Source organism: Chionomys nivalis, chromosome 9, assembly GCF_950005125.1.
Source record: "Chionomys nivalis chromosome 9, mChiNiv1.1, whole genome shotgun sequence".
NCBI lineage: Eukaryota > Metazoa > Chordata > Mammalia > Rodentia > Cricetidae > Chionomys > Chionomys nivalis.
The window spans coordinates 55,458,224-55,596,539 of NC_080094.1; the positions used below are offsets into that span (position 1 = coordinate 55,458,224).

At 48.3% G+C, this 138,316-nt stretch overlaps 8 protein-coding genes across 11 annotated transcripts in view; 3 read left to right on the forward strand and 5 right to left on the reverse strand.

Annotated features, from left to right (window-relative positions):
- Positions 1-7,821: 7,821 nt before the first annotated feature.
- Positions 7,822-21,253, reverse strand: Spint1 (serine peptidase inhibitor, Kunitz type 1). 2 transcript variants are annotated; one of them, XM_057780752.1, is made up of 11 exons: positions 21,074-21,253; positions 20,295-20,843; positions 11,938-12,065; positions 11,598-11,736; positions 11,340-11,510; positions 11,183-11,209; positions 10,784-10,909; positions 10,619-10,669; positions 9,145-9,315; positions 8,931-8,978; positions 7,822-8,565 (listed from the first exon to the last, which is right to left on the reverse strand). In XM_057780752.1, exons 2-11 carry the CDS (start codon positions 20,755-20,757, stop codon positions 8,354-8,356), a joined length of 1,536 nt encoding a protein of 511 aa, XP_057636735.1. In that variant the 5' UTR covers positions 20,758-20,843; positions 21,074-21,253; the 3' UTR covers positions 7,822-8,353. The 2 variants fall into 2 exon arrangements, with proteins under 2 accessions (XP_057636735.1, XP_057636734.1); XM_057780751.1 differs by having other exon boundaries at positions 21,000-21,253.
- A 3-nt stretch (positions 21,254-21,256) lies between these two features.
- Ppp1r14d (protein phosphatase 1 regulatory inhibitor subunit 14D) lies at positions 21,257-46,682 on the forward strand. 2 transcript variants are annotated; one of them, XM_057780753.1, is made up of 5 exons: positions 21,257-21,672; positions 35,071-35,370; positions 45,997-46,080; positions 46,285-46,317; positions 46,518-46,682. In XM_057780753.1, exons 1-5 carry the CDS (start codon positions 21,592-21,594, stop codon positions 46,581-46,583), a joined length of 564 nt encoding a protein of 187 aa, XP_057636736.1. In that variant the 5' UTR covers positions 21,257-21,591; the 3' UTR covers positions 46,584-46,682. The 2 variants fall into 2 exon arrangements, with proteins under 2 accessions (XP_057636736.1, XP_057636737.1); XM_057780754.1 differs by having other exon boundaries at positions 21,371-21,518.
- Positions 46,683-47,303: 621 nt separating this feature from the next.
- On the reverse strand, positions 47,304-54,306 carry Zfyve19 (zinc finger FYVE-type containing 19). Its single transcript, XM_057780513.1, has 11 exons — positions 54,148-54,306; positions 52,663-52,784; positions 52,463-52,513; positions 51,993-52,111; positions 51,753-51,895; positions 51,280-51,388; positions 49,041-49,250; positions 48,554-48,633; positions 48,026-48,124; positions 47,808-47,920; positions 47,304-47,721 (listed from the first exon to the last, which is right to left on the reverse strand). The coding sequence occupies exons 1-11, from the start codon at positions 54,199-54,201 to the stop codon at positions 47,643-47,645; spliced, it is 1,179 nt and encodes a 392-aa protein (XP_057636496.1). The 5' UTR covers positions 54,202-54,306; the 3' UTR covers positions 47,304-47,642.
- Positions 54,307-54,503: 197 nt separating this feature from the next.
- Positions 54,504-89,668, forward strand: Dnajc17 (DnaJ heat shock protein family (Hsp40) member C17). Its single transcript, XM_057780515.1, has 11 exons — positions 54,504-54,631; positions 76,667-76,736; positions 76,985-77,043; positions 77,291-77,374; positions 78,770-78,859; positions 79,318-79,414; positions 79,983-80,026; positions 80,795-80,872; positions 81,329-81,409; positions 81,871-81,981; positions 89,508-89,668. Exons 1-11 carry the CDS (start codon positions 54,554-54,556, stop codon positions 89,625-89,627), a joined length of 912 nt encoding a protein of 303 aa, XP_057636498.1. The 5' UTR covers positions 54,504-54,553; the 3' UTR covers positions 89,628-89,668.
- C9H15orf62 (chromosome 9 C15orf62 homolog) lies at positions 82,692-87,397 on the reverse strand. Its single transcript, XM_057780516.1, has one exon. The coding sequence runs from the start codon at positions 87,230-87,232 to the stop codon at positions 86,705-86,707; it is 528 nt and encodes a 175-aa protein (XP_057636499.1). The 5' UTR covers positions 87,233-87,397; the 3' UTR covers positions 82,692-86,704.
- A 179-nt stretch (positions 89,669-89,847) lies between the features above and the next one.
- Positions 89,848-94,030, reverse strand: Gchfr (GTP cyclohydrolase I feedback regulator). The gene is made up of 3 exons (XM_057781622.1): positions 93,931-94,030; positions 91,919-92,013; positions 89,848-90,261 (listed from the first exon to the last, which is right to left on the reverse strand). Exons 1-3 carry the CDS (start codon positions 93,964-93,966, stop codon positions 90,138-90,140), a joined length of 255 nt encoding a protein of 84 aa, XP_057637605.1. The 5' UTR covers positions 93,967-94,030; the 3' UTR covers positions 89,848-90,137.
- Positions 94,031-106,500: 12,470 nt separating this feature from the next.
- On the forward strand, positions 106,501-128,355 carry Rmdn3 (regulator of microtubule dynamics 3). Of its 2 annotated transcripts, none has more exons than XM_057781888.1 (13): positions 106,501-106,557; positions 106,844-107,037; positions 109,272-109,464; positions 109,851-109,994; positions 119,358-119,643; positions 120,449-120,551; positions 122,463-122,523; positions 125,005-125,080; positions 125,224-125,301; positions 126,166-126,264; positions 126,512-126,565; positions 126,948-127,028; positions 127,689-128,355. In XM_057781888.1, exons 2-13 carry the CDS (start codon positions 106,851-106,853, stop codon positions 127,740-127,742), a joined length of 1,416 nt encoding a protein of 471 aa, XP_057637871.1. In that variant the 5' UTR covers positions 106,501-106,557; positions 106,844-106,850; the 3' UTR covers positions 127,743-128,355. The 2 variants fall into 2 exon arrangements, with proteins under 2 accessions (XP_057637871.1, XP_057637870.1); XM_057781887.1 differs by having other exon boundaries at positions 106,504-106,724.
- Positions 128,356-130,629: 2,274 nt separating this feature from the next.
- Rad51 (RAD51 recombinase) overlaps positions 130,630-138,316 on the reverse strand; it is a 25,222-nt gene continuing 17,535 nt past the window's right edge. Inside the window, exons 6-10 of the mRNA XM_057781319.1 lie at positions 138,111-138,205; positions 133,338-133,451; positions 132,053-132,182; positions 131,758-131,879; positions 130,630-131,057 (exon numbers count right to left, since the gene is read on the reverse strand). Of these exons, the coding sequence (XP_057637302.1) occupies positions 130,934-131,057; positions 131,758-131,879; positions 132,053-132,182; positions 133,338-133,451; positions 138,111-138,205 (585 nt within the window). The 3' untranslated portion in view covers positions 130,630-130,933. The remainder of the gene's footprint in view (positions 131,058-131,757; positions 131,880-132,052; positions 132,183-133,337; positions 133,452-138,110; positions 138,206-138,316) is intronic.

Genomic DNA, 138,316 nt, shown 5'->3' on the forward strand with positions numbered 1-138,316 from the left:
CTAACACTCTCTGCCCCTCCCTGGCTCCCAGGGGACCAGTGGGGATAAGCAAGATAATAGCCGAGAACTGATTTGGAGGAAGCTAGTCAGTGCCAGGTAAGAGGTATCAGAGCTGCTCTGTGTTTACATGGGTGTGGAGTTTTGGTTCCCAGCCTCCTGGGGCTTGGGACCAGCCCTGACAGCTTCTTGGCTCTTGATTTCTTTGTCCCACTTCCAGAGAAAGGACAGAAACCAAATCTGAACCCCGTTGTCTAAAGATGAAACCGCCACAGAGCAGACTTTGGGGCTTCGGTTGGAACACTGACTTTCCAGCCTGGAAATGATCCCAAACACTGGCTGTGTGATCCTCAGTCTGCCGTTGTCCTTCTCTGGACTTTAGCTCCTCAATGATGACAGCCTCATGGTTCTGGACTAAGATAGGAGAGGATCCTGGGACCTGTAATTGGATGCTAATGTCCCTAATGTGGGACAGGAGTATTTTTGTCATCTAAACCTACCTTCTTTTCTCCTGTATTTCTTTCACTGTTGGGGTCACACGCAAACCACATGGTTCATGTGACCAACCCCAAAATCATAAATTATTTGCAAAAGGGTCCGTGTGGAAGAAGTCACATGGGTCAGAGAGAGGTCTCGGGGAACACAACCCAAGTGAGTCTGGACTAACCAGGCCGCCTTCTCTGCCAGTGTTCGCCTCTTCCTTCTGCTTGCAGGCTCTGACTGCACCTCTACCTGCTGCCCTCAACCTGATGCTCATCCCGACATCCATCCCAGGCCTTTCCTTCCTCTCCTGCAGCCACGGTAAAGCCTTCTCTCATCCTCTTGGTCCCCAAAGACAGCCTCCAGCCATGACTCCTCCCCGTCCCTCTTCCAACCATCTGTGATAGACAGTGACCTCCTTGTTCCCAACTGGTAGGGTTTGAAGTCTGATTCCTTAGTCTTTGGCTATGGCTCCTGCCAATCATGCTTCCTGGTGCCCTCTGACCACCTTGTCCTTCTCCTCCATCCTCTCCCTCCTCCCAGCTTCTGCCCAGCTATCTGATTTTTCTCACAGTTACCTCTCCTTCACCCTGACCACCCCCTAAAGGCCTCCACTGCCTCTGCCAAGTCCAGACCCCTCACCTCCAGAGTGGGCCTCGGTGGTACCATAGCAGAGTTACTCAGCTTCTCTGTGTGGCCCACAGACACAAAAACTCTGGTGTTTTTGCCCCTCCCCTGACCCTGTTTTTTGTACCTTCTGGTTTTTTGTTTGTTCATTTTGTCTTGTTTTTATTCCATACCCAAGTTACCTCACAATTTACAAACCCTGTTTAGCTTCCTCGAATCATTCCCCTGTAAGGCTGGGTGGAAGGAAGTAGCTGATGGTAAAATCAAAGAAACACATCTCCATTTGCTGACGGTCCACATGAGAGTTCAATCTGGCTTTGCCGAAACCACAACCCCACTCATCCATTTCTGTTGGTGGCACAGCCCAGAATCAAGTCTTGGAGTGGCTCCCTTCCTGAGGCCTCCAGCAATTCAGCCTTTCCTTCTGTAGCTCAGGCTGACCTTGAGTGACTGGATAACAGGTCCCTGTAGTTAGACCCCCTCCAGCTTCTTTTCCATCTCCACACTCTCTCTACCCTGACTTGTTTCTTACTTATCTGAAAACTTTTGCTTATTACAAAAGTAATTGATTTTAGCCAGGTGTAGTGGCGTAGTCCTATAATCCAAACACTTGGAAGACGGGGGCGGGAGGATCTGGAGTTCAAGGCCAGACTCAGCTACACAGTAAGATTTAGGCCAGCCTGAGCTACGTGAGACCCTATCTCACTCCTCCCATGACACAAAAGTAATATCTATTTATTGTAGATGATTTTGAAAATGCCAGCTGAATCCAGGTATAGCGGTGTGTACCTATGTTACAGGACCAGTAACTCAGAAGGCTGCTGAGGCAGGAAGATTGCTGAGTGCAGAAATTCAACACCCGGCCGGGCGGTGGTGGCGCATGCCTTTAATCCCAGCACTCGGGAGGCAGAGGCAGGAGGATCTCTGTGAGTTCGAGGCCAGACTGGTCTACAAGAGCTAGTTCCAGGACAGGCTCCAAAACCACAGAGAAACCCTGTCTCGAAAAACCAAAAAAAAAAAAAAAAAAAAAAAAAAAAAGAAATTCAACACCCGGGGAATTTACAGCTGGGTGTGGTGGTAAATGCCTTTAATCCCAGAACTCACAGAAGTCAGAGGCAGGAAGGTGTCTCCGCTTGAGGATGGCCTGATCTGTGTAGCTAGCTCCAGGCCATCCTGGGCTGCATACCTACATACACTCAGGCTCAGACCCTGTCTCAGGCGACAGCGACTGAAGAGACGGCTCAATGGGTAAAAGCACTGGATTCTCTTCTAGAGGACCTGGATTTGATTCCTGCACCTACTTGGTAGCTCACAACTGCCTGTAACTTCAGTCCCAGGGAATTCAATGCACTCTTCTGGCTTTAGAGATCACCAGGCATGCACATAGCACACAGACATATATGCAGGCGCGGCACCCACACACATGAAAGAAAAGGAAGAAAACCAGTAAAATGAGAGTGTCAGAAAAGCAAGTGGAACAGACACTGTCTAGCATTGTATGGGGAGAGGTACTTTGTGGACATTCGAGTACCTGGTTTTCAGGTTTTCTGTTTGTCTTTTAAAACAAGGAGCTACTTTCTTTCCTGGTCTTTCTCTTGGTGGCCTCCACTGATACAACCCCCCAGGGCTGCTGCAGGTAGGGAGGCTGCAGCTCTCAGAACTTGTGGAGGATTAAACATCCCCTTCACTGCCTCCCATCCCCACCCAGTACCCCTTGGCTCAAGTCACTCCTTCTGGGTTCAAGACTTCCTGGTGTGGCTACTGACAGCCCCTTCTCAGGGAAGTCGGTGCTTGGTTGAGGACAGGAGTGGTCTTGTGCAACAGGGCAAAACCAGTCCTCGTTCAGGACTGTTTGCTCTAGTGGTATGACTGGCTTGGGGAGTGGGGGAAATAAGGTTTTTAAATTTTAATTGATTTATTTAGTTGCTTTATTTTGTTTTCAGATAGGATCTCACATAACCCAGGTTGACCTCAAACTTGAAGTGTAGCTGAAGCTGACCTTGAACTCCTGGTTCCTCTGCCTCCACCTCTCGGGTGCTGACTTGCTGCTGTTGCTGTAGCAGGAAGGCACTGCCACACCAGACAGCAATACCGGCTGTCATTATTTATTCAGACTTCTAGGGCCAGCGACTTGTGGAGCTCAGTCTTCTGTGTGGGGGAGGCAGGGTGAGTGAGAAGAGAGGAAATGATGGAGATTAAAGCTGAAAGCTTAGGCTCTGGTTACTAGATCCCCCCAAGAAGCTAGAATGAATGTGTTTATGTGTTTAACGGAATTTCCTGAGTCTGTAACATTGACAAGTATTTAACAAGCGTAACTGTTTGGGGACAGCACTAGCAGGCTGCCAACCTGCTACTTCAGCTAGCCTTCACAGCATTGCCCTTCACATAGGTTATCTTGACCAACTGACTTGGTTTTGCCTCTTCCCTTTCCTTGTGTGTCCTCCTGAAATGTGGCCTCTATCCACTCCTTAAAGTCTGGCCTGCTCCTTTCCCTGCTCAATCCTCAAGTGCTTAGCAGTGGGGTCCCCGTCCACAAACTCCTGTGATTTTGTTATGGTTGGAACTCCCCAGACCAACACACACACATACACACACACACATACATACATACACACATACACACACACATTCAAATGCACCTGCTCACCGTTCCAATTATTTTTATTATGATAAAATTCAAAGGGCATAAAACTTTGTTTTTTGAGGCAGGGTCTTTATGTGCAGCCCAGGATGCCCTCAAATTCACAGTCTTTCTGCTTTTACCTCCTGAGTGCTGGGATTTAAGGATGCACCTTCCTGCCTGGCTTTAATTTTCCTTAGGGGTCTAGTTCAGGAGTATTAAGTGTAATCATACCGTTATGCAATTACATTATTCGTTCCTAGAATTCTTTCCACCTCACAAAACTGAAATAGTCTACCCAATCAAATCTCTTCCCACCTTCCTTAGAACCACCACTGTGCTCTGCATCTCTGTGATTTCAAATACTCTAAGATGCCACATATGATTGGAGTCACACAATATGCCTTTTAAAAAATACTGTTTTTAACCCCACTTAACCTAATCTCAAAGTTCATCTGTGTTGTAACAAAATCACAATTGCCATTTGTCCTATTTTGCTCTCTGTTGCTGTGATCTAACACAGGACCAACTTTCACACCCGGTCACAGTCTGTCACTGAGGGCAGGAACGCAAGCAGGAACAGAGGCAGGAACCATGGAGGAAGTCACTGGCTGGCTCGCTCCTCTACTTTTCCTACATGCCCTAGGCACCTGCCCAGGGATGGCACCGCCCACAGTGGGTTGAGCCTTCTTCCCCCATCAATCATTAAAGAAGAAAATGCCCCCACAGACATATCTAGGGACCATGCTGATGGAGACAGGAGACAACCTCAAACGAGGTTCCCTGTTTCTGGGGGACTCTGATTTGTGATAGCTAACAAAAACAAAACAGCGCATTATTTAATATTTATTATTATTTATTTATGGGGGAGCTGGGGACTGACTCTAGGGTCTTTAACCCGCTAGGCAAGTGCTTCCCACTGGCCTACATCTGTTCTCAGTCCCTTTTTACCTTTTGCTTTGAGACGGGGGTCCCACCTAGCTATTCTGGCAGATTTGGACTCCCTCTGTAGCCCAAACTGTTTCTTCTTCCTTCCTTTTTTATTTTATTTTATTTATTCTTTTTTTTTTTATGGTCAGGCTTTCTCTGTTACATAGCCCAGGCTGTCCTGGAACTCATTCTGTAAAGCAGGCTGGTCTCAAACTCACAGAGATCAACCTGTCTCTGCCTCCTTAGCACTGAATTCAAAGGTGTGCGCCGCCACATCCTGCCGCAGACGGTGCTTCAGAATGAGAACGCTGCCTTAAGAAAAGCCAAAACATGGCCAGAGAAATAGCTCAGTCTATAAAGTGCTTGCCATACAGGCTGGAGGAACTGAACTTGACCCCCAGGACCCATGTAAGAACAACAGGCATAGAGGTGCATAGCTTATATGCCTACCGCTGGGGAGACAGGTGGAATCCTGGGGCTCACTGACCTGCCAGCATCGCCTCATTGGTGAGCTCCTGACCAGAGAGAGAGCCGGTTTCAAATGAGTGCACAGCGCCTGAAGAATGAAACCCAAGGCTGTTCTCTAGCCTCCACAGACACACATTTGTGCACATGCACAACGAGAATTAAAATCAAACCAAGCTAAACCCAAACATCTCTTTAGGATCTTTTCTCTTCTACTTAATGCCTATGCCATAAAACCTCCTTGACTGAATTTCCCTTTTTGGAGACAGACTTTTGTTATTTTGTCCAGGCTCATCTGTATTTATTTATTTAAAAATATTTTTATTTCTTTCTTTTCTTTTCTTTTTTCTTTTTTGAGGGGGATTTTCTGTGTAGTTCTGGCTGTCCTGAAATGCCTCCAACCTTTGGACATATACACTTACTCTTAATTAAAAAATAAATCTCAGCATTATCTTATTAATTATTGTATGTGTGATATGAGCGTGGGCATGAGAGCTGCCTTATTACCGTGTGTGTGGTGTGCGCGTGGGCATGAGAGTGTCAGGGAGTCTGTGGCGATCAGAGGATTGCCTGCAGGAGATGAATCTCTTCCTCCACTTTTTTTTTTTTTTAATTAAATGTATGTCACCCTGGTTAGACTGGAACACGCACGTAGACCACCTGTCTGGAAGGTATGCCACCATGCCTGGCTCTTCTCCCACGTTGGGGTCTCGGGATCAAACACAGTCACAGTCTCGTGGGAATGTCACTTTTGCCCGCCGAACCATCTCACCGTCTCACTTCTTTTTTCCCCAGGCTGGGAATCAAATCAAGAGCTCCGCGTGCTGGGCAAGCATGCCACAGGCCACACCGGAGCTGACTCGGTCAATCTCCGTCTTTTGAACCTTCACAGCTGGATACTTAGTGTACAGAACTGAACCTAGCATGGGGCACTGCCCTGAGGATTTCCAAACATATTAGGGCAAACATAGGACAAGGACAGGCATGGTTCACCTGCATATACAACAGAGCTACCTGTAGCTTGAGTGAGGGCTACAGTGAGCTTAGCTGGATAGTTTGTGGAAGATTTTTGAACTAAACACTGCATGGGTTAAAGGTGCTTTTTGGAGGCAGAGCAGCACTGAGGCACAGACAACTAACTGCTTAGGGGCAACTGCCCGTGCCAAGCGCAGAGTCAGGAAGACATGACAAAGCACTATTCAGGGGAGGATGAAACCCAGAGCAGAGTTCCCGAGATAAGGAGCAGGTGTGAGGAGTAAATGGTAAGCACGCCCCCTAGCGGCCTCTGTGAGATTCCACCTAGCTGCCGCAGCCTGTGTAATAGTGAAGGTGTTTTGCCTACCATCCTCACCACCCACACCGGGACAGACCAACACTTGCTAGGCACTCACTGTGTTGATCAGTCTCCTAACAATTGGGGTAGCCTTTGGGTCATTAATTATCAGCCCTGTAATTGCTTTACAAAGAATCAAAGAGGGAACATGTCTATCTTGAACCTCAAAGGCTGGCAGAATAGGGGGTTAGGTGGGGAAACTCTGTGCCAACGAAATGAAACAAGAGGAATGAACCCCACCCCTGCCATGTACTCAACCTTTCCTGAGTGACTACCATTAGCTGAGGTCACAGAGGGAACATGACATGCAGGAGACGGGGATGACTCAGAAGCCACCTGTGACCCTGGGAGCTCACCACCTAGCGAGCAGACAGATAAACAAAGAGATGCCGTGTGCTCGGGGTCCTGTTGGCAAACCCAGGGTGTGGAGCAGGGAGTGCCAGCCACCTGGGCCACTGCTCGAAGGTTCTGTGTTTAGCTGAGCGATGAAAACAGGGAGGTAGTCCAGTGAGAGGCGCCAAAGGGTGGACTCTCCTGGTGGGCAGGGAGGTGGCGCTATGCTTGTCTGTGTAGGCTGAGCTGGCTTACTAGGCCCCAATGGGAACTTTGGGCGTCCCACCAGGGTTCCGGTCCAGTCCTAACACCCCAGCCTCTGGGTAACTCAGGCGTGGCTGTCAACCCCCTGGCTTGTGAACGTGCTTAGCACTCACCAGAGGGCTGTGTACCGAGCTGGCGCGTAGCATTGCAGCAGGGCCGACCCTGACAATATCAGCTGTGTAGGACTGGCAGCACCTGGCATACAGCTCACTGCAATCTGTTGGACAAAGCCGGATACTTTTGGTACCTCCAAGCTGTTTGTGCCCTGGATGGGGGTGAGCTGGAGTGGTGTACCTCATCTAGTGGGTACTAGGCAGGAGCTTGGAGCCTGGGGGAGGGGCTGCATTCCTGTGAAGGAGCCAAGGGCTCTCAGGTGAGCAGAGAGGTAACTGATGGCCTGTGTCTGGTAACATGAAGTGATGGCCGGGGTTCAAGGCCCCAAACAGTTGAGCCTCACCCCACCTGAGTAGGGACACCTGAGTGAGGGGCACCACCCTCCTCCCACGGTCCTTCACGCTGGTGGTCAAAGGTGACACTGCTCCACCCTGAGGGGCCAGAGTAGTTTCTGGAGAGGTGGGAAAACCTGCAAAACAGGGTGGCCAAAGGCCGAACCGGTTAGACAGGACAGTTCAATCCCCCCCCCCCCCCCAGCAACCCCACAAAGCCAGGCTGAGGAGACAGCTCATGGGTTTTACATCTCGGCTCTGGAAGCAACTAAGGGGTGGAGATGGGGGCAAAGGGAGGGAGGAACTCAACAAAAACACAACCCTTTATTTTTTAATTTAATGTCATTTTGTGGTGCCGTGGAGAGAACTCAGGGTACATGTTCTACCACTGAACTATGACCCTGGTCCCCCCCAAAGCAATTATTTACAGCACGAACTAAAAAGGGACATCATCCTTCAGTGTTGGACTGTGACGAGTGCAAGGTCAGCCGTGGAAGCCACATTTGCAGCCTCCAGCTTCTGATGCCACTCCAGGTCCAAGCATCATTGGATGCGGACGGGCATCTCTGAACAGGACACAAAAACACCAACTTCCTCTGGCTCCAGGGCAAACAGGTCCTTCTATGTACAGTCTCCTGGCTCAAGGCTGCTCTGCTCCTCCCAGACTCTTGGGCCTTCTCCAGAACTGGCCCGAGTGAGTGTAGCTGAGCATCCTCTGAGACGCCCAGAGACCTGGCTTCTGAGACAGAGCTAGTGAGCCCAGGAAGCAGGCAGGAAATGTCTGGTCCCCAAGTTTTCCCAGGTTCTAGCCTCTGTCTTGGCAGGCAGGACCTGGTGAGACTGGCAAGACTCCCAGGCTCAGAGGGGCCGGGTTGTGTGATTATAGACCAGGTGCTCTGTGTCCTCAGTGGTGGAAACAGTGGAGCTGGCTGGTGTGGGAGGCGGGTGGTGGCGGCGGCGGTCACTGCGGAAGCCCTTTCTCTTACTCTTGAAGAAGAAATATCCCAGGATGGCTACGACCACTATGATGGAAATGACCAGAAGAACAGCAATGGCCACCTCCACAGAACCTGGGAGAGAATGGACAGAATGAGGCGCGCCAAAGGTCTGTCTGGTTCTGACCCCCCACCCTCACTCCATCGAACGGACAAAGACCCTGGATGTCACGGGCAGAAGCAGATGAACACCCAATGCAGACCTTTAGGATAGCTGTTTCCAGAAGCCCAGAGCGGCTCTGACGGAAGACAATTATCAGGCAATTCACTGTTTCTCCTTCGTTTACCTATGCCAGACCTCACTACTCAATGGCACACTCTGGCTGACCTCAGGATCCCTCTCAACACGGCTTAGACATTCAAGAGCAGGTGCGTGCGGCAGTTCCTGAACTGACACACCTATGTATCCAGGCTGCTGACAGACAGCAAGGCTTACTTACCTACGCTGGGAACGGAGCTCTCCCTCCGCAGACCAAACACATCCTTCTCTGCAAAGGGACATGGAGAAGCGGGTCAGCGCCAAGTCCTCAGACTCAGCTGTTAGAGTGCCACAGCCCTGTGTCATCCTCTCCCACTGCCTCTGAAGTCACTGAGTAGAGAAGTGATCCACACAGCCCAGCTAAATCGTCCCCTTCACCCTGCCACTCCGCTCACTGGAGATGCCACGACAGGACTCAAGACACTGCTGCTCCTCCTCAAAGCTGTTCTTGTTGCCATAGCAACCACCATAGGTGAAGCGGGCACAGTGTTCACTGAATGGGTTGTAATACCAGCGCGGGATGTTCTCTTGGCAGGGCCCAGTGTCTGGCAGTTCTGCACAGAACCCTGCAGGAAAGGAGCACGCAAAGGGACAAGTGAATTCAAGGAGCTACCCATGCCGCCACCCTGCAGGGCCCACGTGACTACAACTCACCCCCCCCCCCGAGGCTGAAGGCAGTGTGGCTTCACCAAAGGCCCATCTGTAGTACCATCACAAGCAAGGAAGATGACTCTGGACATCAATCCTAGGCACCAAGGGAGCTACTACTTGGGCCCACATTTTAAAGACATACTCAGTCACATTATTTATTTTTGTGCATGCACCGTGGCACACATGTGCATGAGGAGATCGAGGACAACTCCTGGGGTTGGCTTTCCCCTTCCAATACGCTGAGTCCTAAGGGTCAAACTCAGGTCATCAAGTTTGGTAGCAAGTGCCTCTATCCCAGTGAACCACCCTACTGGCCCGTGGCTTTATTTTGCTTTTTTATTCCATGCGTGTGGGTGTTTTGTGTGCACGTATGGCTGTGCACCTCACGCACGCAGTGCTCTGGATGCCCTGGAACTGGAGTTATGGACGGCTGTGAGCCGTCATCAGGGTGCCGGGAATGGAACAAGGTCTTCTGCATGAACCAGTATTCCTAATCACTGCACTGTCTCTCCATGCGAGCACCCCCCCCCCCAAGTTTTCCTTTTCAGTGTAACTATTCTGTGTCAAGGTCTCTGATTCCGACCACCAAAGGGGTGGGCATTAGGCAAGAAAGAGAGAATAGCTAGCTTAATCAGTGATTCTCAACCTGCGGGTCCCGACGCCTGTTGGAGGGCAGTGGTGAGCACCCTTCCACAGGGGTTGCCTAAGTCCATCAGAAATCACAGATATTTACATTTCGATTCAGTAATGTAACAAGTCACAGGATTACAGTTATGAAGCAACAAAAATAGTTTTGCGCGAATTTAGCAGACGTTGACCTTGAACTCCCCCCCCCCCCCAGCCAACACAGGATTTCTTCGTTTTCCCAGTGGTGGTGGGACACAAACAGTTCCTTGCGACGCTAGGTGGGGGCTCTGCTACCGACTCCAACCTCAGTCCCCAGGGCCCTCATTTTTAATATTGTTTTCACCTTGTCAAGCCATGGTGGCTTCCCACGTATGACAGCACTATGAAATTTCCCGAACACATACGACTTAGCGATGTGTTTGTTCAGCGAGGCTACGGCAATGGAAGTAATCAGAGAGGGAGTGCCTAGCGGTATCGGGAAAGCTAGCCACAGCCACGCGAGACTCAACGGGAGAGCTGGGGAGGTTCCGTGTGCCTCCAGCCTACACACACAGCAGACTCCTGGGACGCAGAGGAACGGGAGGCACTCACCTCTGTCACTGCGGAAGTCGATTCTCTGAAGCTCATCAAAGCCACGGGTGTCTGTGGGGGATGAAAGGTCAGAGGTTGGGGCCCAACATGGGCATCCCTCGGGCACAAGGGAGAGCTGTTAGGATCTCCCCTCTGGCGCCCCACCCCTGCTGTTCCCCTGCTCACATTTTTCACAGGTGGCCTCATCAGAGCCATCAGGGCAGTCAAGGGTGTCGTCACACTCCAGGAAGCCATCGATGCAGCAGCCATTGCTGCAGCGGAACTGGGAGGGGTGGCAGCTTCCCGAGCACACTGGATGGGGGTGAGGTGACGCTCAGGCACAGAGCGGGCGCCAAGGGGCCCTCATCTACCTGGTCCCTCTGTCACGAGCCCATTCTTCATCAAGCCCAGCTCCTCCTATACGTAAACTGGGCAGATCCTGACAGGGAGCAGCTGGGCTGGGAGGGTCAGGTGTTTGTATGTGACTGGGGTGGTGGGAGTTAGTAAGGGGTAGTATGGTCGTTGTATGGGCTGAGGACCAAGACACAGGGAGAAAACAGAGAAAGAAAAGGAAGTGAAACCCACCTGGATGGTGCCTTTTGGGGGAGATTCCTGGGGGAGAAAACAGAAATAACAGGAGGCGCGGTCAGACACTAACGATGATGGGGACACCCTCAGCCCACTTCCCCACCCTGGGCAGCATCACCTGAGCCCCAAAGCTGCCTCTCAGCGACACACCCACCTTGCACATCCTTGCAGGCTAGCATGCACTCTTCTTCCCGAAGGTAATTGTTCTTGTTGCCTAGGCAACCTCCATACGTGAAACTCTTGCAGATTTGCTCCGTGGGGTCATAGTACCAGCGCGGGAAGGAGCCCCGGCAGCGGCCCACCTTGTAGGAGGCGAGGCAGTAATCTAGATGGAGGAGACTTCATGAATCAGGGCTGAAGGGTTATCGGGGCCAAGGGGCGCTCCAGGCACCTCACGCCCCCTCCCAGTCACCTTCTGTCTCCTTGGCGGTTAGCACGGTGATGGTGAGATTGGCGGTGTCCTCTGGCTGGTCTGAGTCAGTTCGTGTCAGTTGGAAGAGGTAGGTTCCTTCCTTAAGCCCCCACAGCTCTACTTCATCCGGTCTGTTTCTCTATACACAAGACTGGTCATCAACCTTAGACAAGCCCAGGTCCTCCCAGCCATATACCTGCCCCCCAAGAGCGCAGACTTGGTGTCAAATGCACCCTGATCTTTTCTCTAGCCAACACCAGATGAGCCAGCAGCTGGCCCACTGCCCAGGAAGGCGTCCCAGGAGGCTGTGGGGGGCCAGGGGCGCAGCCCAGGGTCTCACCTGTACTCTGACATCACTGTCACCCTGTAACAGGTGCCAATTTGTTGTGTCTGGGTCTCTCAGCACCAGGGGTTTCTGCAGCTGTACCTTCAAGTCTATGCCCACCCAGGTTCGAGGGATCTGGGACCCTGAGAGAAAAGGAAGTAAATCAACTGTCAGCGGGCAGACTAAGGCTTTCTTGGTAAACAATCGCGGTGTTGGCTAACCTAGGACTCGGTAGCCTGCACAGGGCACAGGGAGGAGAGTGTGCAACAAAGCCAGTACCTCGCTCTCCATGGAGTCACAGTATGAGCAGTACATTGTCTGAAGAAAATAATTGAGTACATATACCGTCTGATCTCATTCAGGAAAAAAGCCCGTGTGTGTATGTACTGGGTGGGGGATCAGTCTGTTCTTAGTTTCTACAATAAGCAGGTAACTCTGTTGACTGCTTTAAAAAGTAACAGTTTCTTTAAAAGCCAAATAAGAAAAGATGTGATGACAAAGTCACCAACCATTCCTCTAGGGCTGCAAATACAGCTCCATTGGTAGACTGCTTGCCTAGCACTGACAAGCACCTGAGTTAGATTTCCTAGTGCTAATCCAACCAGGAGTGCTGGCGCATGCCTGTAATCCCAGCACTCGGGAGGTGGAGGCAGGAGGATGAGAAGGTTGTCTAGGATACACAGCAAGTCTGAACCCAGCCTAGGATGCATAAGATCACATTTTGAAAAACAACAAACAAACAGGTGCAGGGGAGGTCCTGGGGAGATGACTCAGTGGTTAAACCTTAACCAGCATCGTGGTTAAAACCACCAAGAACTCCAGTTGCAGGTTTTCTGATGCCCTCCATGGCCGCCAGGCCCAAGCGGCACACCGACATACACTGGTGACGAATACACTCACACATGACAAGCACAGCAAAAAAGCTCACTCCTCGCCACTCCTCAGTATGGGGAGCCAGTGTGGACAGAGACCATCAGCAGAGTGCTAGGGGAAACAGACTGTCTGGGTGCTCCAGGGTGAGGGATCATGGGATAGGGTGTTTCTGCCATTGGCTATAAGGGGCTTCCAGGGGCCACACCCTTCCTAGACCTGATAGCTTGGGCTTGTAGTTTCCTTCATCTGAGTGTCAGGGGTCATATCAGAGAGATAAGCACAGAGCTGGATTCCTGTCAAAAATGGGTCCTTGCACCCACAGAAACCTCCAGAAGCCACGAATATGGCCTTATTTGGAAAGGTCTTTGCATAAGTAGTGATGTAAAGGATTTCTGGGAGATTATCCAGGATGACTGTCACTGTCAGAAACAGAAGTGGAAAAGTGCTGAGCTCTTGACTAGCGTGAGAAAGGCCCTGGGTTTCACCCGACAAGATTAGAGTTAGGGCGCTGCCAAAAACAAACAAACAAAAACAACAGAGGCAGAGAGGTGGTGGTGCAGGCCTTTAATCTCAGCACTCAGGAAGCAGAAGAGGCGGATCTCTGTGAGTTCCAGGCCAGCCTGGTCTACAGAGTTCCAGGGCAGTCTCCAAGGCTACACGTAGAAACCCTGTCTTGAAAAACAAACAAACAAACAACCACAACAAAACAAAGCAAAACAAACAAAAAACCAACAATAAAAACAAGAACTGGGGCGAGCGCTCTTTTACTAAAATGTCGCTTTTCAGGCACGTGGACTTGAATTCAGTCCCCAGAAAGCCAGGTGAAATGGCATGGATTTACAATCTCAGTGCTAGGGAGACAGAGACAAGAGGCTCTCTGGAGCTCACTGTCCGGCCAGCCCAGCCTACTCAGTGAGTTCCAGACCAGCGAGAGATCCGTTCTCAAAGAATAAAAGATGGATGGTACCGGAGGAATGACACCTGAGGTTGCCCCCAGCATCCACACACACATTCACTACACACTTCATGCACAAGCTAGGCACACACCAAAACCCAAGAAACAGAACAGCTGACCTTGGAGACACACAGATTTTGATTTGCCTCACCGTGTATCCCTGACAAGCCTAGAACTCACTTCGTAGACTGACCTTGAGTTCACAGAAAAAGACTGACTCTATTTCCTGTGTGCTGGGATTAAGGGTGTGTGCCATCACCATACCTGGCTATGCAAATTTTTTTTTTAAAAAAGAGCCAATCCCACGTCGTATAAATAAGCAGTCATGAAGGATTGTGAAGGAGGAGCAGGCAGCGGAGGGCCGGCTACCGGAGGAAGGGAAGCTTGCAACACAAGGGAAGACAGGTTTTTTTAGTCGCTGTTTTGTTTTTCAAACTTGATCATGGGAAGCCGGGCGGTGGTGGTGCATACCTTTAATCCCAGCACTCGGGAGGCAGAGGCAGGTGGATCTCTGTGAGTTCTGGTCTACAAGAGCTAGTTCCAGGACAGGAGCCAAAAGCTATGGAGAAACCCTGTCTCGAAAATCCAAAAAAGAAAACTTTATCATGGGGAAGAACTGGGGATGTTTGTGAAAGAATCCACATGAGAAAGTCACAAATCCCCAATTTATGAAATTGTTCAGAGCACAGTGAGGCCTTTACTTGGGTTGTTTGGAGTTAGAGTAGAAAACACAGACTGTGCTGGACAGATGGTTCAGTTAGTAAAGTGTCTGCGATGCGAGCAGGAGGTTCTGAGTTCGAATCCTTAACATCCATGTGAAAAGCGAGGCCCAGTGGCTTTTCCACCGGTGTAATCCCAGCACTACAGGCAGAGACAACAGGATTGCTAGAGTCGACGGCCACGGCAGAATCAGTGTGCTGCAGTTCCTAAAAAGACCCTGTCCCAAAAGATGAGGTGGAGCTGGGCAGGCACTGGGATTGCCCTAAATCCCAGCACTTCAGAGGCAGAGACAGGTGGGTCTCTGTCAGTTTAGAGACCAGCCTGGGCTACAAAGTGAGACCCTGTCGTCTCAAAAAGCAAAACAAACAACAGAAGTAGAGACTAAATGAGGAAGGTACCTGATGCCCATCTCTGCCTCCACATGCATGTACACTTGTGCACACACGCGCACACACACACTATGAAGTAGCGACAAGGAATAAACTGAGAAGAAATCAGGAAATTCCAAGCCTACTTCTGTGGACAGTAAGGAAGTGGTCAGCCTGAGACAAACCTCAGAGTTTGCTGGATGCCAGGTGCTTGGCAACACCAGGACATTCAAACATAAACAAATAGTGGCATGGAAAGAAAGCAGACAGTGGCTGTAAGCAGTGGAGCGGAGCTATGGAAGCCCGGCTACCCTAGACCTGAACTTCTGTATGCACGAAGAGGTCCAGGACTCCTGTGGGAGGGGCTAGGGTACTCTTACTCTGGGCATCAGCTTTTATCTGTTTGGAAGAGTTTCTATGGAGCTGGTAAGAGACCAGGGCAAGAGATTCAGGAAAGCAGGGGTCTAAGCCACAGGGCAGCCAAGGAAAGTAACGAACAATTAGAGAAACACCTACGGGCAGACACTTCCACCTTCTCAGGAAAGGCTCTGGAAAAGGGGAAGGAAGACCCAGTCTAAGCAGAAAAGAAACTGGATTAAAGAAAGAACTTGTGGTTCATTCACGGGAAAACTGAATTTGAGGCAAGTTACACACACACATGCACACGCACTCGCACACGCGTGTGCCCAGAATGAACAGGCATTGGGAGATGAATGGTGTTCCAGAGTGCTAGGGCTAGAGACGGACTTGGAGATACACTACCTAACAAAGCTGCTAATCTGGGGGATGCGGTAAGTGTGTGCCGGACACCACAGCAGGCTCCGTCAGGGGTTAGCATGGGTGAGCAGAGAATTCAGGCCACCCCTCTGTCCTAGTTTTAAATGAATAAAAGGGGAGTAAGAAGAAAACCATCTTTTGCGAGATGTGAAAATTATACAGACTAGCGTGTGTGGGGCAGGAGCACAGCTGAGTGGAGTGTTCATCTAGCACGCAAAGGCTGGGCTTGCTCCCCCGGCAGAGGGGGCTGAGGTCTGTCCTGTACGGTGGAACACCGCCTTGCCCTTGCCCCTGTGTTCTATGTTGCCGATGGGTGCTTTCCCACCGCCACGTTAGAGCGGTCACTCACCCACTATGTGAGTATGGCACAGAAAGCCTAAAATATTTAACATTTAGGCCACCACCCTCGTAAGCACCCAGCTATACCTGTACTGTCGCTCTGATTGGATGAGAAAGTTGGCACCGAGGGACACGGCTCAGTTTTCATTCAACATGGGTGTCGGGAGCTGAACTCTAGCCCCATGACTCAGCTTTAAATGTTAGACGTGGGGTTTGAACCCAGGTCCGTCTTCCTCCATTGCTCACATTCTATCTAAAATGCCACTTCTGACCCATTAAGATGGCTCAAGCAGAGGAAGGTATCTGCCACCAAGCCTGACCTGAGTTTGATTCCAGGACCCACACAATGGCAAGAACAGAATCCTGGACATTACCCTCTGACCCCCACGAGTAGACATCGCCCCCAACAAACAGAAATAAATATCAAAAAACCACAAAAAGGGGCTGGAGAGATGGCTCAGAGGTTAAGAGCACTGGCTGCTCTTCCAGAGGTCCTGAGTTCAATTCCCAGCAACCACATGGTGGCTCACAACCATCTGTAATGAGATCTGGCGCCCTCCTCTGGCGTGTGGGCATACATCGAGGCAGAATGTTGTGTACATAATAAATAAATCTTTAAAAAAAAAAAAAAAGAAAAAAAAACCACAAAAAGCCCCAAAACAAAACCCAGGGTTCCTTAAAGTAAAGGCATATGTTTCCATTAGTGTGGGGAAGGGGTGGGGGAAAGAGAGTCTATCAAAAGATAGTATTTTTTTTTCTTTGATTTAGACAGAGTCTCGAAATGTAACCTGGCTGGCCTGAAACTTACTGTGTAGCCCAGGCTGGCTCTCATACGTGAAAGTCACAGCCTTGTCAGACTGAGGGAAAGTATTTAAATCCACTTCCTTCCTTCCTAAACCACACTGCCTCAGGGCTTATTATTAATATCATACACTTATTTGTCTGTTTGTTTAGAACACGTATGTGTGTGGGCATGGGCATGCCAAGGCACGCGTGTGGAGGTCAGAGGACAACCTATGGGGGTCAATTCCCTCCCTCTACTGAGTGGGCCCTGGCAATCAAACTCAAGTTGCCAGGCTTGGTGGCAAGCACCTTTACCCACTGGGCCATCTTGCCAGCCTGGTTTTATTATTACAGTTGGGCGGTGGTGGCACAAGCCTCCAGTTCAGTGCTTGGGAGGCAGAGGCAGGAGGATCTCTGTGAGTTCAAGACCCGGTTTTATGATTATTAAAACAGCATCACAGTATCCAATCAAAAGATGTGTTGACATACACCAAAGTTGTTTCCAGCTCTTCACGACTGTCAACGTGAGCTGGCAAGCTTTTGCACACATCTATAAGTTAAACAGAAGTGTGTCAAGGGTGGCACTTCAGAGGGTTACGTAGAGTATAAAAGTGTTCAAAGAGCAAAGTGATAAGGACAGCTGTAGAGGGCTGAGTCACAGAGATGAGAAAACTTCATGACAGGGTAATGAATGGGAGAGAAAGGTTTTACAGGGACCCATGCCAGACAGTACTGAGACCTACAATCTGAGAAAATGGGAACTGGGTTCCAGGGATGTCGGCTGGGCCTAGTGTCGCCGGTCTGTAGTTGCAGCTACTGGGAAGACAGGGGCAGAAGGATGTAAGTTCTGGAACTGCCTGGGCTGCAGGGCCAGTTCAATGCTGGCCTGATGAGACCCATCTCTAAGTTTTACAAAAAGGGCCAGGGTTGGAGCTTGGTGGTGGAAGCCTTGCTTAACATGCATGAGGCTCAAGGATGGATTTAGGGTAAAGGAAAATAGGGCACTTAGAAAGCGGGGGACATGAGGGACACAAAAAGGTAGGGGAGCAAGAAGGCCAAAGAGAAACAGAAAGTGGTTACCTGGAAACAACCCTGGCTAGGGGCTTGGTTGTCATCACCAGACCCTGAGGGATAAGCCCAGACCAGGAGGAACCGTTCTCACTGTGCAGAACTAGCAGCTGTAGTATTGGGGGAACAGACAGACAAGACACACGCATCCACTCCCCTAGCCCCACTTAGTGATGCATCAGACCCTGGGCTGAATGAGGAGCTGCCCCCTCCACCCCGGCCTATCTGCTCTCTTCAAGCCCCAAGACCAAGGGGCAAACGCCCTACCCTGCCTACCACTCCCTTTTTCCTCCAGAGAGCAAAGGGCTGGAGTGGCCATAAAACCAGGCCTCAGGATGGACTCAGGAAATGCAGACTCTGCCTCCTGAGTGGAGGGAGGTGCAGGGGATGGGGGTCAGCGCATGTACAAAGGGTAGACAAGTTACTGAACTGGATGGAATCTGGCCTGGCCATAGCCTGGGAAAAAAAATCAAAGCCATCCATCCTCGGAAGGATTCCTTCAACCGACACAGGAATCAGTGGCCCAGGTATCCTGACACATCCTCCCTCTCTCTCTCTCTGTCTCTCTCTCTCTGTCTCTCTCTCTCTCTCTCTGTCTCTCTCTCTCTGTCTCTCTCTGTCTCTCTCTCTCTCCTACCAGGCAGACTTGGCAGACAGTGGAGCCACCAACACACTTGCTTCTCCTGCTTCCCAGAGTACTGCAGCACTGAGATGACCTAGAATGGCCTAACCCAGTTCCTTACATGTCCCAGGGAAGCCCCATCCATCCTACCCTATTACTGGGGGTTTCCGAAAGAGGAAGGCTGGCCCTAGGATCCAGAGGCTCAGTTCCGGCCCTGAAGCAGGGCTCCTGCAAGCCTCTGTCAGGACAGAAAAGGCACCACAACCAATAGGAGCCATCACCACCCACACTAATGCGCTTCCTTGTAGAACAGGCTCCAGCCCTGGCCTAGTGAGACTCCACGGGCCAGCCTAGTCCACGGATAGCATCCCCTGCTTTCCAGAACCCCACCTCAGTTGTCCCCAGAGACCAACAAGAGCTGCTGGAAGGTTAGAGAGAAGAGCAGACCCTGAGTCTGCAATAGCGACTAGCTCAGAAAAAAGGCCAGAGGGGAAGGGTCCTGCTCTACCGGCCCTGTCCCCTGCACTCCTCACTTGGGCTCTTAGCTGCCACGTGGAAAGACCCGAGTGCTAGGTTCTACTACAAAGGTGGTCCCATGCAAAACACAACAGGACTCCTGGAGCAGACGCCTGAGCTGAGGCCTAGGCTTACTATTTAGGGATGTTAACTTGAGCAAATGACTTCTTTTTCTCTTTCCTTCCTTCCTTTCTTTGTTTCTCAAGACAGGGTTTTTCTGTGTAGCCCTGGTTGTCCTAGAACTCACTCTGCAGACCAGACTGGCCTCAGAGTAAGGGATCCACCTGCCTCTACCTCCAGAGTGCTGGGATTAAAGGCGTGCACCTCTACGCCAGCTATGGGCAAAGAACACAGGAGGCTCAGTTTCATACTCTAAAAAGCAGATACTAGCAGCATCTCTTCCAGAGACTGGACATAGAGACGGGAACTTGCACAAAGAGGAAAATGTGAGGAGGTAGCAGAAGTAATGCCTTGTGACCCCCTCCCGCCCAGAACCCCTAAGAACAGGAAGAGAGAAGGGTGAAGCAGGCTGCTACAGCCCTGTACACAGCAGACTGTTCAGTGCTTCCTAAGACAAAAGAAGAGGATCCTTGTTCCCCACTTAGCCTTCGTCCTTGGAAGTAAACAAGGTGAACAGACAGCCAGGCTACCATATCCTAAGCAAGGACAGCCCTGCTTGGCTCACGTGGACAGGCACACACACCTGCTGGGGCAGCTGACATCCCTCACCTATCAGATACACATACCGGCAGGTTGACTCATCCAGCAATTCTTCTCACCCCTCATGGGGAGCTTCAAGGGGACTGTACCCACAACACTGTCCCTCTCCCTCAGGACAACCTTGCCTGAGTTTGTTCTGTACTGTCTGGGGCCTGGCCGCGTCATTGGTCCACCTGCAACAGGTCAATCTAGTCCCAGGGCAGAGACACTAAGCTGTCCCTTGTCCAGCAACTGGAGGAAACTCCCAGGTCAGGCTCAGTTGTCAAGGCCGCAAAGCGCTTAGGGCAATGCTTGCCCAGGGTGCCTTCCTAGTCACTGGGCCTCATCAACATTCCCTGACTCAGCCTATCAGGGACAGAGAAGCAGGGAAACTTAGAGAGTCATCTCATTTCTCCCGTCGGCACAGCCCGGGCCAGGCCTTCAGCCCATCTATAATCAACATCCTGAGTTCAGGAGCCAGAACCTGGGCTCCGAGATGCGGCCCCTCTCCACTCACCCTCCTCTTTGTTTACAAAATACCGGCTATTCAAAGGCGGTCGATGAAGGACTCTCTTCCTTCACTCCTTTTTATTGCTCCCTTAGCCAAGACTCCATTACCTGCCCATCCCTTCAGGCCGGCAACCTTCCTCACCTCCAAAGCCCCGGGTCCGCAGCTCGCGGTAGGAGTGGTAAAGCTCCTGCGTAAGGTAGTTGATGAAGCCCTCCTTCGGGGCGAACTTGCACACGAAGTTCTGCTCGTACAGGCAGTTCATGAGGAAGCAGGCAGAGATGGCGTCCTCGCCGCCGTCTGGCTGCAGCTCCACCAGCGCCAGATTGCAGTTCTGGGTGGTGCAGCAGGCACGCACGCAGTCCCAGCCGCGGCGCACCGTCGGGGAGCCCAGGAAGGTGGCCCCGTTGCTGACCGAAGCTTCGGTGTCGAGCACGAAAGCCGGCACCCCGCTGGTAAAGCGGGTCAAGCAGTCGGATCCCCCGGGAAGTTCAGGGGGCGCGGACGGCAGCGCGGTTTCAGAGCCCTGGAGCCCAAACGAGCAAAGGAGCCACACGCCGACCGTAGAGATGCTGGCCTGCGCCAGGGTCAGGCGGCGGCCCGCCATCGTGCTCCTAGGGGCCGTCGCCCTCCTCCCCAGGGCGGGGGTCACCTTCACACTGCGGGCCTCCGGGATCCGAGGGTGCTTGTGACCTGAAGGGGAGGAGACAGAGGAGACACACCTGATCAGCTCGGGTAGGGGCGCGGAGCACTGGGAGCGAGGAGGCTCACGCTGGCCGATCCGCCCACGCACAATCCGTGGACCCGATCGCCGACGTCCAGATGGGTACTGCTCGGGAGCTCGCGTACCCGGACACAGCACGGACGGCCACCAAACATGCTCCGAACCTGCTGGGCCTCCGCCTACCGTCCGCCCGGGCTACCTGCGCAGGTGAACGGGGTGGGGCCGCCGAAGATCCCGCCCGGCTTCCGTCCCGCTCAGGGTGCGCGGAAGATCTGCAGCCTCCTCCCCCTCTAGTTTCTGGTGAAACTGAGTCAGAGTGGCCGGGGCGGGACGGACATTAACCCTTGTGCCGCCGGCCCCGCCTACACTGGTTGCACTCCCCCACCGCCCTGCCCAGCAGAACTTCCGGCTGGACCCGCCTGGCGACTCCACCACCCCAGACCCAGCCGCTGCACCGGTGGTGTCCGGACGCCCCATGGCGTGGGTGAGGCCCACATGCCCTGGAGGCGGCTCTACACTGGCTCCACGGAGTCCAGCCACTCGTAGGGTCCCAGAGGATCAGAGGTGCATCCCGAAAGCCCAAACTGGGCCGCGACGCCACTGCGAGGTGGCGAGGGTGCGGCAGCCTCCGGCCTCCCTTTCCGGTTAGAGCTCGCGTTCCCTGCCCTTGGCTGGAGGCGTTTGGAAGGGGTTGGAGGAGAAAAGTTGGGGACACCTATGCAAACGATTTCGCTGCCTGTGGCCTGCCCTCAGGACATCATTTCCAGTTTCCCACTAGGAAGAGAACCCCGAAGCTGGGTAGGTTGCGTTCGTGAAAACCAGCCTCAGGGATGCGTGTTGCGGAGGTGCAGCTCTAGACAGCCCTCCTTTCTGGCGTAGTTGAGGAACAGGTGGTTCCTGGTATCCTGGCTTCCCCGCTTTCACCCACAGGAGTTCATTCCCTTTTGTTTGGGCCTCTCCTTCATTTTGTGTTGGCATTTCCTTTTGAACTCTTCACCTTTTGTTGGTATGCGGCCCCATTCCCTGAATTTCAGGTTTATTCTCTTATCCCGAGAAGGGGAACTCCCAGTGAGTAGTTGACCACTCTCTTCCCCATAAATTCGCTGCTTGGACTCCAGCTCACTGAAGGACTGAGATAATGCCTCTCACACAGCAGTGGGCACCTCGGACGTTCTGTCGCAGAATTCGTTGGTTCTATCTATTTTCTTTCAGATTCATTTATTTCTGAGGCAGGGTCTTGATGGGCGTCCCTGGTTCTGACTTCAAAGTCACGTTCCTCTGCCTCACTTCCTAGTGTTGGGATTACAAAGAGTAATCACTACATCTGGCAGGAGTTGTCCTGTTTATGCCCCCTCTTCCCCCCAGAAAAGGTCCGGAGAGGTAGCTCAGCAGTTAAGAGTACTCTTGGAGAGAACTGGAGTTCAGTTCCCAGTATCCACATCTCAGCCCCTGCAACTCCAGCTCCAGGAGCTCTGAAGTCCCCTTCCGGCCTCCTCAAGCACCTGCATACTTGTGATATTTACACACACATACCCATCAAAACGTGTATGAGTGTATGTATGTGTGTGCATCACGTGTGTGCCTGGTGCCTGTTGAGACCAGAAGATAGTGGATCCGCCTGGAACTGGAGTAACCGACAGATGTGAGCTTCCATATGGGTGCTGGGAACTGAACCAAGTTTTTTTTTTTTTTTTTTTTTTTTTAGACTTCTCTGTGTAACCCTGGCTGCCCTGGAACTCACTCTGTAGACCAGGCTGGCCTCGAACTCACAGAGATCTGCCTGCGTCTGCCTTCCAAGTGCTGGGATTAAAGGTGTGCGCCACCACCGCCGAGATTCTCCTTCTCATGGTGGCTGAACCTCCCCCTACCATGGAAATTCCCATTTGCTCACCCAAAGGTTTCACATAGACCTTGGAGCCAAGAATCATTTTTCCTTTATCAACTGCAAATCCTCTGGCTGCTCATGTTACAGATACTGGGAGCAAAAACTAGTGGATGCCAAACCTTCTCTGGATATATTTGGGTTCCACAGCCCCATTAGTGATGCTCCTAATGGTATGCTGGGGGAGAAACACCATGGTACAGTTGCTCGGAAGGAAGGGTTTTGTCAGTTTGATTCCTATGTTCTGTAAAGCTTATACAGAAGAGAATATCTTACCACAGGAGAGCACATTATGATAATATACATTGCCAGAAGTTTATTACATTCATTATGTACATGATATCAGAAATACCTATATTTAAAGCTGGGTGTGGTGGTACATGCTTATAATCCTAGTGCCTGGTTGGAGGAGGCGGGAAAGATCAGGAGTTCAAGACCAATCTTGATGAAGAATCAAGTTTGAGGCCAACCTTGGCTCTATGAGACCTTGCTTCAGAAAAAAAAACAAGTTAAAATGAAGCCAGACCCTTGTGTTCGGGTTGGGAGATGTAACTCATGGTGGTAAATCACGTGCTTTACATACACAAAATCTAGAGTTTGGTTCTTCAGCATTGCAAAAACAGCAAACACATTTATCAGGCATTGAACATGTCCAAGCCTTGTTCCTGAGCACTTCCCACGAATTACCCAGTACAATCCGACCAAACCACGGAAGTAAGTTCTGTTTTATTTCCATTGTACTGTTGAACAAACAGACTCGGGCAGGTGAGCCAGCACGTTGGACCACGGCAGCTAAGTGGCAGAGCGGGGCCTGGCTCAAGGCAGGCTCACTTCACTGCTTCTGCACCCCCGCCCTGGGCTTTATTGTGCTTGCCATTCTGACTTCCTCTGGAAGTTCTGCTCTTAACTTCAGACTCACCTTGCCAGAAATAAAAAATCATTTTCAAGTGATGAGCAGCCAGTTTCCTTTGGGGTGCCTGCTGCCGTGGTTTCAATACGGTTTGGTCCCCTGGAAGCTCGTGATGAAATTTGCTGTGGCGGTGGTGTCCAGAGGTGCGGCCTTTCGGTGGCAATTAGATCATTAAGGAACTGGGTTAATGCTGGAAGGACTGGATGAGTTACCATGAGAACAGGTTGTGGAGTGGGGCTGCTCCTGGTCTTTGTCCTCTTCCGTACACGCCTGTCCCTCCTCTGCCTTACCATCCTTGCTGTGACCGTACGTCAGGCCCCTCCAAATGCGTCAGATCTTAGAGTCTCTGGAAGTGTGTGGTAAAGAAACTGATATTTGGTTGTGGCTTGAATTCGATGGTAGGAACCATCTGCCATTACTTCCCCTGGACTCACTGAGGCAAAGTTTCTTATCTTGCTCGCCAGTCCACTCTGGGGTTCCCCTCTGTCTCTTTATGAGTCGGGAAGTCTAGGCAAGCTGCCATGTCCATCAGGCGCTTATGTGGATTTCTGGGGATCCAAACCCTGTGTTTTAAAGCAAGTGGTTTTTTTTGTTTGCTTGTTTGTTTGTTTTTGGTTTTGGTTTTTCGAGACAGGGTTTCTCTGTAGCTTTGGGGCCTGTCCTGAAACTCGCTCTTGTAGACCAGGCTGGCCTCGAACTCACAGAGATCCGCCTGCCTCTGCTCCCCAGTGCTGGGATTATAGGTGTGCAACTGTCTATAGCCCCTGTTGCCCTCCTCTACACAGCTCCAGGGATTCATCCAACCAGAAAGGATGTCAGTAATAGCTGAAACAGAAGACTAGCCTAGTTACAAAGTAAAACTGACCTTTTTTGTTGTTTTGAAACAGGGTCTTATGTAGCTGAGGATAGCCTTGACCTAACCCGTTTGTTTGCCCTTTCAAGGTCTGGGATTACAATCTTGATACACTGTATCCAGCTCACTTTCAAAAACTTTCTTAATTGAGCTTGCCATGGCGGCAGTTACCTTTATCTAATTCCTCACCTGGGGAGGCAGAGGCAGGCGGATCTGTGAGTTCATAGTGAGTTCCCAGACACCCAGGGCTATGAAGAGAAACCATGTTTCAAAAACAAATGAACAACAAAAACCTTTTTTCTCTCTCTCTCTGTCTTTCTTTCTTTCTTTTTGGTTTTTCGAGACAGGATTTCCCTGCAGCTTGGGAACCTGTCCTGGAACTAGCTCTTGTAGACCAGGCTGGGCTCAAACTCACAGAGATCCACCTGCCTCTGCCTCGTGAGTGCTGGGGTTAAAAGTGTGCATCACTATCTCCTGGTTTCCGTGTGTTTGCCTGTATGTGGCTACAATGGCCAGCAGAGGGCATCAGGTCCTCCTGAACTGGACTTATGGACAGTTATGAGTTATCATATGGGTTCTGAGAACTAAATACAGATCATCTGCAAAAGCAGCAAGTACTTTTTTTTTTTTTAAAAAAAAAAGATTTATTTATTTATTGTGCATACCATGTTCGGTCTACATTTTGCCTGCACACCAGAAGAGGGCATTGGATCTCATCATAGATGGCTATGAGCCACCATGTGGGTTCTGGGAATTGAACTCAGGACGTCTGGAAGAACAGTCAGTGCTCTTAACCTCTGAGCCATCTGCTTAGCCCGCAGCAAGTGCTCTTAACCATTGAGACATCTCTCCATTCCCTTATCCAGCTCCCCTTTTAAAATCTTTTAAAAGTAGAGTCTTGCCTAAGGTTTTCTTAATGAGCTAGGTTATTATGTCTATCAGTAATCTCAGCTCTCTGCTTCATAGTGAGTTTGAAACCTATCTTTCAAACTTTTTTCTTTCAATGATTCAACTAGATTAATTCTCTTGGTTAGTGTAGAAACAAGTTGTGTGTGTGTTTGTGTGTGTGTGTGTTCATGCGTGTGGATGAACATGGGGGCAAGTGCACTTTCACACATGTAGGGGCCAGAGGACAACCTCAGTTGTTTCTCAGACTTGTCCACTTTTATTTTGAGATAGGTATCTCACTGTCCTGGACTGCACTAAGTAGGCTAGACTAGCTTGTAGGCGGGTTTTTCTTTGGGGGGTGGCACCAGCTCACAAATAACAGCATGGAGACTTATTATTAATTATGAAAGGTTGGCCGTAGCTTAGGCAGGCCTCACTAGCTGTATCACTTAAACTAACCCATTTATTTTAACCTACATTTTGTCGCATGGCTCATTACCTCATTTCTCCGTTCTGCTCATGCAGTTTCATCCACATCCGGCTGGTGACTCTGCCTTCTTCTTTCCAGAGTTCTCTCTTTACACAGAAGTCCCGCCTATCCCTGCCAATGCCTAGCTATTGGCCGTTCAGCTTCTATTCCACCAATCACTACAATCAATACATTTTCACAATGTACAAATATCCCACACACTAGCTAAGCCATAGGAGCCCAGAAATCTGTTAGTTTCTACCTTGGCTTGGTGTGTGTTTTCTTTGTTTTTAGCTCAGGCTAACCTAGAAGTTTTAAACTTGTTAAATCACTAAGACCTACCTCCCAAGTCCTGGGAATATAGGCATGTCACCAGGTCCAAATAGGGATTTTCTTATAATAAATTGTGGGGGAGGGCTGGAGAGATGGTTTAGTGGTTAAGAGCACTGACTGTGCTCTGAGAGGATCCGGGTTCAATTCCCAGAACCCACAATGGCAGCTCACAACTATAATTCCAGTTCCAGAGGATTCAACAGCCATGGCAAAACATCAATGCACATATAAAATAAAAATACATAGATTTAAAAATAAATAAGTTGTGGGAGAAATAAAGCGATGTTTTCAAGAGTAGGCCATTTGCTAAGTAGTTTTCGGTTGCTGCGGTAAATATCATAGCCAGAAACAACTGACAGACAGAAGGAAGGGTTTGCCTGACATGGAGATTCAGAGGAGTAGGAGTCCATCATAGCATGGAGGCCTAGCGACACACAACACACACGGAAGTAGGAGTAGAAAGCCGAGAGTTCACATGTTCAAGCACACATATGAGGCAGAGAAAGCCAATTGGAAGAAGGCTGAGGCAAGGCGCTCTCAAAGCCCCCAGGGACACACTTCCTCTAGCAAGGCCACACCCCCTAAACCTCCCCCATCACAGCACCTCCAGCTGATGGCTAAGTGTTCAGAAGCCTGAGCCTATGAGGGACATTTCTCACTTAAACCACCACAGGCCACTATCATAAACTTATGTAAAGGAGAGAGAAAGCTGAGTGTTGATGTCCCTCTGTGTGCTGTTATTATGTTTTATTACCATTGGCCTATGGCAGGGCAGAATATAACTGGGTGGGAAAGCCAAGCTGAATACAGGGAGAAAGAAGGCGAAGTTGAGGGAGACACCAACAGCCACTGGAGAAGCAAGATGTGAGATAACAAGCCATGAGTCTTGTGGTAAAATATAGAATAATTGAAATGGGTTAATTTAATTTGTAAGAGCTAGTTAATAATAAGCCTGAGCTAATAGGCCAAACAGTTTGTAATAAACCTCAGAGTGGTCATTCAGGAACTGGAGGGCGGGAAAGAAACCTCTAGTTATGGTGTGTGGAGGTTTATGCCAGAAGTCTGAACATTTTAGCAGCTAAGACAACAGGATTACCACAGTTCTAGGCTAGCCTGGGCTACATAGTGAGTTTTGGGTCAGCCTGAACTACAGGGTAAGACCTGCTTCCAAAAATAACACTATATACACACAGACACACATCACAATATCACATGAAAGTAGAAAATAGTTTATTGTTTGGGGGACTGGCAGGAAGTTCGAGAGAAAGGGAATTGTATGGAGGAGCGAATGTGGTCAGAGTACATGGTGTACTTCATAGGAATGTCATTACAAAACTCACCGTTATGTATGATGAATGCATTCCAATAAAAATAGAAGACCTTCTGGGCAGTGGTGGTGCACACCTTTATCCCAGCACTTGGGTGTTGGGAGCTATTAGGGGCTGTGGGCCCCTGTACCCTAAATTCCTTGTGAGCAGCTTGTTTTTCCTGTGCTTTCAGCTGCTCTGAGCACAAGACCTTGATGGCAGGCTGATGGGTCAGCCGCTGAAAGATTCCTAGAGCTGGGGCGTGGCCAGAGCCCTATATAAGCACAATAAACTTGGCCCTGAGCACAATAAACCTGGCATTCTTGTATCAAGGATGACTCATGTCCTCATCTCTTTGTCTTTGTCTGTCTCAGTCTCTGTGTCTCTGCGTGTTTCAATCTCCAGCCCCTTGCCCAGAGACTCGCAAACCGTAACAGTAGCGCTGACCATCCTGTAGAGCTACAGGTGTAGAACTTTACACTTGGGAGGCAGAGGCTGGTGGATTTCTGTGAGTTTAAGGTCAGCCTGATCTACAGAGCAGGTTCCAGGACAACCAGGGCTACACACAGAAACCCTTGCAAAAAAGAGAGAGAGAAAGTAACACTTAGCCTGTCATAGTGGTACAGGCAGTTAAGCCCAGTATTTGAGAGGCAGAGGCAGGTGGTTCTCTGAGTTCAAGGTCAGCCTAGCCTGCAGAGCAAGTTCCAGAATAATTAATTGGTGCTGTGCAGAGATCCTTGTCTTGAAAAATAAAGAAACTAATAATAATAATAATGAAAAAGCTTCCCTAGCATGCACAGAGCCCTGGGTTTGATTCAGTATGACGTAAACAAGGAGTGGATAAACACACCTGTAATCCCAGCAGTCGGGAGGAGGCGGGAAGATCAGGAATTCAAGGTCATCCTGGGTCTTACAGGGAGTTTGAAGCTGGTCTGGGATACATAAAACCCCGTCTTTAATAATATGTTTAAAATATTCCACCAGGCATGGTGGCATGTATCTTCAATCCCAGCAGGCAGATCTCTATGAATTCAAGGCCAGCCTATTGTGAGCACCAGGACAGTCAAGGGTACATAATGAGACCTTGTTCAACCTCCCCCCCCGAAAAAAAACCCAAAATATTCCAAATAACTGTGTATAGCACTTTCAAAGATGTACTTATTTTATTTTATGTATATGAGTGTTTGTCTACAAGTATGTACATGCACATTTGTGTCTGGGACCCACGGAAGTCCAAAGAGGGCCTCAGATCCCCTGGAACTGCAGCTGCAGACAATTGTGAGCTGTTATGTAGGTGCTGGGAATTGAACCTTGGTCCTCTGGAAGAGCAGCAGCCAACTTTCTAGCTCACCCCACCCCCAGTCACTTTTTTTTTTTTTTTTTTTTGAAAGAGCAGTTTGATTACAGGGCAAGGGGTCAGTGGGCTAGGTAGTAACTAGTACATTCTTTGCAGCACAGGGAAATGTGTTCTCTTGTTGTTTTTAAAAATGATCTCACTGATCCCTGGTCAGGTTGGTCCTGAACTCACAGGGATCCTTCTGCCTCAGCCTTCTCAGTGCTGGAGATTACAGCCGCAATGTCCGTGTGATGGTTTAAATGAGAATGGCCCCCTATGTTCATATTTGGACCCCAGTTGGCGGAACTGCTTGGAAGGGATAAGGGAGTGTGGCCTTCTTGGGCACGCGCCACTTAGGGTGCTATGCGCCATTCCCGGTGTGTCTCCCTCTACTTCCTGTTTTCACATCAAGCTTTTTTTGTCGTCTTGCACGTGCTCCACCATCATGGACTCCAACCCCGTGAAAGCGTCCACTGTCTCCTTTCACAAGTTTCCTCGGTCGCCGTGTGCCATCACAGCGACGAAAAGTCGCTAAGTCACGGTCTTGAAAGGTTTCTGTAGTAACATTCTCATTTTTAAATTGTTAATGTTTTGGTTTTTCAAGCAGGCTTTCTCTGTGTAGCCCTGGCTGTCCTGGAACGCCCTCTTTGGACAGCGCTGGCCTTGAACTTGGAGATGCGCCAGCCTCTGCCTCCCGAGTGCTGGAATTATAGGCGTGCGCCACCACCACCTGGGTAACATATTTATTTATAATAAAATTTTTGTAATGGAGAAGGAAAAGTCGCGTGAGAACTGGGGCTGAGAATGCCAGTCTTTTGTCCTCTTTGTCACCCTTTGCCACTGGGCTTCACAGTGCCCATACTGCATGCTTATATAGAACCTCACCATCCCCCACCTTAGAAACAAACAGACTCAGTACAGCCCCAGGCCTGAGTGCCCTGTGCAGCATCCGTGACGTTTGCACATTCGTGTCTTCCAGTCCATTACCAAATTCTGTTAAATATACCTAACTAGTTTTTCATTCTGTTCATTTTTTTAAAGATAGGCTTTTATACTTGTAGCCCGAGCTGGTCCAGCGCTCACTATGTGCTCAGGCTAGCCTTAAACATCCTTCCTGCCTCGGTTTCCCAAGTACTGGGATTATAGGTTTTAGCCGCCATACCTGGCTTTTTTTTTTTTTTTTTTTGACAAGATCTTGCTACCATGCCCAGCACTGGCTTTTTTTCTAAAGCTGTTTCTTAGGAGTCAACATATAATAGTGGAAGTCAGAACACTGAGCACAAAAACTTAACATTATCAAGGCAACCATTACAAGACCTAAAAGGAAGATCATAAACAAATGTTAGGGACTAGGGATGCAGCTCAGTTAGTAGAGTGTTTGCCTAATGGACCAGAAGATCTGGGCTGCTAAATCAGTGTGATCCTTGTATTTGTGAAGACAGGAGGACCAGTTCAAGACGGGACTGGAGAGATGGCTCAGCACTGAGAATACTTGCCCCTCTTGCAGAAGACCAGAGGGATGCTGGTTAGCTTTTTGTCAACACAAACAAGGATCATTTGGAAAGAGGACATCTTGACTAAGAAGAACGCCTCCATGAGATTGGCCTGAGGCAAGCCTATGGGCATATTTTCGATTAATGATTTGTGATAATGAGTCAGCCCAGCTCACTATGGGCGGTGCCACCCCTGGGCAGGTTGTCTTGGGTTCTATAAGAAAGCAGACAGAGCAAGCCATGAGGAGCAAGTCAGTAAGCAGGACCCTTCTGTGGTCTCTGTTGTAGTCTTGGCTGTCCTGGAACTCACTCTGCAGACCAGTCTGGCCTCACCTCACAGAGATCCATCTGCCTCTTCTGCCCAAGTGCTGGGATTAAAAGTGTGGCCACTACCTCCCAGCCCTTCTGCTGCAGTTCCTGCCTCAAGTGAAACAAACCCTTTCCTCTCCTTGCTGCTCTTGGTCCTGCTGTTTATCATAGCAAAAGAAAACAGATCAAATATTTTATTTATTTGTTTGATTTTTTTTTTGTTTTCGTTTTTGTGAGACAGGGCTTCTCTGTAGCTTTGGAGCCTGTCCTGGAACTTTTTTGTAGACCACACTGGCCTCGAACTCACAGAGATCAGCCTATCTCTGCCTTCCGAGTGCTGGGATTAAAAGCATATGACACCACTGCCCGGTTTGAAATAAATATTTTAAAAAGAGAAGTTCAAGGCTATTTTCAGCTATGTAGCAAGTTTGAAATCAACCTGGTTCACAAAAAAAAAAAAAAAAAAAAAAGGAAGAAAAAAAGAAAGACAGGAAAAAAAGAAAAAAATTAGGCTGGTGCAGTGCAAACTGAATGACCCAAGCTTAGCTCCTGGAAGCCACGGAAAATCTGTCCCCAGGGCTGCGCATCTGTAGTCCCAGAACTCTTATCAGTGATGTTAAGGCAGAGACAGGAGACTCACCCAGATCGCAGGCCAGTTTGCTGGGAGTGTACTCTTGTTTCAGTACTGAGGAAGGAGAACTCTGTCCTCTGACCTCCACACATATGCTGTGGCATGTGCTTGCCTGCACTCATACACAGGAATAATACATAGAAATATTTATTTTTTTAGCCGGGCAGTGATGGCACATGCCTTTAATCCCAGCACTCGGGAGGCAGAGACAGACGGATCTCTGTGAGTTCGAGGCCAGCCTGGTCTACAAGAGCTAGTTCCAGGACAGGCTCCAAAGCTATAGAGAAACCCTGTCTCGAAAAACAAAACAAAGGGAGCTGGAGAAATGGCTCAGAGGTTAAGAGCACTGATTGTTCTTCCAGAGTTCCTGAGTTCAATTCCCAGCAACCACATGGTGGCTCACAACCACCTGTAATGAAATCTGGTGCCCTCTTCTGGCCTGCAGGCACACGTGCAGACAGAACACTGTAAACAAAATAAATAAAACTTTAAAAACAAAATAATAAATAAATAAAATTAAAAAAAAAAACCAGATTCAACTCAATACCCATCAAAATCCCAGCAAAATTCTTAAAGACCTCGAAAGAACGGTACTCAACTTCATATGGAAAAGCAAAAAACCCAGGATAACCAAAATAATCCTGTACAATAAAAGAACTTCTGGAAGCACCACAATCCCTGACTTCAAACTACAGAGCTACAGTACTGAAAACAGCCTGGAAACAGCCTGGTACTGGCATAAGAACAGACAGGACCACCAATGGAACCGAATAGAAGACCCGGATATCAACCCACACATCTTTGAGCACAAAGAAGCAAAAAATAATAAATGGAAAAAAGAAAGCATATTTAACAAGTGGTGCTGGCATAACTGGATATCAACATGTAGAAGAAAGAAAATAGACACATATCTATCACCATGCACAAAACTCAAGTCCAAATGAATCATAGACCTCAACATAAAGCCAGCCACACTGAACCTTATAGAAGAGAAAGTGGGAAATACACTTGAACGCATGGCACAGGGAACCACTTCCTAAATATAACCCCAGCAGCACAGACACTGAGAGAAACAATTAATAAATGGGACCTCCTAAAACTGAAAAGCTTCTGTAAAGCAAAGGACCGGTCAACAAGACAAAATGACAGCCTACAGAATGGGAAAAGATCTTCACTAACCCCACATCAGACAGAGGTCCGATCTTCAAAATATACAAAGAACTCAAGATATGGCTAAGAAAAGAACAATAATCCAATAAAAAATGGAGTACAAACCTAAACAGAGAACTCTCAACAGAAGAATCTAAAATGGCTGAAAGACACTTAAGGAAATGTTCAACATCCTTAGTCATCAGAGAAATGCAAATCAAAACAACTCTGAGATTCAATCTTACACTTGGCCAAAATCAAAAACACTGATGACAATTTATACTGGAGAGGTTGTGGGGAAAAGGGAACACTTCTGCATTGCTGGTGGGAATGCAAGCTGGTACAACCCCTTTGGATGTCAGCATGGTGATTTCTCAGAAAATTAGGAAACAACCTTCGTCAAGACATAGTAATACCACTTTGGGGTATTTTTCCAAAGGATGCTCAGTCGTGCCACAAGGATATGTGCTCAACTATGTTCATAGCAGCATTGTTTGTCATAGCCAGAACCTGGAAACAACCTAAATGCCCCTCGGTCAAAGAATGGATAAGAAAAATGTGGTACATTTACACAATGGAGTAATACATAGCAGAAAAAATAACGACAGCTTGAGTTTTGCAGGAAAATTGATGGAGCTAGAAAACATTATTTTGAGTGAGGTAACCCAGACACAGAAAGACAATTATCACATGTACTCACTCCTAGGTGGTTTTTAAACATAAAGCAAAGAAAGCCTACAAACCACAATCCCAGAGAACTTAGACAACAATGAAGACACTAAGAGAGACTTACATAGATCTAATCTACATGGGAAGTAGAAAATGACAAGATCTCCTGAGTAAACTGGGAGCATGGGGACCTTGGGAGAGGATTGAAGGGAGGAAAGGAGAGCCAGGGAGGGGAGCAGAGAAAAATGTAGAGCTCAATAAATATCAATAAAATGTATAAAAAATAAAAATATACACTTTAATTAGTGTATAAATTGTTAAATTTAAAAAAGGAAATATTTATTTTTTTAATTAGCATGTATAAGACTCAAGATTTAATCAATCATTGATCAATGGTAGAGTGCTTGCCCTCTACATGTAAGGCCTTGGTTCTACCCTCAGCACACTCAGACACACACACACTCAGACACACTCACACACTCAGACACACACACACTCAGACACACACAGACACACACACTCAGACACACACACACTCTCACACACACACACACTCAGACACACACAGACTCAGACACACACACACTCTCACACACACACACACTCAGACACACACACATGAACTACATAAAAGGACAATCATTATTTCAAGAGACTAAAGCCAAAAATGATGGTAGGAGTTAGTAGTTACATACGGAGAAGGGAGAAAGCTTTTTTTTTTTTTTTCCATTTATTTGTCTTTGAGCTCTTTATTAAAAAGAAAAAACAGCCGGGCAGTGGTGGCGCACACCTTTAATCCCAGCACTCGGGAGGCAGAGGCAGGCGGATCTCTGGGAGTTCGAGGCCAGCCTGGTCTACAAGAGCTAGTTCCGGGATAGGCACCAAAAGCTACGGAGAAACCCTGTCTCAAAAATCAAAATAAATCCAGCCTGGTCTACAAGAGCTAGTTCCAGGACAGGCTCCAAAACCACAGAGAAACCCTGTCTCGAAAAAAAAAAAAAAAAAAAAAAAATCAAAATAAATAAATAAATAAAATAAAAAGAAAAAGAAAAAACAAACCACAAAACCTCCAGTTTTCTATAACTTTAAGTTATTTAAGTTTTTAAAAATAAAGAACTAAATAAATGAAAACATTATTTGTACACAAGATGGCAAGCTTGTTTACAAATCTGAGTCTCAACTTCTGTGTGAAGTTAGGTCTGCAAATTTCTTTTAACAGGAAGAAGCTGAATCAGGAAGGGACACATGACAATAATCATGGCTCATGAATGATAACGTTCAATGTAGGCCAGTTTGCATAAATTTGCCTTAACAATCACAATAGCAGGGCCGATAGCAGATAAAATTTGGACACACCCAAACACAGGGCACGGGGTCCATTGGGCCACGGGGCCCACAGGCTCAGAGGTAGCTCTCTGCCAACTCTGTCCACTGGCTGAGATTGCCCTGGGTGGTGCCTCACTCTAGTCAGGAATCCTTCTGCAGGAACCAGAACTGTCTGGCCACAGCTGCTCGGACCCGCAGTGGGCCATCTCCACAGCTGCTCCGGGCGCTGTGGGCCATTTAGTTCCAAGAAGATGGGTTGCTGAGAGAATTCAGGTGAATGACTTTTGTCACATTTCTAGAGCTATCCATGGGAGACAGGTGGGAGCCTCACACCCACTCAGGATTCCCAGGCTCCTTCCTTCCTCTTCTCAAGGCCTGGCAGCCTGTTGACCTTTGCTTGTCTGAGGTTTATGTTTCTGTGGGCCCCAGCAGCTGCTGAAGGGAGGGAGTATGGCCCTGAATGCCACTGGCTGGCAGGGAGAAGCCAGGAGACTCATTCCCAGCTCTAAACAAAGCCCTATTGATCTTTGACCCCTGCCCCTCCCAAGCGTCTTGGCCCTCTTCCCACCCCCTTTCTTCCTTGTGGGACTCTCCCTCCACTCTCCCTCTGTCCCCTCATTTTCCTCCATGCTCTTGCCTAGACGGGCAGCTTCCCCCAGCTCCTGGCCCAGTCCGATCTGTCCATGCTGTCGTCAAGTCCTGCTTCCTGTACATCTCCCAAGCCTGACACCGACAACCCCGATAAGAAGGTCCACTGGGCTTCTGAGAAGAGGAGGAGGACATCTTCCACAGACTCAGAATCAAAGACTCACTTGGACGTCTCTAAGTTGCCCAGGTCCCGGAGGCCCAGCCGGCTAACGGTGAAGTATGACCGGGGCCATCTGCAGCGCTGGCTGGAGATGGAGCAGTGGGTAGATGCTCAGCTGCAGGAGCTCTTCCAGGTGGGTAGCTTGAGGGAGGCTGCCGGAGACTGTGGACCCAGGCCAGGTCCCGATACTCAGACGGCTTGCTTGGAGACACCCAGGGGAGCTGGAGGGGCGATGTGTGATGTTGTCACGGAGCATGCTCCTTCTTCAGATGGAAGGAAAGTCTTGACTGTGTCTTTAACCCCTGTGTGCTATGGAAAAGGTCCTTTAACATTGCCTGGACTCCGTTTCTGAGCTATGCAAGGGGCTCTCCTTGCCTGATGTATCTCTTTGCTAAGACTTTCTGAGAGTCAAATGACAGTTGAAGAGTCCATGCTTGGCCAGACCTTGTTTTTATGTCTTTTTGGTGTACGTCCATGCAGAGAGCCACATTGTCCAGTACTGTCCCTAGCAGTACTGTGGCTATTAGCTGTAAATGAATGAAGATGAAATAAAATTTAAAATGTGGGTCCCAGGTCCCATAGATGTGGTTAAAGTGCTGACGGTCTCATGTACCATATTGACGGCACAGATGTGGGCCAGCTCCACTCTCTTAGAACTAGACGGAACAGGCAAGGAAGAGCACCCATACCGTGACCCCAGCTGGCTTTGTGTGTGCCTCTCTAACCGCCTTTCCTCAGCTTCAGCCTGGGAAAGGCTGGGTCTTGCCGCTGGTCACGGGAGGGGCACCTTCACCAACTCTGTTCCCAGTTGATCCCTCAAGGATAACATTTTGACCTCTTAACGGCACCCTAGCCTCAATGCAAGTCCGAGCACGCATTATTTGATTTAACCCTCCCCACAGCTCCATCAGGCAGGTGCTGTCTTTCAGCTGAGAGAGTGTTGACTTGGGGCTGGAGAGCTCAGCTGGTAGAGTGTGTACGTGAAGTCCTGGCTTTGACTCCCCCCCCCCCCCAGCACGGTGCTCATGGCTCATGGTGGCACATTTCTATGGGAGGTAGAAGCTAGAGGGTCAAAAGTTCACAGGTATCCTCAGCGACCTAGTGAATTTGAAGCCACCTGGGAAACATAAGTGACTTGTTCAAAGTCATACAGCTGGGAAGCCATGGGAGTAGGAGTATAGTGCGGCCCCTAGCTGGAGAGTTTGGGCACTTATTTGAACAGCCAGTGAGAACTGAAATCTGCTAAAGCAGGTGCATGCATGGGGCGGTTTATAGGCCCCATGGTTGGGCCCAGGAGGCTAACCCACAGGACCGGGAGTTCTCATTGATCACAAGAGTGTTTAGCTTGTCTGTCTTCTTCCTTCCTTCCTTCCTTCCTTCCTTCCTTCCTTCCTTCCTTCCTTCCTTCCTTCCTTCCTTCCTTCCTTCCTTCCTTCCTTCCTGCCTCCTTACCCCACTCCCTTCTTCTTTGGGTCCTGCATCAGGCCCTGTGATTCTTGCCAGTGAGGAGGCCGTCCTGCTACGGCAATAGGAAAGGCTGGCAGGAGGAGCCTGGTCAGTCCTGCAAGCTTACTGTGTCCTGTGTCCGTTTAGTACACGGGTTGCTCTTGTCTGCTGAAGCATTAGCCTAGCTGTAGAGGGTAGAGAGAGGCCCCCGAGTGGGGAGCTAGAGAGGTAGACTCTCTTGGTCCCCACCTGTTGTTTTGCAGCGCCTCCTCTACCCCACTTCACCACTTCCCGCTCCTCCCCTCTGGATTAGTTTCTGTTTCAAAGTGTTTCTTGGGCACTTGCTTGAAAAGTCTCCTATTCCAGACACCTCAGGGCGAGTCCTGCTGAAGAGCCTCATTTACGAGGTGAAGATGGAGGAGGGGAGGGTGTATAGTAATGTGCCCGCAATGCGGGCAAACGAGGCCCATGAGAGGACCACTCCCGGGCAGTGACTGACATAAAACCGCTGGCCTATAGTTGCCATGGCAATTGTCCAAAGGTGCCCACAGGAAGCAGCTAACCACCTGGGAAGTTCCAGGTGGCTGGGCATCTTAGAGGTCAAGGTAACTCAACTTACTCAGTTTCGGGTCTGCCTCCAGGGCTCTAACCTGCCCACCTTGCCCTGCGGCACTGTTGGGAATGGTTACAGGGATTTGTGACTTGTTTAGTTTAACGACACCAACCTTCCTTCCTCAGAGGACCAATGTCCCCCTAGGTGTATAGCTTGGCCTGGGGTCTGTGGGGAATGAAATCTGGGGATATACACAATCTGAGGGCCCTGAAGCGTCTGTTTTCCAGAAGTCACCTGAGGATTTGACTTCTAGGCAGGGACTTAATCAGCTGTACATTAAGGAGACCCTTGTTTAACAACCGGCTCCATCCGCTGTTTCTATCCCCTAGGTTTTTACTTCATGTCAGGCCCTTAAAGTCACGACTTGTCCTGACTTTTCCTACTTCCAACCACTCAGTCCCCTGACTCAGTTTGCTATCCACTGCATTAGGTGTAAATCTAACATGCACATCAGCAGGGGACACCACTGACCGAGAGCGAAATATTTCCTTCCTGCAGCTTCCATGATACTGGATTTTCCTGGTGACAGCTGGAACACATTCCTGTTGGGATGGTGACATTTTAAAGCAACAACCTATTATATTTTTACTCCTTTTTTTTTTTTTTTTTTTTTTTTTTTTTTTTTTTTTTGGCTTTTGTGTCTGGCTGCCCTGGAACTTGCTCTGTAGACCAGGCTGGCATTGATCTCACAGATATCCACCTGCCTCTGCCTCTCAAGAGACAGGATTACAGGCGTGCACCACCAGTGCCTGGCAGTCTATTACATTTTTAACTTTTTAAAAAGTGTGGTTGCCAAGCCTGGTAGCACAGGCCTATAATCTCAGCTACTGAGGAGACTGGGCAGAAGTATTGCAGGTTCGGGGCTAGCTGGGGCAACTCAGTGAGACCCTATGTTGAAGTAAAAACTACACAAAAGATCTGGGGCTATAGCTCAGTGTAGGTAGGGCACTTGCTCACCATGTGTGAGAACTTGGGTCTCACATCACTCCTGAGTGCCACCAAATACATAAGTACACAGAAAGTGTTGTCGGACTCACTGAGGTGGCTAAGGTGCCACCACACAAGCCTGGTGACCTCAGTTTGATCCCTTGAACCCAAGTAAAGGTGGAAAGAGAAAACCAACTCCACAAAGTTGTCCTCTGACCTTGGCACACGTACTCCCATCATACACATGATGATGATGAGGAGGAGGATTGATTGATGATAATTTTTAGAAAGTTGCCAGCTGGACATGGTAGTGCACACCTTTAACCCCAGCACCAAGAGGTAGAAGCAGGCAGATTTCTATGAGTTTGAGGCCAGCCTGGTCTACATAGTGAGAGCCTGTCTCAAAACAAAACAAAGCAACAGGTATTGTCAATGTGTCAGACATTGTTAGCTCTTTCAGGCTGTTCTCCGTTGCTAGTCTCCATGGTCTGGGTGTGGAATGAAGGTGAGAACGGGGATCAAATCAGGCAACGGCTGACAAGAAGCCACCACACACGACCGTGTCACAGGCTTACCACACTTGTTCATCTCAGTGGGGTTGTTCTTCTCTGGAAATTCAAAACGTATATGAGGGCTGAGGGTGGAAGCTTAGTGGTAGAGCACGTGTTTAGCATGTGCAAGGCCCTGACATTAGGAATGAGGGGACTTGAAGGAAAAAATGCTGGGGCTCTGATACAATCCTTTATTATCATCATTTTACTGTAGGGTCCGCCATGGTCAACATATATTGAGAACATAATGATATAGTAATGGTTTGGGGTCAGGAGTCTTTTTATAGAAGCAAATTTCTAAACTCTTTAAAAAAAATTATGGCTGGGCATGGTGACTCACGCCCTTAATTCCAGCACTTGGGAGGTAGAGGCAGGTGAAGCTCTGTGAATTTGAGGCCAGCCTAGTCTACAGAGTAAGTTCCAGGACAGCCAGGGTTACAGAGAAACTCTCTCTTGAAAAAAAATCAATATAATAATAATAAAAATTGCATGTGTGCACACATGATGGATATATGTGGGTATTCATGCCACAGTGTGTGTGGCGTTTGCTCTCTCCTGTTTTTATGTGCTTTCCAGGGATCAAGTTAGGGCTCTAGGCTTGTGCAGCAAGCGCCTTCACCCACTCAGCCATCTCAACAGCCCCAAACGTCTATATAGTTATTTACTTAGTTTTGAGAAAGGGTCTTGCTGTGTAGCCTAAACTAGCCCTGAACTCCAGACTTCAGAGTAGCTGGAGTTAGAGGCAAACCTTGCCCTGGCTCTTCTCCTGCCCTCTGAGGTTCTGATATACAAACTTAGGGTGATTGATGGTCAGCAGGCCAGGGCTGTGTTCTGCATCCTACTTAGCATCCACCTCCTGGGCTGTCTTCTCTCTCTCTCTCTCTCTCTCTCTCTCTCTCTCTCTCTTAGAATTAAATGTAGGGTTAATTCCATCTAGTAAAGTCTTTATTTAAAATATTATTTCTTCTTGATGCTCCACTTGACTCTTATCTATTTTTGGTATTTTGAGACAAGGTCTTACTATATAACCTTGTTTGGCCTAGAATTCACAGTTTCTGCTGAGTACTAGGGACCAACTGTGAGGAACTGAGGCACAGAGGTTGATGATTCTCAGACCTTACTAGGACTGGACATAAATCAAGTCTGAGCAACGAGTTGAACAGTCACATACAGGGATTCAATAGAGACCTCAAAAAGGTCATTCTGCACTGGGAGGGCCAATGATTCTCCGGATTAAAGGCAACTTTGGACTGATCCCAACAAAGTTTAGAAACATGTATTAGATCGATCAAACTGAACCACGAATGAAAAAAAAATTTTTTTAAGTGCAGCTACTTTAGCAGGGGCAATGGCTCACGGGTTAAGAGCACATTAGTGCTCTTGTAGAAAAGGCAAGCTCAATCTCCAGAATCCACATTGGGCAGCTCAGAACTGCCTGAAACTCTAGCTCTGGAGGATTTGATGCTCCTGGCATTATCACCCTGTCTGCCTGCATGCCGCCATGTTCCCTGCCATGATGATAATGGACTGAATCTTTTTGAACTGTAAGCCAGCACCTCAATTAAATGTTTTTCTTGTTAAGAGTTGCCATGGTCATGGTGTCTTTTCATGGCAATAGAAACCCTATTATTGTGTGTGTGTGTATGTGCGCGCGCGCACGCACGTGCTATAAGTCAGCTTCAGGTGTAACTCCTTTTTGGTTTCTCTGTAGCTTTGGAGCTTGTCCTGGAACTAGCTCTTTTTTTTTGTTTGTTTGTTCTTTTGTTTTTGTTTTTGTTTTTCGAGACAGGGTTTCTCTGTGGCTTTGGAGCCTGTCCTGGAACTAGCTCTTGTAGACCAGGCTGGTCTCGAACTCACAGAGATTCACCTGCCTCTGCCTCCCAAGTGCTGGGATTAAAGGCGTGCACCACCACCGCCCGACTCACGAGTGCTTCTTTTTTAAAGTTTATTTATTGAGCATACAATGTACTGCTGGCAAGGAAGGCATCAGGTCTCATTACAGATGGTTGCGAGCCACCATGTGGTTGCTGGGAATTGAACTCGGGACCTCTGGAAGAGCAGCTAGTGCCCTTACCCTCTGAGCCATCTCTCCAGCCCCCCTTTTTTAATTTTTTTGAGAGGAGAGAAAAGTCTCAGAATTTAGGAGCACTTGTTGTTCTTGCAGAGGACCCAGGTTCGGTGCCCAGCACTCACATGGTGGCTTACAGCCATCCATAACTCCAGCTCTAGGGGATGTGGCACACTCTTCTGACCTCCCTAGACACACACATGCAGGCAAAACACTTATACACATAAAATAAAATGAATACGTCTAAAAAATTCATTTTTATTTTATGTGTAGGATTGTTTTACCTTCATTTATATATATGAACCACATGCCTCTCCAAAGATGCTGAGAGAATGTCAGATCCCCTGAACCTGGGGCTACAGGAGTTTGTGAGCTGCCTGATGTGGGAGTCCTCTGCAAGAACAGTTGATGCTCCTAACCACTGAGCCATCTTCCCAGCCCTGGCCACACCTTGTGTGTCTGAGACAGAGTCTCTTACTGGGACCTGGGCCTTGCTGATTAGAAAGGCTGGCAGACCAGCAAGGTCCAGGGGTCCTCCAAACTCTGCCTTTCTTCTGGGATTACAGACACTTGACACAGGCTGGCTTTTTATGGAGGCGCTGGGGACCAGCCTCAGGTCTCATGCTTGTGTGACAAGCACTGTAGATGTTATCTCTCCAGCCTCCCTCCCACCTTTTGTGTTGTTTGAAACAGTCTCATGTAGATTTTTATTTATTATGTATATAGGTTTCTTCCTTTATATATCCTGCAGTACAGAAGAGGACACCAGATCTTATTACAGATGGTTGTGAGCCACCATGTGGTTGCTGGGAATTGAACTCAGGACCTTTGGAAGAGCAGCCAGTGCTCTATTCCTCTGAGCCATCTCTCCAGCCACCTTTTTTTTTTAAAAAAAATATTTATTATTTATACAATATTCTGTCTGTCCGTGTGTCTGCAGCCACAAGAGGGCACCAGACCTCATTACAGATGGTTGTGAGCCACCATGTGGTTGCCGGGAATTGAACTCAGGACTTTTGGAAGAGCAGGCAATGCTCTTAACCACTGAGCCATCTCTCCAGCCCCCGCCAAGAATGATCTTGAACCTCTGATCTTCCTGCCTTGATTCTTGACTGTTCCACCACACCTGTTGCTTTTGTTTTTCCAAAATTATTTTATTAGTGTGTGTGTTCTGTGTGTGTGTATGATCTGTGTCTGAATGTGAGCTCACACGTGTCGTCATGCACATGTAGAGATCAGAGGACAGCTTTCCAGGAATTGGTTTTCTCCTTCCACTGTGGGATCTGGAGATCAAACTGAAGTCATCAGCCTTGTGTGGCTAGCACCTCTATCTGCTGAACCATCCCTTTGCACCCCCCCCCCGCCAGATAGGGTCCCACTATGTAGCAGTGGCTAGCCTGAAATTCATTATATAGACCAGACTGGCCTTGAACCCAGAGAGATCAGACTGCCTCTGCCTTCTGAGTGCTGGGATCAAAGGTGTGTGCTACCAGGACTGACCAGGGTCTTTTGCTTTGTTTCGTTTTTTGTTTGTTTGTTTTCAAGACAGGGTTTCTCTTTGTAGCTTTGGAGCCTATCCTGGTACTCACTCTGTAGACCAGACTGGCCTCGAACTCAAAGAGATCTGCCTGCCCCTGCCTCTCAAGTGCTAGGAATAAAGGTATCTGCCACCACTGCCCGGCTTGTTTTTATTTTTTAAGGAAAATTTTGCTGTGTAGCCCTTGCTGGCCTTTACCTGCTATGTAGTCCTTAAAGCTTCTAGCAATTCTTCTGCCTTAGCTTCCCATTTTCTGAGACTACAGGTGTGTCATGACCTCTGACTTTTGTTTGTACATTTGTGCAATGTCCTACCTAGTCACCTACATGGTGAGAATCACCTAGTCCTGTTCCCCCCTCACCCCCAAGACGATGAGCATAAGGATTTGGTTAAGTTTATTTGTCGTTTGTTTTGGAGACAGAGTCTCGTTTCAGGCTTAGTAGCCCAGGCTGACCTTCCGTCTACCTCCCTGCTGGGATTATAAGTGTCCTGGGTTTCTGCTGGTCCTGGGGACTGAGTCAGGACTGTGCATGCTAGGCAAGCACTCCAGGCTGAACTTTCCGATATCTCACTAATTTTTACTCTCCAGATTGCAGAGGCTGCTTCTTCCAGGACTCTCCCTGGCCCCTGGCTTGGTGAGCTTTCCGTTTCACGTCCTCCTATGGTCTCTCATCTCGGCATCTTTCTGTTACCACCTGTAACTGCTCTTTCACTTGTCTTTGGCTTTTCAAGGACGGGATAGTGCTGTCTGTCTGTCTTGCTGTTACAGCCCTAAGACTCACTGTCACCTTTGATACACAGTGTGCCTTTAATAAGCAGCTATAAAGTGTGTGAGGGCTGAAAGAGATGAGTTATAGGAGGCAGAAGTGAAGGGTGTCGAGAGCTTAGGGGGAAGTGAGAACTCAAGAAATATTGATTTTAAAAAGTGCAGAAGTCTTCAAGTGTTAACAGTGTTACCTGTTAGTGAGAGGAGCAAGAAGGTAGATAAGCCTTATTTTCCTTTTTGCTACTTCATTTGATATGTTTTATTTGTAATTTACAAAGTCAGTTTTATTGAATATAAACTGACATACAGTAAAATGTGCCCTTTTGCAGTGTACATAAAAATACAGAGGATGAGCCAGGGGGTGGTGGCGCACGCCTTTAATCCCAGCACTTGGGAGGCAGAGGCAGGCAGATCTCTGTGAGTTCGAGGTCAGCCTGCTCTACAGAAAGAGTTCCAGGACAGGTTCCAAACCATACCAAACCAAACTAAAGCAAAACAAACAAAACAAAAAAACAATAGAGGGTGTATTTTTTCCTTTATAAAATGTTACATCATCAAGGTAAGAAATATTTCCATCTCCGAAGAAGTTCCTCAAATAACAGTTGCCTTTAAACGAAATATGTAATTTAATTACTATCATTTTAATATATTTTATTTAATATAATTTAAACAAATTATATAATTGCTATTGTATCTGACTTTGTTGCTGCTGTTGTTACCAGTTTTCCTTGTGTTTTGAGACATGATGGTGGGTCTTCTACTAAATATAAAATCCAAGGTGACCTCGTACTCATAGCAGCCCCCTGTCTCAGCTTTACTAGGATTACACTGGTGTGCCATCTGGTCTGGCTCCTTATCTATGCTATGACTCATTAACTGCCGTAATATGGAGGCTGTGTGAAGTCAAGGTCTTTGTTCACTGAGGTTCCCCAGTTCATAGTGCCAAGTTCACAGCAACGGCTAGACACATGCTTCTAGAAAGGCAGATTCCAAATGATTAAGCAGCCAAATGGGGAAACAGAAACTTGGAAACCACTAGAGAAAAGTACAGATGGGAGCTGGCGAGGTGGTTGGCGGTAAAGGTGCTTGCTGTGCAAGACGGGCTACCTGAGCTTGGTCCTGGGAACCCAAGTCCTCAAGCTGTTCTCTGACCCCACATCTATGTCTATGTTTCTCTCTCTCTCTCTCTCTCTCTCTCTCTCTCTCTCTCTCTCTCTCACACACACACACACACACACACACACTTTAAACAATGATTATAAAATATTCAGCTAGGTATGGTGGCACACACCTATATTCCCAGTACTCAGGAGGCTGAGGCAGAAGGATAGCAAATTAGGGACCATCTTGAGCTATCTAGAAGGACTCCATTTGATGTTTTATGAGTCAGGTTCTCACTATACAGCTTTAGTTGGTCTGGAGCTAGCTGTGTAGACCAGGCTGACCTTCAACTCTTAGGGATCTGCTTGTCTCTATCTTCTGAGTGCTGGGATTAAAGGCATGAACCACCACACCGGGCATTTTCCCCGGAAGTACAGGTCTTTCATTGGCCTGAAACTCACTAGTGGGCTAGGCTGGCTAGCAGCAAGCCCCACAGATTACCTGTCTCTACCTTCCCAGGGCTAGGATTACAAGCACTCACTGCTGTGCCCCATGCTTATTTTAATTGTTAATAACATTTATTTATTTGTATGTATCCACACATCTGCGGTACACATATAGAAGAGGGAGTTGGCGCTCTACTTCTACTACACAAGTCCTGAGGCTCAAACCTGGATCCTGTGGAAGAGCAGCCAGTGCTTTTAGCCCTCTCTCTAGCCCTCCCCCTGCCCTTTAGATGGGGTCTTATTCAATGCCTAAACGGACATTGAAGTTGCCATGTAGCCAAGGGTTGTCTTGAACTCTTGATCCTCTTGTCTCTACCTCCCAGATGCTGGGATTACAGGCATGCACCACCATGCCCAGTTCCTAAGCTTCCATGTTCCTATTTTAGGGTTTTAAGAGGTTTTATTTGTTTGGTTTTTGAAACAGGATTTCTCTATGTAGCTCTGGCTGTTCTGAAACTCGCTCTGTAGATCAGGCTGGCATCAAACTCACAGAGAGCTGCCTGCCTCTGCCTCCCAAGTGCAGGGATTAAAGGTGTGTGCCACATTGCTTGGCACTTTTTTTTTTTTTGAGACTGGTCTTTCTACATAACACTGGCTGTCCCAGAACTCTTGTGAAGACCAGGCTGGCTGGCCTCAAACTCACAGAGATCCACTTGCCTCTGCCTCCCGAGTGCTGCCATTAAAAGTGTGCACCACCACACTCAGAAAAGTATCTTATTATTTTATGTGTATAGGTATTTAGCCTGCATATGTATTTGTTCTCCAAGTGCTTGGTACCCAAGGTACTACAGGAAGAGGTGCAGGAAACCCTAGAACTGGAGTTGCAGACAGTTGCAGCCTCCATGTGGGTGCTGAAAATCTAATTCAGATTCTCTGGGAGAGCAGCTAGTGCTCTTATCTGCTGAGATGTCTCCCCAGAGCCATCCCCTCCTTAGACAAGGACTCACTCTCAAGTCTAAGTTGAGCCATCTCCTGGGAGCCATCTCTTCCCTGAGACGAGGTCTCACTCTGAGGTTGCTCTGGAACTCATGATCTGCTTTCCTCTGGGAGAAGACCCTCTTCCTGAGTAACTCTTAACACTTTCATATAGAACATAGTAGGTGTTTAGTAAATGCTTATTGGATAGAATAACTAATGAGCATTCTGAGTAAGCTGAGGAGGGGATCAATATGGAAGATGAGCAGTTGAAGGCAGAGCTGGGTTCTTGCACCAGGGGGTCAAATCTCTCTGTTACTCTCAACTAGAGTCAAGAAGCTCCTTCAGAGCCTGAAATTGATCTGGAAGCGCTCATGGAACTATCCACAGAGGAACAGAGGACTCAGTTGGAGGTAGGATGGAAGCTGGGGACTGAAGTTGGGCTGGAAGCTTAGGTCCTGTTTCCCTGGGTGTCCTGAGTACCAATTCACAGGGCCACACTAACCAACCGAGCTAACTGCCAGCTGCAAAGAACCAAGTTACAGGGGAGGGATCTTGGAGACTGATAGGCACTTGTGGGGAAGTCATATGTCTTAGCTCACCTTGCTCTCTTTCAGGCCATTCTCCGAGACTGCCCCTGTGACACAGAGGTAAGGCATATTCTGTTTCCACAGTGGGAGGATGCTGAACGGGGGAGGCTAGGATGAATAAAGAGGAACATCTGAAAGGGAAGCTTGACCCTTGACAATTCTTTCCTTTTCTTGCTCTGGGGGACATTCGAAGACAGATTAGGGAGGGCAGCATGGTGACTGTGACTTCTTGTTTGATCTCATTGCTTTTTCTCCCACAGTCTTTTATCTCTGAGCTGCTCAGTCAACTCAAGAAACTTCGGAGACTCAGCAGGCCTTCGAAATAATGCTGGAGAGAGCATATTCTGCAGCCCAGCCCTGATCTGGATACTGGCTGACAAGGGATGCAGAAGACAAAGAGAGACACTTGGGTAGCCCAAATGTATGTGCAGACACAGCTGGGCTCTCTCTGCTGGGCACTCTGGGAGTCAGCTGTGGCTGTTGCCTAATGCTTCCCTTGGCAGCCAGGATAAAAACTTTAGGAAACCAGCTAAGTGTGTGGAGTGTGGTGTGTATCTATGCTGGGGGATGGGAGAGGGGCAGTGCTATCTTGGAAGACCAACATCCTAAGTCCCTTGGCTGTGCCCACAGCATTCATCCATCATCCTCATCCTCAGCTAACAGGTGTTGGGAATTCAAAGACCACCAGGACTCATGGTGGGACTGTCCTTGCTGGGAGCTTACAGCACAGTGAAACCTTTTGTGAATTCCACAGGAGTCTGCTTCTACCCTGCTGTGTTCTTAGCACCTCTCACAGGCCTCAGGCTCAGGGGCCGCAGGGTTCTGGATGTAGATGGTGCTGGGCACCTGGAGGTACAGGTCAGTGGTAGAGCACACATGTAGCATGTATAAGGTGTAGGTTCAATCCCCCTACTGCCAGAAACAAACTCACAAATAAAAAGTCTAGAGCTAAGGATGTAGCTCAGTGGTAGAGTCTTTGTCCAGCATGTACAAGGCCCTATATACAATTCCCAGTACAGAAAAAAAATTCTGGGGCCACTGAATCAATAACATAATTTATTAGATTCACTACAGGCCAGGGCTGAGCCCTGGAACCAGGTTTCAGGGCTCATTCTTAGGTTCAGTGTGGTCTTCCCCATCTGCCTCTCGGTTTCAGGTCAGGCTCTTGAGGACCCTTCTCCTTTCCTCTGGCTCCTCTAAGACTCGTTCTCTTCAATGGACTCTTTCTTCCTTACAGGGACTGCGAAGCTCAAAACACAGTGTGTTTGCCATCAGTAGAGTTGGATCTGCTATCCCACTGGCTGGCCCGAGACCAGGCCCAGGTGGCCGTCCCAGCCTGCTGGCTGCCCGTGGCACTGCCACCTCAGGAGGTCATCGGGGTTTTCTTAGTGTTCTCGGCCAGGAGTTCGGGGGTGGTATGCAGAAGTCTGATGCTCTTTAAGATCAAAGTTATCGTGACCCTCCCTGGGGAGCAAAGGATGAATGGCAGAGATCTTGGCAGCCCTTAAGCCAAGATCAGTCTACCCCCAGAACACTCTACCTGCACCTACCGGAAGCACCGGGCACAGTAGAGGTCTCCATCGCAGCCAGCACAGCGCAGGGTGGCATCCTCATTGCAGATGCAGCACCAGGGGAGCTCCTCCTCTTCCTCCTCAGCCTGGGGCTTCACGAAGAGAGGAATGGGGGAGTTAGGAACAGCTGGAGCAGTGAGCCAGGTGCAAGGCTGTGTGTGACAAGCATGGGGATGCCTGTGTGGGGCTTTTCTCACCTCAGTCTTGGCCCTGCAGGGTTGGGCCTGGGGTCGGGGAGCTGGTTCCACAGGGATGTTAAAGCCACTTGCCTCATCCAGGGCAGCTTCTTCAGTGAGCTGTGAACAGGGAGGAAGAGAACTACTTCCTGCTCTGGGCCCAGGTTCCCCTCCCAGCGTTCTGCAGCCTAACTTCTCAGCTTCACCCCTTACCTCCTGCTATACCTTCCTGGTTTTTTTTTTTTTTTTTTTTTTGGTTTTTCGAGACAGGGTTTCTCTGTGGTTTTGGAGCCTGTCCTGGAACTAGCTCTTGTAGACCAGGCTGGTCTCGAACTCACAGAGATTCACCTGCCTCTGCCTCCCAAGTGCTGGGATTCAAGGCGTGCGCCCGGCTACCTTCCTGGTTTCTTGAGGTAGGAAATGGATCCCAACTAAAATTGGAGCTGTGGAACAACCACTCGTGGCGCTAGAGGCCAGGGAGTGAGAGCAGAGCTGGGGCGACAATGAGGCAGCGGCGGAGCAAGGGTGATGGGTGGGTAACAAGGCTACCTGCTGCAGGAGTCTCTGGATGGCTGTCTCTTCATCCTCCTCCTCATCACTGTCTGGTAGGCGATAGTCCTGGAGGCTCACTTGAGTGAGGGGGCAGGAACAGAGGACAGAGGGAGGTGAGATATTTCACCAGATGGCTGCCCTCTTGTCTTCTAGAATTGTTGGCTCCCTGGGGGCACCTGTTTTGGAGCTGAGAATCAAGCTCCTGCTCCCGCGCCTCTTACTCTAGCCCTGCAAGACTGGGCCGTCAGCCGTGAGAGCGGAGGGCAGTAAAGGAGGCATTGAAGGTCCCACGGCCTCGTTATGGCTGCCTCAGAGCCCTCATTCCTTGCTCTGCCCCATTCTATCTCATGGTTCTGGACAGGACACAGATCCTCTGGCACAGGGACCCTGAGTACCCTTTAGTACTGGTGGGGAAAGTGTAATCTGAGGTAGCAGTAGGTCTTGGCTGGGGGGCCTGAATAAGGAGGCTGGCTCAAGCCTTTACCTTTGCTGGGGTCCTGTCCCTGAAGTACAGTCAATCTTTTGGCCAGAGCCAGGATCCGTTCCTGCCTGGTGTTCTCCTCCCGTAGCTCAACTGCTGCCTCGGTCAGCAGCCTGCTCTTCTCCTCCTCCAGGGATGAGTTGGCCTGACCTGGGGAATTTGTGTGCTCCTTCCTTGTACCTCCCTTGTTGAGGTCATTCTGGAGGGGGATCACTGGAAGAGGTAATACAGTTAGGAAGGCAGAAAAATTCCAAGATCTCACTCCAGAAGCCACTGGACCCATTTCTCAACTAATTTTTAACCATATGTTATCATTTTTTTTTTTTGCTCAGTACTAGGCTTATAGTATAGACAAAATTGCTATTTCTTCCAAATAAAATTTTTTTTTCCGAGACAGAGTTTCTCTGTGGCTTTGGATCCTGTCCTGGAACTATCTCTTATAGACCAGGCTGGCCTCGAACTCACAGAGATCCATCCACCTGCCTCTGCCTCCCGAGTGCTGGGATTAAAGGCGTGCACCACCATCACCCGGTTTGGCCTAGAATTTTTATATATATATATATTTATTTATTTATTATGTGTACAATATTCTGTCTCTGTGTGTGTATGTCTGCAGGCCAGACCTCATTACAGATGGTTGTGAGCCACCATGTGGTTGCCGGGAATTGAACTGAGGACCTTTGGAAGAGCAGGCAATGCTCTTAACCACTGAGCCATCTCTCCGAGCCCCTGGCCTAGAATTTTTTTTTTTTTTTTTTTTTTTTTTTTGATTTTTCGAGACAGGGTTTCTCTGTAGCTTTTTTGGTTCCTGTCCTGGAACTAGCTCTTGTAGACCAGGCCTGCCTCTGCCTCCTGAGTGCTGTGGCCTAGAATTCTTGATCTTCTTGCCTCTGCCTCACAATTCCTAGGATTACAGGTGTGTGCCTGTAAAACTAGTAATTTTAATCACGCCTGGCAAAACTAGTAATTTTAATCATGTCTTTTTCAAATGCATCAGCCTCCACCTCCCTAGTTAATAGAAGGTGGCTATCCTATGGCTTGAGACTCACTGCCCTAAAGGATCAGGATACGGGAGGCTACGGTTTAGCTAGTCTATGTCTTTCAGGGCTGGAATTAGCATTCTCTGGGAGCAACAGCAAGAGGTCCTGACAGAAGCAGCAGTCTTAGACAATGGGCAAGAAGAAATTTTATCAGAGGGGATGTGGCCCTGATGTGGTCACCTTTAGTCAAGAGCAAGAGCTCTAAAGCCAAGCTGGCCGCGACAGTGCACTCCTGTAATGACAGCGGTTGGGAAGTGGGAGCAGGAAGGTCACGGCAAGTTTAAGGCCAGCCACACAAGGGCTACATGAGGCCCTATCTCATAAAATGAAACAAACAAAAACAAAAATAGCTTTATGTAGAAGGCTCGTCCCTGCCAGTTAAGGGCTGTGTGCCAAGTCCCTAAGCTTACCAAGTCTGCTTCTTCAATTACACATAAGGATAACAGTTCTCCGTCAGATCAGTGAGGGCACCCACTGAGACTATGTCTATAAAACAGTTTACCAATCTTAGTTCTTTTGATACGTTTAAGGGGACAATTTCCTCTTGGGGGCGGGAAGTTAACAACTGCACAATCGGGTGCCCAGGGGCATCCCTGTCTCCCACCTACCAGATGGCAGGAGTACCTGTGACTGTGACAACGGAAATGTCTTAGACATTCCAAAAATGCCCTAAGGTAAAACTCATCCCTAGTGGGAACGCTGCTCTAGAGTCTCCAGGTGCCACTGCCCATGGCTCCTGCGGTGCGGGAGCACCCCACAGCATGACCTACACTCACGCTGTCCATGGTGTCTATGCAAGCTCACGTGGGTACCAACGGTTGGAATGTGGCTTCCTCCCATCCCCAGTGCCTTCACTGCAGACAACAGTCACTAAGTGCCCACCATGAGCCAGGCGTGCCAAGCACTTAGTGTATTACTCCATTTATTTCTCATGGCTTCTAGTACGAGACAGGTCTTTATCACATATAGCTTGAGTTTACAGAGTAGAGAGATTTAGATAGGTGAAGGAACTCATTTAGGGTGGTGGGATTGGAATTCCCTATCTCTAGATTGGACTCTAGAGGCCTACACTGGCTCCTAGAGCAAGCACTCAGTACACAGAAGTTCTTTAGTGTTGACCATTTTCTAACTCATATTCGTCTCCCAAGAGGGTAGGCAGAAGAGGCAGGGCATAACTTTGGAGAAGCCAAGTGGAAGGTTACCTGGGCCTCTTCGTTCCCAGTTGTCATCAATAGCCACCTCAGCTGCCAGCTGTGTGAGCAGATCCTGTGTCTGCTGAGCCTGGGTCCTGGTATCTGGTGCCTGGTGTGCCTGTGCAGAGGAGGGAACCTCAGTGGGGAATAGGGGTATGGGGAAGGCCACACCAGAAGTCCAGAAGAAGCCTGAGTCAGGGGTGGATGCTGAAGAGTTTTCAAAGCCCATGGGAAGGGATGGATTCAAGGTCCACACAGGTGAGTAGGTCTGGCAGCTCCCCACAGGACTGAGTATCCTCTTTGCTGCCGCACTCAGTCCTGCTGCTTGGCACTTGTTCTTTGGCTTGAGAGCAGGCCTAAGGCTCAGGAGGTAGGGGTGGGAGGCTTTGCTAACTCCTGCAAAGCACATGACCATACATGTATCTGGGCTTCTTTGGGTGCTTGCCCTAGGAAACCCTTCTCTCCCAAGCCATAACACTCACCGGTCTCACGTGAGAAGGTGGCGCTCTGCCCTGTAAGGCTGCAAGCCGATTCTCCATCTCCTGTGTGGAAGGGATGGAACCCTGGACTTCATCCTTCAGTGCAGCCAGCCGTGCCTCTATCTCTGCTTGTGACGGTACTGACTCTGCAATTGGCAAGCAGAAGATCTGTAAGGGCCAGAGGCAGCACAGTCCCAAGCCCTTGCACCATGCCTTTTAGGTCCCCTGTTCTCTTAAACTCACTGGGCTTATTTTCCTGACGGAGCCGTGCTAGGCGATCAGCGATGGCTTGGTCTTGTTGAGTCAGGCCCTGGCTCTGGAAAGTACTGGGCTTTTTCTTGGCTTCCAGGGCTGCCACACGCCTGGCAGGATATGAGGCAGACACTCTTAAGGCAAAGGGGAAAACTGAAGGCACCCATCCAAACCAATCGGGGCCTCCAGAGGCAGTCTTCCATGCCTCTGTTCATGTGCTACTGCCGCCCACCCTAGCTGATCAAGTGTAGGGTACTCCCGACCGGGAAAGAGCTCCCAAATGCCTTTTCTGAGAACAGATCAATGAGCAGCTTTCATTTCAATCTAAGAGGGAAACCAGGAGCCTGGAGTTGGGCATTCTCTTTATCCTGCACCCATCTGATCTGGAGACCGGAAGAAGAGCCCTGCTACTGGTGTCCTTGTCCTTTGCCGTCCCCACTTGTCCTCTTCTCAGTACTTACTTCTTGTAGTTCTGAGGTGGCGACCACTTGGAGGTATTGTCAGAAGGTCCTCTAGAGAGGGAATTTGGTGTGAGAAAAGCCCATCACCTCACATCAATGACTTCTATCCCAAATACTTCCTAGACAGACTGTGGCCACAAGGCCTGCTCAGATGCTTACTGTCATGTCTGTCTGAACTGTTGCCCATGCCCATGTCTCACCTGGTCAGGACCGTGTGGCATTGCTTGCAGACTTTCTGTTGAGTGTTGCCAGCCCGAGGTACCAGAGCACTGAAGCTGAGACAACCATTACAGAAGGCCCGGCCACAGTTCTTACAGCCGTACTGGAAGAAACAAGAAGCAGGAGGATCCATCTCTCACCCGCGCCTGAAGCTCTTCTCTGGGACTCTCTAAGCACTCACAGAAAGAAACTGAAGTTGTGACCAGATGTTGGAGGGAGGGAGGGAGAGAAATGGGATCCCTGGGTCCAGAGAGAGACAGGGTAGAGCAGCCCCTTGGTTCCCAGACTCTTGTTCAAAGCAGATAAAATTTCAGGCAAGGCTCACATGCTTTCTACCACTTTCGATATTCTTATCACGGGGTGAAGAACAAGGACACACAAAGCCCCGTGAGTCAGGGCACTGACTAGTCAACAAAAGAGAACCAGAGAGCAGATGCCATGCTTTCTCTACTCTGGCAAGATGGTGAGCGGGTTGGCTCAGGATAGGGTGGGAACAATAGCTTCATTTACTAAGTACTTAGTGTGTGCCAGGCACACAGTGTGGACCTAACCGTTATAATTTATAGACATTATCGTATTTGGTCCTGACACCCACCATTAGCATCTCTATTTTAACAGAGGACAGAGAAATCACATGACTTGTTCAGTGGAGGTCTTCCCATGCATAAGGCAGGGCAGCTGAAATTTGAACCCTGACTCCAAAATTCACGCTCCCGAAGTGCCCCAGTCCTGCATGCCATGAATTCACCCCATTTATTTCCCACTATCTCCCCGGAAGCTTACACGGAGAACCTCGTAAGTCTGTGCTGAGAACAAGGCCTTTCCATTGTACCCTGGGGGGAAGAGGAAGCATTGAAATCTAACCTGGAGAAGGGCAGGCTGCCAAAGCACAGGTTTCAGAACAGAGAGTAATGGGCATGGTGTGACCCACAGCGGTCATAGGACATTAAAGACAGAGATGGAGAAAAGGAGGACAGGGAGAAGCAGGAGGCAGTAAAGAAGGGGAAAAAAGTGTGGCTTTTGGAAACTGACACATTATAATTTATAGGGTACTTTCAGCTCCAGCGCCTCACCAAACCTCCTTTGGAATTTTATTTTAATTACATTCTTTCGTTGTGAGAGAGAGAGAGAGAGTGTGTGTGTGTGTGTGTGTTAACATGTGCATGACACGGCACGTGTGTGGAGATCAGAGAATAACTTGCGGGAGTTCTCTCCTCCTTGGGGTTCGAACCGAGGTCATCAGGCTTAGCGGCAAGTGCGTTTACCCGCAGAGCCAGATCATCATCTTAACCCCGAAAACGAGTGGGCGTTCGCCCCACCTTACAGAAATGTTAACTGAGTTACTTCGTCAAAACCACGCCACTAGAAAGAAACCGTCAAACTGGGTCTTGGGCCTGCAAGTCCAGTGCTCTTCCCTTTGCCCCGCGTCCTCCCTTGGCCCTCCAGCTCTCCAGGAGAACACTCGCCTCCTTCTTGAAGAGGGTGAACTTGACAGCACAGCCGTAGCACCTGCTCTCCATGACGTCTCTCGGCGCCGCAGATCCGGAGGGCAGATCACCACCGCAGGGCAGGCCGCTCAGACCCTCAGCCTCTGCAGCCCTGCCTACACGCCCACCTGCGCCATGCAGCGGCCGTCCAGGGCGGGGAATTCTGACTTTCGGCTCACTCCGGCGCGGGCGGCCGCGGAGTGTGGGATGCTGGGAGTCGTAGTTCATTCTCCGCGGCGCGCTCCTCCACAGTCAGTCAAACTTAAACTGGATCGCGCCGATTCCCAGGGGGCTTAGCGCCGTTGGCCGGCTCCAAGCTGTACCCCTCCCTGCGCGCGCTCAGACTCCTGGGAATTGTAGTATCAATTCGGACAGGCCTAGAACCATGGCGGTGACTAAAGAGCTCTTACAGATGGATTTGTACGCGCTGCTTGGCATTGAGGAGAAGGCGGCAGACAAAGAGGTGAGAACCTGAGAGGCATGGCGGCTCTTCGGTCCTTGCGCCCGGCCCGCGCCAGGCCCCGGCTCTCTAGGCTCCGCCATATCCCGGCCTGGGAGCGAGTACCGGCCTAATGCCTACAAAGTGGGGAGTTGGGGAGCTGGGCATTTCCTGAAAGGCGTAAGGACCTCGTTCGGAAGGGAGGAAGGGAGGCACTGAGGACTGACTGAGAACTGTGTGACTGCGCTGTCCTGAAGCCGCCAATGTGTGTGGAGGCCGGTTCGAATGAGAGACCGGACTGCTTTTTGGCGCCTGCGCAACAGCAGTTGCACAGTGTGTATGGAGGTGTTTCAGTTTCTAAACTAGCTGTTTCAACTTCAGGTGGAGCCTGGGAGGGAAGAAAAGACAGTTCTCTAGACTCTTCGCTCCCTCCTTAGTCCCTCCTGCTCTGGATTTGGCGTTGAGATCTAGGACCCAGAGAGCTGTTTTCTTTTTCGCTTTTTATTTATTTGTTTTGTTTTTCGAGACAGGGTTTCTCTGTAGCTTTTGGTTCCTGTCCTGGAACTAGCTCTTGTAGACCAGGCTGGCCTCGAACTCACAGAGATCCGCCTGCCTCTGCCGCCCGAGTGCTGGGATTAAAGGTGTGCACCACCACTGCCAGGCTCACTGTAGTTTTAGATCCTGTCCTAGACCAGGCTGGCCTCGAACTCACAGAGATCCGCCTGCCTCTGCCTCTCGGGTGCTGGGATTTAAGGCATGAGCCACCACCGCCCGGCGCTCCACTTGTTTTAAGTGATGATCAAGGTGCCCGGAGTGAGACAGATCAAGATGTACTTAAGGTTTCTGTTGCTTACTCCTGGATTGAATGGTAATCCTAACAGTATAGGCAGGGGAGTTCATCGGATAAAAGTAATGCCCACCGGGCTGGACATGGTGGTGCGAGCCTGTAATGCCTAGGAGCTGGAGAGAGGAGAATCAGGAGTTCAAGGCTAACTTCAAGCTCAGCAAGAGCAACAAGGGCTCTTAACTGCTAAGCCATCTCTCCAGCCCCTATTTTATTACTTTTAATTTGTGTATGTGTGTGAACATGTGAGTGAGATCTAGAATAAGTTATAAGTTGCCTGATGTGGGTGCTGGGAACTGAACGTGGGTCCCCTGGAAGAGCAATATATTCTTTTACCTTCTGTGCCATTCTTCGGCCCCCCCAATGACTGTTTTTGTTAGTGAGTATGTACTCAGGATGGTTTTTACATGTTGAAAGTATTGTATTGTAACAAACAAGGAAACAAAACAACAAAGCATCCCAGTCAACTCAACTTAAATTTTATTTTAGGTCAAAGTGAGGCAGAGAGGTGGTTCAGTAGTTAAGAATGCAGAGGACCTGAATTTGGTGCCATTGTGACTTCAGCTCCAGGGGGACCAGATGCCCTTGGCCTCCTTGGGTATCCACAGCTCTGTGTGCATATCTGCACTCAGATACACACAGGCTTCATTGGTAAAGCGAGGACCTGAGCTCAGTCCCTAGCACGTATATAAAACCCAAGTGTGCAAGTGCATACCTGTAATCCAAGTGCTGGGAGGGGCAGAGATAGGATCCTAGGAGCCAGTCTAGCCAAATCAGCTCCAGATTAAGTGAGACCAGTTGGGTATGGTGGTGTAGGTCTTTAATCCTAGCACTTGAGAGACTGAGACAGGTGGATTTCTGTAGGTAGACTTTTCTTTCCTGCCCATCAGTTCCCAAATAACCAACACGGAGATTCAACAGTAATTATAAATGCTCAGTCAATAGCTCGGGCTTATTACTAATTAGCTCTTACGACTTAACCCATATTTCTTATTAAGTTCTACCACGTGACTCATGACTTGCTACCTCATTTCATAATACCCCTGCTTCCTCTGTGTCTGATTGGCAATTTCTGAGACTCCGCCCTTCTTCTCAGTGTCCTTCTAGTCTGGCTTTTCCGTCCAGTCTCTTCCTGCCCAGCTATAGACCAATCAGCTCTTTTTTAACCAATGAGATGATACATATTTACAATGTACAAAGATTGTTCCACAACATATCTCTGTGAATTTACATGTCTGGTTTACATGTCTCAAAAACACAAATAGCGAATTAGGCTGAGCCACTGCTTCCTATCAGCGAGGATAGTTGTTATAGAGAAATAAGACTCCAAGGCCAAAGTAACTACACGGATGAATTTAAGGATGTAGAGAAATTGGAACTGTTTGTGTTGCTTGTGGTATGGGTATTGTTAAATGGTATGGAGATTTCTCAAGATGCTAAATATTAAATACAGGATTGCCACGTGGTAATTGCGGTGTCTTGAATGAGGTGTCCCTTAAAGTCGTGAGCGTCTGAACACTTGTTCCTCAGTTTATGGCGCTGTTTGATGTGGCCCTGTTGGAGGAAGTATGTCAGTGGAGGCAGGCTTTGGGAGTTAAAATACTCTAGTCATCAGCTGGGCTGTGGTGGCACACCCCTTAAGTCCTAACACTCAAGAAGCTGAGGCAGGCAGATCTCTGAGTTCAAGGCCAGCCTGGCCTACTGCTCTATAGAGCAAGTTCTAGGATAGCCAGTGCTGTGGGATAATGCTCTTATACACTGTAAAGATTTTTCACTCTTTTTTTTTTTTCTTTTTTTCCTGAGACAGGGTTTCTCTGTAGCTTTGGAACCTGTCCTGGAACTAGCTCTTGTAGACCAGGCTGGCCTTGAACTCACAGACATCCGCCTGCCTCTGCCTCCCAAGTGCTGGGATTAAAGGCGTGCACCATCACCGCCCAGCTAGATTTGTCATTCTTATTAGTTTAATAAAACTGATTGGCCAGTAGTCAGGAAGTATAGGTGGGGTGACCAGACTAAGAGAATTCTGGAAAGAGGAAAGGCAGAGAGTGTCAGGGTCTAGCCTTGACAAAATTTGCATGTTGCGTCAGGATTAGAATTAGTAAGCAAAAGGAACAGAGATATGAGAGAAATGAGAGAAACATAGAACATCATTGGGAGGGAAATTCAGTGAGTACTGAACCCTGAATCAGCCAGCATTTATTTTCCATATGTTTATATACCCCAATCCAGAGGGGGAAGAAGACTTTAACATGACTTGAAGGACAACCAGAACAGTTACTTGCTTCAATACTTGAGACATCTAATCATTATTTCCTGAGTAAAGCATTTGATGTTTGGGGCAGGATATGCAGGGTGTGCACCCTAGACCAAGTATCCTGTAAGCAGCCACTCCCTATGTCAAACCTCCCATTTTAAAATGAAGGAGCAGGAACAGGCTTGAATTCTCTGACCTTTGGTCAGGGTGGAGCAGAGCTACCTCTATGGGCCATCTTAATGTCCAGAACACCAAGTAACCACACCCTAGATCAGGATATCTTGTTTGTAGCCACACTTGTTGTCAACAACTTTGAAAGAGTAAGATAAGCTCAAACTCTTTGACCTTTAGTCAAGGTAGAACGGTACTCACATCTGTGGGTCCCCACAAGAGAGTCAGTCATCAGCCAGATGCGGAGGAAGCAAGATGAGAATGTTTTACTGAGAAAAGGTACCAAGCCACGTGGCTAACCATAGACAAGGATTATAGGTGAATTTAAGTTGTAAGAGCTAGTTATGCCAGGCGGTGGTGGCGTATGGCTTTAATCCCAGCACGGGCGGGGGGGTGGGGAGGTGGGGGCAGAGACAAGCAGATCTTTGTGAGTTCGAGGCCAGCCTGGTCTACAAGAGCTAGTTCCAGGACTTGGCTCCAAAGCTACAGAGAAACCCTGTTTTAAGAAACAAACAAACAAAAAGCTAGTTAATAATAAGCCTGAGCTAATAGGCCAAACAGTTTATAATTAATCTAAGCCTCTGTATATTTATTTGAGACTGAATGGCTGAATGGCTGCAGGACCGGGCAGGACAGAAGCTTCTGTCTACAAGCCAGGACTACACAGAGAAATCTTGCCTCAAAACAAAGCAAGACAAGAACAGAAACTCACAAAAGTTGAGTCATTTCTTTTTTTTTTTTTTTTTAAATATTTATTTATTTATTATGTATACAATATTCTGTCTGTGTGTATGCCTGCAGGCCAGAAGAGGGCACCAGTCCCCATTACAGATGGTTGTAAGCCACTATGTGGTTGCTGGGAATTGAACTCAGGACCTTTGGAAGAGCAAGCAATGCTCTTAACCTCTGAGCCATCTCTCCAGCCCCCAAGTTGAGTCATTTCTAAAGTGTTCTCTTTCAAGAACTCAGACTGTGAGCTCGCAGTTTGTCGTTCCAGTCACCATGCCTGCCTGCTGCCATGCTTCCACCCGTGATGGTGACGGACTCTTATCCCTCTGGAGCCCAGTAAACCCAATAAACTCTTGCTTCTGTAACTTGCCTTAGTCTGGTGTTTTATCAGGCTCTCACGGAGCCAAGGCTGTTCTTGAACTCCTGGTCTTCCTTTCACCATCCAGGTGCTGGGATTCCAGGTGTGTGCCTCACTTCTTTTTATGTTTTAAATTGTGGTAAACATATGTAACATAACATAAAATTGGGCATTTTGTTCCTTTTTGAATAGGATTTTCAGGGGCTGGAGAGATGGCTCAGAGGTTAAGAGAATTGCCTGCTCTTCCAAAGGTCCTGAGTTCAATTCCCAGCAACCACATGGTGGCTCACAGCCATCTGTAATGAGGTCTGGTGCCCTCTTCTGGCCTGCAGGCATACACACAGATAGACTATTGTATACATAATAAATAAATAAATAAATAAATAAATAAATAAATAAATATTTTTTTAAAAAAAGAATAGGATTTTCAGTAGTATGGAGAACGTTCACATTGCTATACCACTGTTGCTACCATTCCGTCTGCAGAACCTCTCCAGCATCCCAAATAAAACCTTGTAGCAAATATATAAACTCCCATTTCCTCTTCCCCTAAGCCGTGAAATCCTAGCTGCTGTTAGCTGCCGTTCTCCTTTCCTCTGTGGCTATGATTCTGTGCGGCTGATAATACTTGTCCTCTTGTACGTGGCTTATTTCATTCAGTACAGTGTTTGCAGGAGTTGACCGTGTTGTGGCTTGTGTCAGAATTTCCTTCCTTTCTAAGGCGGAATTCCATCGCATGCGTTTGTATTTGTTAATCTGTTGATGACTGTTCGGATTGTTTTGCCTTCCCAGCACAGTGTGTAAAGCTGCTGTGGACACGGCTGCACAGACAGATCTGTCTGAGCTCTGCATTCCGTGGGCTGCTGTGGACTCGGCTGCACAGTCAGATCTGTCTGAGCTCTGCATTCTGTGGGCTGCTGTGGACGCGGCTGCACAGATAGATCTGTCTGAGCTCTTCATTCTGTGGGGGTGTAGCTCAGTAGTAGAGAACTCCCTGTGCTGCAAACCCTGGAGTTTGATCTCCAGCACTACCAAAAACCAGAATAATAATTAAAAAAAAAGTCTTTTGGCTATAGACCCAGTCCAGAGGCACTGGGCCATATGTTGATTGTATGTGGAGTCTCCTAGGACCTGCGGTTTGACCGTCCACAGCAGGCGTGCTGTAACCTCCTCCTCATTGCCAGAATGTGTTACTTCTATTTTCTATGTTTTGGGTAACAATGAATGGGCCACCGATGAGGATTGTTGGACTTTTTTTCGGGGTCCAGGGCTGAGGAGACAGGTTTTCTCTGTGTAGCCTTAGCTGTCCTGAAACTCCCTCTGTGGACCAGGCTGGCCTCAAACTCACTTTAATCCTACCACCACCTGACTTTTTTTTTAAAATTTCATGTGTATGGGCATTTTGCCTGTATGTGTGTCTGTCCGCCACATGCATGCACATGGGGAAGTCAGAAGAGGGTGTCCAGTCACCTAGAATTGGAGTTATAGATGGGCATGAGTACCTTCGGGTGCTGGGAATCAGAATTAGGTTCTCTGCAAGAGCAGCCTATTTTTATTTATTTGTTTGTTTTGTTTTGTTTTCCGAGACAGGGTTTTCCTGTGGTTTTAGAGCCTGTCCTGGAACTAGCTCTTGTAGACCAGGCTGGCCTCGAACTCAACAAGGATCCTCCTGCCTCTTTCTCTCGAGTGCTGGGATTAAAGGCATGCGCCACTACCACCCGTCTTGGTTTGGTTTTAAACTCACCTTAACAGACCTGTTTTGGGGACTTTTACACCCAATACTTCTGCTAGAACATTCTCTGGTCTTGGTGGCCATCTAATTGGCAGGTGGGAGAGAGGCTTTCCCCGGTGAGCTATTTCAGTTAGTTGTCCCTCACCTTCAAGGAGCCTTGCCTCTCTAGGTGCGAGACCTCACAGCTGCAGCCATGTTAATGTCATTTGCTCACTTTCGGCCCCTCCTATCAGGGTGTGAAAATCCTGGCAGAGACTTCCTGTTTTGTTTGCTGCAGTTTCTAGGTCCTCGAACAATGCCTAGCTTTTGACAGATGTTCAGTAAACGGCGAATGAGCATACAGTGTTGTTTTCAGGCACAGTGGAGCTAGTAGAGCAAAAGTTAATGTGTTTACAATATTATGATTCATAGTGCAGACTGCCTTGCAGAAAGATTGTAGTGACTTACATTCCCACCAAGTAGGTATAAGGTCACCCATCTCTCTGCTTGCATCCCTGACATTTGAGTGCAGCATACCAGGTGCCCACCTGAACCTTCTTCACCAAGTCAAACTTTCTTTTCCTCCCTTCCTGTGTGTTTATAGAAACACACTTGTGTGAGGAGGATAGAAACATTTCCTGTAAACATTACTTCTGGTGCCGGGAGCAAACCCAGGGCCTGTGCGTGCTAAGTGCGACTCTTCTCTGAGTTGTCTCATGGCCTGGAGACGTTTTTATTAAGTGCTTGCTGGATGTCAGGCTGTGCCTGGTGCTGATAGAAGCGTGAACTGATGTTGTCCCTGGTGAGTGACCACTTCTGTTTTGCTTCTAGCCTCTGTTTCTTGCTTCTGGATCATCATTTTGAAATTCAGAAGCGAATGCGATTTTCCTAGAAGTTCACATTTTCTTTTTCAAGTTTTTTTTTTTTTTTTTTTTAAATCATGTGTTTGTGTCCGTTGTTGGGCAAGCACACAGGGATTCAGGTGCCCTTGAAGGCCAGAGATCCCCTGGAGCTAGATTACAGGTGGTTGTGAGCCACCTGATGAGGGTTCTAGAAACTGAGCTCAGGTCTTCTGTAACATCAATAAGTGCTCTTAACTGCCGAGCCATCTCTGGCCCCAAGCTTACATTTTCTAATTAGATGATCGCCTATAGACACATGCCATGTATAAAGTAAGAGTTCTTCTAATTTATCTACAGTGAGGTCAAGAATTACTGCCTGTCATAGCTACCATGGTTTAAAGGTGGGTGGACAGCAATGTGGAACACCCTGCATTGCTATGAATTGTAAATGTGTCACTTGCAGTGGAAAGGAAAGGACTTTGGAGTCAGACTGCCTGAGCATGGTTCATGACTTGCCTCATTGGTAACTGTGGACAAATATTTAACCTCTCTGTGCCGTGACTTCCCCGTCTGCCCAGTGGAAGTGACGACAGCCGCTCCGGACTGCATTGCTGTGGGTCAGGATCTGTATCCAGCACGAGTTCGGCACTGGCATGCTACCAGGTGGTTCTTGCTGTTTGCATTCTCATTGTAAGTGCTGCAGTTTGTTTCTGGAAACAGGGTTTCTTGTAAGCTAGGCTTGTCTCAATGCCTGATCCTCCTATTTCTCCTTCCCAAATACTGGGACTGTGGTTGGCACCACCACGCCTCATTCATTGTATGTTTTAAAGTTAAATACTTATCTGTGAGGTGCACATCTGTAATCTCAGCACCTGGAAGGCACAGACAGGAAAATTGCCCGCAAGTTTGGGGCTGTCCTGGTATACACAGTTCCAGGCCAACCAGGGCCAACCATCAAGATCGTGTCTCAGAAAGCCTAAATAAGCCAGGTGGTGGTGGCGCACGCCTTTAATCCCAGCACTCAGGAAGCAGAGGCAGGCGGATCTCTGTGAGTTCGAGACCAGCCTGGTCTACAAGAGCTAGTTCCAGGACAGGCTCCAAAACCACAGAGAAACCCTGTCTCTGCAAGACAGTTCAGCAGGTAATGGTGCTTGCTGCCAAGCCTGATAGCCCAGTTTGATCCTAGAACTCTGTAGTAGAAGGAGAGCACCAGCTTCTCTGAGCTGTCCTCCAGAGGATCTCAATGGAGGCAGAGGTCAGGATAGAAGGGAGGTAGGGTCAGTGAAACAAAATTGAGCATCATGCAAATCAAGTTGACGGAGGAGTTTATCACCACAGGCAAGGTCCCAGGGGGCATGTGGGAGGTGAAAGCTGAGTAAAACGTCGTTTCTGGTTTCTGCCAGCTCAGACTGTGTACTCATGGACTTTGAGGTGGAAGGAGGCTCAGTAGAGCTATCCAAGGGAAATTCTGTAGGAATGAAAAGACAGACATGGGTGACAGGATAAGGAAGACTTCCTTGAGAAGGTGTTTTTGTCTAAAACCTTAGGGGAAAAGATTATCAACATAGTTGGGGACTCGAGAGATGGCTCAGTGGTTAAGGCCGCTTCCTTTTTTTGTATAGAACCTGGGTTTGGTTTCCCACACTCATGGTGCTGGCTCACAGTCATTCATAACTTCAGTTCCAGGGGATCCGGTGCCCTCCTCTCCCCTCCACGGGCACCAGGCACACCTGGTACTCAGACATAAACACAGGTAGAACACCCTAAAGTGGGATAAACAGTCCCACCAACCAACAGAACCAGAAGGGTTCTCCCGGTTATTTATGATGTCATTGATCTACAGAGGCTCTGAAACATGTCCAAGACTACCCAGTGCAAGGTGTCAGCCCAGGCTAGGACTCAGTGCCGTAGTCTTTCCAGTCCCTGTGAGTTTTTCCTTCTGTTTTCAGCAACTTGGCCCTTCATTTGAAACCCTTTGAAGGCTATGTAGCTTATTTGATCTTCACAGGTATCACTAGATAAAGCAAAGTTCTTCAAACCACATTTTGATTTTTAGTTATTTTATGGTGACAGAGTCTCATGTAGCCTAGGCTACCCTTATGTCTGAGCCTGGCTTTGAACTCCTGACCCTCCTGTTGCACAGTCTCAAGTGCTGGGGTATCTGGTGTGTGCTAGCATCCTTCTGTGGAATACTTTCAAGTGCTGGGGTGTCTGGTGTGTGCTAGCATGTGCCACCAACCAATTTTGTTAGTAGGTTTTTTTTAGATTTATTTTTATGTTATGTGTATGAGTTTTTTGCCTGCATGTTTACATGTTCATCACGTGCATGCCTCCTGTCTGAGCGTCCAGAAGAGAGCTTTGGAGTCTCTGAAACTGGAGTTATGGAGATTTGTGAGGTTCTGTGTAGGACAAGGGATGGGGACTTTGCCTAGTGTTTGTTGAGGATGCAGCAGGAGATGAACCTGAAAATGTGGTGGTCCTTTACCTAAATTGGATTCTTTGGGTATCTGGGGTCATTTGTGGATTTGGGGTGTGTCTGCAGAGAGCCCTTCTAGACTAGGTCCTGAGAACTGTTTACCGGAAGACACCGGTTCTTCTCATCAAGGTCCAGGCGTGGTGGGGGGTACTAGTACCCAGCTTCCAGGTCCCATGGGCCTCTTTGTTTGACTCAGTTCTGGAGCTTTGAAATTGCTCAGCTGCCTGCTAAGAAGCAATGACTCTTTTTCTGAACCTGCTCATTAGCGTCCACAGTGGTCCTCACGTTTATGCGGTAGCAGAGAGCTTTCCCATGCCTAGTTCATTTGATGTCTTCAGAACCAGGCCGGGAGGCAGGCAAGGACTAGTAACTCCAATTTATAGATGAGAAAACCAAGTCTCAAAGGGGTTAATTGATTTACCTGGCATAAGGCAACTAATAAATGCAGAACCCCTGCCCAAACCTGAATGTTCTACTCTCTGTACTCCAGGAGCAATTAGGGTAACCAGGCTCGTCTGTGGGTCCCAGAGGTCCCCAGCGCTGTACGAGCAACAGAGACAACTCCACGTGGTAAAGGCACCTGACACTGGTGAGCCCAGCAGGTGTGAACTGAACTGGGAGGCCCAGGAAATGTTAGACACCAGTTTCCATTTCAGCGGAGGCAGCTTTCAAATCATTTCCATTTGTACAGTCCTTTACTCTTGCTGTTCTCAAGTAGTAGAGTGTGTGTGTGTGTGTGTTTATGTTTATGAAGGAAGGATATGGTGAATTTGCTGTGGGAAGGCCCAAGCTCAGAGAGAGAGGCAGAATGACTCTTGGTCGGGGGGCCCAGATCTGTAGGGGTTTAGGGTGACAGCGGGCAATGGGGAGTGGGAGCAGCCAGACCAGGATACCTCGTGGACCTGGTGGCTGGAAATCAACAGCCTGAGGCAAGACGGTGGGAAAGGTTTTGGGATCCAAGCTTGAGAGTGAGGTGCTTAGAAAAGGGAGGAAGAAAGAGATGAGGCTGTAGAGAGGGTGGCATCTGAGGGAGAAAAGGGGGGCTCATTTGGGTTCCAGATGGTCACCTGGAATTTGGGGTGTTGAGAGGGCCAAAGGAAGGGATGTTTAGAAGTGAGAGAGGAAAGGGTGGTGCCACCAAAGAAGATGGACTGAGGGCCGCTCATCCGACTGCCATAGAGGCCAGGGAACAAGATGTGAGCCTCTCCTAGCTTGGGAGAATGTGTGCCTAGGCTGTGATCACAGACTGTTCCCCTGCAGGAACAGGAGCTGGTAATGGATTTCTAGCTGCTTCACCGGATGGTTTGTTCATTCTGTGTCTGTTGTCACTGCCTCCCTGTGTGTCCTTGTCTGAGTGCTACCCTGTTGGCCTGGCTTTTGAGAACTGGATCTAATTACTTGTACCTCTTACTTACCTGGCTCCACGTTTTACTACAAGAAAGGACAGCCGCCTTTAAAAAAATAACGATCTGTTCTTTGTAGGGCGCCTTTCTTTTAAGTTAATGATGGCTGTTTCTATTTATTAGATCCCTTACCCCTTGCTTTTCTGGCTGAGTCAGGAGTTGCTTCCCCTCAAGAGGTGAAACTGGAGACAGGAAGATTGTCAGAGGCCCTGTTGGGTGCCTGGGGCAAAGCACCCTGATGGTGGCCGAGCTCCAGCTTGTGCCACCTCTGCTGGGCTGCTGTGATCTGTGGGACCCGTCATGGAGCTTCAGGAGGGGCTAAGTGTTGTTCTTATTCCTTCCACCCCCACCCCCGTGATGTGGGCTGTGGGGAATAATGTTTGGTCCCCACTGTGGTTATCCTGGTAGTCTCCCTCAGTAAGTTATCTTTACAAGACTTTTTTTTTTTGCTTATTTTGTTTTGGTTTTTGAGACAGGGTCTCACTGTGTAGCCTTCGCTGTCCTGGAACTCACCTTGTAGACCAAGCTAGCCATGAACTCACAGAGATCTGCCTGCCTCTGCCTCTCATGTGCTGAGATTAAAGGTGGGGGACACCGTATCTGGCTCAGACTTGGTTTTCTTGAGAGGTGTTAGCAGGCAGGATGGGAGGTTGTGAGACAGTGGTGAGGCCTAGGGGCGGGGGGGCAGGAGAGCACCCATCTTTCTATTCATCTTTGGACCCGAACTAATGGAGGCTTTCTAATTGTTTTGGTTGAAAGTAAATGAATGTTTGCCCCCTTCATGCAACAGATACTTGTTGTGTGCCTGCTGGATGCTATTTGTTTCATTGTTCTGGGCCCTGTTTCAAAAACAAAATCAACTACCACTTTTAAACCTGAGAATCATGAGAGAAAAACCAGTTTTACAATTTTGAGCCAAATTTGAAGCAAGCTTTAATTAAATACTGGCCAGATGATGGACTCTGACCAGATCCATTCCGGGGTTCCCAGGAAATGGCTATGAGTCATGTTTTGCAGAGGCTTAGAAAGGCAAAACCACAGACCTACCATATTTCCCATCAGGTCCACTCAGGGGCAAGCATACATCCTGATGTCTTTCCTTCCCAGGTACCCCCTGCCTACAGCTAACCAAGCTGCCCATAGCTAACCTGCCCATAGCTAACCAAACGCATCCAGTGCAAACAAACTTGTCCAGGGGAGTGAAGGCACGTGGCTTGTTATTTCCCAAGAACCACACCCTCTGCGTTCCAGAAAGTTATCAGTCCTTGGGCAAGTGGCACTTATAGGCTAACTTTGGTTCTTACACTACCACTGATAACAATAAAAAAGTTAGTAAAGGGCTAGTGGCTCAGAGCACTTTCTGTTCTTCAAGAGAACCCCAGGTCTCTAGCAGAGAGCTTAACAAGCTTGGTTCCTGGCACCCACAGCTGCCTGTAACTCTTGCTTCAAAGGATCTGATGCCTCTGGCCTCTACAGGTGTTTACACTTGGTACAGATACATGCTCGCTTGCACACACAATTAATATACATGATTTTTTTTAAGCAGGAGTATCAGAAGTTCAAGGTCATTTTTGAGATGTGTGCTTGAATTTGTTGCCAATCTGAGATTCATGAGACCCTATGTCAAAACACCTAAAATCTTTTCTGCCTTAAAGTTTAAAGTTCAGTGGATGTGGTGGTACACTCCTTTAATCCCAGCACTTGGGAGGTAGAGGCCAGTGGATCTCTGTGAGTTCTAGGCTAGCCTGGTCTACAGAGCAAGATCCTGGCCAGCCAGGGCTAAATAGTAAGACTCTTGCCTCAAAAAGAAAAGAAGTTTAAAGTCCTCTGAGGCCTTTGGTCACCAGAGATCCTTGTCATTCTGGAGCCGTGCCTTGGAGACAGCTTGATCCTCTGGAACGCTCTGTGATCTGCACAGGGCACCTGGACTGTCACCCAGCTTCTCCCTTCTGTGAGCTGGCGAGCCCAGGAGAACGAGAGGAAATCTGTAGGTAAAAGATGGGGTCGGCCGCTCGCTGCGACTACTGTAGCCCTGCCTGAGCCTTCCTGGCACCCACGAAACCACTCTCTAGCTGAGTCCTGTCCTCAGTGCTGCCTTTATCCTGCATCCTCACACAGTGATTCCTGCTTCCTTCCTAAAAGTCCTTCTCCTTCCCAACCCAGCCAAGCTCGAGATAGAATACTGTTTTTTTGAACTCTTTTCTTTTTTAGAGAGAGTGCTGGGAGGTTGAACCCAAGGTGTCACACATGCTAGGCAAGCACTCAGCCAATGAACTATGTCCTTTGTCCTTTGTTGCATTCTGAAAAAATTTTTTATTCATGAAGCCCTTGGGAGACAGCAGATGGATCTCTGAGTACAAAGCTAGCCTGGCTAAAGAGCAAGTTCTAGAATAGCTACTATATAAAGAAGCCTTGTATACCTACATATATATGATATTAAGGAAATATATATATATACATATATAGGTATACATATATATATTTCCATAGTGTTATTTCTGTAATACTATTGTTTTGTTTTGTTTTTTTGAGATAGGGTTTCTCTGTAGCTTTTGGGGTCTGTCCTGAAACCCACTCTTGTGTTCTAGGCTGGCCTTTAACTCACAGAGATTCTTCTGTTTCTGCCTCCCAAGTGCTGGAGTTAAAGGTTTGTGCCACCACTGCCCGGCTTGTTTTATCTTTTTTTTTTTTTTTTTTTTTTTTGGTTTTTCGAGACAGGGTTTCTCTGTGTCTTTGGAGCCTGTCCTGGAACTAGCTCTTATAGACCAGGCTGGTCTCGAACTCACAGAGATCTGCCTGTCTCTGCCTCCCGAGTGCTGGGATTAAAGGCGTGCGCCACCACCGCCCGGCTTATTTTATCTTTTTAAGACAGGGTTTCACTGTGTAGCTCTGAGTCCCGGAACCTACAGAGATCTGCCTTCTGAGTGCTGAGATTAAAGGCATGAATCATGACGCCCAACTATGCCTTGAACTTTTATTTATTTATTTATTTATTTTATTTTTGTTTTTTTGAGACAGGGTTTCTCTGTGGCTTTGGAGCCTGTCCTGGAACTAGCTCTGTAGACCAGGCTGGTCTCGAACTCACAGAGATCCGCCTGCCTCTGCCTCCCGAGTGCTGGGATTAAAGGCGTGTGCCACCACCGCCCGGCCTGCCTTGAACTTTTAATCCTTCTGCCTAAGCCTCTGAAGGCCGTCAGGCCCACCTTGAAGAAGCAGCATTGAGAATTGAAACCAGATGGCTTTGGGAGAGTTGTCTTTACCCGGTGACAAATTCTTTAGCTACCAGTCATGCAGGGAGGGCTGGACAGAGCTAGGATCCAGTTTGTGAGAAAGCACCAAAGTCCAGGCCAACTGGTTCAAACTCAAAACTAGCCTTCCAGCTTCAAACCCAGGACAGGGCTCTGCCCAGGGTAGCTTAGCAGCTAACTATAGTAATAACTATTAATCCAGACAGACGTACTTGGCCAGCTTTCCTAGACCAGTGGGAGATCTCAGGCTGGAAACCTAAGCTCTCTACTTTTTTGGTTAGAGTATTTCAGAGCTCCTGGGGGCCAGCCACAGACTGAACTTTAGGACTGTCTCCAGCAGACTGGACACCATTCCTGTCCACACAGACCGTTCAGATTGGGGTCACCTGTGTCCCGGGTCGACTCCTCGAGTTCCTGCACGTGCTGTAGTGGCTTACTTGCTGTCTGTCGAGGAATGGGTGAGGAGAGGTTTGGGTACTTGTATGTTGTTTGTTCCTTTGTTTTGGTTTCTAACACTGTCTCACTGTGTAGCCCTGGCTGGCCTCTCTCCTGAGTACTGGATCAGAGGTGTGGTTTATGAGAAAGGTCTCCTTTGACTCAGGCTGGCCTTGAACTTGCTGTAGGGTGACCCTGTGCTCTTGGTCCTTCTGCTTCAGCCTCTCTGAAGGATCACAGGGACGCAGATCACAGGGACGCGTCAACACACAGTCTTTAGGTTTAGGAACTGTGTGGATTGCCATGTTGTTTTCGCTAACCCCTCCAGTAGCCTAAGATGTGGACCATTAGAGCCCGAATCCATGCAAGACTCAGTGATTTGCCTAAAGTCTTGCCATTAGTGTAAGGAAGATTCTGAATTTGAAAATGCACCTCTCACAATTCTAGAACCTTCTCTTGCTTTTAACTTGTCTTTTAACTTAGTGTGGCAAGAAGGCCTTATTTATTTAAGTTTTAAACTTTTATTGCTTAAACTAATTGTATAAAGTAATTACCAACTATAACCCTCTTTCATGAATATTTTTATATTTTTATCTAGTAGGGGTAAAGGAGTGAATGGCTGGGGATGAGTACTGTTTCACTGGAGATTTTGTGTAGGTGTGAGCCTGGGGATTGAACACAGGCCTTGCCTATTCTGCCACTGAGTTATATTTCCAGCTAGAACAGGTTTTGTCGAATATAGTAATTGCATGGTTTTTGCTGATGAATTTTCAGCGTATAGTTATATACTGAAAATAAGTCTTTATTATACCAGTTTCTTCATTTGTTAAACGAGGGTAATAATATCTACCACAGGGATTTTTGTTGTTCATGGTGATTCTTAATTTGTTGAATTTTTTTTTAAATTTTATTTTTTTTTAAAGATTTATTTATTTATTATGTACACAGTGTTCTGCCTCCATGTATGCCCACATACCAGAAGAGGGCACCAGATCTCATTACAGATGGTTGTGAGCCACCATATGGTTGCTGGGAATTGAACTCACGACCTCTGGCTCTTAACCACTGAGCCATCTCTCTAACTCTGTTGAAATTTTTTTAATGTTTAAAATTGTTTAAATTTATTTTAGCCTGGTGGTGGTGGCACGTGTCTTTAATTCCATTACTTGAGATGCAGAAGCAGGTGGATCTCTGAGTTCAAGGACAGTCAGGGCTACATAGAGAAACCCCGTCTTGAAAAACCAAAAAATACTAAAATAATTTTAAATGTATGGGTGTTTTGGTTTGCGTGCATGTGTGTCTGTGTACCACATCTGTGCCAGGCGGTCTCTGAGGCCAGAAAAGCGCCTGAAACTGGAATTACAGATGGCAGTAAGCTGCCTGACGTGTGTTGGGAATCAAACCAGTTCTCTGGAGGAGTAGCAAGAGCGCTTAGCTGCTGAGCCATCTCTCCAGCCCCAATTGTTGATTTCTTGAGAGAAATGATTCCTTGACCCATTTATTCATGTTTCATAGTTTAGAAACACAGGTTATAAACATATTCTTCACAGTTCTTTACAGTCCAGAGTCACTGTGCTCTGAAAGGCACTGACATTCGCCCTCATCCCCTCAGCAGCTTTTCATGGGATTACAGTTTCCATAGAAACCCGGGTCCGCTTCCTTTCTTGGTTTGCCCATACCACACTCTACACCAGCGTCCTTCCCAGCTGGTGGAGAGTGGACGGCATTGATTTCAGCAGCACACAGGTGCACAGGTGCCCTTCCGAGGGGTCCTTTGGGGCTAAAGGAATGGAGACAATGTAAGCACAAGGAGGGCTGTCTGTGCAAGTATTAGGTGAGCGCTAGCTGCTGCTTTGGTTTGGGTTTTGGTTTTTTTCTGAGTGAGAGTTTCTCTGTGAGGCCTTGGCTGTCCTAGAACTTACACTGTAGACCAGGCTGGCCTCCAAGTCACAGACATCGGCCTGCTCTGCCTCCCAAGTGCTGGGTTAGAGGTATGTGTCACCACTGCCCGGCTAGTTGTTGTTTTTATTCTTTGGGAATTTAAACGATTTTTATTTCCTGTTATGAATAACTCTATAAATTAACAGCAGCATTTAGAGATATTATATGACTTTCTAGATTCTAGAATCTTAGGGGGGCTGAAGAGATGTCTCAGCTGGTAAGAGCATGTACCAGTCTTCTAGAGGGCTTGAGTTAGGTGGCTCATAGCTGCCTGTAACTCCTTCAGCTGTATGTGTGTGGGGGTGGGGAGAGTCTGACATACACACAAACACAAATAATTTTAAAAATCTAGACTCTTAGAAGAGGTCTTGCTTGCCCGGCCTGGTGTCACACACTTATTTAGGAACATTTCTTAAGACGAGCCTCTCCGCCAACACAAATAATTCCAATCAGACCAAATTAGACTGAATAAAAGATGCCCATGAGCCGGGCGGTGGTGGCGCACGCCTTTAATCCCAGCACTCGGGAGGCAGAGGCAGGCGGAAAAACAAAACAAAAAAAAAAAAAAAAAGATGCCCATGTTTAATGCAGCACTCCTGGGTGGTACTGGGAAAGCATGGGGAGGGAAGAGAGAGAAGGGGAGACCATGTGTACACTCTCAGGGGGGCAGCCTAAGTAGCCTCTGGGAGTAGTCCTGACCTTCCCTGGGGAGGGGTGACCCCTTGATGGGCTTTCCCAGAGGTGGAGTTCGGACCAAGGCAACTCCAAGGAGAGGGGTCTTGAAATGGAGCTTCCTGCCCAGTGATCCAAAGAGGGGTGCCAGGGGCTGGGATAAGGCCCCTGAATATAATATTTCAGACTCTTTGTATAAAGGCTGTTAGGGAGCTGGGGTGATGATTTTGACCAAACATTCCAGGCTTTTTGGATAAGGGGGTGCCAGCGAGCTGAGGTAAAGCCCCTCAACCAAACATTTTAGACTCCTTGGATAGAGGGGCTTTGGCTCAAGTCTGGCTGCTTCCTGTGGGCCTGGGGTGATGTGGGAGAGGGGAGAGCTGGGAGTTGGTGGGCTCACGCACAGTGAGAGGTGTGGCTGGAGCGGCATCCGCTTTACTGTCATCCTGGACACCTCAGGCAGCTGTTTCTTGAGGGAGATGAGAAGGCAGGTGGCTAGGAGAAAAATATATTGTTATTATTGGCCCTGTGAATGGGGCTAGTGATAGGAAGTCATTAACTGCCAGAAAGAACGGGACCGAGAAGTGCCCTGGTTGTACAGGTGAGGCTCGGGTGTATAAGTGGACACAATAGCAGATAAGCCAGCTTTTAGTTGGTAGATGTCTTTGATCCAGGAGAGTTGGTGCCAATGGTGAAGTCCCAGGAGCTGCTGCAGGTGTTTGGCATTGTCTGGAGAGCGCTTTGTAAGTTGGTCTTGGCCCAGACAGCAGGAGTGACCTGTAAAATACGCTTAAAAATGGGGGGGGGGGTAAAATGTGCTCTGGATACTGTTGGTCTTTATCAGACCAGATTTTTTGATAACGCAGCAGAACTTTTTCCAGGAACCTGTAGGTATCTATCTGTAAGAGAACTGGAACAGATTTACATCTTGGTGTCATAGCAAAAGGCTATGGCTTTAGGTTAAAGGGTATGCATATTTTAGAAGGCAGGAAATTGAAACGCTGAACCTCTGAAGACACACCTGAAACCTGTTAGTCCTGGACCATGAAGCCTGTGAAAGAGGCACACCTGTCTGTATTTTGGCAGGAAACTTAACAAATGAGGTAATGAGCGACAGTATCTTAAGTCGTCAAATGCCAATAGACGGATCTAAGGGGGATAAGTGAGCAAGCTAGTCTACGTCCAGAGCTTCCAATTTTCTTGCCTGTGTGTCCTGATGGCTGGGGTTACAGTGTGCCCAGTTCATTGTATGTAATTTTTTAAGAGGCGAGCTGGGGCAGTGAGCATGTGGTCTGGGGTATGAATAAGTAGGCGATCGGGGAGGTGGGGAGGACAGGGAGGAACATCTCCCTTACTGCCGGAGGCCTTTGGGGTCTCTTCAAGCTGCGTCTGGAAAGCCAGACTAACCCAGCAGGTGTGGGTGTGGGACTGGCTAAGGCCAACAGGTGGCAGCACAACCCCAGAGATCCTGGGCTCCGTGGCTCTGGAGGTAGTTTGAGTCAGGTACCAGCCTAGCAGAGGACTCTCTCCTGCCTGCCTGCCTACCTCTCAAGTCCTTATTTAGCTAACTTGAATGTTGAAGTGATATTAGTTCGCTCTGAGAAACCAGGAAGCCAGAGTGTTGAGCTGCTCCTCCAGGAGTTTATGCAGCAGGTAACCAACCAGTGCAGAAAAACACAATTGAGAGGCAGAGACCTCAGAAACAGATTCTGTGATTCTGTACCACTTTAATGGAAACATCTAAGCAGGCCATATGTGAAAGAACCTCTTGGTGGCTGTTGGTTTACTTATTTTTGTTTTATGTGTGTTTTACCTTCATAGATGTCTGTGCACAATGTGCATGCAGTGCCTGTGGAGGCCAGAAGAGGGCACCAGATCCCCTGAAATTAAAGTTATGGATGCTTGTGAGCAACCACATGGGTGCTGGGAAGTGAACCCAGTTCCTCCAGGAGCAGCAAATGCTCTTCACCACTAAGTTTTTCTGGCCCAACAAACCTCTGCCGATGCAATAATCCAAATCAGACCAAATTAAAAGAAGCCCACGTTTAATGATGCCAGTGCTCCTGGGTGGCCCTCCAGGAAAACACAGAGATGGGGGAAAGGAGAACCGGGAAGATCACATGTTCCTTCTTTGGGGAGCAGTTTTAAATAGCCTATGGGAAGCCGGGCGGTGATGGCACATGCCTTTAATCCCAGCACTCGGGAGGCAGAGGCAGGCGGATCATAGTGAGTTCGAGGCCAACCTGGTCTACTAGAGCTAGTTCCAGGATAGGCTCTGAGGCTACAGAGAAACCCTGTCTCTAAAAACAAAACAAAACAAACAAACAAACAGAAAAAAGCCTTTGGGAATGGTCTTGACCCTCCCCGGGGCGGGGTCACCTTTGGCTGGCTATCTTGGAGGTGGAGTCTGGACCGGCAACTCCCAGGGGAGGGGGCTTGGAATGTCCCACCAAACATTGCAGACTCCTTGTAAATATGGGTGCCTGGAGGCTGGGGTGATGCTTCCAACCAAACATTCCTGACTCCTTGGATAAAGGGAGGGGGGCACAGGGAGTTGAAGTGACGCTTTCAACCAAACACAGTGAAGTGTTTATCTAGTTATTCTTTATCAATAAAAACCCAGGATATCAGGGTAAGAACCTGAATGATCAGAGCAGAAAAGCAACCAGTGACCTCCTATCTCTCTCATTCCTCCACCCAGAAAGACTGAGACCTTCTCTAAGCACCGCCCTATTTCTCTGTCTCCCTATCTGTCCTTAGTCCTCCAAAACCTCTATGGTTAATTTTGGTCAGTAGCTAGCTCCGCCGTCTGATTCAAAGCAAATTTTTATTGACAGTCTTAGCAACATCAGAAAGCGATCAAAATATCAACACAACATTATCATTTTTGCTAATATAAGAAATGCTAGTTTAGCCTGGTGGTAGACGTGTGTAATCACAGCACTCGGGAGGCTGGGGCAGGAATAGGTAAGTTTAGGTAAGCCTGGACTATAATAGTTAATTCAGTCACATCAGACACTGTTGGGAAAAAAAAGAACCCCTTGCGTTTGTGCATGCCTGCGATCCTTGCTCCATCTATCTGTCTGTACATCCGTCTGTCTGTCCATCCATCCATCCATCCATCCATCCATCTAGAGATAGCTATTTTTTCAGACAGAATGTCTGGAACTCACACATGAAACAAACCCTCCTCCTCAGCCTCCCAGCTGCTTGGACTGCAGGCCGAGCTGTCCCTCCGTATCCCTTTCTCAGAGCTCCTCTCGTGCCTGACCAGGGGTCTGGAAGCCTTTGCTTTATTTTAATTGTTTTTTGGTTTATTTTATTCATATGAGTGCTTTGCCTGCACACATGTCTGTGCGCCACATGCTTGCCTGGTGCCTGAGGACGTGGTGAGGCGCGTGTGAGTGCTGGGAATCGAACATGGGTCCTTCGCAAGAGCAGGTGCTCTTAACTGAGCCAGCTGTCCAGCCCCGTTTGTTTGTTTGCTTTAAACAATTTTTAAATGATTTATTTTTATTTCATGTGCACTGATATTTTGTCTTCATGTATATCTGTGTGAGGGTGTCAGGCCTCTGGAACTTAAGTTACAGATAGTTGTGAGCTGCCATGTGGGTGCTAGAAATTGAATCAGGGTTCAATGTGGGTGCTAGCACAGGTAGCCAGTGCTCTTAACTGCTGAGCCATCTTTCCAGCCCCTGCTTTTACATTTTAAACCCAAGCCAGGTGTGATAGCACTCACCTTTAGTCTCAGCTCTTGGGAGGCAGTAGCAGGCAGATCTCTGTGAGTTCAAGTTCTGGTCTACAAATTGAGTTCCAGGATAGTCAGGACTATGTAGAGAGACCTCATCCTAAAAAAATAAAAAATAAATTTAAATTTTTATTTACTTATTTATGGAGGGTGTGCCTGTTAAGTGTGGGAGTGCATCTGCGTATGTGCCGTGGCGTGCTTGTGAAGGTCAGAGGGCCTGTGGGAGCTGCTTCTCTCCTTCCACTTTGTGGGTCCCCGGGATTGAACTCAGATTGTCAGACTTGACAGCAGGTGCCCTTATCCAATAACATATCTCTAGCCCCTTGATCCCAGCTTTTATGTGCTCATTCTGTGCAACAGGCATTTTACAGACAGAACCATATCCCAGCCTCTGCAGAGGTTTGTTTGTTTTGTTTCTATTTGATTTTGAGGTAGGATCTAATGTAGCCCAGGCTGGCTTGCAACTGCAACTTATTATATAGCCCAGGATGACCTTGAACTCTTGATCTCCTGCTTCTGCCTCCTTAGAGCAGATTTTACAGGCACACACCACCACACCAGGCTATTGTAATGTTCTTAATGGATCCTCTGGTGATAGAGGTTTTACTAGTTCCACTAACTGTTGCAGCATTGGGCATCTTTATATATTATTTTGTCACTTCTCTCAAGTCCAAATTCCTAGGCTGAGTCAAAGGGAAAGTATATTTTAAGATAGAAGGCTAAGGCACTCACTCAGTGGCTCACTGAGTAAAGGCGCCTCCCTGACCACCTGGGTGCCATCCTGGAGCTCACGTGATGGAAGGAAAGAGCCAGCTCCACGTGCTGTCCTCTGACTTCCATCCGCACCTGTCATGAAAGCACACCAGGGACACGAGATAAAATAAATAAATGTGTAATAACAAAGCTCGGCAGCTAAAGTTTCCTTCAAAAAGGTTGCCACATCCGCCACGCCCACCAAGAGTGTACCAGTAGCTGTTGGCAGGCGACTGTCCTGAGACCAGGACCAACTGATGAGATTGGGCGCTCTGCGGAACCAGGCCCTGCCCGTCTGTGGGTGTCAGTGCCAGCTCCCTTCACGGCCTTCCCCTTCTTTGTTCCGGGTGTCATGATGGCTGTGCGAAGGGAACTGTAGGCTCTATGGTGCATGGGATTGACTGATTCCCACATGTCTTGGGAAGGCATCCGCTGTCCTGCAGGGAGGGTGACTGTGTTTTCTGACTCCTCTAGGTGAAGAAGGCATACAGGCAAAAAGCGCTCTCTTGCCACCCAGACAAAAATCCAGATAACCCCAGAGCAGGTGAGACCCTCGAGCCCCCTGGGTGTGGGTGGGGGGTTGGCCTGGGTGTCTGTGCTGTATGTGTAGACACACACGGCTGTCTTGAGCAGTGGGCCCAGTTCACTCCATGTGATGGGGTATCCAGCTGATCGTGGATACACTTCCTGCTCACTCTTGGCCGGTCGTGCTGACCTGGGCTTTTTTAAGTATTCCGTTGTCACTATCCAGCTCCATTTTGTTCTCTCCTCTTGCTTTTTTGTCGTGTGTAGCTGAACTCTTCCACCAGCTTTCCCAGGCCTTGGAGGTACTGACCGATGCTGCAGCCAGGGTAAGTGGTACCTCCTTCACTGAACTGTGCCCAGTGATTAGAGACCGCTGCGGTCTAGGTGTCCCCAGTCCCGTGCAGCTCAGAAGCTCAGCAGGGGCTGACTTAAGTAGCACCACGATGTAAGAGCCCTTGCCCCTCTGCTGTGGTACCGTACTTGCTGCTAACTCTGGCTTGAGTCCCGGCCGGGATGATGCCTGGAGCTTTCCTTTCTCGCTGACGGACTCTGCTGTGCTATCCCATTTTCCAGGCCGCGTATGACAAGGTGAGGAGAGCCAAGAAGCAGGCAGCAGAGAGGACCCAGCGACTTGATGAGAAAAGGAAGAAAGTGAAGCTAGGTGGGTGACCTGTCATTAGTGCTCCACCTTTCTTCTTGGAGCCTTTGCCCAGGTTTGCTAAAGGCACTCTCAGAAATGACACCAGTTACGAGGTTTACTATTAGAGTTAGGACTGGAGATGTAGCTCAGTGGTTAGGTACTTATTGCTCAGGCAGAGGACCTGGGTTCACTTCTTAGCTCACAGCCATCTGTAACTCCAGTTCCAGGAATCTAATCCTCTCTTCTGACTTCCGCAGGCACCAGGCTGCAGGTAGTGCAGGCGGACAAAACACTCACAGAAAAGTAATAATAAATTCTTTTTTTTTTTTTTTTTTTTAGCTCAGAGGTGATGCTAGAAATAAATATTTTTTAGAATTCAGAAGCTTGCCTGAGTGGGAACTCACTCTGAGTTTGGTAGGTGAGTCAGTGTTCTCACCTCCAGTCCAAGCTGGCTCTTTCCCACTCATTCCAGCCGCTACCTGCTAAGCCTCCACTCTGGGAAGTGTCCCCAGAGCTCAAGAGAGCGAATCACAGCTCAGTTTCTAGGGTTTGTCTTATATCTGTTCATTTAGTGTGGGTCTGCACACACCCACCCGGAGCACTTGTGGGTCAGAAGACAGCTTGCAGGAGCCAGTTCTCCCCTTCCATGGGCTCAGGAGTTGAAATCTTCACACTGACGGCTAGAGATTCTGCGTCATCTCACCAGACCCAGTTCAATCACTTTTAATGAATTTACCAAACAAATAAATGGGCCTAGCTTAGTGGTCTAACACTTCCTTAGCATGGACAAGGTCAACCCTGGGATGGGAGGCAGAGGGCTGCGCATTCCAGGTAATAAAGTGTAGGCAAAGCAGAAAGCAGTGAGCCCTGGGCCTGAGAGGAGGGTTTGTCACACCGCTGGCTGGCACAGGGCTTGGGGTGTGGGAACATACCAGCACCGGACTGCCTGAGGAGAGGCGCTGGAGCTGGGGCCACGGTGACGCTTGGCACAGGAGAGTGAGGAAGGGAGACAGTGAGAACTGGAGATCAGCGATGGGAAATAAATCACAGCTGAGGCACAGCCCAGGTAAGGCTGTGGTGCCAAACCACAGTGACACAGGCTGGCAGCTCCACCCACGGCACCTTTGACATCAGGCCCTGGGCTGCTGACACAGCAACACCTGTGCTCTGCCTGCTTTGTGGAGAGAACCTGCTTGGTGGGTGTGAGCTGTTTTCTTCTTCCAGAGCCTTATCTCTTCTGCGTATGCCCCTTTGCAGTGTAAAGTAACTGGGGTGTGTGGGCCACAAGAGATGGGCGGGGTTGCCGTATGATGTGCATCCTGTTTGAGGTGTTGGGGAAGCAGCCAGAGTTGGGGTGGTCGCAGGCCATAGTAGACATGCAGACTAGAAATTGAACCGTTCAACCCTTGTACCTAGACTTGGAAGCCCGGGAGCGGCAGGCCCAGGCCCAGGGGAGTGAGGAAGAGGAGGAGAGCCGGAGTACCACAGCGCTAGAACAGGAGGTGAGCGCCAGACCCATTGGCCTGGGGTCGCTGCGGCTGGAGTGGGAGGGGCCTTAGTGGCTGTTGTGTGGGCGAACTCACTCTTGTTCTTTTTTTTTTTTTTTAATATTTATTTATTTATTTATTTATTTATTATACAATATTCTGTCTGTGTGTATGCCTGAAGGCCAGAAGAGGGCGCCAGACCTCTTTACAGATGGTTGTGAGCCACCATGTGGTTGCTGGGAATTGAACTCAGGACCTTTGGAAGAGCAAGCAATGCTCTTAACCACTGAGCCATCTCTCCAGCCCCCACGAACTCACTCTTGTTGTCTCCTGTGGGAGCTTGGTGCTCTGTCCCCCCCACAGGTTGCTGAGCCCTAGCTTGCAGGCGGACCCTCCCAGGGACCTTCACAGGGTGAGCCAGCCTGGCACTGGATCTGCGCAGAATTATCCCCCCTCCGCCCCCTGCTCTGCAGATTGCACGCCTTCGAGAAGAGGGTTCCCGTCAGTTGGAGGAGCAGCAAAGGCTGGTACAGGAGCAGATCCGCCAGGACCGGGAGCAGAGGCTGCGAGGTGAGAGTAGACTCTCGCCTATGTCTCCACATCGTTCATGGAGTGGCTGTAGAGCTTCCACCTGCCGGAACCCTGACAACCCCGTGGTGCACCACAGCAGCCTACCGTGACACCTCTTGTGGGAGCCTCTGTGCTTTTTACAAGTCCCGGTCCCAGGCTGGTGGTGGTGCCCTCCTGTAATCCCAGCACTTGGGAGGCAGAGACAGGTGGATCTCAGTGACTTCAAGGCCAGCCTGGTCTACAAACCAAGTTCCAGGACAGGCAGGACTGTTATACAGAAAAACCTTGTCTAGAAAAAAAAGACCCAAAAAACAAACAAACAAAAAATCAAGTCTCAGTCCCAAGCATTGGCAGCTCTGTTTTGGAGCAGATCTTGAGGGGAGAGACCTTGGGGTACTTGGCTTCAGTGAAGCTGAATGGCCTATGTCTGCCTCTGGCTCTTATGATGCATTCCCAGCTTTCCATCTGAGAGAGCTAACAGGTGACCTGCAGGAGAGAGCCTCTGCCTCTCCTTTGGGGGACCTAGGACTCTGAAATTTTAGTTTTCTTCTTTTCCCAATATTTTTAGGAAGAACAGAAAATACTGAAGGCAAAGGAACCCCCAAGCTAAAGGTGAGTCTGTAGGGTCTGTGGTCACAGCACTGTAGTTCTCGGTAAAAACAGGTGCTTTCCTGTGGGAAACTGGTGCCACTTTGCATCCTTCCGCCATGCTGGGCCTGGACCCTGACTGAGCCTCAGAGCTTGTCACACCAGGTGGCTGGAACGTTGGCTGGTGTGGGCAAGACATCCTCAGGAGCCCTCTGAGATGGGTCCTTTTTGGTTTTTGTTTGTTTGTTTTTAAGATTTATCATGTATACAGTGTTCTGCCTGCATGTATACCTGCGGGCCCGAAGAGGGCGCTGTATCTCATTATAGATGGTTGTGAGCCACATGTAGTTGTTGGGAATTGAACTCTGGACCTTTGGAAGTTCAGGAATCGCTCTTAACTGATGAACCATCTCTTCCAATTGAGGTGGGCTCTTTTTCTTCCTCCCTCCCTCCCTCCCTGCCTCTTTTCCTGAGACAGGGTTTCTCTGTGTAACAGCCCTGGCTGTCCTGAAACTCATTCTGTAGACCAGGCTAGCCTCATACTCATAGATCTGCCTGTTGCTGTCTCTGAGTGCTGGAATTCAAGGTGTGTGCCGTCACCACCTGCTTGAGATGGGTTCTTAGAGTATACAGAGTGTTCCTAAGATTAATCAGGCTGCCTCCCTCTCAGTTTCTGCAGGAGGCATAGCTTGGGTGGTCTAAATCACCAGAGTTTGGAGAGCAGCGGGGTCTGCTCAGGTGGCGAGCTCACTCGTAGAGCCTGGTGTGGCTGATGGTCATGTTGCCTTTCAGCTGAAGTGGAGGTGCGAGAAGGAAGATGAGTCCCAAGGTGGCTACTCCAGAGATGTCCTCCTGAGACTTTTGCAAAAGGTGGATTCTGCTGACGTCTGCCACTCCCTGTCATCTCAGGCCAAAGAGCTCAAATGCCCCGAACTTCAGTAATGTTGCTACCTACTCCTGTCTGTCTAGAGACTCCCCTAGAACTGAGCCCCTCTGGCCAGCTCTCCTGCCCTGCCTACGCCTAACCCTTTCCGTAAAGCTCAGGCTTTAGCTGCATGTGTTGGGGAGCGGAGGTGGCTGTCTGGAATGAACGCCCCCTCCTTTTTCCTCTTCCAGAAGTTGAGACAGCGCTGCTGTGTGCTAGCCTAGGTCTTGGAGCTCCGCCTGTCTCCCCGTTGCTGTCCTGTATCCCTTAGGAAATGAAAACAGCTCTCTCCAGCTTAGCCTCTCTGGGTTCCTAGTACTAACGTATTCCAGGTTGGATTGTAGCATGATGGGCCGTGTTGTGTGTCCAGCTGTACTTACTGTGCACTCTTGTCCCCACAGTATGGAGAGGTTCTCAACCTGGTGCTTTCCAGAAAGAAGGCAGGCAACGCCATAGTGGAGTTTGCAACTGTCAGGGCTGCGGTGAGTGCTATATGGGGTTTGTGTGGCACTGGCAGCCCACTTTCACAGGTCCCCACACTGCCTATGGGGCTTCAGGCCAGTCCAAGAGTTGAATCTCCCCAAAGGTCTCCTGGCTTCAAGATTGAATGGGGGAATGCTCTGGCTTAGTTCACTCTCCCGACTCCATACCATACCCTCCACCCTGCCCCAGCATGGCCTCCCACCCTGCCCCAGCATGGCCTCCCACCCTGCCCCAGCATGGCCTCCCAACCCTGAATATCCTTTTTTCTTTCTCTGAATTAGAAGGTGCATCTACTCCACTCTCCCACAAGGGTGAGCTTCAGCATAGCGTTGTTTGCAGGTTGCTGAGGTTACCTAGATCTGCTTGGAAGACTATGTGTTTGTCTTAGTCTTTCTGTGGGGTAGAAAGAGCCCCTTATAGCTGGATCAGATGGGCAGAGACTAGAGACTCTGTTTGGCAGGAGCTGGCTGTCAGAAATGAAGTGGGCCTGGTGGACAACCCTCTGAAGATTTCCTGGTTGGAGGGACAGCCCCAGGGCACAGTGGGTCACAGTGATGCAGGATTATCAAAGGTAAAAAGCCAGGAGTCACCCGCTGGGTCTGCTTGGGGTCTGGGATCCTTTCAGCTTCTACTTTCTCAGGCCCTTTGTTCCCAAGTCCAGATCAGAGTAAAATGCAGTGGGTGGATTCAGTCAGTCCAAGAGGGCTGACTCTCCGCTCATCCCTGTTCTCTATGAGGTACCTGTTAGGAAAAAATCCTAAGAGGCGCAGCTCTGCTGGCCCAAAGAAATCCAATTAGGTCAGATCAAACCAAATTAAAATGCCCTTCATTTTATTAAACACGGTGTTCTCGGGTGGCTGAGCGCATGGTGGGGAGACAGGAAAGTGGGGAGCACATGCAAACCCTAAACCACGTCTTTCTCCTCTGGGAGCCCACTTAAATACCCTGTGGGAATGCTCCTGACCCTCCCCCACAGAGGGGTCAGGGCCTAGCATGTTGGGATTTGGAGTCCTGACCAAAGCAACTCCCAGGCCAGGGGGCTGGGATGGATGCCAGAGGCAGGGGTTTCGCTCCCAACTTAACAGTACCAAAGGACCCTATTTCTTCTACCTACTCTCCTCCTTCCTCCTTCCTTCCTCCCTCCCTTCCTCCTTCCTTTCTTCCTTCTCCTTCCTTCCTTCCTTCCTCCCTCCCTCCCTCCCTCCCTCCCTCCCTCCCTCCCTCCCTCCCTCCCTTACTTTTTTTGGTTTTTGGAGACAGGGTTTCTCTGTGTAGCTCTGGCTGTCCTGGAACTCATTCTGTAGATCAGGCTGGCATCAGACTCAGAGAGACACTTGACTCTGCATCCCAAGTGCTGAGATTAAAGGCATGCACCACAACCTGGTATTTTTTTCTTTTCTATTTTTATTTTTTTCTGGCAATGTATCAAACCCAGGGTCCTGCTACCACTGAAGCACGCATGTCAGACTGGTGGCGCACACCTTTAGTCCCAGCACTCGGGAGGGGAGGCAGCTGGATCTCTGAGTTCAAGGCCAGCGTGGTCTACAGAGTGAGCTCTAGAATAGCCAGGGCTACACAGAGAGTCCCTGTCTTGAAAAAGCAAAAAGAAAAGAGAAAAAGAAAAGAAAAAAGTTGGCCCATGTGTGTCTCCTGTTGGAGCTCTCATTGGATTTGGAGGTCAGCCAATCCTGTGCTGGATGAAGAGGCCAGCAGGCAGGTGACTAGAACAGATGCTATGAGCTCGTCTCCTCTAGAGAGAGCATCCCACCCTGTGTTGAACCTGCAGTGCTGTATCTGCTGCTCCGCTTGTGGCCACTTGTGCTCCTTCTAGCTGCCTCTGAGTCCTCCCGACTCCACAGAGGCTAGTGCTCACTGTCTCAGTCCTCCCGACTCCACAGAGGCTAGTGTTCACTGTCTCAGTTCTCCCGACTCCATAGAGGCTAGTGTTCACTGTCTCCGTCCTCCCAACTCCACAGAGGCTAGTGTTCACTGTCTCCGTCCTCCCGACTCCATAGAGGCTAGTGTTCACTGTCTCCGTCCTCCCAACTCCACAGAGGCTAGTGTTCACTGTCTCCGTCCTCCTGACTCCATAGAGGCTAGTGTTCACTGTCTCAGTCCTCCTGACTCCACAGAGGCTAGTGCTCACTGTCTCTGTCCTCCCGACTCCACAGAGGCTAGTGCTTTCTCAGTCCTCCCGACTCCACAGAGGCTAGTGCTCACTGTCTCCGTCCTCCCGACTCCACAGAGGCTAGTGTTCACTGTCCCAGTCCTCCCGACTCCACAGAGGCTAGTGTGCACTGTCTCAGTCCTCCCGACTCCACAGAGGCTAGTGTTCACTGTCTCCGTCCTCCCGACTCCACAGAGGCTAGTGCTCACTGTCTCCGTCCTCCCGACTCCACAGAGGCTAGTGTGCACTGTCTCAGTCCTCCCGACTCCACAGAGGCTAGTGTTCACTCTGTGTCAGTCCTCCCAACTCCACAGAGGCTAGTGTTCACTCTGTGTCAGTCCTCCCAACTCCACAGAGGCTAGTGCTCCCTCTGTCTTTGATGGCCCAGTTTTTCAGCCTGACTGCAGAGGTTGGGGCATAGACTCCTGGTCACTTGTGCTGGAGAAATAAGTACTTTGGGGGTGGGAGTTTCTGGTCTTCTCTTCTCTGAAGGTACCTGTTGGCATGTCCACAGCCTCCCAGAGTTATCAGGGTCTCTGTCTGGCTACCTGTGCCTGTCCCTGCCTGAGAGGTTGGGAGTTCTGGGGAGTGTGCCTGTCTTAGTTACTTTTCTACTACCATGACAGTTTTGTCACCATAACCAAGGCAACTTATAAAGGAAAGCATTTACTTTAAGTGGGGGGTCTCATGGCTCCAGAGGTTATAGAGCCCATGGCCATTAGGGTAGGGTATGGCAGTAGGCAGGATGCTGGAGCAGTAGCTACAAGCTTATATGCTGAGGTAACCACCACAAGGCAGAGAGAGAACTAACTGGGAATGACATGGGCTTTTGAAGCCTCAAAGCCCACCCCCAGGACACCCCGCCTCCAAGACCACCACACCTGCTAATTCTCCCCAAACAGTTCCACCAGCTGGGCACCAAGCATTCAAACACATGAGTCTTTGGGGCCATTCTCATTCGCACCACCACAGTGTCCCAAACCCAGGGTAGAGGAGGGACATGAAGTGGTCTAGGCCAGCTCAGGATCTTGACTTAAAAGAAGCCTTGCTCCTCCACCATTCAGTTTCAGCCTTCCACATCCAGGTCACTCTCTGTAGGCTGCATTAGAAAACCTTTATTCACTGCCTCTGTATCCAGAGCCCCCAGCTGGGCACCTCCGCACAGGCGCAGGAGAGACGTCACAGGGTGTGTCAGCCTTCCCTCTACTCTTCTTTCACAGTCGGAGTAGCCTGGGGCCAGACCCACGTGTCCTGCACTTCTGAGTTCTGGATTCAGATGTGGCCGAGCCACAGACTGGGGTGGTAACAACAGGTGCAGCCTTGGCCTGTTTGGGGCAAGGCAGAACTCCCCGCCTGGTGGAGGATTCTGGAGCCGCTTGGTGCATTGTTCTTTCCCTGATCAAGTCATCCCTCTGCTGGGAAGGAAGGCTGCTGTCTGCACAGCCTTTCCCAGAGGCTCCATACATAACACTGGGAGTTCCCAGAACACTCCTCACAGGATCGCTTAGGGTCTGTGAGCAGCTCGAGTCTCACACTCTGTTTTGGTAATGATTGTTGGGCATTCGCCTGCCTTTTCCTCCACCTGCCTCTCCTGCTCTGTCAGCCCCTCCTGCATTTGTGCCCCGGGCGGCATCTTCCTTTCCTTAGCCAAGCTTCTGATGTTTCCGCACTAGTGTCTGGCCAGCACCATATGGTGGACTTCGGTCTAACAATGTCATACTGTCGTCCAGTATGGTAGCATGAATCAGGTGTGGCTGTTGATTTAAAATATGGCTAGATAGGCTGGAAAGATGGCTCATCAATTCAGAACAGACACTATTCTTCCAGAGGACCTGAATCAATTCCTAGCAACCATATCAAGCGGCTCACAACTGCCTGTAACTGGCTCCAGGGGTATCTCACACTTTTGGCCTCTGCAGGCACCTGTGTATACGTGTGTGCATGCACACACACACACACACACAATTAAAAATAATTTTTAAAAACATCTTTAAAATGTGGCTAGAGGGCTGGCATGTGGCTCGTTTTGGTAGAGTACTTGCTTGGCATGCGTGAAGCTCAGGGTTTGGGTCCCAGTGTGGTCTAAACAGCGGGGTGTGGTGGCACATGCCTGCAGTCCCAGGAGCATCAAGCTTAAGGCCACCCGTACTATGGAAGAGACCTTGTCTCAAAAACAAGCAAACATTGGCTAAGGTGAAAAGGAACGGATTTGTGTTTGTGTCTGTAAAGTGTATGTTTGAGTGTGTGTGTGCGTGTGTGTGCGTGGGCCTGGAGTCTGCCAATCTGACTAGTCTAGCCAGCCAGCCTGCCCCCGGGACTCCTGGTGCCTGCATCCTGAACGCGGGAATTCCAGGCAGGCTGTCACACCTGCCCGGCTTTTTTCATGTGGGTACTGGAGGTCTGAACTCAGGCCTTCCTGCCTGCATACAAACTCTTTATCCACCGAGCCATTTCTCCAGCCTCTGGAACCGAACTTTCGGTTTGCTTTTACTTCAATTAAACAAGCATAGGGCCGGGCAGTGGTGGCGCACGCCTTTAATCCCAGCACTCGGGAGGCAGAGGCAGGCGGATCTTTGTGAGTTCGAGGCCAGCCTGGTCTACAAGAGCTAGTTCCAGGACAGGAACCAAAAGCTACGGAGAAACCCTGTCTCAAAAATTAAAAAAAAAAAAAAAAAAAAATCAAAGGAAGTGAGGGGTGGCTTTTCTACCTCTGCTCTGCTCTCTCCGGCCTTCCTCTAAATCTCAGGCTGCTTCCTCCTAGATGTAGCCTATGATTTCTCTGTTGACAGTGGTTCTGGAGGCTGGTGCAGAGCACTGTGTGTCCTGCCCAGTCTGAGTCCTACTTCCTGCCTCGCCCTGTGCCACCCTGTCTCTCTCCTGACCTCTGACCAGTTCCTGTGGTTGCAGGTGTGGCTTCCTTTTCCTGACTTTCCAGCCTCCTTCAGGGCTCCTTCCAGAGAGTGACCCCCATTCTTTCCCAGCTGGCTTCTGTCCTTCACTGCGGGTGCCTTGAGGATTGCTCAGCAGTCGGGCGGCTGCACTGTGGTTTATGTCTCTGCCTGCTCCATAATCCACACTTTACCTGCCTAGGCTCCAGTCACCCCAGTTCTCTCTGCCCTCACCGGGGTCAGAAGTGGGGCTCACTAGGAAACTGCTCTTTCAGCATCTGAAGAACTTCCTCCAGAAGTGAAATCCCCAGGTCCACTTTGAAGGAAAAGAAAGGGTCATTGAGGTCCGGATTAGGTGTCCTCGGGAAATGGGGAGTATCCAAAAGGTCCTCTTGTGAGCATTGGTGGAGAGGGCCTGTCAGGGAGATGGCTGAAGGCAGGGTGGCCGAGTAGGCGGCAGTGTAGGTTGCTGGGGGCTCCAGAATATTGGGGCAACTGGAGCTCTCTCGGTAGAGACGTGGGGGCTTGGGTGGGGCCAGCAGAGTGGCTCGGGGCTGCTCATCCCCCCACAAGGGCAGACGCCGGCCATCTGGCCTCCCTCGAAGTTCCCGGATGACTTCTCTGTTGCTGTACTCCTCATGGTCACCACCAGCAGTGCTGGCCTGGCTGAGTGTGCTGCCCTGTCGCTGCAGTCGACGCGGCCGCCCCAGGGTTATTCTCTTGAAGAAGGAGGCATTGCGGAAGGAGCCTTTCCGCCAAGTCTCCATGGAGCTCCTAAGTCAGCCAACAGGTCCGGGCTGAGAAACCCCACAGAGGGGCTCAGCAGCAGCTTGTGACCATTTGCCAGCGGACTGGAGGCCAGAAACTGGGGCGACACCCCTCAAGGGCTAGGAGCAGAGGCTGTGCGCTTCTGCTCGGTGTGGCCCTTTGTCTTGTTGCATCTTGGATGGTGAGACAAGACTAGAAGGTGGAAGAGTTTGTCCGGGAGATCAGAGTGCCTAGATAAGAGTGGCCTGGTTACTTGATGGGCATGTAGAAAAAAAACAAAGGAAGCAGCGGTACTTACAGAGCAGGGCCCGAGTCAAACAAGGCCGAGGGCTTGGTGGGCAGGGCAGGACCTCCGGAGGGGAGCGTGCACTTCTTCAGGCAGCGGCACCTTCTCTCTGGTAGTTGGTGGCATGTGCCGAATCTCCTGGCCAGTGTGGGGCTGTGCTCTCTCTGCCAGCATCTGGGGACTCTGATTAGTGGCGTGACTGTTTGTGCCAGCTTGTGGTAGAGATGTGTTTTGTTTTCAGCTGACTCAGTCAGGTGGGAAGCTGGTTTCATGCTCTGAGGTAATTGCAGCATCCGCAGGCTGGGACTAGGGCAGCTGTGACCAACACCCCAGGGCAGTAGGACGCTTCAGATTCCTCTGGGGAGTGGTCTGGGGACAGTCCTGCCGGTGTGTCACCAGGTGACTTCCTTTCCAGTCAAAGCTCTGCGGCCACCGTGACCCCAGCAGGCCTGCCTGGCTCCCTAGCCCCAGCCTTCTATGGGAAGAGCCCAGGGAGGTAGTGCTAATTGAAAGGCAATTTTTGCAACAGTTGTTGGAGAAGGAAGAGAGGAGACCTGGCGCTGTGGGTGACTCAGCCCTTGGGCTGGTTGACAGGCCCTCATTAGGCAGGCCACAGGAATGGTGGGGAAGGATGTGGAGGGTGTGTTAACCGGCACCAGCCCCATGCCTTTAAGGGCTTACTCCTCCCAGGGTTCTGGGGGCATGCCAGGGGTGACTTGAAGTTTTCTTGGTAGAGCAGTATGAACCTGGGGAAGGAGCAGCGCCCTCCCCACAGCCGGGACATCAGTATGGCGTCTCAGCTTTTACTCTCGGCACCCAGAAGGCCAGTGCCCGGCCGGCTGCTGCTCCAGTGCTCTCCCTCTGGCTCGGGGTCCTCATTTGGGGACCCTCTTGTAGAGGGGGCCAGTACGTGTGATACTGCCCTGAATTGCCAGTGGTTGGGGGGAGGGTGGCTGAGAAGAGGTATTTCTAGGGGTGGGGGAGGTATAACGACAGGGGGACCAGATTGAGTGTCACTTCCTGTTTATCTGCACCCCTGACTCCAAACAAGTTAGCCAGAGCCTGGCAGCCCAACTTCAGCCACTCCCATGTTATTCCCTGGGTCACTGACTTCCAAGCCTTCTACTGTGGGAGCGCACCAGCGTGGGTCCCCCCCCCCCCGTAGGACCCCACAACTCTTTTGTTACAGTTGGGCCACCACACTTGGTACTGCTGTCCTGGCGTGGCTCTGTGCCGTCACTGGTGGGTTTCCCACCCCTCTATCTGCTGTAGAATCATATAAGTGCTGTCACAGCCCCAGCGGTGCCAAGGGAGGAAACGGTCTGATTCATACCGTTGGCCTGACAGGCTTGGCCGCACAGTGCTCTGCTGTCAGGCTGCTTCCCTTCCACAGCTTTGGCCTGTGGCTGGCTGGCTGTTGTTCTTGGATTATCAAAGTGAACCCCTCCTCAGTCCCCTGCATGGCTAGCAAGATCGTAAAAGAAAGCCAAGGACCCTACCTATAGTAGCCTGGTCTTGTCTTTACAAGGCAAGCTGGACTCATGCTTGTGGAGAGGGCAAGGCCCCCTTTTGTGTCCTCAGCAGGCCAGACCACAGGGGAAGAGCGCTGCTGTGTCCAGTGGACCTTAGACCTCCTCTTCTGTTGGAAACCTGCCAGGCAGAAGCCATGGGCGGAGGGAAGGAGAGGCAGATGAAGGGCTGAGGCCTGGACCAGAGCAGGATGGAGAGAGATGTGACATCCTGGGGACAGGGAGGCCCAGGGAGCTTAGAGATGAGCAGATGAGGAGCTAATGGAGAAGCAGCCTGGGGAGCCCTGCTCTCTCTAGGCTCCTGGAGGAGTTGGAATCCAAGATGTCTGGGTCCTTCCTCCGCCCCTTCTTCCTCTTCAGCTTTTAACTTGGTTCTGTCTAGGCCCAGGCCTGATACTGAATCTGGAATCTGTGGGGCCGTGCCTGCTAGCCTGACTTTTTTGTCCCTTCTGTTCCCAGGGCTCAGTGCGGTCAGAAAGGGACTATGAGAGTCTTGTCATGATGCGCATGCGCCAGGCAGCTGAGCGCCAGCAGCTGATCGCACAGATGCAGCAGGAAGATGAGGGGCAGCCCACGTAGCCCCGGCTCCAGCTCTCCCACCCCATACACTTTTGTGCATCACCACTAATAAACTTTTATATATATATATATATATATATATATATATATATATATATATATATATAAAACAGTCTGGACTTTATCTGAGATGGCTCCACTCAGGTCAAGGGACAGACCAGTAAAGAATGTTGCATTTCAAGAGTCACTGCACAACAAAGCTAAGGAACATCCACTCATGAGAGCCTTTTATTGGCTTGGACTAGCTGTGCAGGATCCAGGGAGTGTCCTCTGTGTAGCCTCCTTCAGGACATGGCCTAGAGCAAGAGGCCCCTAGCTGGGGAAGCTGAAAAGACCAGGGCAAGGCCTGCTGTGCCCGAGGAACTGGAGCAAGGCTCCTTAGGCTGCGCAGCCGTCAGGGTTGGGCAAGGACCCTGACAGTTTAGAAAGAGGCAGGGCAGACAATGTTGCAAGGATTGGGGCTCAGGGCACAAGTCAGGCCCTCCGAAGAATAGGTGCTCTGTCCACAGGTCATTCCTTGTACAGGCACCACACAAGCGTCTGGCCCACCCCTGTCATGCTCAACACACGGAAGCCCCTGAGTTCCAGCTTGTCCAGGACTATGCGAGGAGGGTCGTTGACATAGTATTCATAGCTGTGAAGAAACCAGAATGAGGTGAGGAGAAGCGGAGCAGGCACCCGGCCAGAGCCAGGTCTGTTTGCCGGGCACTTGCCTGGTGAGAGGCTAAGTGCACACCCTCTGTTCTATCCTGTGCTACACACTTTGCTTTATTCTCCCCGTCTGATGAAGGCACCATCACTGTTTTGCCGATACATGAGAAAACAGGCTGGTTAGCTCTGCCTGCCATGAATAGCAGAACCCACGGTAGCCTTATGGCTGCTGTGTGTGTTAGTCTGAGCACCCCACTAGGCAGTCTCCCCTCCTCAGGGCTCGGGCCCTTCTCTAGCTGTCTTGCAACCCTGAAGAACAAATTAGCACCTTATTTGTGCCCTTTTCTGGCACAGAAAGTTTGATTTCCCTTGAGTTGTAGAGAGCAGATACGGGCCCCAAACCCCAAACTTAGCATCTTGAAGCAAATGCCTCATGGCAAGGGATGGGATTGGCTCCTCCCTGCCTTGGTCAAGGGCTTGGATCTGTCTGTCTTCTCTCCCCCTCCTTGCATTTGGGACTCTGAGGATCCCTGAACCCGCTTGGGTTTATAATAGGGAGGCTGTGTTGGTTTGAATGAGACTGGCCCCACAGGTTTGTATCATCGAATGTTTGGTCTCCAGCTGGTGGGCCTGTTTTGGGAAGCATTGGAAACTGGTCTTGTCGGAGGAGGTGGGCCACTGGAGGAGGCCACTCAGGACTAGTATCTCTCTGCCTTCTGCTCGTGGGTCAGATGGGTCAGCTACTGCTCCTGTCTGCCTGCTGCCATGCTCCTTGCCATTTTGGTTATGGGTTCACTCACTCAATGCAAGTCCCCAGTTACATGCTTCCTTTCATAAGTTGCTGTGGCGGCTTGAATGAAAGGAGCCCTCAAAGGCTCATCTGTGTGAATGCTTGGTTACCAGGAAGTGGAACTGCTTGAGAAGGATTAGAAGGATTGGAAGGTGTGGCCTTGGAGGAAGTGTGTCCCTGGGTGTGGGCTTTGACATTTCCAAAGCCCATGCCAGGCCCAGTCTCTGTCTCTCTCTGTCTCTTTCTCTCTACCTGCAAATCAGGATGCAAAGCTCTCAGCTACTGCTCCAGCACCTGCCTGCATGCTGCCACGCTCCCACCCTCATGGACTAACCCTCTAAAGCTGTAAGCAAGTCCCCTATTAAATGCTTCCTAGGAGTTGCCATTGGTCATGGTGTCTGTGGAAATAGACACTAACACAGGGCAAGGAATCAGAAAAGGAAGCAGTGGCGTTCAGGCAGGGATGATGTAAAATACGCTGCGGGAAATGGCCAAATGCCGGGCAGCCAAGAGCTGGAAAGAGGCCCCACGTGTCCTGCTCTGTTTCTGGGACTGGACCCTGTTACTCAGCCAGCCCTATTGTCTTTGCTGATGGGATCCAGTTTAGAGCAGAGAAGACACGGAAAGGAACAGTTCACTTCCAGAGCCCCAGACTCAGGACAGGCTGTGCTTCCACAGACTTCCACTAAAGATGAGCTGCCTTGTGAAGGAAGACTGGGGGCTTGTGGGAAATCCTCCCTGTGGGGGATTACAGATGAATGCACGTCGTTGTGCAATGGTTGTGTAAAGGGGGAGGCAGGAGGAGGCACTGCTAGGGAGAAAGAAGGCGCTGAAGGATGCCACTACTCACAAGTTGTTTCCCAGGACACGTCTCTTCGTGGCCCCCAGGTGCTGCATCAGCTCCGGATCCGAATGCTCATCGCCCACCATGGTGGGGCCCACCTCCTGTGAGGGAAGCCACAGGAGCTGCTTAGCTAGCTGCTGGGCAGAAGGGGGCAGGTAAAGCACTAAAGGTATGGAGGAGGAGCACAAGCTAAGAGGGGAGCAGGGTGGGTCCTCCCTGGCTTCCTAAACTCCGCCTGCTGGCACTTTCAGGCCAGACGCCACTAACCATGTTTCCTGTGTATTGACATCACCTGGAGAATCAAAGAAATGAAAACACACATCCACATGAAAATTTACACAGGCATGTAAACTTTGCAATTTACAACTGCCACCAAAATGAAAAACAGAACAAAAATGACAAAAACCTATTATATGCTACTGGCAGAACTACCCGTAACAGCCAAAAGCTGGAAACAGCCTTGCAATGCTGGTCAGTGGAGGAGCACAGAAGTAAAATGTGGCAAGGCTTAGCCAGGTTGTGGTGATGCACACCTTTAATCCCAGCACTCTGAAGGCAGAGGCAGGTGGATCTCTGCGAGCTCGAGGCCAGCCACAGCCATCACAGAGAAACCCTGTCTCAAAAAAAAAAAAAAAAAAAAAGCAAGCCTGTAGTTCTAGTAGGAAAAAAGGCAGTGGGCTAGCTTCGAGGGCAGCCTCGACTACAGCTGCAAGGTGGGAAACAGTGGGGTAGCCTTCCTACAGAATCTTCTTCTGCAGGAATGATATCCTGATACATGCAACGATATGATCGGACTTTAAAAACATGGACAGGAAAGAAGCCAGGCCCAAAAGGACACACAGGCAAGCATAAAGTTGGCAGCTGGAGCTCATAGATACATATTAAAATTGATTCTAGTGCCGGGCGGTGGTGGCGCACGCCTTTAATCCCAGCACTCAGGAGGCAGAGGCAGGCGGATCTCTGTGAGTTCGAGACCAGCCTGGTCTACAAGAGCTAGTTCCAGGACAGGCTCCAAAGCCACAGAGAAACCCTGTCTCGAAACACCAAAAAAAAAAAAAAAAAAAAAAATTGATTCTAGTGATGGTACCCAGCTCTGAATATACTAAAACCAAAACCCCTCACAGACATTAAACCGTATGTTTTCTACCAGTGAATGTTTTGGTTGCATTGCATATCAGTAAAACTATAAGACAGCCAAGCCTAGTGGACATGCCTGTAATTCCAGTACTCGGAAAACAAGGTCAGCCCCTAACACATAGCGAATTTGAGGCCAGCCTGGGCTACGTGAAAAAAAAAAAGAATTAAATGAATAATTATTATTTGAGGGAGACATTTTCAAGCTTGGATTCCCACATTCTCCAGAGTTTCTGAAGGTCTGAGAAAAGCGCCCGGCAATCCGTATTTTAACAGCTGTACAGGTTCTCAGACCTCTGCCCTGAGCACTGTCCAGATCTCTCCTGCCCGGTGATGAAGCCCACGCTTCCTGCTTCATCCTGCGGGAGTTGGGTCTGCACCCACTGCTGGAATTCTGGAAGAGGACGAGAGCGCGCCCTGCTGTTCAGCTGGGGTGGGGGTGGGGCGTCGTGTATCCTCTGAAAGTTACAAAGGGGCTTCCGAAGCATTCAGTACACTACGCCCCCTGCCCCCAACTCCCAGCTGATATAACTGCACCTAGAGAAGGGTGACCTCAGATTCCCGCGTGGTGCTCTTCCCAGGCCGCTTGCAGCCCTCTCCTTCCTCTCAAGCCCCAGTTCTCAGTGCATCAGGATTAACCCCTCCTTGAAGGAGCTACAGGTGCGGCCACTGTGCGTGCGGCTCAGCTTGGCCTTAGCCTTCGTGCGGGCCCTGGCTGCAGCACTTGCGAAGCGGGTTGTGTGTGTCCCCGCGGAGCTCCCCGCCCACCCGGCCGCCTGACCCTGCTCGGTGTCCGCGCCGCGGGGGTGTGGCGGGCGGGTTGCGGGGACCATCAGGGAAGTTCCGCAGAGTGGTTGTCGCAGTCACCCACGCCGGGTACTCACCATGCGGATCTGGGTGCTGATGAGCAGGTAGGGCATGGTGCGTGGCTGGGGCGGCCCGCGACCACAGTCCCGTTACTCTCTTCTCTGTCTGCGGACGGCGCTTGGCGGCGGTGCGGCCACTGCGCGGGCCAATCAGGAGCGCGCGCCGCGGTCCCGCCGCCCGGGAGACCAGGAGGCGGGCGTGTCCCTGCGGACTCCACTAGCAGCTGTGGCCGTGGTCGCCAGGGCTCCTTTCGCCCCTTTGCCCTCTTCCTGCAACACCTCCACGCCCAGGCTCCAAAGTCCTGATCCTTCCCGCCTGACCCTACAGCGTTGCAGGGCGAAAACTGCGCTGTGGACCTGGCTGCAGCCAAAGGGACGTGGGGACTGCGTGCCTTCACCAGGACGCGTCCCCGGAGAACTTTAAGTGCACGAGGCTAGGCTAGACGGGAGTGTCAGTGTCAGGTCCCTGCGCCGTCCCGCGTGCTGGGCACTGGCATTTTCAGTGTGGCCTTGCACATTAAATCTGCGAAGCACCTGCGCGCTTGACTGGGTGCCAGCCCGCCAGTCCTTTAGGCGCGGAACCCGGTCCTCCTGCGGGGAGCCTCGGGAGCACGCGCAAATAACAGGGTAGCACCTGGGGCAGGGAACCATCGATCCCTGAACCTGATACCCTAGGGAGGGCGGCGAGTTCACAGCCAGCTGTTCCACGTCCTCATCTAGATGCACCAGAAACTGACAGTTCAACATTCTTCAATTGACACGTTGTGATTGGTTCCCTAAAGAGCAAAGCCGAGCAAACCACCCTGGAACACCCTCGCCCACGGCCTGGAAACCTGCACTTCTTACCTAACTGGTCTGATTCATTTATATCGTCCCTTCCTGCTTGGGACCAGCTCTCTCACCCCAACGATTTAGCCAGAGAAATAAAGCACATCCGTGTTTAGCGCTAGCCCCCAGTACTGGGAGGGGAAAACCTATAAAGAACTCCTACAGGGAGCTAAGTCGGCCCAATGGTTCAGTGAGTTTGATCGTCACACAAGGCAGGCAGACTTGACACCCCGCCTTGGCGAACTGTTGAGCTAGAATCTTTGTGCCCTAAGTTGTGTTTGTCAGAGAATTTTATCAGCAACAGGAAGGAAACGGGGAGGGGGGTGAATTTGTCTCAAAAACCACAAACTAAAACCAAATAAGCAAAAATAAACAAGAGCAAACAAACCTACATCAACAAGGCGGGCACTGCCTTGACTAGGCACTCCGTGAGAAGAAATGGAAACGACCAATAAGCTTAGCGCCACACCCCCAAACCTTTAGGAGTCCGAGAAGCGCGATGTAGGTGTGTGTCTGTGTGTTCACGTACCGTCACGGCCCACTCAGCAAGGTCAGAAGACGATTTTCAGGAACTGGTTCTCCCCTCCCACACTGTGGGTCCCAGGGATCCAACTCAGGTTGTCAGGCTTGCCAGCGAGTGCCTTACCCACTCAGCCATCTTGATGGCCTCTAAACGTCCATTTTAAACCACCAGATACTACCGTAAAGCTAAGAAAGAAAAGAAAAAAAAATTTAAGATTGGCAGGGGTGTGGCCCACAGCTGTGGTTCCAGCTACTTCAGAGACCGAAGCAGGAGAAGCAAAGACAATTGGAAGTGAAATACTAACCCGGCGACATAGTGAGATTCCACGGGGGCAGGGGGTTTAGATGGTTGTATCCCTAAGCCTAGTACTCAGGACACAGGATTGCTTCAAGTTCAAGACCAGCCTGTAGTGCAATGCGAAATATTGTCTCAAAAAAGGCCCTCTGCCTCACGGGACTAGAGAGAGGGCTCAGAAGTCACAACACTTGCTGCTTTGCCAGGGGACTCTAGTTCAGGTCCCAGGACCCCTATCAGGTGGTTCACAACTGCCTGTAAGTCCAGATCCAGGAGAGCCAATGTCCTCTTCTGGTGTCCAAAGGTACCTGTACACTCACATACACATAAAAATAAACCTTAAAAGAAAGCCTTTTCTCTCCCCCATCCCCCCCCCCCCAAAAAAAAAACTGAATGGGAAGAAAAGGCTGTAGAAACCAGAGTTGGCTACAGTGTTGAAGGTTGGGACAGCCTGACAGCAGAAAACACTTCCGTTGAGATCACAGACTGTGACTGATACAATCAAATCTCACCCCTTGTGACAAAGCCAAACCTCCCTAGATAAACCTTAGAGCTGGGGTGATGATCCCCTATGATCCCCACACTCGGCAGGCTGAGTCCGCGATGGCATCTGAGGGCAGTCTAGATCTCAGACGCTCTTCAGTCCTATCCGGTCAATGCTTGCATGGGAGTGTTGGAGTACAGCCTGGGCTACACAGTGAGAACCTGTCTAAAGACAGAACAACATTTATGGAAAGTTCAGAGATGTGTAAAGCTAAACAGAATTTTGTTTTGTGATTTAAGACGGACAAAAACGTCAATTTAAGCTTGGAAGGTGCAAACATAAAGGAGCGTTATTTGGGAGTCTTGGGAAGTGTAATTTGGGAGAGATAGGTTTAGGTAGGCTCTGAGTTTGTGCTCCAAAGCAAGTAGGGAAAGTAAGGCTCATGGTGAGAAAAATGCCTTAACCCATTACAAGATCATCTTATTAGTCAGCTTCCTGTTAGCATAATGCAGCTCCTGCGACATTGGGAATGGAGGCTAGTCTGGACTACATAGAAAGAATGTCTCCAAAAAGCAAACAAACAAACAACAACAACAAAAAAAAAAAACAGCCTTGAAGTGAAGGGTATGAGGCTGCGGTGTAATCATGAGACCCTTAGTTTGGATCCCAGAGCCTTTGTAAGGAGCAGGATGTTTCTACCACTGCCTGCAATCCAGTTTCATGGAAGGCAGAGGCAGGAGGACACTGGTCTTTGCTGGCTTCCAGTTTAGATGAGAAAATGTGAGCGCCAAGTTCAGGGAGAGACTGGTTCAAAGAAACAGGTGACCCACAATAGAGAACACTCAGTGCCCTCCTCTGACCCCACGAACGCACACACGCGCACACACGCATACACGCGCGCGCACACACACACGCACACACACGCACACACATACACGCACACACACACACACGCGCACACACACACACACACAGCCTAACTAGAGAGGTCACTTTGACAGGTGTTATGGAGGACTTAGCATCAGGTGAGGACTGAGGAACCTCGGCAGGAGCCTATGGGCAGGATGAAGAGCTCCGAATCCAGGCAGCAGGGGACAGACTGAGGCTGGGGCCGCCTGGTTTCCACAAGGGCTTGTCCCCAGTGACTAGAGACCTTCCCTAGGCCTCACCTTCTAAAGTGTCGCCACTTCCAGCAATGCCACCCTCTAGATCAAGTCAGTGACACATAAACATTTGAGGGACACTCAGCCAATTGTAGCCATAACTGAAATTGTTTATCTTCTCAGCATTTAGCAAGAGGGTCACTTTGAGTTCAAGGTCAGCCTAGGCTACAAAGTGAGATTCTATCTTAAAAATAGCAGGACAGAAGATAAATAGATAGGTAAATTAGCAAGTATTTAAAGAGAAACTACTCCTGCAGCGGAGAAAGAATGCAGAAGTTGTTTGACGTGGACCTCTTGACCCACAGAACCAATGGCACTGTCCCTGAAGCAGGAGTCCAGCTGCCTCCTGATAAACATCTGGAATCTCTAGGCACTCTGTAATTATCTGGATGTCTCAGAGGCCTGCGGTTGAAGGGCGGGGTTCTCGTTCTTAAGCAGACGCCTGAGATGTGCCTAAATCCTGAGCCCTTAATGGCAGCCTGAGTTTATTTATTTATTTTTTTTTGTTTTTTTTTTTTTTTTGGTTTTTCGAGACAGGGTTTCTCTGTGGTTTTGGAGCCTGTCCTGGAACTAGCTCTTGTAGACCAGGCTGGTCTCGAACTCACAGAGATTCACCTGCCTCTGCCTCCCGAGTGCTGGGATTAAAGGCGTGCGCCACCACCGCCCGGCTCTGAGTTTATTTAGAAAGCCTCCTCCTTCCCTGGTCCCCACTCCCACCATCTACCCCCTCCCATTCCTCCATCCCTCTATCCCTTTTTCTCCTCCTCTCTCCCCTCTCTTTCTCCATACAGGCCATCCCCCTAGGTAGCCCTAAGATGTCCCAGACCAGGCAATCTTCCTGTCTCAGCCTCTGGTGCTAAGATTATAGTTATGTGTCTGAAGAGTCTGGCTTGAAAGGGTCCTTCAGTGCCGCTTCCATAGTGGTATTCCTTTTATTTTCCCCAAATATGTGCAGAGAGAGAGAGAGAGAGAGAGAGAGAGAGAGAGAGAGAGAGAGAGAGAAGAGAGAGAGAGAGAGAAGAGAGAGAGAGAGAGAGAAACAGACAAGAGAGTTAAGTATACTTCCAGGGAGCCATTGCCTCTGAGCTGAGAAAGAGAAGGGAACCGGGTGAGGTAGGGTGGGTACGGGGACTTATAGATGCTTTCTTTTTCTTTTTTCTTTTCTTTTTGGCAAGGTCTCACTTTGTAATTTAGGAAGGCCTGGAGCTCATTATGGCTCATTATGTAGTCAGGCTGGCTTTGAAGTCTCAGCAATCCTCTGCCTCAGGCTCCCAAATCCCAAGTGAGCCACTACAGATGGTTCAGTAATGCTGGGGATGAAACTCAGGGCTACCTAAGGAGCTCAACTGAGGCCTAAAAATAAGAATATGGTGCTGGGGCTGCAGTCTCTGCTGTGATCTGCTGGACCTGCTCTGCCTGCGCCCTACTTCCCTTAGTCCCTGGCTCATTGGGGCATCCAGGAGTTCCTGTGTAGGTGCCGAGAAGTTTCATCGGGACGGAACCTTCATCTGGCGATGGATCGAGGTAGAGACAGAGTCTCAATTTGGAGCAACGGTCTGAGCTCTTAAGGTCCAAATGAGGAGCAGAAGGAGGGAGAACATGAGCAAAAAATCAGGACCACGAGGGATGCACCCACCCACTGTGACAGTGGAACTGATTTATTGGGAGCCCACCAAGGCCAGCTGGTCTGGGACTGAATAAGCATGGGTTGATTCTGGACTCTCTGAGCATGGCGGTCAATGAAGACTGATGAGAAGCCAAGGACAATGGCACTAGGTTTCAATCCTAATACATGAACTGGCTTTGTGGGAGCTTAGCCTGTTTGGACGCTCACCTTTCTGGACGTAGATAGAAGGACCTTGGTCTTCCCGCAGGGCAGGGAATTTGGACTGCTCTTCAGTATCGAGAGGGAGGGGGAATGGAGTGGGGGGAGGAGAAGAGGAGTGGGGATAGGGGGAGGGAAGTGGGGGGAGGGGGCAATATTTGGGAGGAGGGGAGGGAAATGGGAAACGGGGAGCAGGTGGAAATTTTAATTAAAAAAGAATAAAAAAAATAAGAATATGGTGTGTGTGTGTGTATGTGTGTGTGTGATTACACGTGTTTAGAGGCTAGAGGCCGACGCTGGATATCCGGGGCTATGGGTATGCTTGGGTTGCTGGCTTGTCAGGGGAGATGTTCTGGCATCCAAATGCCCCTCCTCATGATTGCACTGCAGGCACTCTTTACCCATGGGCTACCTTTCCACTCTGTCCACCCTATCCAGTGACTCCAGGGATCTGCCTTCCCACCCCACCCTCCTGGACAGTTCTAAGTCACCTTGCCTGGCTTTTACTTGGGTGCAGGGGATCCAGACTCAGGTCCTCGTGCTTGCACAAAAGACACTTAACTGAATCAGCTCTCCAGCCCCACCACGACCTTCTTTTTATGTGTGTGCGCGCACACATATGTATGTATGCGTGTGTATGTGCGTGCGTGTGTGCGTGCGTGTGTGTGTGTGTGTGTGTGTGTGTGTAAGAACCTTAGAAGTTAGAACCTAGGTAAGGCTACAGCGCAAGGCGCTACAGTGTCACCTTTTGAGCAGAGTCAGATGAAGCGGATGTTCTGGGCTGGGCAGGAGCGTGGGATCTGCTCTGTTTGCCTTTCTCGTCTGGGCTGTGGAGGGTGGAAGGAGACCTAGAATGGTGCCAGGACTCGCTTTATGGCATTCGCAGAACTGGTGTGTAGATGCGCCGGGAGATAGAGCCCGGTCTGCAGCAGCCCATCCCAGCGCCGGCTGCCCAGGCAGGCTTCCTCCTGCCTGATAACATCTTTAATATCCAGGAGGAAATGAATTCCCGGCCTGCGCTGCATGTGGGGCCTCCCTGTCCTCTCCCCCTCTCCCCATCCCCCATCAGCTTTTATGGATTGCTTCTGCAGCAGGGCACAGGGTGCTGAAGCTGACTGAGTCCCACCCTCCTCTCCCACCTCTGTGTCGCTCCCTTCCTTTGTCTTCTTGAGCCTCACTATGTAGGCCAGGTTGGCCTTGAACGTGGGTTGAGTTCCCCTGCTTTTGTCCAGGTATGAGCCACCATGCCCAGCTCTAGCAGGGCACAGACAAAGCTGTGGACGTCTGAGACACCTTTTAGGATTCGGTTCTGTCAGTTCTCGCCACTGTGTGGTTGCCAGTAATCAGACTCAGGGGAACTCAGGTGGTCATCCTCAGTGCCAGCATCCTGACCGCTGAACCACCAGCTCACTGGTCCTCATTCAATTTTTGAAATAGGGTCTTGTGTTACACTGCATCCCATAAATATGCACAATAACTATGTGCCAGTTCTTATTCATTTTTATTTTTTATCTTATTTTTTATTTGTTTGTTTGTTGTTGTTTTCCAGACAGGTTTTCTCTGTGTAACCCTGGCTGTTTCTGTAGACCAGGCTGGCCTCAAACTCACATATATCCTCCTGCCTCTGCTTCCTGAATCCTGGAATTAAAGGCGTGTACTGTGATACCCAGGCTTTATTTGTTTTTTTTTTTTAATGTGTGTCAATTTTTCTTCCAGATTCATTCCTTTCACAGTATTTTATTCTTTTTCTTTTTTTTTTTTTTGAGTTTTTAAAAGTTTTTTGAGACAGGGTTTCTCTGTAGCTTTGGAGCCTGTCCTGGAACTAGCTCTTGTAGACCAGGCTGGCCTCGAACTCACAGAGATCCACCTGCCTCTGCCTCCCAAGTGCTGGGATTAAAGGCATGCGCCACCACCGCCCAGCTCACAATATTTTATTCTAATAAGAGTTTCCGCCTCCCACTTAGAATGCAGGAATGATGATGACCCTTGTACATGAAAACCACTAGGATTTTTTCCATCAAGATTATTTGTGAGGGGGCTGGAGAAATGAGAGCACTGGTTGCTCTTCTCGAGGACCCAGGTTCGATTCCCAGCACCCACATGGCAGCTCACAACTATCTGTAACTCCACTTCCAGGGAATCTGACACCTTCACACAGACACACATGCACAGAAAACACCAACTCTCTCTCTCTCTCTCTCTCTCTCTCTCTCTCTCTCTCTCTCTCTCGCGCGCGCGCGCGCACAAACACACACACACACACATATATATAAAAGGTTACTTGTGAAATCTGTATTGCACTTCAGATCACTCCATGTTGCCAGACATATGAAGATCTTGTTTTGAGCACGTGGTTTGTACTAAAATACTGTTTGTCAAACACTGCACATGTTGTAATTTAAAAATCTCTACGAAGAGAAGTCACGCCATGCAACAGGGCTCGTGTGGGAGGTTTATTGGAAGAGAAGAGAGGAGGGCAGAGAGAGTGGTAGAGACTGGTGTCTGGGGACAAGAATGGTGGAAGAGAGAGAGAGAGGGAAAGAGAGAGAGAAAGAGACTGGAGGTAGACAAGGCCCACCTTTTAAAAGTGAACTTAGCGAATGTGCACTAGAGGTGCTCTTAGTGGCTACAGCTGTAAGACTTTAAGACAATTCTGAAGCCATTTCTGACTATTCTGAATCCTCTCAGCCTCCGTGTCATAGTGCTTCCCCTCCTCCCCTGGGAACCAAGGACCTAACAGCTACATTCACACGTACTCAGTTCCTGAACAATTACCCATATACGTATGTTTTGATTCGGTCCCCTGGGAAATGGGGTCAAAATGACCTCTTACCTCATCTGATCTGGCAACAGCTCTCCAGTCAATTATTGGTAATAGCCCTTTCGAATAAGCCAATCAGAATAGTCAAAGAACAACCCCCCTTGCTTCTGTGGCCCCTTTAAAAGTAGCCTGTTCCATCTATTCAGGGTCCCTCGGCTTCCCAAATGCTGGGGACCCTGTTATGACAGAATTAATAAAATCCTCATGCTTTTGCATCAGCTGTGGTGTGTGAGATGGTCTCTGGGGGCGACTCCTCCTCGGTGTTTGGACGCTAGAGTCCAACACAGCTAAGGATGGATCCCGTGAGGACCCCAAGGACAGGACAGTACAGATGCCTGAACACTCACAGTATATTCACAGCTTTTACCGCTTTGTGTGCCTGCCTTGGTTTCTGGATGCTCTTCCACCTGATCATCAGCTTCCCGGACTTTATCTGAAAGCCCCTGATGTACCTGGCTCTGCAGCATCCACACTTCAGCTGTGGGATACTGCTCTTGTACACTATAAAGATTTGTCACGTTTATTAATTTAATAAAATGCTGATTTATCAGTAGCCAGGCAGGAAGTAAAGGCAGGCCGACCAGTCTAAGAGAATTCTGGGAAGAGGAAAGGCAGAGTCAGTCACAAGCCAGATGCAGAGAAAAGGTACCAAGCTACATGCTAAGCATAGACAAGAATTGTGGGTTAAGTTGTAAAAGCTAGTTAATAATAAGCCTGAGCTAATAGGCCAAACCATTTATAATTAATATAAGCCTCTGTGTGTTTCTTTGGGATTGAATGGCTGCAGAATGAGCAGGACAGAAACTTCCATCTACAAAACCCTGTCTTGAAAAAAAAAAGTTTATTCAGAACTTTGTACCAACTTTTCTATAGATGATGATGATTATAAAAAATCCCCAATTTAGGGGAAAGTGAGTACGAGAGGAAAATGGAAGATAGAATATGAATAAAGTACAATTGTATATATGTACAAAAGTGTCTTAATAAAACCCATAGCCGGGCGATGGTGGCGCACGCCTTTAATCCCAGCACTTGGGAGGCAGAGGCAGGCGGATCTCTGTGAGTTCGAGACCAGCCTGGTCTACAGAGCTAGTTCCAGGACAGGCTCCAAAACCACAGAGAAACCCTGTCTCGAAAAACCAAAAAAAAAAAAAAAAAAAAAAAACAAAACAAAATAAAACCCATAGTTTTTTATGCTAACTAAAATATTAGTTCTTAGTTCCTGTGCCTGAAACTTGTGAGTGTGGAGGTCTAAGGACAACCAAGTGTGTATGTCCTTGCTGTCTTACTTGTTTGAGGCAGGGTCTCTCCTGTCTCCACAGCCCTTCTGCTGGTAGGAGGGTTGAGATTGCAGACACATGCTACTGTGTCCAGATTTTACATGTGTTCTGGTGTCTAACATACATTGTTATTGCATGGCAAGCACGTTACTGACTTTGTTATGTACAGGGTCCATGCAGTCACAATGATTTGTTTGTTTGTTTTGCTTTTGAATTTGTTTGAGACTGGTTTTCTCTGTGTAGTCCTAACTGTCCTGGAACTTGCTCTGTGGACCAGGTTGGTCTCAAACTCACAGAGATCCACCTACCTTTGCCTTCCAAGTGCTAGGATTAAAGGCGTGTATCATTACTGCCTGGCTCCAAAATGTTTGATGACAGTGGAAATGTGCAGATTAGTCCTCCAAAAGTCCTTAACTCGAGTTATCTATTGATCTTTAATCCTGTGTCCATCTTTAAATTGTGAGATACTGTGTATGTATGTGAATACATTTGGAGTCAGGCAAGTCTGTAATCCCAGCATTTGGGAGGACAAAGCAGAAGGTCAGAGAGACCGGAGTTTGGCTTTAAGGCAAAAACATGTAATCCCAGCTGTTGACAATGGGGATTCAGAAGTATCACAAGTTCAAGGGCTGCCTGCGCTACAGAGTGAAGCTAGCTTGGGCAACTTGAAATCTGGTCTCAAATTTAAAAGTACTGAAGAAGGAGGAGGAGGAGGAGGAAGGAGGAAGAGGAGGAGGAGGAAGAGAGAGAGAAAGAGAGAGAGAGAGAGAGAGAGAGAGAGAGAGAGAGAGAGAAGGATTGGTGGTGTGGTTCAGTGGCACAGCATTTGCCTAGCATTCGTGAGACCTGAGATTGTCTCTAAAACCAGAGGTGGGGAGGAGTTTTGGAGGCCAGCCTGGCTACATAGTGATACCCTGACTTAATAAAACAGCAACAAACAAAACACAGATAGCAGAAATGGTACGGTATCAGAACCAGTTTAAATAATTGGAATCAAATACAAGTTTATTTACTTATTTATTTATTAAAGATTTCTGCCTCCTCCCCGCCATCGCCTCCCATTTCCCTCCCCCTCCCCCTCAAATGCAAGTTTAAATATATGGTCAGATAGCCAGGTGTGGTACCCGCACAGGGGAGACAGAGGCAGGTGGATCTCTCTGAATTTGAGGACATCCTGGCCAACACAGTGCGTTCCAGGTCATCCAAGGCTACATAGTGAGACACTGTGCACAGACTGATTGTGTCAACCAGACACAACCTAGAATCGTCAGAGATGAGGGCCCCTCTCTGATGAGAAAGTGCTTCCATAAAATCTGGCTGTAAGGAAATGGTGTTTTTTTTCTTGTTTTGTTTTTAAAGACAGGGTTTCTCTGTGTAACATTCCTGGCTGTCCTGGGACTCACTTTGTAGACCCATTTAGCCTCTAACTCACAGAAATCTGCTTGTCTCTGCCTCCCCAGTGCTGGAATTAGAAGTGTGCACCACCATGCCTGGCTCTGTAACACTAACACAATTTCTTTTCTTTCTTTCTTTTTTTTTTTTTAAGATTTATTTATTTGAGCGGGGTGGTGGCGGCGCACGCCTTTAATTCCAGCACTCGGGAGGCGGAGGCAGGGGGATCTCTGGGAGTTCGAGGCCAGCCTGGTCTACAAGAGCTAGTTCCGGGACAGGTACCAAAGCTACAGAGAAACCCTGTCTCGAAAAACCAAAAACAAACAAACAAACAAACAAACAAACAAACAAAAAATTTATTTGTTATGCTTACAGTGTTCTGCCTGCATGTATGCCTGCAGGCCAGAAGAGGGCACCAGATCTCATCACAGATGGTTGTGAGCCACCATGTGGTTGCTGGGAATTGACTCAGGACCTTTGGAATAACAGCCAGTTCTCTTAACCACTGAGCCATCTCTCCAGTTCCAACAATATCTTAATTAGTGACTGAAAGGGGAGGGTCCAGCCCATTGTGGATGGGGACATGGGTGTTCCTGGGTTTTATAAGAAAGCGGGCTGAGTAAGCTACAAGGAGCAAGCCAGTAAGCAGCACTCCTCCATGGCCTCTGCATCAGCTCCTGCCTCCAGGTTCCTGCCCGCTTGAGTTCCTACCCTCATAACTTTTGATGATGAACTGTTATATGGAAGTGTGGATGAAATAAACCCTTTCCTCCCCAGATTGCTTTGATCATGGCATTTCGTCATAGCTATGGCAACTAACAAAGACAGCCTGTCTCCAAATATAAAAACAAAACACAACAACAACAACAACAACAACAGCAAAAAACCAAACAAACGAACGGAGAAACCCCAAGATGGATAAATGAATTTATTTGTTTCTCTATTCTGGATTGAAAAATATTACAGCTCAAGTTGAGCCCAGGATCTGCTTGCATGAGAGGCAAACACCCCACCTTTGACTTACACCAGCAACCCGATGATATGAGGGGTTAAGTATTCTTTCTAAATTTGCTATGTATGTATGTATGTATGTATGTATGTATGTATGTATGTATGTATGTATGTATTGTTTTGTTTTTCAAGACAGGGTTTCTCTGCATAGCCCTGACTATCTTGGAACTTGCTCTGGAGACTAGGCTGACTTCGAACAACTCTGAGAGATCCGCTTTCCACTGTCTCCTGAGTGCTGGGATTATAGGAGTGCACCACGAGGCCCGGATTTTCCAAAATTTTTTTTTTTTTTTTTTTTGGTTTTTCGAGACAGGGTTTCTCTGTGGTTTTGGAGCCTGTCCTGGCACTAGCTCTTGTAGACCAGGCTGGTCTCGAACTCACAGAGATCCGCCTGCCTCTGCCTCCCAAGTGCTGGGATTAAAGGCGTGCGCCACCACCGCCCGGCCCAAAAATTTTTTGAGACAGGGATTCACCGTGTAATCCTGGCTAGCTCTGAACTCCCAGTTATCCTTCTGCTGCAGCCTCCATAGCCTGAGACGGGTTTTTATCAGCTGGCAGAAGTCACGTCCCAGCGATTTAGGGACGTTTTACGAATAACCAGCAACTGACCTGCTCAAATTTCATTTGGCAATGGCGCTGTTGTTTAGGTTTTAGCAAATGGTTTGGATAGAAAATCCGTAAACAACTAAATCAGCCCGAAATAAAGACAGTGTTAGGGGGCGTGGAGGGCGGCATCTCCCAGGTATGGGCTGCGTGTGATTTGCGGAGACATTCTGGGGACCACCGAGGGACCACCCCGGACACTCAGCCACTCCTTAGCCCCACCAGCCTCGGGCTCCCGCACAGGTGCACAGCCCGACCGCAGCTGTGGCCCCGCCCCTCGACACGGGTGGGAGGCGGAGCCTGCGTCATCTCCACGCGCATTCGCCCAGCGCGCCGAGCAGGTGGCGCTGGTTAAGGACGTCACGATCATTGACAGCGTGAGGCCCGTGTGGCTGCTGCTGCTATGGTGTCTGGCGGCCTGGTAAGGGTCTGAGTTCGTCTCCAGAGTGATTTCGGAGGGCGCCGGGAGGCTGCCACGTGCAGTGCAGGGAGGAGCTGTGCCAGGGCCGCGTCGGACCGGAGCTGCTGCCCCCTGGCAGGGCGTCTGTCTGCGCCGAGGAGCTGCGGCACCGGAGGGGCCAGACTTGGGTGAGGCTGTGGGCAACGGGTTCTGCCAACGGGGTGGAGGACCAGGCTAATGACTCTCCCTCTCGGTTCGCTCCCCCACCCCACCCCTTTTCCCCCCTTGATTTTTACGCCGGCCGCAGGTGCACTATGTCTAGACTGGGGGCCCTGGGTGGCAGCCGCGCCGGATTGGGACTGTTATTTGGTACTGCCGCCGGCCTTGGATTCCTGTGCATCCTTTACAGCCAGCGATGGAAAAGGGCCCAGAGCCGTGGCCGGAGCCACAGTCTGCCCAATTCCCTGGACTATGCGCAGGCTTCAGAGCGTGGACGCCAGGGTAAGAGCACAGGTCATTACTTACTGATGACCCTGGGGCCCGGGCTGTCGTTGGCAGAGCAGGTGGACCGGCCAGTGGAAGGGCTGAGTTTCACTCTTTTAGGAAAGCCTTACTCTTTCCTCTGACGGGAAAGTGCAAGAAGACTCTGTAGCTTTCACTTTTAGTTCTGGTCACACTCATGAATGTGTACGAAGGGCATTTGCGTAGTGTTGGGTGAGGGGTGGGATAGACGGAGGAAGAGTCTGAAAGAAGGAAGAGGGAATCCTTTCGTAGGAGAGAAAGTTCTGAAAACTTGACTATCAAATTATGGATTCAAATGTGAAGGACACGAGGAGAATAATCCAAGTTTTTAAAATTATTTTTATGAAGGAAAATTTAGAGGGATTGTGTAACTTTCCCAAGGTTGTTACAGAGTAAGTGGAAAAGCTGGACCTGGTCATCTGGTCCAGTGTACTTTCCACAACGCGGTCCGAAAGCACACTCGTGCAACCGAAGCCGAGTGGCTGAGAGCCAGCAGTAGCAGATGAAACGAGTTCCATTTTGTAAAAAACCTTCAGGTTAACTCATTTGAGCGAAGCATTTAGGCCTTCAGATCTCTGCCCCTTATTTGGGTAATAGAAGCTTAGATCTTCTCATTTCATGTTGATTGAAAATGTTTTTCTCTGACCACCATTGTAGTCACAGATCCTCTTCTTCCCTGCTAGCTGGAAATGTCAGTGCTTCGAGAGTGTTCCCCGACTTATCACCCTAGATTGCAGCTGTTAGCGTTTGATAGCGTGGTGGTAACGTGGCGTGGCCAGTGCCCTGTCTTTTGCCCTTGCGCTTGGCTCATTTGTAATTCCTTAGTAGTGGTCTGTTCTCCCCTGAGCTTGAGAGGAAGCAGACACATTCTAGATGTCTTCCTTGCTGTGCCTTGAGCACTGCTGGCCTAGGTTGCTACTAGATTCCCTTTACCAAGGGATATATGCATGTCTGCTCTGTGAGCCCTGCTTCTTGAGTTTTTCCCTAATGCATATTCCAGTTCAGCTGCTTTAAATGGCTACCGAGTTCCTAAATTTCACTGAACTTTAGTGTGAGCAGATTTAGCTTGTTAACAATGTTTTTCTCATGGAATTTGGCCAGTTTTTTCCCCCCTATGGACCTTTTCTTAGTGACTGCCCATTTTCTTTTTGCTCCCCTCTGATAACACTAATTATGGCCTCAAGAGAGGCAGTTGACTATTCATTGTGTGATCAGAATTTGAACAAACCCAGTTTTTGTTTTACTGTGTAATTGGTATTGACTGCTTGGTATTTGGCACTATAAGGCCAAAGACAATGTTTTTCTTTTTGTGTTTTTTAGACGGGGCTTCACATAGCTCAGGCTAGCCTCAAATACTTCGTAGCTGAAGCTGGTTTTGAACCCCTGATCCTTCTCTTCTGCAACCACTCCTGGCTGAAGGTTTTTTTTTGTTTTGTTTTGTTTTGTTTTTTTTTTGTTTTGGTTTTTCGAGACAGGGTTTCTCCGTAGCTTTGGAGCCTGTCCTGGAACCAGCTCTTGTAGACCAGGCTGGCCTCGAACTCCCAGAGATCCGCCTGCCTCAGCCTCCCGAGTGCTGGGATTAAAGGTGTGCGCCACCACCGCCCGGCTAAGGTTTTTTGTTTGTTTTTTAATTCTAGCAGAGCAGCTGTCCTGCCTTCTAAGTACCACACCTTTGCAGGCATTTGACATTATTTGCTGTGTTTTAAAAAATTCTAAGTCCCTCACCATGTGGGACTTGGGCATTGAACTTAGGTCGTCAGCTTTTGCAGCAATTACTTTTACCTGTGAGTCATCTTGTTGGTCTAGACTTTCTTTCTTTCTTTCTTTCTTTCTTTCTTTCTTTCTTTCTTTCTTTCTTTCTTTCTTTCTTTCTTCTGGATAGCGACTTGAAACTTGTACTATGACTTAGCTGTGAAATGTATACTCTCAGAGGCCCAGATTCTTCTCTGTAAATTGCCAGGAGAAGCAAATGGCCCAGCATAGTGTTGCATGCTTTCAGACTCAGAGCTCAGGAGGCAGAGGCAGGTAGATCTCTGCCTAGTCTACATAGTGAGTTCCAGGACAGCTGGGACTGCTCGTAGACCCTATCTGAAAACAAAGCAGGGCAAGAGAAGCAAACGCTCTACAATTCTCGGTCTGAGGGTTTTTATTTGTTTTTGTTTTTTGCTCCCCCCCCACCCCCGTGTTTCTGTCTCCTGTTCCACTTGCTCCAGTAATGCAGTTGAGGACCGTCCCAGGTGAAGCAGGAGATGCTGCCGTGCTGCCCAGCATCCCACAGGCGGGGCAGGAGAAGGTGCTGGACCGCCTGGACTTTGTGCTGACCAGTCTTATGGCACTGCGGCGGGAGGTGGAGGATCTTCGGAGCAGCCTGCAAGGGCTGGCTGGGGAGATTGTTGGGGCGGTCCGGTGAGTGGCCTGTCTTCTCTTGCCTTCCCCAAGCCCTCATCTTTTCCTGGCACCTACAACTTTTTCAGCTGGCGTGTGTTCTGCCTTTTCTGGTCTCTCTAAGGAACAAGCCCATTTTATAGCTGTTAACCAATGTGGAAGAAGCCGCATATCTGGTTCCCTCCCTTTCCCAAGTGCCCTGCTGCCTGTGCACCCTTTGGTCTACGGTAGCAGTGCAACCTCTTTGTTCTTCCCAATTTAGTCTGCCAAACAGGTGGCCCCTTTGTTCTCCTGAGAGTAAAGACCCAGAACTTTCTCCTTCCTTGGTCCTTCAGTGAGGGAGGAGTGAGGGAAAGACAGGCTGTATGGGTCCTGATATGCCTTCTGGGACATGGCCTGCTTTCCAGATCGCATATAGAAGAGAACCAGAGAGTGGCTCGGCGGCGCCGGTTCCCTTTTGCCAGGGAGAGGAGCGACTCCACCGGCTCCAGCTCCATCTACTTCACCGCCTCCTCAGGGGCTGCACTCACAGACGCTGAGAGTGAAGGAGGGTGAGTGTCTCTCCTGGAGGCAGCCATAGCTGCAGCTGCATTGTACTTGTCAAAAGATTGTTTATCACAATCCAAAACAAGGTGCCAGAAATAATTTTTAAATAAAAGTAGGGGTGTGACTGAATGGAAACAGCGTCCCCGTTTATGCCACTCAGACGAATAGGAATGCCTGCAGTTCTGGTGTTGTCTTACCTTCCTGAGCTGACTTCCTTACATTACTTTCCTTTATGCATATACGTGCACTACTTATGTGACTGGGGCCTGCAGAGGTCAGGACTGGGCACCAGATCTCCCTAGAACCAGAGTTACAAAGGGTTGTTAAGCAGCCATGTGTGTTCTGGGAACCGAACTTGGGTTCTCCGCAAGAGCAGCAAGTACTCTTCCTTGCTAAGTCGTCTCTCCAGCCCAGGGCTTTTTTCTTTCTACATCATTTTTAGGGGCATTTTTGTGTGTCGTCACTAGGGCTAAGCATTATTTCACAACTTCACTTCCTCCCTGGAGTGGCTGAGCAGGGTGTGGCCAGTCTGTAGGCTGTCATGCCATCCTCGCCCGAGGCGCCACTTTCCTCACAGGACAGTCTGGCCCACGCTCCCTTGCAGCCTTCCGTGCAGCGGGGAGGTGACAGGTGCCCAGCAGATCTGATGATAGGACTTACCATGAGCTGACAGCAGCAGGTAGGACAGTCTCTCAAGCTAGTCACAGCTCCTTGGGAAACTCTGGCCCCAAGGACAGAGTGATCCGTTGGTGGCAGCCTTTTCCTTTGTGCACTGCTGGTACCAGTGATGCCGCTGGCCCGTGAGACTCAGAGGCTGATGTTTCTCCTGACTAGAACATGAGCCATTCAGGGTCCTCCCGAGCAGACTGGTCTCTTTCACAGGCACACCTTGTAACACTAGGTGCCATCAATTCCTGCCCCTGATACTGTGCTAAGCTCCTTAGCGGTGTTTTCTTACCTTATCCTCAGGATAATCCTGTGACCAGGGTGACCAGGGTTCTCTTTCTCAGATGGAGAACACGAGCTTCTTGAGGTTTGTCACTCAGACCAGGATTCTAAAACTTCCAAAGGCAGACAGAGTGTCGGCTGCCATCCCATTGTCCTGGCAGCCTGGTTCATCTGCAGCCGTGTTTGAGGCTATGATCTGAGGAGGGGCTTGGTCTTCAGGGCACATAGGGCTATCACTGGCACATTTGTGGAATGTAGCCCTTGGGAGTGCTTCCCATTGTCTGAGACGCCACAGCTCACTGCCCAGGAAGGGCCCATGGTGCAGTAGTAGTTTTCTCTTACTTTAGCCTTGTTTGTTTAGGGGTTGTTATTTTCTCGTGCTCTTCCTGCTGGGGATCAACCCAGGACCTCCAGTGTGCTGGCAAATACTCTGCAATGGGTTACATCCTGGTCTCTCGTTTGGTTTTCCTACAAAAATTAAGAATAAAATTACTGTCCTTTTTCATGTTCCTGCCATTGGCCTTTAATGGCAGATTCATTTGTTTTTTCTTTTTTTTTTAAATATTTATTTATTATGTATACAATATTCTGTTTGTGTGTCTGCCTGCAGGCCAGAAGAGGGCGCCAGACCTCATTACAGATGGCTGTGAGCCACCATGTGGTTGCTAGGAATTGAACTCAGGACCTTTGGAAGAGCAGGCAATGCTCTTAACCACTGAGCCATCTCTCCAGCCCCTGTTTGTTTTTTCAAGACAGGGTTTCTCTGTGTAACAGCCCAGGCTATTCTGGAACTCACTCTGTAGACCAGGCTGGCCTCAAACTCAGATTCACCTGTTTGCCTCCCTAGTGCTGGGATTAAAGGTGTGCGCCATCACTGCTGGCTTAATGGCAGATTTGACTTCTGCTCAGGTGCCTCTTGAGACAAGTATTTATTTCTTGGTGCCAGGGATTGAATTCGGGTTTCACCTGTGCTATGCACCGCCCACTGATGAGCACCCAGCCCAGACAAGTGAAATCTCGCTGTAGAATCCAAGCCTTTGTTCATTCTTATTGTTGTCTAGATGTCTGAATTCTATTTGTGTACTTGAGGGCTAGTGGAACTAGTCTTTTTTGTTTGTTTGTTTTTTGAGACAGGGTCTCACTGTGTAACCCTGGCTGTCCTTAAACTCACTATGTAGACAGGCTGGCTTCGAACTCGCAGAGATTCTCCTGCCTCTGCCTCCTGAGTGCTGGGATTAAAGGCGTGCTCCACCATGCCTGTCTGGAACTAGTTTTCAGTTTGCCCAACAGTGTTGTCAAGAGGGGCTTCCTTATGGTAGAGACGGAAATGACGTACATTGGGGTTGCAAAGAAAGAACTGATAGCGGGCACTGGGACTAAGGAGCTGTGAAACCTGGCAAACTGGGTCACTTGAATGGGAGACTGAGGGTTGAGTTGTTCTCATGTGTAAGTCTGTGTGTGTGTGCCTGGAGGCTAGAGGAGGACTAAAGATATTCTGTTGTATGAGTCTTCACTTGACTTCCTCCACACAGGGTCTCTCACTGAACCAGGGGCTAGGCTAGAGGCTAGTAAGGCCCAGCAACCTTCCTGTCTCTGCCTCCCATAGCACTTGGGTTACAGGTACACAAACATCTCACTTCTGGGGATTTGAACTCGGGTCCTCATGATTGTACAGCAAGAGCTCTTATCAGTTGAGCCATTCCTCCAGCCCTATCGAGCGTTTATTGAGGGTTTGGTATTTATTTATGTGTTTGTATTCGTGGCTGTGTGAATTTACATGCTCCACACACATGTAAGAGGCTGTGTAGATCAGAAGGGGGCACTGGATCCATTGGAACTGGAGTTATAGAGATTGTGAGCCGCTGGGCACTGAGCCAAGGTCAGCAAATGAAGGTCAGAGTTCTCAGCTGCTGAGCCATCTCTTCAGCTGTTTAGCTTGAATTTCTTTAAAGAATTATTTTATGTGTATGAATGTTTTGTTTGCATGTATTTATGTATACCATTTGTGTGCCTGGTGCCTAAAGAGGGCATAGATCTTGAACAGAAGTTAATGGATGGGGATGAGCCATCTTGTGGGTGCCGGGAACAAACCCAGGTTTCCTGCTGAGCCATCGCTAGAGTACCTGGGTGACCTTTTCAAGAGGGAAGAACAGGCCGGACAGTGGAGGTGCACACCTTCAATCCCAGTACTCAGGAGATATAGGCAGGTGGGGCTCTGAGTTTGGGGCTAGCCTGGTCTACAGAGTGAGCTCCAGGACAGCCAGGGCTGCACAGAGAACCCTGAAGGACAGGAGAGCCTTCCTGAAGCCAAAGTGTAAAACTTAGATTGTTCATGATGTTTTGTTTGCTTTTATCTATTTTTACTTTTTGAGATAAGATTTGTGTAGTCCTGGTTGTCCTGGAACTCACTCTGTAGGCCAGGCTGGCCTTGAATTGACAGAGATCTACCTGCTTCTGCCTTCTGAGTGCTGAGATTAAAGGCGTGTGCCACCAGCACCTGGTTTGCTTTTATTTATTTTTCTTAAAGATCAGCATAGAAGACTGGGCAGTAACACCAACAGCACTATTTAATTGGTGATTTAAAGAAATTATACAGACCTGTGGGGTCAGCCAAGTATGGTGGTACACGCAGGTAATTCAGCACTCAGGAGTTTGAGGCTAACTCACGCTGCTTCATAAGATCCTGTGTCTTAACAGGTGACATAAACAAGTTCATCTCCTGGTGTCAGCGGCCAGAGTAGGTGCTTTACTGCATGGGTGCGTGGAGCACCCATGGTCACAAGGAGCAGGGTAGGGCAGCAGAGGGTTGGATGGCTTTCTTAATTACAGCTTCGCCAGGCTCAGCCCTATGACTGACCCTGTGGCACGTGAAAGCTGGTGGTGGTGCAGGAAAGACTGTGGCTTAGCTGTCTGCTATCTGGGGCAGTGGCCATGGTGAATAATTTTTTCATCATGGGAGGTGCCATATAGGTCAAGGGGAAATTCTGGGAGGAGGTCATAACATTCTGAAATGGTTTTAAGCATGTGTACCTTAGGGAGGAAAGAGCCTTGAGTGATGATTCTGCAGGCTCTTCCACGAAAAGCTGCAGGTCCCCCAGTCCTTGACCTTTGATGAGGTCACTAGAATCTCTCCATGCCTGCTTTAGACTGAGCCTGTCACATGTGCTGGCTGCTCACTGGCCTAAGATGGGCCACCTTCTGCTTCTTGCTCCATGGCTTTGCTTATTTTGTTTGTTTTGCTTTTTTTAGGTTTTTTTTTTTTAATTTATTTATACTTTCTGTATGAGTGCTCTGCAGACCAGAAGAGGCCGTTAGATTTCATTACAGATGGTTGTGAACTACCATGTGGTTGCTGGGAATTGAACTCAGGACCTCTGGAAGAGCAGCCAGTGCTCCGAACCACTGAGCCATCTCTCCAGTCCCCTGCTTTTTCTAGACAAGGTTTCTCTGTGTAGCCCTGGCTGTCCTGGAACTTTGTAGCTTTGTGGCTGCTTCTGCCTCTCGATTGCTGGGATTAAAGGAGTGTGCCACCACAGCTCAGCTGCAGTCTTTCTAAAATTTAATTGTATTACAAGTCTTTTTACATTATTTAATGTCTTGTGTGTGTGCATGCACAGGTAGAGGTCAGAGGACAGTTTTCAGTAATTGGTTCTCTCGTTTCATCATGAGGGGCCTCGGCTCGAACTCAGGTCAGTGTGCGTGGTAAGCTGTGTCTTTCCTTGCCAGACTGACTCACCTACCCTATATTCCTTCGTCCAAATAACAAATCGGAGCTTCCAGCTGTTGATTGGCAGTGGCAGGAGCAGAATCATTGTACAGGTTTGTGAGTTTATTCCCTGGGCATTGTACCAAACACAGCTCGATATTTTCCCTGAAGAACGCAACATGCCTTTAAATGCCAGCTTCCCGGGCATCCCAGCCAAGCATTTTCATCCTTTCTCTGGGCACTGATCTCCATTATTTCAGGTTTCCTGTGGCTTATCTCTACTACAAGAGCCTCCTAGGCGTAGGACACAGGCTTGGCCATTTCTGAATGTTCCAGGCTCAGTGCTCCAATGGGAACTAGGAGGTCAAAGAAAACAGTCAGCAGCAGGAATAGATGTGTGGGAAACTGAATCTTTAATTTCCAATTCATCAGCTCTCTGTTAGGAACAGAGCAGGATGGCATAGTCTCCTGTCCACTGTGGGAACTGTGTTTCTCTTGAGTACTGATCTCAAAAGCCTGGGGGCATGGCAACTGAATGAAACCTTCTCTGGTAGATTTCCACAGTGGTTGGAGGTAGGAGGTAAGGGAGTGTTGCAAATGGAGTAGCCGTGGCCCTTAAGCGCAGGATGGTGGCCATGATGTAAGGCTTCAACTTGGCGTGAACAGAACTTACAGTAGAGCTGATGAGGCCAAGCTGTCCCCTAGCTGTCCTGGTTCACAAGGCCCCCTCTCACCTCTGCAGCTCCCTGGCTTTGTGAGTTCTGGCCTTTAAGCCAGAGCAGTGCACCTGGGAGTACCGGAGGCACAATCTCCCTGTTGGAACTTCCCTAGCGTGTGGTCTCCCTTCTCTAGCAAGGAGTACCACTAGGATCTCAGCCTCTCCGCACAGTTACATTCCTTTACTTTGGCCCTAGCTGAATCTTTTCATTCAGGCAGGTTACTGTCCAACCTCTGCAGGAGTTTCTCTAGCTTGCCCTTGTGTGGTCTCATTTGTCACTGCTCATTGGTTATGAAGTCTGGTGTTTTTCTTTGTTCCTTTAATCTCTAAGTTCGTCCTTCCTTCCTTCCTTCCTTCCTTCCTTCCTTCCTTCCTTCCTTCCTTCCTTCCTTCCTTCCTTCCTTCCTTCCTTCCAATTCATTCATTTTATGTGTATGCTGCTCTGTCTGCATGTACACCTGCATGCCAGAAGAGGGCATCAGATTCTATTGTAGATGGCTGAGTCACCATGTGGTTGTTGCAAATTGAACTGGGAACTCTGGAAGAGCTGCCAATGCTCTTAACTGTTGAGCCACCTCCCCAGCCCTAATCTCTAGGTTCTTATTGTAAATTGCTGGAAGGGAAAGACACTAGGGTGATCTCTAAATATTGCTATCATGCCGTCTGCCCCCATCCCCACCTTACAGGGTTTCTCTGTGTAGTTCAGGCTGCCCTGGAACTTGCTATATAGGGCAGGCTGACCTCAAAACTCACAGAGATCCACCTGCCTCTGCCTCCCAAGTGCTGGGATTAAAGGAGTTGCCACCATGCCTGGCTCCTGCAGGTTCTTATAGCTGATGCTCTGGTTGCCTTTTCAAATAGAACAGAAGTTGTTTTAAGTAGCAGCTCTGCTTACTCACTTGGTGCCTTCTGGACCTCACCCATCTGGCTTTCTAGATGACAACACTTTTCTCTACAGCATCCAGCCAGATGTTGGGTGTCTCCTAGGGCAGAGACTATCTTATTTGATTGTTTTGTGTTGGCCATGGGAGCTTGCCTTTATATTTTTCACTCCAGGGAGGAAGGTTTGCTCCCAAATGAAATGTAAAATCTTCTCTGTGCTTCTCAAGGGTTCTCTGGAGTCTTGTTCTGCCCCTCGAAATCCTACTTTGTCCCAGGCCCATTTCTTATCTGATTTAACTAGCAGTTAGAGAAGAACCCTCATCAGCTGCTGGTGGATAGAAAACTAAGATGCTTGGCTTTCTCTGTAGTGTTGGTGCCTAGAAACTACCTGGCTTGTTATCCTGTAGGGTCGCTAGCAGCTGGAAACTACCTGGCTTGTAGCAGTCTCCCAGATGTTATCCTATAGGGTCGTTAGCAGCTGGAAACTACCTGGCTTGTAGCAGTCTCCCAGATGTTATCCTGTAGGGTCGCTAGCAGCTGGAAACTACCTGGCTTGTAGCAGTCTCCCAGATGTTATCCTATAGGGTCGTTAGCAGCTGGAAACAGACCTCTGCCACTCTTCCACATTCCCAAGGCTGCTTCTCCTGTCAGTGAGGTTTGGTTGAACTTGGTCACAGGTACAAGTTTGAGAAAGAGATTGGGAAATGTGTGGCTGTTGCTTCTGCCTCAGAGGCTGGCACCCACTCAGGTAGGTTCTGGCAGATGTCTTTGGCTGATAAGGATGACCTACCAAAGTTAGCTTATCAGCAGCGTAGCTCTGATCAGTTCCGCCTCTGTTTGTAAGCATCCCCTCCCACCTCCTCCAGTCTTGCTGTAGTTTCAGCACTGGGGATTGTGCACTGCTGGCAGGTAATCTAGCAAGAACACATCCCCCCCACCCCCTGAGCCCTAGTTTTTTTTGTTAATGTTAAAAGCATTTTTTAATGACCACAATAGTTTATTTACAATCGAACTCTTTATATTTACAAGACAGCCAACTTTACACATCAGAAATGGTATCAAAAGTATGAATTAAAGCACAGACAATGATATGAAATGGGCATAAAGCAATGCTGAGGTGGAGAGACAAGAATTTCTCTTTTAATTTATTAACACTGGCTTACACTTTGTCAAAGAAAAAAATAAGGAACTATCTTTTAGGAGAACTGCAGGGTCTGTCTTTCTGCTGAAGACTGAATATCACAGTGCTGGATCCCATGTAGGGAAAATAAGACTCATTTTCCCCACACTTAACATGCTATAATCTCATTCCTGGAACTCTGCTTCAACCTCCTTCTCAACAAACCTCAACATACCCAAACCAAAGGAAATCGAGGAGAGGACATCAAAAATAGTAGGCCCTCAGGGAAAGGAGAACCAAAGCAATAGAATCCACCTATGTCCTGCCAGATAGCTCCTCATGGATTCCTATCAGTCTAGCAAAAACAGGTCTGAGGAGTCCTCTGTGAGAGGCAAGGTCCATTCACCTAGACCCAAAGTCGGATGCTGAGAGGACCAGAAACAAAAGAGGCCCCCGGCTGAGGTCACTCCTTAGGGAGAAGCACATGATAAGGAAACATGACACAGGTCAGGGTAGGAGCACTAACCAGTTTGCCTCATTAATAAAAACAAAACCACAAAAATCTGGCCCAATTTTTCTAGATCTGTCCTCATTCTTAAGGTGTGAGATGAAAGCCTCTGTAGAACAAGTAAGTCCTCTTTCTCTCCACATCCTTGCTGCAATGAAGTTTACGGCAGCTTCTGTTACAGAGAGACCACACTCCTAAGCAGATGGAGTCACAGAGCGACCACACTCCTAAGTAGATGGGGTTACAGGTGAAAACCCACAAACACACAGAATTGAGAGCAGCAGGGTCATCCAAGAATGCTATCTGCACTGCTGGAATAACCCAGGGAGCACAGATAACATCTCAGAAAGGAGCTTTAGCAGTGGGAGGCCCTGAGGAACTTGTCTTCTCTTCCCACAATCCCATTCTCACGCTCAGCTGATAGGCCAGCCACACACCTTGGCTTCTCCGCTAAAGCTGCGAATGATCCAGGGACGACATTACTCTCTTCAAGGATAAACCCCTACCTCCTAGATTAGGCCCCTACTTGTTTGTTAAAAACGTTTTATTGTGTGTGTATATGAATGTGGGCAGGTACATGCCACATGTGAGGTCAGAGGACAACTGGACAAGTTGGTCCTCTCGGGTCACCAGACGGTACAGCAAGCACTTTTACCCACCCAGCGATCTCACCAGTCCTGTTTTGGAGATACTCTTTTTTTTTTTTTTTTTTTTTTTTTTTTTTGGTTTTTTGAGACAGGGTTTCTCTGTGGCTTTGGAGCCTGTCCTGGAACTAGCTCTGTAGACCAGGCTGGTCTCGAACTCACAGAGATCCGCCTGCCTCTGCCTCCCGAGTGCTGGGATTAAAGGCGTGCGCCACCATCGCCCGGCTGGAGATACTCTTTTTGTTTGGTCTTATATAGCCCAGGCTGGCTTCAAATGTGCCAAAGATTACCTTGAATTCCTGATCCTCTTGCCTTTACTTCCCAAGTGCTGGGATTATAGATGTGTGTTGCCATACTCAGACTGCAGCCTACTTTCTAAAAAAGATTTATTTATGTACTTTATGTATATGGGTGTTTCATTGGCATGTATGTCCATACACCAGAAGATGGCATCAGATTCCTTGGGATTACAGTTAGACTTGTGGAAACTGGGAACTGAACTCAGGACTTCCGGAAGAGCAGCCAATGCTCTTAACCTGAGCCGTCTCTCCAGCCCCATGACCTCTAATTCTTAAACATTTCCCCCCTTTTTGCCTTTTGCAGTTCAAGTGGTAGCTAAACAGAGGGATCTTATATTTGACTCTGACCAGCACACATCCCCTAACTGACTGGATACTCCTTTTTTCTTTGATCATTCCCTAGCTAATAGTTCAAGCTTTCTCTTGAAGACTGGTTTCTGCCTTTATGTGAGAAACAATCTGGCTCAGTGGACAGCAGTGCTGTATGGTCCCTCATCTGACTAAACAATCCCCTTGCTTACCTGTCTCTCATTCCTCTGCCAGCTACACAACAGCCAATGCCGAGTCTGACTACGAGCGGGACTCCGACAGGGAGAGCGAGGATGGCGAGGACGAAGTGAGCTGCGAGACTGTGCAGATGGGGAGGAAGGATTCTCTGGACCTTGATGCGGAGGTGGCTTTAGGCCCAGCATCTGCTGCTGCGGAGGCCGCTGGCTCCTCGGTCCCTGAGGATATGCTGCTGCTCCTGCAGCAGGCAGACGAGCTGCACCGGGGCACTGAGCTGAACAAGCGCGAGGGCTTCCAGCTGCTGCTCAACAATAAGCTGGCGGTGAGGCTCCAAGTGCCTGCTCCCTGCCTCCTTTGCCCCTCTCTCAGGGAATGAGACAAACCAACCAACCAACCCCAAACCAAAGAAACCCAGCAAAGCCACATGGGAAAGGAGATAGGGTCCTAGCCTACCCAACAGCTCCCTGCCCCTGAGAAAGGGCCATGGCTGTCTTCCTCACGTAGAACTCTGAGGAGCCCTACCTCTCTGCAAAGGACCCGATGCTTGTACCTCCCCTGACCCTGTTTCTCGTCTTCCTTGAGGCAGAGCCTAAATCTGCCTGCCCTACTTAAAATTCCTATTATAATTGACATTGTGTAGGTCATTCAACATTTCCCTCAGGTTCACAAACCAAATTTACTTTGTAAATTCCTCCCTGAAATTAGAAACCACCCTTCACCCCTTGAGGCAGGTCTCACTGAGTAGCCCTGGCTACCTCAAACTAATACAGACCCACCCTCCTCAGTCTCCTGAGTGCTGGCATTGATGATGCAGAAGTCGCCCTTCTCACGAGCAGTTTCCTATGTCAGCCAAAGACTTCTGCATGTCTTGTTGGAGTTGACCTTCCACCCTGACAATATTAGGAGGCCAAAATGTTCTTATCCAGAGATAATGCAAGCTATCAACTGGAGATAATGTCTCTAGTTAACTGTGCATAGCCAGCTGTGGAGTGGGAAGGCTGTGCACAGGGACTGCCAGATGCCAGTGATCGGACCGCTGCCGTGGAACAAACACACAGTGTGGGGAAAGACCAGGGCCCCCATTCCTCACGGATGAGGAGACCCATTTATTCTTTTTTGGTCTATAGTATGGAAGCCGACAAGACTTTCTGTGGCGTCTCGCCCGGGCCTACAGTGACATGTCTGAACTTACTGAGGAGGAGAGTGAGAAGAAGTCCTATGCCCTAAATGGTAAATGCTGATAGGTCCCTGATGGCAATGTAACCAACTGTGCAGGTACAGCTGGCCCAGATGATGTCAGGGCAGGAACAGCATAGTTACTCAGTGGAGACAAACTGGCTTCCAAGGCCTCTTGCACCCTTATGACCCAATAGCATGGGTGTTGGTTGTTTTTAATGTCTGTGTTGTGGTCATACTGTTCTTTGCTTTGACTTTCCAACCAGAAAGAAGGGGCGGCCTATCTTAAGCAGAGAGGTTTTATCTCCTACGTAAGAATCTGGAGCCAGTAGCCCAGAGGTTCTGAGACTAGGTGTAGTATGTGTGTGTGCCTAGGAGAAAGTTTGAGAGGTTGTTGCTGGCTTGTTTGTCTGTCTGCTAAGTTTCCACTTTGGAAGGCAGAACGCAACTGCACCGTGCTGCTCTTAGGACTTGGCAGTCCTGAAGTAAGAGAATCTGGGAACTTTCAAAATGAGAATGAACTGGGGTGATGGATCACACCTGTAATCTCAATACTTGGGGGCTGAGGCAGGAAGACTGCAGACTCAGGCCAGACGAGGTTACATTGTGAGATTCCGGTTCAATTATTATTTTGTTTTTCTCTTCAAAGGTTTCTAATTTCAGGTAGACGGTGGTGGCATATACTGAGCATTTAGGAAGATTGAATTTGAGGTCACAATGAGACCTCTGAAGTATCTAATGAGACCCTATCTTAAAAACAAATAACTGCTGGGCAGTGGTGGTGCACACCTTTAATCCCAGCACTCAGGAGGCAAGGCAGGCAGATCCTCTTAAGTTTGAGTCCAGCCTGGTCTACAGAACAAGTTCTAGAACATCCAGGGTTACATGGAGAAACTGTCTGAAAAAACAAAAAACAAAATAAATAAGTAAAAAAAAAATAAGCAAATTCTTGGAGACAGGGTTTTACTACATAGCGTTGTGCTATACTGGAACTGGCTACATAGACTGGGCCTAGGCTGTCTCCAACTTTCAGCAATCCTCTTTTTCCAAACAGGGTTTCTCTGTAGTTTTGGAGCCTGTCCTGGAACTAGCTCTTGTAGACCTGGCTGGCCTCAAACTCACAGAGATCCGCCTGCCTCTCCCTAGTGTTGGGATTAAAGGCATAAAATTCTTGGAAGTCAGTTGTGGCAGCAAAAGCATCGGACCATATAGTCCGACATTCAGAGGCTGAGGCAGGAAAGAGTGTTGAGTTTGAGGTTATCCTGGGTTACACAATGAGACTGACTTTAAAAAAAGTCTGGAAGATCTGCAGGGGGCAGGACTGGTTGACTCAGTGGAGAAAGTGCTTGCTGTGCAAGTGTGAGGACCATAGCTTGTGTCCCCAGCATCCATGTCCTGGGTGGATCCCTGGGCCAGCCAGATCTTTGTGAGTTCAAGGCCACCCTGGTCAACAGAGTGAGTTCCAGGATAGCCAAGACTATGCAGAGAAACCCTGCCTCGAAAAACAAACAAAAAACGATTTTTAAAAATAAGATCATGAACACTTTCCAAATAAAATACAAACATAACTAAATTAATATACAATCCTAGTGATATATGAGCATCCTTAAGCGTACAGACCTTTCAGAGTAAGGTCTGTTGCAAACAGTTTCTGATGGTTCCTTTCTCATATTGAATTCCTAAAATTTACTTCAGGAACATCAGGCAGGCATAAAGAGATGGTGGGATTGAGCCAGGCACAGCACTGCTTGTACTCTCAGTACTTGAGAGGTGCAGGCAGGATCTCAAGCTCAGAGCTAGTCTGAGCTACATGGGGAGCCCGTATGTATCTCCAAACAATCAAGCCACTGCTGCTGGAGGTGGGGAAGCTGTGTTGCAGAGCGAGGGGTCATTCTTCCCGCTCTGCTTCTCGCTGGAGTGTGCCCCGGGGCCTGTGCTAACGCTGGGTCTACCTCTGTCTTTCAGGAAAAGAAGAAGCAGAGGCTGCTCTGGAGAAGGGAGACGAGAGTGCTGAAAGTCACCAGTGGTAATAATACCCTGCCGGCCTTTAAGACCAGAGCAGACCCTTTCCATTACCCTGGACAGAGGCATTTGCTTGAGGAACTAGGGGGCACAAGTCTGAGATCCCTACATGTCTCACCATACCCCAGTCGGGCAGGAAAGTGTGCTTTGGAGGGTAAGGCCAGGGAAAACACAAGCTTAGCTCAGCTGGGGCTAAGAGGACTGAGCATCTTTCCCAGAGTCACTCTGGCCACACACTTGGTTTGGAGTTCTTCAGGGAAGCTGGGAGAACCTGTAGTTTCTGTCCTGCAAAAAGCTCTTTTCCCCAGCTGTGATCCCTGGCTGGTAGTAGACCTTGGCTTCTTTGGTTGGTTTGCATGAGATGTGAGCTTACATCCAGGAAACTCAATGATCATCTTAGTAGAACTTGATAGCTTCCTGGGCTGAGGGTACAGTACAGTGGTAGAGTGCTTACCTGGTACACACAGGTAGAGCCTTGGTGCCACACTCAGCACCGCACAAAAGTCAGGCCTTTGTGGTCTTTTGGGAGAAAAGTTTTGCCAGCTGGCTTGTGCCAAGGCCAGTTCATGTCCTGGGCCCTGATTCCACCATCTGTTTAGTTAAAAAAACAAACAAACAAAAAAACTTCTTCTTCTACTGTCCTTTGCTTTTCAAATCTCTACCCTCAGATTGTAAGCTGAGAGGCTGTGTTTTTCCATCTATGGCTGAAAGTTTCCGTGCAAAGGTTCTACCCAGAAGCCAGGTAACTTTCTAGGTGTCATTGCTCTCCCTGGGCTCTCAAGGATGAAAACAGCAGTTTTTTTTTGTTTTTAAATTACTCCTAAGGAACAACTGTTTGGATTGTACATGGAAATGAGCCAAGTGACCAATACAAGCCTACCCCCCACACCCTTGCAAGCTGTTTAACAAATCTGTGAAAACTTGGGCATGGGAAGACATCGTTGTCAACTTTGCTTCGAGTGTGGGTGTTTGGGGCAGAGGACAGGTGGTTCCGTCTTCTCCTGGTTTCTGTGTGTGGTGCTGGGAATTGAAGTCACTCTACCACTGAACTAAATTGCCCACACGGCCCTAAGTTTGGGTTGAGGGTGGGTGGAGTGATAGATGGCTCAAGTAGGCAGGGCAAGTCTGGAGACCTGAGTTTGAGCCCCAGAATACACGTGAAGGTGTATGGAGAGATCTGACTCCACAGTTGTCCTCAGACCTTCACATTGTGTGGCATGGAATGTCTTTGTAAACACATTAAGTTTACATTTTTTATAGTTCAGAAGACTCAAGTTCAGTTTCCAGCTCCCAAGTCAAGTGGCTCACGATTGCCACTGACTGCAGCGCAGGCACTCTGATGCCCTCTTCTGATCTCAGCTCTTATGTTAGACACAGACATAATATATATAGCTTTTAAAAAGTTTGGATTCTCCTGGCTTCCCAAAAGCACTAAACAAAGACCTTACATATGCTAGGCAAGTACTTTACCCCTGTGGTACTGGGCCCCTGGCTACATTTCCCAGCCCCTAGAAGACAAAGGTTAATTTGTTCCACTGGCAGTGAGGATGTGAGGGGGGAGGGCTAAAATAGATCTTTCTTCCTCTGTTCCATTAGTTCCCAAGTTAACAAAATCATTTGACCATGTCAAAAACGATTCCTCCTGCCTAATGATACATTACCTGTATGTTCATCTAGAGAGACCTAATATACAGTCAGAAAGTAGTAATAAGAACTTAGACATCTCTTGTAGTTTGATGCTGATTTTTCAGATGGTTTGCAGTATTGAAGCCAAACCCAGTCACATGATAGATCACTAAACTACAATCTAACTACTCTAAGTGTCTATGATATTGTGACTGTACTCTAGGATCAAAGGGACATCTAAAGATCTGGGCTAAACCAGGCAGTGGTGGCGCACACCTTTAATCCCAGCACTCGGGAGGCAGAGGCAGGCAGATCTCTGTGAGTTCGAGGCCAGCCTGGTCTACAGAGTGAGTCCAGGACAGGCTCCAAAGCTACAGAGAAACCCTGTCTCAGAAAACAGAAAACAATGAATCCAGAATCTGGGTTGAGATCTTGCCTGTTTTTGTTTCACACAGGGTTTTGTTATATAGCTCAAGCTGGCTTCAAACTCGAGACAAACCGCCTACCTCAGCTTTGTGAGTGATGCAATTACTGAAATGTGCCATCACACCTGACTAAATGATCTAAAGTATAAGGAGAGATTTACTCTTTGTGTCTGTGTGTGGGGCATGTCCAGCAGGGAGAGAAAGGGCTTAAACATGAACCAAACCTAGCATTACTCTGGAGAATTACTGTTGTAGGCCTTCTACTAAGTATTAACTGGGACCATGATGAGTCTAGGAGGAGAGTACTGTGTACAGATGAAAAGCACCTTTTCAGTTCTATAGGAGAGGGGAATGTAACCACACAAGGGTGATGCTCACATTCCCTGCGCTCACAGTCTGGTCCTCGTCCCTGAGCTTGCTGCTTCCCCCCTTAGGTATGCAGTGCTTTGTGGTCAGCTGGCTGAGCATGAGGGCATCTCGAAGCGTATCCAGAGTGGCTTTAGCTTCAAGGTGAGGACAGGCTTCTCTTTGCCTTGTGCTGCCCCCAGTCCAGGTTCCTTGCTCCCTTAGACCGGCTTCCCTGCAGACCTGGTGCTTTGCGGCTCTTTTCGGATCAACTCTGGGCTTGATGTTAGTTTGTATTCTCTCCTCAGGAACATGTGGACAAAGCCATTGCACTTCAGCCAGAAGACCCCAGGAGTCACTTTCTTCTTGGCAGGTGGTGCTACCAGGTGAGTTCCTGTCACACCAGTCTCCAGTAAGGTCCTCAGTGTTCGTCCTACTCTTATTTCCTCAGAATCACTCATGCTATTGGTAGATGACCCTGTCGTTGAAGCCCAGGCTGGCCTCAGCCTCCTACATGCTAGGTGTAACGTTGTGTGGTGTCTAACACCATGTCTGGATGCAGACATGTCTTTAATGCAGAACATGTGTATTTACCATTCCCATGGAAGCTTTGACAGTGCTGGTGACTGACTACAGGAATCACACTCGGCTACAAAAGCTGTGTCCCAACCCAAGAAACTTCAAAAGTCTGTGTGCCGAGCGATGGTGGTGCACGCCTTTAATCCCAGCATTTGGGAGGCAAAGATAAGCAAATCTCAGTGAGTTCTAGGACAGCCAGAGCTGCTACACAGAGAAACCCCTCTGTGCTTGTATATATGTGGGCACACACATGGGAATGTGTGGGGGTCAGAAGACAACCTGAGGAAGTTGGTTCTTTCCTTCAGTCATTTAAGTAAGTGCTGCTTAGGTCTAGAGTTGGCATCCAGTGACCTTACATTGCTGAGCCTGAAACTTTTTTTGGACATGGGATTTCATGTAGCCCCAGACTGCCTTTGAACTGATTCTCTTGTATCTATAGTGTTGGGATTACAGGTACATGTTTGGCCCAAAAAAGCTTTGTTTTTTGTTTGTTTGTTTTTTTTTTTTCTTTCAAGACAGGGTTTCTCTGTGTAGCCCTGGCTGTGTCCTGCAACTCAGAGACCCGGCTGTCTCTGCCTCCCAAGTGCTGGGGATTAAAGGCGTGCGCCATTACACCTGGCTTAAAAAAATGACTTAAAACCTATTTCACACCTTAATTTTTTTGGTGGCAGGTCTCTCACTTGAGCTGGTTGGAAAAAAAAACAGCTACAGCCTTGTTTGAAAGCCCACTTACTGCCACTGTGCAGGACGCGCTTCAGAGCTTCCTAAAGGTATCAAGAAGGGAACGGTGGGCGGAAGCCACAATGCTGTTCTTGGGACCTTTGCTGTTGAAGGTGTTTCCTAGTTGGGGATCATTTTGTATTTCCTACCTTAAGGGAAAATGAGAACTACTTGGAGTTTATAAAAATGGTAATCACCAGACCCAATGAATAGATTTTGTGATTACTTATAACTTTCTAGTACAGCTTGAATTGAATTTATGAACCCCTTAATAAAGTGATTTTCTTTTTTCTCCAGGCTGAAGAACTACAGCCAGGATTTTCAAAAGCTGGACGGGTGTATATTTCTAAGGTAAATTTACCTTCAACATAGGTGGAAATACTTAAATTGTATTTCTGGGATCTTTTAGTGCTGGGATTAAACATGTCTGCTCTGCCACTGAACCATCTATACTGTTAGGCCCCTATTTTTTGAGAGCTATACTGGAGGGTGTATTAGCAACAAGATTATTAGTAGGTAATGTGAGCTACTGTATCTCTCCCCCTACCCCATGGTTTTTCAAGACAGGGTTTCTTTGTGTAACAGCCCAGGCTGGCCTCGAACTCAGAGAACAGCCTACCTCTGCCTCCTGAGTGCTGGGATTACAGGTGTGCACTGTCACTCTCAGCTTCTGTGTACATGAGTCTTTCTGATCTCTTTATGTTTTTAAGTTTTCATTGTTCTTTTTTCTCAGTGCTATAGAGAATTAGGAAAAAACTCTGAAGCTAGAAGGTGGATGAAGTTGGCTCAGGAGCTGCCAGATGTCACTAATGAGGTAAACTAGTAATTTTCGTAAAGACAGCATGTCAAAATGTAACTTTCGGCTGGCCTCCATCTGACTGTTTTGTCTGAGCTTCCCAAGTACTTAGGATCACAGCAATATACCACAACTTAGCTTGGCAATGCTCTGTGTATGCCATGACTCTCATACATGGTCAGGACAACACTCAGGCGGCAGTCCTTGTCTTCCACCTCAGGTTGGGACAGGGTCTCTTTGTTATTCGCCACTGTGCATGCTGAGCTAGCTGGCCAGAGAGCTTCAGGGTCTTGATTCTCCATCTTCTTCTCTCATCCCCCTTAAGAACACTGGCTACACCAGCTGTGTTACTGCCCTTGGCTTTGATGTGAGTTCTGAGGTCTGCATTCACACACTAATACTAAAATGGCAAATGCTTTACTTATTGCCCACCTTCCCCTCAGGCCCAAGTAAAATTTTTCAAAAGAGCCTTTAAATACTGATATCCGCCACAGAGTTACCTTTTACTATTTTATGTGGAGTCACCTACATGTATGTGAGGTGCATAGACTCAAACTGTCATGGGGAAAGTTAGGAAGACTGGTAACAGCTCAGTATAGAAGCAAAGAGCCCGTCAGGTTCTAGCAATTAGGGAAAAGCTTAATTCTGATTCTGTACTGGATTTGTTTTGTCTCTTAGGATTCAGCTTTCCAAAAAGACTTGGAAGAACTGGAAGTAATTTTAGGAAAATAATCACATTTCAATGACTTGGGGGCTACTACTTAAATGGAGAAAAGAAAATCAAGTTGCATTTCCCCCCCTGTGACACCACTGAGTTCAGGAAACGAGGCAAGACTGGTTTAGGGTATGTCCCTCAACTTTCTATGTTATCAATTTATTATAATCTTTTAATCTAAAACTGGGGAAGGACTTGCAGCTTAGGTTCCTGCTTTCTTCCTCTTAAGTGAATTCTGGAAAATCAAGACAGTATAGCCATAGGGGTAAGTGTGGAGACAGCCCAGGAGGCCAAGAGCTGAGGATGAAGTAGCAGAACCACAGAACAAAGAGCCATGGCAACAAAGCATAGGACTCGCTGTCTTTGCTAATATTCAGCACATATTTATTGTCCTAAAGTAACACCCTCCCTATGAGACAGGAGCACCAGCACAGCCTCATCCTGCCCTGCGACCACCCATCATGTAGACTACCTGTATTCTTGGGGTGAGGGGCTGGACCACGTGAGTTCTGGCAGTTTTTGGGATGACAGCACTGACAAGAGGTTTAAAAACATATTTTGAAAATGATTTGAAGAGAAGCCTGGAATATTTTTTTTTGGTACAAATTTGAAATAAACTAAATTTGATTAGAAGGATATGTTGTATGTTTCCATTATTTGACAACTTCATCTGGAAACTGGATCATGAAGTTTTTTTCCTTCCACAGAGGAAACTGAAGACAAAAATAGTGCAAACACTTTTGAGTTATCTTTTTAGCAAAAAAGTTTTAGACTTAGTTATGTGTGTGTCACGTGTTTGCCTGAGGAAAGCTTTTTCTGACTCACCTGACATGGGAGAGCAGCAAGTGTTCTTAACCACTGAGCTATCTCTTTAGCAGTAAGAGACAGGAGTCTTCTCTATCAAATACTATTAAAATGTGTGTTTAGAACAAGAAATTCTAATATTTATCTCACCACTTTTTAAGTTTCTTATGCAAATATTTTAATCCCTCCCCACACACACCTAGGAAAACCTTTGTTTACAGAGGTCCCCCACTGCATTGCAGAAATCCCTTTCCTCTTTCTGGACTAGGCTGCCCTGAAACTCTAGGAGTGTTGAACCCCCCTTCCCCCCAAAAAACCATGAACTAGCATCTGGAGAGATGGCTCAATGGTTATAGGCAGTTGTTGCTTACAGGACCCAGGCCCAGTTCCCAGCACCCATAGGGTGCCTCAAAGCAATCTGTAACTCCAGTTCCAGGACATTTGATGACTTCCGATTTCTGTGGACACCAGTTGGGCATACATGTGATGTACATACACACATGCAGGAAAACACACATAAAATTTATGTGTGATGTGCATGCTCCCAGAGGCTAGGTAGTGTTAGATTCCTCTGGAGCAGAAGTTAAAGTTGTTTGTGAGCTACCTGATATGGTTGCTGGGAACTGAACTTCAGTCCTTGACAGAGCAAGCAAGTACTTTTAGTTAAAAGTGCTGAGCCAGGTCCCTGGAGTTCACCATGCTCTTCCTTTCTTGGTAAGCTGTTTAGTTCTAGCCTTGTGTCACTGGTGTCCTGGGTGCCCTCTAAACTCAGATCAGAGGCTTGGGTTGGTTCTTCCTAGATGTAATTTTTCCCTTGGATATCAGCCAAAAACTTGAGCATGCTTTCCCTGACTTTCTGGGCCTCCTTACTGTTTCTCTTATCTCCATGCCTAACTTTTTTTTTTGAACAGGGTTTCTCTGTGTAAGCTGTCCCAGAACTCACTTTGTAGACCAGGTTGGCCTCAAACTCAGAGATCTGCTTGCTTCTGCCTTCCAAGTGCTGGGATTAAAGGTGTGCACCAATGTCAGCCCTCTGCAACACAAGGCTTAGAGAATAAAAACGAAGACCACAGGAAAGAAGACGTAGAAGTAAATCAGCCTGGCAATCTCATTCCTATGCCAAAGGATTAATCTAAATGTAGGCTTTCTTTAGTTTTCAAATTTTACAACTATAGCAACTGACTGTCACTACTCGGTACCCAATGATATAACATCTCCTGTAAATAGCATACTTACCACACATCACCACTTTATTAGCAGCTACAGAACAAACATGCTTAAGAGAAATCTTAAAAGAACATATTGTGGAATATATGATTGCACTAAATTAATCCTGAACCAGAGGGTGAAGTCAGTGACTAGCTGATCAAATTAGCCATGGAGAGTTTGGAGGACCCAGGAATTGACAGAGAGGCACAGAAAGTAGTAGGGAGGAGCTTAAAAAGATTCATGGGCTTTTTTGATCTGGGAAGTGTGGTCAACTGGTTATTACTCTGCCACTTTCTTTTTTGAGACAGGGTTTCTCTGTGTTCTAGAACTCACTCTGTAGACCAGGCTAGCCTCGAACTCAGAGATCACCCAGCCTTTGCCTCCCGAGTGCTAATTTTAAAGGCATCTGTGCCTGGCCTCTGCTTCTTTCTTGATCTAACAGGTTTTACCCCAATATTTGACTCCTGAGTTTTTAATAGAACAATTTAGATAAATGCTTCAAGAACAAGATGCACCACTGGGCTGATAGTCTAGCATGTTTCATGCAAGACTCCTTAACCAAAACAATTTTCTTTCTTTTTTTTTTTTTTTTTGGTTTTTCAAGACAGGGTTTCTCTGTGGTTTTTTGGAGCCTGTCCTGGAACTAGCTCTGTAGACCAGGCTGGTCTCGAACTCACAGAGATCCGCCTGCCTCTGCCTCCCGAGTGCTGGGATTAAAGGCGTGCGCCACCACCGCCCAGCCCAAAACAATTTTCAAATCACGTGAGAGTTCAAGCATATAATTTTAAAGCTTGCATCTTACACATACAGAAAAAGAATGTAGAAAGCACCCATTCCCACTGTTACACATCTCAGGCATTTTATTTTATCATTACTGAGAAGTGAGAGGAGACTCAGGTCTTTCCAGTTTTACTTCTCTTGAAACCTAAGATTGAAACTGTTATTTTCTATCTCCTCCAAACACCAAAGAAACCAGACATTAATATACTCTATAAGAAATGAGCGTTCAGGTCAGTTTGAATACTGACCCAGCTGTTTCTGCCTCCAGAAAGCTGATACAATAATTGTTTTTCTGGAAGCCATGCTTTGGCAGTCATACCAGGAAGAGCCTGAAGAAGCCCCAGGGAGCTGTCCTCTTCATTAGCTTTACTGCATTTAAAAGTCTAACCAGGAAAAAAGGCCCCAGTCATTTCATTCAGTCCTTGGCGTCCCCCACTCCATCTGCATTAATGGCAAACATGGCTTCAGCTTCCGGAAGACAGGGAGAGTCATAGACTTTGCAGATTCTGGTCTCCCCTCTTCCTTTCCTCAGGTACAGCCTGACCCAAAGACAGAAAAACACCAAGTTATAAACAATTCTGTTCCTATGCCAGAACTGTTTCAGACAAGCGTTAACTTCCTAAGAGGATTTTTTAGGATCTTTTTTAGTGTATTTGGTTACTTCTAACTTGGAGGAATTCATTTCTGCCATGACTCCCTTATTGAAAAGCTCGAGAAGCAAACATTATTTTATAATTAGGGAGGCATATCAAATATTCATGCATTTTTTCACAACTGAGAGATTTTAATTATACGTAGGTGTTGGATATCCTGCAGCTGGAGTTACAAGAGGTTGTGAGCCACCTGATGGAGGTGCTGGGAACTGAACTCAGGTTGTCTACAAGATCAGAATATGCTCATAATCACTGAGTCATCTCTCCATCCGCAAAGCAAACAGTTGTATCAACCAAAACACAACAAATTCAGTGAGGCTTCCTAAATGTCTATACTTTAACAATTTTAAAAGGGTTTAAGTGGAAAATTTTTTTTCTTTTTTTTGAGACTGGGTTTCTCTACTTAACAGTCCTGGCTGTCCTGCAACTCACTGTGTAGACCAGGATGGCCTCAAACTCAAAAGAGATCCTCCTGGCTCTGCCTCTCAAATCCTGAGATTAAAGGTATGCACCATTACCGCCTGGCCATGAAGTCTGTATCACAGTTTATGACATCCATTCCAGAAAGCCTCTGTCATCACCTTACCTGGTTGTTGATGCGTGGGCAATGATGTTTCCTCCAATGGGTTTTTTGGGATCTGCGGCAAACATGGCTGCTCCATCCACTTGGGCTACTACCTGGTTGGTGATTACCACTGCTACACCAAACTGATGAGGGAAAGAATGTCAGTTTTGTTATCAGAGACATACCAAAACATTAACGCTCACAACAAATCAATGGCTAACTAATGCTTATCTTTGCTAATACAAGGTACTAATGTCCTCAGAAGGCTAATGCAATTTGTAGCCACTGAAATCTTGGTTTCTTTACTATAGCTTACCTCATCAGCAAGCCGTAGTAGCATCCTCAGAAATCTGGCCAGATGCATTTGCCTTGCTGAAAGCTCTCCTCGCCCCGAGTAGTCTGTTCTGTAGAGGGCGGTAGCACTGTCTACAATAAGCAGTGCATACCTACAAGAAAAAATAGTTCTTTGTTAAAATCTTCTCTTCCCCATCACCCTAAAATTTTACTAGTATTGCATATTTTCCACTTTTCTTCTTTTTGTTATTTATGTAGCCCAGCTGTTTTGGAATTTATGATACTTGTCTCAGTCTCCCAAGTGCAAGCTCATATATAATATATATGAGCTATTGACACCGACTTCCTAGTTCAAACACACGTTTTATTAAAATGTTTATAAAATGTCCAATCTGAGACACCCTTTGGTGGGTAGCTCATAATGGCCTATAACTCCAGTTCCAGGGGATTCTAGTCCTCTTCTGACCTCTACCCCCACACACGAGGCAAACACAGGAACACACAAAAGCAAAAAAAAAAAAAAAAAAAAAAAAATCTTAATAATAAAACCAAAAGCCGGGCGGTGGTAGCACACGCCTTTAATCCCAGCACCTGGAAGGCAGAGGCAGGCGGATCTCTGTGAGTCTATAAGAGCTAGTTCCAGGACAGGCTCCAAAACCACAGAGAAACCCTGTCTCGAAAAACCAAACAAACAAAAAAAATAAAACCAAAAAATATATCACTATATTGAAAACAAACAAAAAAACAAAGCTGGGCAGTACTGGTGTATACCTTTAATTCCAGCACTTGGGAAGTAGAAGGAAGGTGGATCTCTTAGTTCAAGGCCAGCCTGGTTTATAGAGTGAGTCCAGGACAGCTTGGAATTCACAGAGAAACCCTGTCTTGTGGAGGGGAAAAAAAAGCAATATATATATACACCCTCTCCATAAATAAATAAATACATACATACATACTTAAAAACAAAACAAAACCCACTCCCAGGCATGGCAGCGCACACCTTTTTTAGTCCCAGCACCTGGGAGGCAGAGGCAAGTGGATCTTTGAGTTCAAGGCCAGCCTGGTCTACAGATCAAATTCCAAGACAACCAGAGCTACAGAGAAACATTGTCTTGAAAAAAACAAAAACAAAACCCCAAAACAACGAAAAACAAAACCAAATCAAACACACACACACACACAAAAGAGAGAGAGAAAGAAATATAAAAACAATCCCTAAAATTTAAATCTCTGTCCCTATTTATATTCAAATGCCTAGATTCAGGGAAAAGGCTGTGGTGACACATTTAATGTCTTTATTGAAAGCATACCTGGATTCCACCATCATGGCTGATGCTTGATAAAGGAGCTGGGTTTGGTGGTCTGTGTTGAACCCTCGAGCATATGCTACATTATCTAGGACATCACTGCCAGAGAGACCGTATCTAGAAAAGAGATTTTTAGGCTTCAGACAGAACTCAGGCAGATGAGAAGTTAATACCCAATACTTCTATTACCCAAATAGATAAGAAGTAGCGTTCCCGATGGTTTCAAGACCCACAAATATGACTTCCTTCCTATTAGAGGTACAGGCAAACCAGTTATAGAGATGACAGCAACAACTATTTTAGACTAGAAGACCTAAAAATAAATTTATTCTTTTGACCTCCTAATTACAACGAGAAATTTTCAAGTATGAGGAAACAATATTCTCCTGGAAAAGCCAAGAACTACAGAGAATTAGGACAAACAAAAATAACAATCCATTCAAAGATTAGTTATGTTAAATGAACGACACTTTCATATTTATGCCTCAAAGATTGTTTTCTTTTGCATCTGGAAACAGCAAAGTATGTATCTCTTTTCATAGAATGATCTATATTTTCTCAGTTTTGTGATTGTCACCTAAGATATAAATGCTCAAGTAAGAATCAATCTCTTTCTATCTCTCTCCTCACTATGTTGTCACCCTGGCTGGCCTTGAAATCAGACACCTGCCTGTCTATGTCTGGAGTGGGAGAATTAAAGAAAGGCATGCCTCACAATGTCAAAACAAACAATTTCACTCTTATTAAATATATCTTTGAAAGTAGTAAGTTTGATTATTCATCTATGAGACTCAGCCAAATGCCTGCTATAAATGTTTTCTGAGATTTTTTTTTTTTTTTTTTTTTTGGTTTTTCGAGACAGGGTTTCTCTGTGGTTTTGGAGCCTGTCCTGGAACTAGCTCTTGTAGACCAGGCTGGTCTCGAACTCACAGAGATCCGCCTGCCTCTGCCTCCGAGTGCTGGGATTAAAGGCGTTCGCCACCACCGCCCGGCTTTTCTGAGAATTTTTGAGGGTATATGACTATGTTTCCTTGACTAGCCCCAAATTCCTGGGCTCTGGGGATCCTCAAGGCCCAGTCTCCAGAGCAGCTGAATAACAAGTAGAGACCATACTTTGCCAGCTTCCCCTCACCTCTAAAATAGATGTAATTCTCTTCCTTTTGCACTTCTAAAATCTGGCTTGATTCTTAACACTGGAGAAGAAAAAGTGTAAATAAAAACTTGTTTTGCCACCCCCCCCCATTTTTGAGACAGGGTCTCACTATGTGTAAGGCTAGCATGGAACTCAGAGTCACCTGCCTGTTTCCCAATTGCTGGAATTAAAGACTTGTACCAACATGCTCAGCCCTTGGTTGTTATTGAGACAGGTCTAGCTCTGGCTTGCTTAGAACTCTTATGTAGCTCAGGGTATCCTGAAACTCAATAATTTTTTCTCTGCCTCTGGTGTGCTTAGATTATGAGTGCATTATCATAATTACCTTGTTTGAGACATTCTCTTAGCACAATATGGCCTTAGCTGAGGATGGCCTAGAACTCCTGATCTTCCTGCCTTCATTTTCTCTTATTGGACAATGTAGGTTTCTACCACCATGCTAGATCCATTTTTTGGTTTTCTTTCTTTTTTTGAGACAAGGTTTCTCTATGTAGTCTGGCTGTCTTGAAACTTGCTCTGTAGACCAGGCTGGCCTCGAACTCACAGAGATGCCTGCCTTTTGCTTCCTGAGTTAAAGGTGTGCGCCACTAGGATCAGCCCTCGGTTTCCTTTTTTGAGACAATCTTACTATATAGCTCCACCTGATCTTGAACTCAAGATTCCCCTGCCTAGGCCTCCCTAGTACTGGATTACAGGTATACATTATCATACTCAACAGAATTCATATGTATTTCCTCCTTTATTGCCATGATCTAAATGCAGAAAATATCTTCTAATTACTATATTATTTGACCCATAGCCCAAAGATAATACTCTACTACTTTTTACCCTTGATAGAACCATAAACCAAGCTCCCAAAGAATTAGAGCCCATTAGATTTCATTTAAATACCATTTAAATTTAAAAATTAAAAAAATTCTACACGTTGTTGTACACACTGCATGACATGTGTGGAGGTCAGAGAACAGCCACAGGAGTCTGCTTTCTCATTCTATCATGTAGGTCCTGGGGACTGAGCTGAGGTAGTCTAGTCAGGCTTAGCAGAAAATACATTACCTACTAAACCATTTTGTCACTCCTAACATTATGTTTTAAATTATAAGACAAAAAATGAGAACAAATAGAACATTGCTTGGTTTGCTCTTATGTCCGTCCCTTGACCGCTGTGCCTCAGGGTCCTCATTTCAAGTAAGAACTTGTAAAAAAGTGTAGAATCCAGAAGTATAAGAAACTTCTGGAGACCCTTTGCTCTCAGGGATGAAACCCCTTTGCTCCAGCAAGATGTGTAACACTTTCATAGTATTTTACAGAATTACCTGGGAGACTTTAGAGGCTTTTTCCTTCCTTCCTTCCTTCCTTCCTTCCTTCCTTCCTTCCTTCCTTCCTTCCTTCCTTCCTTCCTTCCTTCCTTCCTTTCCTCCCTCCCTCCCTCCCTCCCTCCCTCCCTCCCTCCCTCTTTAAAATTAAAATCATCCTCATAAACTGGGTGTGGTGGTATAAACCTTTAATCCCAGCGCTTAGGAGGCAGGAAAACAAAAGGATCTTTGAGTCTACATACAGTTTCCAGGACAGCCAGGCCTAACAGGTCTCAAAATAAAACTCAACAATGACAACAAAAAACCCCAAAGACACCCCCCCCAAAAAAAAACCCTGAATATGTAAGTAAAAGAAAAATCCAGTGACTACGAAGTTTTACTTTGAACTTTATATTCAGTTCCATTGATCTGATCTATCTATCTGTCTGTCTGTCTATCTACAGACTAGCCTTCAGACTAGGCTGGCCTGCCAATATGCCTGTTTAGTAACTCTCCCTACAATACCTTTTCTTTTCAGTAATGAGACTCAAACCTAGGGTCTCATGTAAGCTAGACAAATACTTTACCTCTGAGCTATATCCCTAGCTGCATATCTATTTTTAAGTCATAATCATTTTTAATGACTATTGTAGTTTTTTTTTTTTTGGTTTTTCGAGACAAGGTTTCCCTGTGGTTTTGGAACCTGTCCTGGAACTAGCTCTTGTAGACCAGGCTGGTCTCGAACTCCCAGAGATCCGCCTGCCTCTGCCTCCTGAGTGCTGGGATTAAAGGCGTGCGCCACCACCGCCCGGCGACTATTGTAGTTTTATAATGAGTTTTAAGTTGAAGACTCAGGCTGGAGATGGCTCAGTAGTTAAGAATGATGGCTGCTCTTCCAGAGGTTCTAGGTTCAATTCCCAACACTCATACAATGACTCACAACCATAATGTACACCAAAATTCCAATTTTGGATATCCAGTGCCTTCTTCTGGCTTCTGAAGTCACCAGGCACTATGGTGCACAGACACCCATGCAGACAAAACTCCTTCCTCCCAGACACAAATAATAAATAAATGAAACTATTTTCTATATAAATCTTATGAGTTTGTCAATTTGCAAAAAAGCTTGCTAGAATTTTGACATGATTTACAGATTTCAATTTGATGATGTAGTCTTGGATATTAACAGATATCGTGCCAGGTGGTGGTGGAGCACACCTTTACTCCTAGCACTCAGGAGGCAGAGGCAGGTGTACCACATGAGTTCAATGCCAGCCCGATACATAGAGCAAGCTTCAGGACAGCCAAAGGCTACACAGAGAAATCCTGTCTCGAAAAAAAACAAAAACCCCCAAACAAAAAGTGATTACTGTCTGAGTTTAGTTTCCAACACTGGGGGCTCGCTCACAAGCATTTACTGTTTTGTTTTTTAACTCAAAGAGATTCACTTGCCTCTGCCTCCAAATGCTATGATTAAAGGCTTGCACCACCTCCCCCACTCCCAGCTCACAACCATTTATAATTCCAGTTCCAGGGTATCTGATACACTCTTCTGGCCTCCATATGTAATCCCTGCACACAGTACACAGACATACATGCAGGCAACACTCACATTTAAAATAAAGGGGGGCTGGAGAGATGGCTCAGTGGTTAAGAGCATTGCCTGCTCTTCCAAAGGTCCTGAGTTCAATTCCCAGCAACCACATGGTGGCTCACAACCATCTGTAAAGAGGTCTGGCGCCCTCTTCTGGCCTTCAGGCATACACACAGACAGAATATTGTATACATAATAAATAAATAAATAAAAATCTTATATAATAAGTATAAATAATCATGCCTTCCTGATGAACTGATCTTTTAATTATAAATGTTCTTCCTGGGCAAATGAGGTGGCTCAGAAGACTGGCACCAAACTTGAGCTCAATTCCTGGAACCCACATGGTGAATGAAGGAACTGACTCCTGGAAGCTGTCCTCCACGTGTGTACCATGCACGGGCATGTCCATGCCTATACAAATACACATGTTAAAAAAAAGTTTTTCTCATCTTTAGTAGTTTTTTTGGGGGAGGGGAGGGAGCTGCTGCAGTCTTTAAATTTCTCTTTTGGTTTCTGATTATGTTTATCTTTTTAAAGCTTTTTATTTCCAACCCGTCTTTAAAGCTTTTCTCTGGAAGACAATATATATTTGGATCTTGTTTTTTATTCAGCCTGTGAGACTTCAGAGCATTACAACTGGGATGTAGAGCAAAGAGACACTTTCTAGACACATTAACATCCTAAATATTCCAGTAACAGGTTAAACACAGCCTTCTAACTTAGTGACCTACCGTTCAGCCACTGCTAGCAACCGTTCTGGTCTAAATGTACCCTCGGTGTCAATGTACATGGCCTTTCCTTCACCTCCACCACGATCAATGGGAAGCTAGAGGGAAAAAAGAAACAGTGGGAACCATCACTCTTCTGATACAGTGTGCCAAGTTCCCCATGATAAATCTAATCCACTCCACATAAGGGTTAAACACTTTGGGCCGGG

Excerpts from the sequence above, each read along its gene's own strand:
- Zfyve19 (XM_057780513.1), bottom strand. The coding sequence starts at position 54,201 with ATGGAGAGCAGGTGCTACGGCTGTGCTGTCAAGTTCACCCTCTTCAAG. Across the intron at positions 49,251-51,279 it reads CTGGGAACGAAGAGGCCCAG|TGATCCCCCTCCAGAATGAC; the intron begins GTAACCTTCCAC and ends TACCTCTTCCAG. Across the intron at positions 47,921-48,025 it reads CCTGCAGGGCCAAGACTGAG|CCCCAGGCTGAGGAGGAAGA; the intron begins GTGAGAAAAGCC and ends CTCTTCGTGAAG.
- Dnajc17 (XM_057780515.1), top strand. The coding sequence starts at position 54,554 with ATGGCGGTGACTAAAGAGCTCTTACAGATGGATTTGTACGCGCTGCTT. Across the intron at positions 54,632-76,666 it reads AGAAGGCGGCAGACAAAGAG|GTGAAGAAGGCATACAGGCA; the intron begins GTGAGAACCTGA and ends TGACTCCTCTAG. Across the intron at positions 77,044-77,290 it reads TGACCGATGCTGCAGCCAGG|GCCGCGTATGACAAGGTGAG; the intron begins GTAAGTGGTACC and ends CCCATTTTCCAG.
- Ppp1r14d (XM_057780753.1), top strand. The coding sequence starts at position 21,592 with ATGCAAACGATTTCGCTGCCTGTGGCCTGCCCTCAGGACATCATTTCC. Across the intron at positions 21,673-35,070 it reads GAAGAGAACCCCGAAGCTGG|ACGGGCAGCTTCCCCCAGCT; the intron begins GTAGGTTGCGTT and ends GCTCTTGCCTAG. Across the intron at positions 46,081-46,284 it reads AACAGAGGACTCAGTTGGAG|GCCATTCTCCGAGACTGCCC; the intron begins GTAGGATGGAAG and ends GCTCTCTTTCAG.
- C9H15orf62 (XM_057780516.1), bottom strand. The coding sequence starts at position 87,232 with ATGGAGACTTGGCGGAAAGGCTCCTTCCGCAATGCCTCCTTCTTCAAG.
- Rmdn3 (XM_057781888.1), top strand. The coding sequence starts at position 106,851 with ATGTCTAGACTGGGGGCCCTGGGTGGCAGCCGCGCCGGATTGGGACTG. Across the intron at positions 122,524-125,004 it reads AGTGCTGAAAGTCACCAGTG|GTATGCAGTGCTTTGTGGTC; the intron begins GTAATAATACCC and ends TTCCCCCCTTAG. Across the intron at positions 126,566-126,947 it reads GACGGGTGTATATTTCTAAG|TGCTATAGAGAATTAGGAAA; the intron begins GTAAATTTACCT and ends CTTTTTTCTCAG.
- Spint1 (XM_057780752.1), bottom strand. The coding sequence starts at position 20,757 with ATGGCGGGCCGCCGCCTGACCCTGGCGCAGGCCAGCATCTCTACGGTC. Across the intron at positions 12,066-20,294 it reads GCGGACCCGGGGCTTTGGAG|GGTCCCAGATCCCTCGAACC; the intron begins GTGAGGAAGGTT and ends CTTTTCTCTCAG. Across the intron at positions 8,979-9,144 it reads GTCCTGTCGTGGCATCTCCA|AGAAGGATGTGTTTGGTCTG; the intron begins GTGAGCGGAGTG and ends GTCCCTTTGCAG.
- Gchfr (XM_057781622.1), bottom strand. The coding sequence starts at position 93,966 with ATGCCCTACCTGCTCATCAGCACCCAGATCCGCATG. Across the intron at positions 92,014-93,930 it reads TCAGCACCCAGATCCGCATG|GAGGTGGGCCCCACCATGGT; the intron begins GTGAGTACCCGG and ends CTTCCCTCACAG. Across the intron at positions 90,262-91,918 it reads CGTGTCCTGGGAAACAACTT|CTATGAATACTATGTCAACG; the intron begins GTGAGTAGTGGC and ends GTTTCTTCACAG.